The following is a 144,179-nucleotide window of genomic DNA, read 5'->3' on the forward strand; positions in this document are numbered from 1 at the left end:
ACCTCCTAAATCATTTCATTTAAATTACTAAAAATTATGAAAGTTTTATTAAAAAATCAAAATGGGCCAAAAAATGCAATTGCTTTTTACCTAACCCTTCATACTACTAATAATATTGATTCATGGAACATCACTTTAGAAATAAGGATATGGTGGGCTGGGCATACTACCTAATTGTTTGTTTTTACGATTTGTAATATTTGATCGTTTTGGGTTTTGGGTTTGGATTTATTATATTTCTTTTATTTGATTCCATGTCATCATATCTAAAAAAAAAGTTAAATAAATGCCATGTAGGACAATAACCTGCTATTCAGGTAAAATATCTAACATTAGAACACCAAAATAAAGTAGAATGATCTAATTGGAACAATAAATTTTATTAGTGACTTAATTAGAACAATCCTAAAACTTCATTACTATTCTATGGCATATTCCCTTTTTTTAAACCTATACTTTATATGTAGTATGATTTTATTTCAATATGTAATATTTTCTATACTATGATGATATTCATATCTCGTCTCATAACTTATAATTATTTTTAAAAACACTTACAGTTTTATGATCACTATTTTCTATTTTTTAGCGTTACTTCTTTTAAGTCATATAATAAGATGGATTGTAGTATTTTAAAAGAGAAGTGAAAACTTAGAAAATTATTTTGAATAGCTGAAAATATAACTATTCTTTTGTTTTACTGTTTTATCTAATAAGTTATTTCATTAATAAGGATTATATACAAATTTATAATTTACTTTTTTTCGTTATTCAACCCGTGTAATACACGAGTTTGTAAAATAGTAATATTTTAATAAAAAAACATGTTTAATTCAAAAGAAGATTTGACCAAACTTGAGAACAAAGATTTGACTATCACAAATAAACTTGTGGGCTCACAACCATTCACATGCTTTTCTACCTTTTGTAGTGGGGAATATGTGTGGCACATGATCATATAATTCCATCAAGGGGGCTAAACCCAATCCTAATCATTCCATTATGCTTAGGATTATCAACCTTTGATTAATATTTTATTGTCGGCTATTCGTTAATTTTGGCCATTGTTCTTATTTATATCATAAAAAATATAATTTTGAAAGAAAATACTGAAAATTATGCTATAATGGATTTTTAGCCGCATTTTATTTAATTGATGCTAAATAACTATTACATGATTTTGTTAGAAACATCTTCCTATACTAATAAATGCATTTTTTTGACACGTGTCAATATCTGGTGTCTCCTTATCTTATTTTTTTAATTTCTTTTTCCTATTAAATAAAGCAATAATATTAAACAACAGTTTAACTAAATATAATTTAGACTAAGATACAACTTTTTTTTATCAAACTTTGAATTAATAATAATATATAATTTGTATTTTCTCCTTCTCCGTAGGAGATAGAAGAAGTTTTTTTCTTTGTAGAAGCAAGCAAATATAGAAATTTTTATTCTCATTTAAACTAGATTTAATTAAATTATTTTTTTAATAATATTATTATTTAATATATAATAGGATACAGAAATAAGAAAATAATATTAAATCACAAACTCTATGGATCTCTCTTATTTATTTATTTATTTATTTATTTATTATTTCATTTATTTTTTTCGCTTATTAATAATCTTCCAATATTTCGTTGGTTCTACCACGTGTAATACATATGTTTCTAACCTAATAATAAATAAAAAAACAAATTCAAAATTTAATAAGTAAATAGTACATTGAATTCAGCATTTAAATACATATCTTGGCGACTGTATGTGTTAATCGATTATATTATATTTACTTAACTCGTGCAATACACGGGGTATTTTAAATATATAACTAAATGTTTAAATGAGAACACTAAATATTGTTAGAACCGTGAGAACGAATTAAAAAAACAACGAGAACTTGGTAAAAAACAATTCAATTTCAAAATTTCTTTTTACATTTATCATTATTATTCGAATAAAATGTTAGAAACTTAATTTACACGTTTAAATTTATGTGAATTCGTAAATAAAGAAAATTTACACATGTGTAAATTTGTTATTTTTACACATGTGTAAAAAATCTAATAAGATTGATTTTGAGAGAAAAAATGAATTATTTGATGCCGTAACTTCTCTTTTTGATGTTGTATCTTAATTACAATGAGGTTTGTATTAAAAAAATTGGTTTTGATTAGTTTTTTCGTTGGTTCTCACGGTTCTCGCAATAGGGGAGAGTTATCTTGAGAACCCTAAATATTGTGAGAACAGTGAGAACGAATGAAAAACCCAATCAAAACTAACTTTTTTTTACACAACCCTCATTATAATTAAAATACAACATTAAAAAAGGAATTTACAACATCAAATAATTCATTTCTCCTCTCAAAATTACTCTTATTATATTTTTTACACATGTGTAAATGGCAAACTTACACATATGTAAATTTTCATTATTTACGAATTCACGTAAATTTAAATGTGTAAATTAAATTTCTAACATTACCCCAACCGAGTCTTCGATCAACAAGGGAAAAAAATGAGTGATGATGTAAGTCATATACATGGCATAGTGAATGATGAAGACCAAATCCAATATGTTCTCTATGAAATTGAGTTGTTGTTACAGTATAGAACACCCTCAACTTCGTTGTCTGATTACAGGTTACCCATGCCTAAACTAGAAGTTCTTACATCTTTGACTAATCGACTACCGATGGAAGAGAAAAATTACGATAGACAAACACTTAGTCTCGTTAGAAGATTATACAACATTGCTCAAAATAAAGGATTACACATTTAGGGATCAAACGACAAATCATTCGCTACAAAAGCTTTATTCGACTTTCAAGGAAGATGGACACACGTCACTTAAAGGATACATGCTAAAATGAGGGGGAGACTTATGCAAGTTGTACTCTTTTTCACTTGACTAAGTTTTGTCCCATTGAATTTCATTCATGTTCTATTTAGTTTGGGTATTATTAATTTCGTTTTTTTTCCTTTTAAAGTGTAAACTAACGAGTCTTTATTTTCTAATCTAATTTTAACTTTTTTAATAAAACATTTAAGGATCAGAAAAAAAAAAAAAAAAAACTCTAGAAGTGTGTTAATTTCAAACTTTTATAAATTGTCACTTTAGCAAAACATCATATTTTCAAACTTCTTTAAAACCTTAACTTTCTCCACAATACATAAACCTTCACAAACTCCACCTCATACTCCTTACTCTCACCTACCTTTGTATTTATTTATATACTAGATTTTTGCTCGTGCCGCGCGTTGCGGCGGCACATCACGTCACACACGTGACGATGATGACATTGACGTGTGATGCCCACGCGTGACGTGACGTGTTTTTGACATTGTTAATCTTCCTAGTAACCCCACCTGTTGCAACTTGTTTTTGTTAGCTATAATCTGATAGTGAGAGTTGAGATATATACACAAAACAACCAAAAAGTATTCATCTTATATTAGTAAATATATATGTATATATACAAACACACAGAAGTAGAAAACATCAAAAATAAGTATTCAGACGTTCACTCTTAGATAACAAAAAAATCTAAATTGCAACCTAAATAACTTTGGTGTAATTGTACTTCCAGCAACAATTGTGCCTGCAACGCGACTGGTTGCAATGTGAGAGAATCAGTTGTACCTTGACATTACCATCCAGACCGGATGTAATGTGTGAGAATCAGTTGCCTTGACATTACCATCCGGATTGCCCCGCCAAGAGGGAGATAACCTCAGTTTTGTTCAAGTCTACATGGAGGTATAATTACCAAGTATATTCATTCATAACCTTGCTGAAAAAAATAATTAAGGTTCATTAATAAAATTGAATCTGTCATAAATATAATAAAATCACAAAGAAACTCAAGAGATTACCTGAGAAATAAAAGTTACTTAGAACGGTAAGAAGAAAGCATGAGTAAGCTGAAAATGACGAAAGTGTCAAAACTTTGAAGGCATAGAATTTACCTTTGTCCCTGAAATGTGTGAAACGATTGAATTGGCATATACATGTAGTAACTACAGTTAACAAATTCCTTTAATCTCAATAATCCATAAAGGTTATAGATTCCAATGCCTAGCTGCAAAGATTTGTGCATCAAGCAAGCTTTTCATCCTCTTTAAACATATGATTGAGATTTTCATCATATGTATTGCAAGGTTTATAAAAATTTGCATGCGAATTAAGTAGGCAATATTAACATATCTAATTTAATAAACAAATTACCCTAGATTAGGGCAGGGCCAGTCTCGAACTCTGCCCCCTCTACCACCACCACCACCGCCACCAGCTCTACCGCCTCCTTTGATATCCACATTCACCTGAAATTGAAGATAACAAAAGCACAAACTCAACCAACTGTTCAAAAATGAAAATTAGAGATGAAAATCTTGTGACGTACTAACCTTGATTTTGTGTATTACCACTATATCCTCCACCACCACCACCACCACCGCCGCCACCGCCACCATAACCTCCACCTCCGCCACAGTTTCCGCCGTAAGATCCGCCTCCACCGAAGCAGATCTAATACCTTAGATGCCTTCTGAACAACGTCCCGACAAATTGCTGTAGTTTTCTCTGTCCGATGTGAACAATACTCATCGGAAAATCGGTAATACGCTCCATCTCCATGATTCGATGCTGATTTTCACAAACCAAAGACTGAATTTTTCGCCGTTGATGATTTGTAGAGGCTGATGCAAGGAAAAGTCTATTTTGAAGGGTCTATTTAGGGTTAGTGTAGAAGAAGAGAAACACGTTTGGATCTAGCCCTCCATGATGGTGGTTGTTCTCTAACCCTAGACAGGACAGAGAAAGAAGACAGTGTTGTTGCTTATTTGTGAAGACTAATTTGCAAGCAGGGCATTTTTGGAATTTTGTCGGTGCACGCACCGACCTTTGTCTTTAATAGTTATATAATATATCAAATTAATTTTATAATATTTTTATTTTATATTTTGTTTTAAATTAAATATCAAAATATGATTAAATTAAATTAAAAAAACAATATATAAGTAAACATTAAATAAAATTTAATTCAATATTTAATAACATATTCCAATCCTTATTTTCCCTCCGATTTTTTTTTCTCTCAGATATAGTTAGAGAATATCAATATCAAGTTGAACCCCCATTTAATTTTCATGTCAAACTGCAAAACTCTCGTCATCAACCATCAACTTGAAAACCTCCATCGTCCAACGATTTACCATCGCCGTCCAGCTACATTTGAGCAAGAGTTTAGCTAACTAAAAATTAGGGATAACAAATGGACAAGTGAAGAATGGAACTAGGCATCTGACCATGTGTTTAGCCAACTAAGAATTTGGGAACAACACGTCTCCCAAGAGGTTGGGTACATAACTAACCATGGATAGGATACGTATCATAATCAGAGTAAAAGAACGTTAATGAATCTAACGAGAAGCGTTTAAAGAACCATGATCTATTAGAAGACGAGGGCTCAATGGATTCAATTTCTCGTTTGATTCTGTTGAACATCTTTAATGTTATGTGGTTTTTTATTTCACGTGTTTAATTATTTAGGTTATTTTAAGTTTAGGCAGTTTTTAAAATTAATATTATGTAGGTTCTTTATATCATGTTTTATGTAGTTTACTAGTTCTCTATCATAACATGTATGTTTGTATTTAAGTTAGTTGTACATACTACTCATAACACACGATCTAAAAAAAAACATCGAGTCAACCAACTAAAACAAAACACTACAATACTTTTGCTAAAAACGACTAAAACGATGGAAATACTATAATTTTAAACTGAGAGCAAAATTGTAATTTTTCAGTACAAATGAGCGTGCGCTAGGCAGCCATCTGGCACGGATAAAAATTACACCGAGTCAACCAATTAGAACAAAACACTACCATACTTATGTAAAAAAAACTAAAACCATGGCATGACTATAATTTTACAATGGGGGACAAAATTGCAATTTGACAGAGAAAAAAACGATAGCAAATATATAAATTTAAACTGGGGGCAAAATCATAATTTGGCTCGAAGAAAGAAAATAAATAAAACAGATGGCAAAAATGTAAATTTAAACGAGCCAAAATCGTAATTTGACTGAAACAATGGAAAGGTGTCAGACACTCTTCCCCCTAATTGTATATGTGCCTATATAAATTAACAATTAATATGTGTGAAGTTTTATTTTAGGGCCGGCCCTAAGAATTCGTGTACCATGTTCGAGCTCCAAAAAATGTGCCCTTAGGCCTCAACGAAATTAGGTATTGAGGTCAATAAAGGTCTAAATCTAATGTCCATTGGCTAATAACTAATCTAAAGTATAAGAATAATTTTGTAAGTTGGTGTATGTTGGTGTTTATATAGGTATACCCTATTAAAAAAGAAATTTTTACGTATACATATTGGGTTTTTTCGAGAAATAGCGTGTCCTCCGAAATATCGGGCCCTGGCCGGTGGTCCTCTCCGCCCACCCCCAGGGCCGGCCCTGTTTTATTTTAACCAAAATCCTTAAATGGGTGCCCACACACAACCCACGGACCAAGTCCGATGTCCCATACCTCCATTTCGGACTCACCTTTAGGACGAGCACCTCAGTGTGCATAGCTTATGTGGTGTCCATTTCGTGGCCACCTATTCCGGACGAGCCTCACAATCATATATTTGTGGGTGCTTTAAATTAAGCTAGATTACACACATACAATAATGGCTCGCTACTCATTACATGACAACCATTAATTAATTGTGCTGCACTTTTTTTAATTAACAATAAAACAATGATTTTCTCTACATAAGTACATGTTGACAACTAACGACAAAATATCCGACCAATATTTGTTTGTGCATATTTAAGTTTTAGAGTTAATTGCCAAAATCACCCCCGATGTTTGGGCACATTTGCCATTTTCGTCCAAAATAACACTTTTGTACCATTTTGCCCCCACACGTTTGTAACTTTTTGCCATTTTTCATCCAAACCACTAACTTAGTTTATTTTTTCTGTTAAGTTAAAGGATATTTGGATGAAAATGGCAAATATAAACCACAGGGATGAAAATGGCAAATATGCTCAAACTCTTTTTAATTTCTTTTATTTAGTTAATTTTATCACATATATAATAAAAAAGAATATACATGCAATTTTTATACGAAAAAAATAATAGTTTTGTCACATATTTTTTTTTTATAAATTTTCATCCATCCACTAAGTTAATTTTTTTCTATTAAGGCGAAAGATGTTTTAAATTTTATAAATTAATTTTTTGTATCAAGGTTATTATATGTTGTCTTTTGTTCAATAGAACTTTGTTTTCTATCTCTAAGTAACATGAATATTTCGATTCTGTTTTTGAGAGTTTAACAAGAAAATAGCTCGTCGTGAAAAGTGTTTATCACAAAATATTAGATGGCATTATACTTACTATTTGGTGGGTAATTTTAAGGTTTGGTAACGGTACGTTGTTTTATGGGGGCACTGGCTTTTGTTTTTCATTAGGAGCGAATTTAAAAGAGTAGAAGATGAATTAAAAACTTGGTACATATGATAATATTTGTTTATTTGACATTTTTCTATAAGGTCACAAGCATTTTAGTTTTATAAAAATTAAAGGTTTAAGTAGATTTATTTTTATAAAATTGATCTATATAAACAATTGGAAATTAATTTATGTATTAATTTATAAAATTTAAAACATCCTTCGCCTTAGTAGAAAAAAAATTAACTTAGTTAGTGGTTGGATGAAAATTTATAAAAAAATATGTGAGAAAACTATTATTTTTTTTCATATAAAAATTGCATGTATATTCTTTTTTATTATATATGTGACAAAATTAACTAAATAAAAGAAATTAAAAAGAGTTTGAGCACATTTGCCATTTTCGTCCATGTGGTTTATAGTTGCCATTTTCATCCAAATATCATTCAACTTAACAGAAAAAATAAACTAAGTTAGTTGTTTGGATGAAAATGGCAAAAAGTTACAAACGTGGAGGGCAAAATGGTATAAAAGTGTCATTTTGGACGAAAATGGCAAATGTGCTCAAACCTCAGGGGCGATTTTGGCAATTAACTCTAAGTTTTATTTTTCAAATTGTTAATACACCTTTTGTTTTACTTGGTGTTAGTTAAACAGATAGCGGTTCAAAATAATATATATATATATATACACATCATCAAATCGTAAAATATGCTAGTGTATTTTCATCATCAAATCTTTGCCATTAATTTACACTTGTGTATTGATAATAAGAGTTGGAATTAATTTACTAATGTTCACTATCAAGGAGTTGGCTACAAAGTCTAAATTTTCTAAAAAGTATAAAAAGTCACAAAACATCAAAATGTCAATCATAAAACACACAAAAAACCCATAAAGAACAAAATGAAGATTACTAAAACATTATATATATGAGTTGTGTTTTGTGTTTTAGACGATAAAACTCTGATTATCGAATGTCAAACATTATTGAGTTTTATGTTGATTAACATGTTGTGTTTTATATTAATAGTTCTACGTGTTTGAAGTTTTTATGGTCTATTATGGTTTGAACTAGAAGAGTAACCCGCCGCGATGCGGCAGGGGGCTAGAGAGGCAAAAGAGAAACACCAAAAACTTTAACCACCTTGAACCTAACTCCAGGAATATCACCAACAGCATGACCCTTTCGCTCAAATCATGGGTTCAAAACGTCGTCATGACACAAAAACAATCAAAGATTATAGATATAAAAAACACCCAACATTATATATATAAATACTCTTTCAAATACAAAAAAATATATTAAAACTTACAGTAATAGCTTTTAGGAGCGATCGGCCATTATCGGTGACAAAAGTAACAGCATAGCCTGCTCTACCAGCTCTAGCACTCCGACCCACTCGATGAACATAGCTATATAAATAAATATTCACCCACACCTAACATAAGATGAATATAAGATGAATATAATAAACATAAGTAATATAAAAACTTGCCTAGTAAGGTCACGTGGGCACTCAAAGTTGATAACCGTTTGAACTCCAATAATATCAAGCCCCTGTACAAACCATTTAAATGGTTAATATTCGCCGTTAGCATTTTCTAGTATATAAAAAACAAAGAAAGAAATATTGAAAAGTTGGCCACTTACACGAGCAGCAACGTTAGTAGATATCAAAAATCAACTTCCTGCCTACTGAAAAGTTCCAATGCCTATACAGCAAGGGTATAATGTCATACAGAACTCCGGTTACCACTTACACGATGCTAGTATCCCATCCCGAACCCAACGATGCAGGGGAAGGGGCAGTGGCAAGACCGGCCCCACCGTTCTCCGCCAATCGATGTTCATGCACAACTGCCATGGTGTAGGGTGACTCAACACATTCCTCTGTTTCCAAAACTTTCCTCCTGCCAAAACTACTATTACCGACATCTTGCATCTTACGGTTACCATCTTCCGACATGCCAAACACGGCGGGCAGCAAACGCCTTCCAAACCGCGCCTTGGAAGCCGGGCGTGCAGGAAACGCCAGAGGCAAGTCCGACGGCTTCTTGATCCCGTCTCTGCGCTGGAGAGACTCCAACATTTCCTCTAACGAACTCCGGACAACCGAAGGCGAAGAAACCGATATCATCTTCCCCAAATTTATCACCACCCGAATCAAAACCCTAATCCAAATCACATCAAAAATTCAAGATTTCCAAAATCCATGTTCCAAAACATTAAATTCAAAACCCAATTTCAAATTTCTCCCAACACAGATGCAATCATAACCCAACTTGAAATAAAAATTACGGATGAAGATTATATTTCATGTCCCTTAATAAGTATTACAATACCGATCTTTAAGATTTAATGACATGCAGACTGAGATCGGTAACCGGAGAAGTCACCGAAGCTTCACCGGAGTTCTATAACACCGAAAATAGCTTCAACGAACACAACTTAGACCCATCTAACTGAAAAGGGAATATGCAACTGAATCGAGGCTTACCAGATTTCTTGCCGGAGTTAATCGAAGTCTCGTCATAACCTTAGGTCGCGCCTTCTCACCGGATTCCTTGTGTACTGTTCTGTAAGTAGGGGTAAAGTAATCGACTGAGCTGAGAAAGCGCGTGGTTCCATGACGGCCACCGTGTGCAGCCATGCATTGCCGCGTACACCACCGGAATTCGCCGGAGTTTATTTAATGTCACCGGAGATCGGGCCTGATACGCCACCATACCAATCACCGGAACCACCATCGTCGTCAGCGATACCGGTGGCCGATAGAGTGTGGTCAGATTACTCTCTCCTGATTCTCTTTCTCCCGATCTCTATCTCTATCCAGACTTATGCGAGAAGATGGTTGGGGATTTTCATCTGACTGAGGATTAACGATGCGTGTGTGGGTGATGTGTCCACAGCTTAAACTACCCAATGAGAAGACAAACCAACAAAACATATTCTAAGCAGAATGTACAACTCTTATTGCATAGAAATGATGAAAATTAGAGTATATATAAATATGGTGTTTTAGTATTTTTCACACTGTTATTTATAGATTTTATGTGTGTTTTATAGCATAAATTATAGTGTTTTATAACTTTTTACACTTTTTAGGAAATTTGGATTTTGTAACCGAACTGTTTCATATATTTCAATAATATATCAGCCGTGATGAATTAGGAGGATTTAATAAGAAAATATATCATTTTCCTTACATATATATAGTTGTAGACTTGTAGTTAAAGTTACTCATCGAGTCAAGTCAAGTGTAACAAAAAAGCTCAAAATAACAAAACCAAAACATAGTTTTCTTGAATATGTTCCTTATTATTTTAAAACTAGTTTATTTTTTAAAGTTATAAAGTGTAAAATGAAAATAAATATTTGACGATTTATTTTAAGTCTTAAAATTCAAGAAGGATGTCAATTCGGTTTCTACATTGGTTCGAACCAAACTGACTAAGAACCATCTAGTGTTGGCAAAATTGATTTCTTTGGCCAAACAATTTGGGAACTTACTATAAACCTTTATATAATCTTGTATTTAATGTTTCTTACACCTCGTTTTAAATTCTCAAATTAGACTAGTGAAATGTCACCATTTAGCCTTATCGCTTTCATTGTAATTGATTCCGGTTTTCAAGCAACTAGTAGTTGAGAGACAAGGACGGTTGATTGACACTTGAGATGGAAAAGACATGAGTGATGTTGACGAATAAAGTGAAATTTACTCAAATCACATATTTATATAAACGAAGATTATATGATATGGTTCACGTGAAATGTGAAAAAAAATAAATAAAGTGAAATTTACTCAAATCACCCTTATATAAACTATATAAACTAGGCCTATGTGTTAGACCATGGGGTATGGTTTGGATAGTCCCCAAAGAGAGAGCATCCACCACGTAGGCGCTAACTCAGTAATGATGGACCATCCCCTTGGGGACTACCTAAGGGTGTGGAAGACTACCCAACCCCACAATAAAAATAAATATAATAAAGAGGAGAGAGAGAGAAGTCAGAGGGGAGAGAGGGAGGGGCCCCACCATTTTGCATCGTCGCCTCCGTCTTGCAGACGCCGGGAGTGACGCGACGCAGCTCAGGGGGCGGTGTGGGACGCCGAGGACGAGCCGGGACGGGGGAAACGACCCCCATACCGCACGGTCTTATGGTACATGTGAAATATGATTTTTTTTTTGGGATGTCACGTTTCACACCACCAAACCATCATTCACCTTCTTTCCCTTGCGCCCAACGATGTGGCAGCGGCTAAAGCTCCATAAGACTTAGCCTATTATAAGAGTTTCATCATGTTTTAAAACTAAATCTAGTTTGTCCTTCAGTCATGAGCCATATATTCTCAAGTATGCCAAAGTGCATTTTTTACCCAAACAACCGATCTTGTCACACCTAGCTTTCACTAATACCTTAATAATATATTGTTAGGTGTTTGCTAATATATCATGACATATAAACTGAAACACTTATAAATGCTTAAACATGTCAATTTCAATTATATCGTCGGCGAAAGTCCACTTACACATTGTCACGTGTTTCTATCCAATGTTTTTGCCTTCCGCTTAGACATGTTCAATTCAAACTATTTCGTCGGTGAAAGTCTTTGTTTTAGTAGTGCTTGGTCGGCGTAAACCAAAAAAAAAACCTTTTTTTTTTTTGACAAACATGAAGACGAGACATGTAAACTAGAAAACTTACAATTGCTTCATAATATATTGAAACGTATCCCGCTAAGTTACACTTCTAAGACGAGGCGTGTGAATTGAGAGACAAATTTGTAGGAGTTTTTAAATCCGGATTGATACAAGGAGTCGATGAAAGTAAATATTCGATAACTAAACAAAATCGATTTTTGTAACATCTTATAGTTTCAACTTTCAATAAGGGAGGATGGGGTACTGCTCGGGTAGAAGGCATCGGGTTCTAACCCGTGCCAGCACACCACCACCACACATGCGAGTTGGCTTGGAAAGAAACCCGCGTGAAATATGCGTGGATTGAGATTATTTTTGACCCTTGTGAAATTTTTTACCTTTTGTAATTTAAAAAAAAATCAAATTCAAATATTTAATTCTCTTTCTCTATTTTAACCAACTCATACTATGTATCCAATCCACAAAACTCTCTCTATTTTTATATTTTCATATACCCAAACCTCTTGTATCTTTCTCATTTACAAAACTCTCATGTTCAAATATGGCAATCCCGTAGACCGAAAAAGAAAACATCACGTTGGTGTTGTCTTATGTCGCAATCCATCACGAACCCACATCTCCTAGTCGAAAAACTACTTTTTGGAACCGGGTGTGACCCCAATTTTTGTATCCACGTTGGTGAGACGAACTGAATCGTGGATCAAATTTCGTGTTTGTCCGTTAGTATTTTTAAAATTATAACTCTTTTATATCATTTAGTATACAAAATTACATTTAATGATATCTAATGCTTTAGGTTTGTAGGTTTTTTTATGTAACGTTAAACTTTAAGTTTTAATGATATTTAATTTTGAGATTTATTTAAATAAATAAAAAGTTTGCGGATAGGTAGGCGTCACCACCATTTACCAGTTAATGGATACTTTGAACACTTTTTGATATGGTAAGTGATGATTGGTCGGGGTTAGGGTACTTAAGTGCTCCTTCCCCCTAACCAAATCATGCCACATCCTTACCGAAGAAAGCCATAATAACACAATATATAAGTCATAAACTTTGTGATTTTTCTTGAAATATTTTGATAGGTATATATCTTTTCATAACAAGAAAATAACAAACAAAACGGTTCCCACAAATTCCATTTGAAGGATGGGCAAATACAAAAGAATCTTTCTTTCTCATGATCTTGACATCAACTCAAACCGGCCCATTGAGCTGTAAGAAGACCCCAATGTCTCTTCACATGCACATCACTCCAATGTTCTTCCCTATTTTATTCACAACTTCATATGGAACCCCACTGACATAAAAAATATTCTTTCATCACAAAAGCAACATAATTAATTAAACCATGAAGCTGGAATACTAAAAGAAACCACAGCTTCAACAACAACAACAACAGTATACATCCAAACACCATTAATTACTTTACTTACCACTTACCAACACAAAAACCCTAGAACAAATTAATTCAAATCATCTAAACTTAATTGGTTAATTCTCACTTTAATCTTGCTTCATTTGTGGATCATAAAAGGGTTTGTTCAGATCAGCTTGAACAACTGAATCAGTGTCATTCCAGCTCCAATAATTTTGTTCCAAGAAATTGCTTGTGGTTGGAACTTGCATCCATGGTTGTGAAACATTAGAAGAATCCGGCGCCATCATTCGTGTGGTTGCGAGTGTTGAATCGTCTTTGAAACCGGATAACAAAGGAGAAAAAGAAGTTGGAATGATTGGAATAGGGTTTGTATCAATGAAACTCATGTTTGTATGCATAGGAAACCCTAAATTTTGATGAGGTGATTGTTGCATAGTGGTGGTATTGGCACCAGTGAAACCACCATTGAAATCCCAAGAAACTTGATCGAATTCGCTTTGATCAGATGGTTTAAAAAACAAACCTTTATCATGTGGGAATATGTATTTCTGATCACTCAACCCTAAGCCGTGATTCGTGGCCACAGCTGTGGTGGAGGTGGTGGCCGTGTTGGCGCGTTTGATTCGCTTGTTTTTACGGCCACCACCAACGGGGACATTGCGAAGAGTGCCACCTTTTGTCCAATGCCTCTTACACGCCTTACAAAAATGTCTTGGTTGTGTTTTGTTGTAGTTGTTGTAGTAACAAAACTTTGTGTTTGTTGAGTCACACCTAGGACACTTTAGAGGATCGGATTGTTGCGTTTGTAGCGATCTTTTCATCGGTGTTGAACGTTGGTTTGGCTGTTGTATGTTGTCTGATGTTAACATGTTTGGAGTCCAATTGAACTCGTGATGATCACTAGAAACTTGCTTGCTACTTAGCACCATTTATATGTTGCAAATTGAGGTAGGAATTTGATAAAAAAAAGAGAGAGTTGAAGAGAGGAGGTTAAAGGTGATTTAATTGTTTTGAGCAAAAAAACAAAGTATGATGTGAGGATATAAGGGGGGAGGGTGGAGTGGGTGGGGTAGGGGGAATGTATAGGAAGGTGGTGAGAATAGAGAATTGAGGTTGTGTGAAGAATCTCTCTTGCTATTTGTACATAGGTCAAAAGAGTGGTGTTTAGTATACTGTTTTGATATGATGGTTGGTTTTTACATTTTTGGGTGGTTTTGTTTTCAAGTCAATTTACCATCACTACTCCTATTACAATTATGTGTATGTATGGAGATGAAAGTTTGTGTACATGTATGTAAGGAATATGAAAAAAGAAAGTGTGTGATGGAGAAAAAACTATGTGTACATGGTCCTCTCTCTATATATATATATATATGATCAAATTATATGATCAACACTACATCTATATATATACGATTCTCGTAATTCATTATTTAAATTAGTATATGTATTGAACGTGTCTATATGTATGCGTGTGTTAACATGGACTCATGGTATATGGGTTGAGTTATCCTACACAAAATTCCTAAATCTAGAAAGGGTACAAAGATACAATGGATCACAAAATATAACGCAATGACGAGAAATATAACATAATGCCGAGGAAAAAAACACAATAAATCGTAAGAAAGACACAGTGATGGAAATAAAAAAAAAACACAATGTGGAAACAAAAGACACAGTGATCTAAACATAAATTCTAAAATCTACTCGTTAAAAATCTAAAATCTAAAATTTAAAATCTAATATCGTAGAGTTCGACGAACTGGTTCCAATGCCGCTAGAATAAATTCAATCGTGGTTTTTTTTAATACCTTTCCTAAGACTTCCTAGTTAAGAGACGGTATATTTAATTTGAACTTTTTCTCATTGTATTTTCAGAGACGGTATATTTAATTTGAACTTTTTCTCATTGTATATATCATTATATATTCTCAGTTTTATTGGCATATATGGAGTGTGTTCATTACAGTCTCATGATATAATGAATTAGTACTATGTATACAGCCTAGATGGCTAGATTAGATGGCTAGATTAATTGCATATTAGCAAATTAGAATTAAAACTTTGTTTTTTCAAAGATTGTAACATAAAGATTCTTATGACTTGATAATATATAATATAATATAGATCCGTGAGTATTTGTGTATGTATGCCCTTGCCAAGTCAAGAGGGGAATGAGCAATTTGGGCGTTTGGTCATCATTCTTCAACGTCAAGAAAAGAGTGACGTATTTGGGTCAAACTTCTTCAATTTTTTTATGTTAATAAAGTGATTATAAACTTTCATACAAAATTATAAATTAAACCTTTTTCTCCCGATAAATATATTAGTCAGTTTTCAAATTCCATGTCTCTTTCACACTAATTCTGAGTGTGACATTCTGTGTGGTATTTGTAATTAATTAAGCAAGTATATATACAAGATGTGTGAAATAGTCGTGTGTATACGTGTATTTGGAAAGGGTTTTGATTACATGTACACATCTGACGCAATGTTAACGGTACGTCTAACATTATAATGGTGTGTTCAAGTATCTGGGTATTTTTTTATGTACTCGGTTTTGATTACACCAGTGGCCTTCCCATATGTACGGTGTGTCTAACCCATACGCACATCAAGGTTGTTTGCCCGAAACTACATAATTTGCCACTTTTAATTTACCCCCCCCCCCTTTATGTACATGTGTCGTCGTTAGGGCCGTTCAAACCGCTCGCCGCTCGTTCGGAAATTGCTCGGAAAATGCTCGTTTGATTTGACGTTCGGTTGTAAACGAGTCGCTCTGCTCGGTTCGGTTGGTAAACGAGCCAAGCATGACCAAAGGTCCGCTCGGCTCGGTTTGGCTCGAATTATTATTTTAATTTAGTATACATATACATATATACCTATATATATACACACATACATATATAGAGAAAGTATAATGTACAAAAAGCCTTAACCTACATTAACGTACGCGACAAAAAACATAACGTGCGTGATTATTTTTTTTACCATCATAACGTGCGTGATTATACTTTCCATGCGTGATTATCACCCCCATGTGTGATTATCACCAAAAAATGGATCCCATGCGTTATTTTGTGTCTTATGCGTGATTAGTGCCCTGATCCGATGGTTACTGGTGTCGCGTACGTGAAGTACGATAAGGCTTAATATATGTTAACCGCACTCTACATATATAAACATTTATATACACAAATATAAATTATACATATATACACAAACCCCTATATATATACATACACACATACATATATATATACTTAAATATAAATTAAATTTATAATTTTGTATATACCACTCTATTAGATTTTGGTCCACTATATACAAACTTACACCTATATCTATACGTACTAGCCCAATCACGCCAATAAAAAATTAATATCAAATCTAAAAGTTAAACCCTAAACCGATAAACGATAGTCTGCTCATCACCTCAATGTTTCATGCAGTTACCTTAAGCCGATCGTCTCTTGCTCTCGACGTCATTATTCGTGCAATATGATCATCGCCTTGTCAGCCACAACATTCTTATTCATAAGAAAAATATTATGCCATGAAATGTGCCTGTTTTAAAGATATAAAAACTTGTAACCCAACATTGTCATTATCTCTCTCAGCAAATTTAAATCGGACGACACGGTTGTCCAAATTGCTCGAACTTCGCTCGGAATATTTATTGCTTGGAAAATGCTCGATTGATTTGAGGCTCGGTTTTAAATGAGCCACTCTGTTCGGTTCGGTTTGTAAACGAGCCAAACACGAGCAAAGGTCTACTCGGTTCGGCTCGGCTCGTGAATAGCCCTAGTCGTCGTCACCAGAATACTTCCTACACTATATAGGATTTTTAGCCTCTCTCTATTACATGTATCTACTATTTTTCTGCTTGGTAGCTCACTGAGAATATATTTAGTACACTATGTCTTCTACCGTTTTTGAATAGCTAGGTGCCTATCTTCGTTTTTGTTTAGATATTTGCTTTGGATATATGTCTTTGGAGCTAGATGTCTTATTGGAAGCATCTTCTCTATTTACTTGGATAGAGGAAAGGCTAGCCTACATATATCCCACCTTTCCCAAACCTCATTAATAGCTTTTAGCTATAACTGGAATTAAGCTAGGTTTAGTTGTTGTGTATGTGTGTAGGGTTAGGATCACATACACATAGATATTAGCGTGCGAAGTGAAGGAAAAGAAGACGCAGTGGTGGTTTCATAATTAATGAAATTACGATACAATTATTTTAACCTGGCGTAATAAATACGCTACAATTTGACAAGTAGTGTTATAATAGAAACGTTACTTGTAAACTATAGTATAATTATTATAACGCTAGTTTAAAATTGTTGTAGCGTAATTACGCTACTTATTCACATACTTCGAATTTTAATATCTTGTACCCGATTCCACCTATATATATATATATATATATAGGGTAGGGTTCCAGCGTGAACAACCTCCCATGAGTGAACTGCGTGAACAGATCTGGACCTTTGATTTCCTTTTTAGTTGTTAAGGGTAGGATTGTAATTATATAAAAAATTAGATTTAAATCATTATTTTAATAATTGAATTAAGTTACATCTTTCCTAATTTAAATTCATTATCCACATTATGTTTTATTTATTAATAAGATAATTATCAAAACAAACAACAAATCACCATATTTCAATTTTAATTTTTATTTCAGATTCATCACCAGAATTCGAATTTTGATTTTTAAGATCCACGTAGCCTTCATATTTCAACGGTATACACATGTGTACTTGGATATAAATAGAACAGTACACATGTGTACTCAGCATCGTACATATGTGTAATTAGCTACATAATACATACATAGAAACAATACATGTAAAACTATTTTATATTTAACAAATTACAAGTTCCGTAATGTTTTTCAAACCAAACAAAAAAACATATAATTACAAGTTCCAGTTTCGTAAAAACAATAAACCCAACATAATCGAAAAAACAAAAACCATAATCTTTTACAACTATTCGCCACGTTGTATGCTGAATCATCCTTATCGACCAAGCAAACAAACATATGTGAATCATCCTTATCGACCTCATACGTGAATCATCCTTATCGACCTTCCATCTCCACTTTTCTCGTTAACGACATCTCCTAAAATAGCACAAAAAAACTCAGCAACTAATACTTTGCATAATTCACAAGTGTACATCAACAACTTTACACATTCAATACACAAAAAATTATGAGATATCACAAAAGCAGACGCTATACACATGTGTACATTGGGATAAAATTCGAGCAAAGTCATAATACACATGTGTACATCGCATTAAAAACATAGCAAAATCAAAATACACATGTGTACATCGCGTTAAAAACAAGAGCAAAATCAAAGAATTGAACAAAAAAACTCAACAACTAATACTTTGCATAATTCACAAGTGTATATCAACAACTTTACAAATTCAATACACAAAAAAACTGAGATATAAAAAAACATACGGTATACACATGTGTACATCGCATTAAAAACAGAGCAAAGTCAGAATACACATGTGTACATCGCATTAAAAACAGAGCAAAAATCAAAAAATTGAAATCCAAAAAACTTAAATCGGAACACTAATAGTCCAGCAGATCAGTAAAACAAAAAAAGTTACCGGTTGCAAAATTAACGGTAACCCACAAGGGTATCAAAGCTAAAAGGGATTAAAACATGAAACGCTAAGTTGTACCTTAGGCACGCAAGTTTGTACACACGATGAAAGCATGGAGTCAAGCTTTCAAACAATAGTCATCCTCTTTCATTCACAAACAGTTATACGTTCAAACATTCCTTTCCTAGTTTTTGTTATTCAAACAGAGTAGTGACTAGCAACAATCTTCATCATCATTCACAACGACCAACAGGTTTCATTATTTCAACCCGGAAATCTTCACTTAAAATCACAAATCAGAAAACAGTATTCGTAACAAATAGCCACCGTCGTAATCATCATTATTTCAACAGAATCCCTGAGTCATTGTTTCATTCATAAACGACCATTCACAATATGCATGACCAGGTTGTACCTATTGCATAAACAGTTGTACATTCATAGGAAAACCTAGTTCATCATTAATGTGAACAGAGCAAACGTTAATCATTTTATGACAAGAAAGTTTCACACGAATTCATCATTCATCAGTGTTTGTATTTGACATTTATTCATGTATAATATGCATAACATCTATCACACAAAAACATAATGGTTCAATCATGGTGATGTACTAACCGTAGGGATGCACAAAATTTACACTTGAATCATTTGTACTTCTTTGACCCCCTAGAAAAAATCCGAGATGACGGGGTTTGCCCGAATCAAATCAAAACAGAATATGCATACTACGAACCGAACAAACATAACCACTTCCACTTTCGCCACTTGCCGTCGCCTGCCGTTCGCCGTCGAGACCGCCGCCGCTGCCGACATCGCTACTCCTTCTCCGTTAGGAATTGATATAAAATTGAAAGAAATTGTTGAATAAAATTGAATAATAGAGATTTAAAACTGAAACTACTATAATTTAGGAATTGATATATTCGAGAACTTATGGAAACTATTCAATTTCCCTGGTTTGAATTCTATGATGGTGTAATTACACATGTACCCTTATTCATTTAATTAAAGACTAACAATTAATCAATTAATTACCATCATGCCATTCAATTTAATAATCAAGATCATAAAAATCAAGGGCCCAGATCAGTTCACGCTGGAGAAATTGTTCACGTTTGAACCTAATCCTATATATATATATATATATATATATATACTAGGCTATCACCCGGGAAAATCCCGGGCTAGGAAAATTTAATTTACAATAAACAAAAATACATAAATAACACTTTGAACCTTTAAATTATCCTCTTTCCCTTCTCCATATGTATTGAAAGTTTCCAAGTAAAGCTAATTCCCTTTTAACCATAATGAAATATCTGTATAAGAATGTTTTCGAACTCATACGCCTAAGAAGACACGCCATGGTGGATGAGGGACCTTGGAAGTCACATACTCTTTCTGCACAAAAAAATAGACTTCTAAAGTCAACTTTAATTCTTTCCGATCTTATTTCATTGCAGGCCTTCATACATGACTCTCCTTCAGCAGGTGATATATCAACAACTATTCTAAAATTATCACAAAACGGCAATATATCAACAACTAATCAATCATTGATCATATTGGTTTTGCATATACAGATTCCAAATACATGAGTAGGGTTGTTCATTTTTATCCGAAACCCGACCCGAATCCGAAGCCATCAAAACCCGAATTAGACAGTACCCGAGAAACCCAAAAAACCCAAACCCAACCAACCCGAACCTTATATGGGTTGGTCATCGGGTCACTTTTTCCATGTGAAAACCCGACCCGAAAACCTCAATATACGAAACCTGAAAAAAAAACCCGAACATTTGTTGTCTTTTTATAGATATGTTTTAGTTTAGAGTCTATAGTATTTGGAACATTAAATTTGAGACTTTTAATTATCATATTGTCAAACTCATTAGTATTTCTTTCCCTCACCACAATAATTTATTTGTTCCGTTTCATCAGTATCCTAACTTTGTCTCCATGTGTATTCATAGTTTTCGTGTAAAGCTAATAACCTTTTTATTGTGTCCTTGAATAAAATAGTGGGAATGCCCGCGCGTTGAAGTGAGTGTTCCAACTCATATCAGATTCAATTATAATCCCGCGCTACGCGGCGAGCTTTTGACCGGTATGGTTTCGGTATACACGCATTCGATATAGCAATCAACACCGGTTTTACACGGATCAAACCATTAAAAAACTGCTTCCTACTATAAACTTTTGTCCCTTGAGCCCTGTGCGTTTCCCCTTTGAACCCACGTCAAGCACGTACCCTACACGGACCACACCTTTCATAAATAAATTAAACTAAAATCGCCAACACTTCTAAATTTCCATTTAATCTGACTGTATATAACCATATATAATACAAGAACCAATACAACAATCGCTAGCAAGATATCAATGTGGTTCCACAGAAAATGCACATGAATCCCATGCTTGCAAGAAAAAAAGCAGCAAGGAAGTTATGAATGGGTTCAACCTAAAATTAAATTAGCTGCATTTTTTTTTTGTTTTTTTTTTAATTGAAAGGTCAACAAAAACTTTCATTCCACCAAAAAAAGCATTACACAACTAACTAATAACCAGTTATCCCATTGCATAACCGCCAGCTATATCTAGACTATAATCATACACCCATACAATCTATATTAAAGCTGAACAATAATTCCCACGTAAGCCCATACGATTTTTAACGATTTTGAATACACAAGTAGCTAAGAACTTTAATCTCCTCCATCAGACTTGATAGCGTAACTTGTCTCCTATTAAATATCATGTCATTCTGCCTTCTCCCACTTATCGAGTCCAGTTCCAAACTAATATTAGCAAGAACTGCCATTAGTCCATCTAAGTCCATTACCTCTTCCGTAGAACGTGGCCTTCTTACCCAATGCAACTTAAGAATTGTAACCCCTTCTTATCCAATACAGATTTGGGAGGCAGTTTTGAATGGGGTTCTTCTACAGCGATACTGTTGACTCTATCCTTCCAGAACTGTATTGACCACCCCTCCCCCTCGACACCTTGAAACAAACCTGATACATAGCTCTATATTATTCCAAACTTTTTTTAGTTCAATGTTAATTTTTTGGGATATGAGTTCCCGATAAAGCATGCCCAAGTCAGAAATATATATATATATATATATATATATATATATATAGAGTAAGGTTAACATACAAAAAGCCTTATCATACATCACGTAGGAGACAATGGTAACCGTTGGATCAGGGGTATAATCACGCATGGGACCACATAATCACGCATGGGACCATATAATCACGCCTGGGACTATAATCACGCACGTTCTATGATAATAACGCACGTTATATTTTTTGTCATGTATGTTAATGTAGGTTAAGCCTTGAAGTACATTATACTTTCTATATATATATATATATATATATATATATATATATATATATATAGTCATTAGAGGAGTTATAGGTAACAAATGTATATGTTGGGTAATAGGTCAAGGCGATTGGTATGATCTTCTTTAACGGTGAAATTTAACGGTGAGAAGGTCTGAAGAAAGATCCGGCCATCTACACAAGCCCACAAAGGGCGATTGGTATGATCTGCTTTAAGCTACAGTTGAACAAAATCTCTCTTTTTTTCCTTCATCACCTTAAAATTCCAAACAAATTCATTTGAAGTAACTCAAAAATTGAAACAAATGGGCAACCCGAGGTGCATTTTTCTGACAGCAGCTGGTTTTGGCTGTACGATTAAAAGAAATCATTAAAAAGACAAATTTGTTTCAACTTTTAGGAAAATAAATCAAATCTAGTGTGAAAAAATCATTGTGGGAACAATACTTATGTTTTTCATAAATCTTAAAAGAACCATCAAGTCTTGAGATACTTTCCTAATTGAGCATTTGGATGTTTTATTCATTGAGATATTCCTTAAAAACGAATTCTTGAATGGTTCTGAGTTCTTGCGTAGCCCGACGTTTAGTCTAGCCTACCCAAACAAAAAAATCAAGACCAAATGTGTGTTTTTATTTTTTCTGCGATTTAACAGGCCCATCGGCCATCGAACCCATTATTGTTAGGAAAAGAAAGAAATATTTATTTTGAAATTTATCAAATTCAATTAAATAAACCTGCTAGTAAAGAACATCATTCATTATTCTTGCAGCTCAAATTTGTAAATTTTTACATTTTTTTGTCCTCTTCAATGATATGTATCAAAGGTTATAAAAAATCCAATAAAATTCATACTTATGTAGTTATATTAAAGCATAAAATATTAAAGTGAAATAGATAGTACTGTATTTGATATAATACCTGGTGCCAATGTTGCCATGGGAATAGAAAAAATGGGCTCACACTTACACGACTTGCACCTTTTTAAACACATGAACGAAATGCATCTTGTATGCCAACTCCTAGCAAATCATGAACATTCATTGGTATCAGGTAAGCACACTACAACTAATAACCAAAAAAAAGACATTTCCAAAAGAAAGAAAAAGGTACCATATGAGCAGGCTCAACAATCGGGTACCCAGTTTTCTCTACAAACATTGCGACAAACTTATCTGCAAGCCATCATATTAGTTTAAAGTAATATTTTATTCAACCCATGAATTAATCAAGCGTAATAGTAATAATAACTGATAAGTAAACTTAAAGAAAAATTACTAATTTTGCTTATGTAGGATAAGAAAAATTACTAATCAAACGTCAATTTTTTTTCAAAATTTACACTAATTTTACACTACTGCCGGAGCGTCAAAAGGCAACGGAGGTTGCCCCTTGTTCTATGCTAGGTCCGCCCCTGGCCATATTTAGAGATTTAAATAAGTAGGTGGCATGATATGGCCAAATTTATTAAAACATAAATCTCATCCCAACTTGTCCTTAACCTTTTCACCCTTTTCATTAAGCAAATAGTACGCACCATCAAAACCATTAAATTTTTTCTTTAAATCAAGGAATGAAGCTTTATTGTAGTATGAGGCTAAAAGATAACTATTTTTTATAAAAAAAAATCCTAAATTTGTTCACAAAGAAGAGATAGGCACTCAATATGTACATGCCCACAAATGCAGTAGAACTCAAAGTGCAAGTATCTGAAAAAGTTCATCAAGTGTTGCATATAGCTGGTCGGTTCATCAAGCTTTATTGTAGTATGAGGCTAAAAGATAAGGGTGTATATACCGTATTAACAAAATATATAGCAAGGTTAATATCTTTAAATAAAGAAAGAGGATTAAGAAGTATAAGCCATCAACATACCGTACAAGCCCGACCCATTGAGTTCCAACTGTATAACTTGAGCCATGACCCATGACTCGACACCACCACGCAACCAGGCACCAAAACACCAGAAAAAAAAACAATACTGAAAACAAAAGCTAAAACTAAAACAAATACAAATAACCATTCTTAACATTTCAACAAATTAACCTTTCACTTTAAAAATTCAAGTAAGTGATATGAATTTAAATTGCTTTTATGTAACATTGATGAAGATAAAATTTTTAACATTGATATTCAACAAACCACTAATAAACCCACAAAAAGTAAATACCTAGAGGAGACCCTCATCTAGCAGGAATATAAAATGGCTTCTGTTGTTCGACCTCCGTCTACAATGGCGTCAATGGTTCTTTCAAAAGTCCAATCTACAGACCACAAGTTTTGGAAACCTGCAAACTACAGGTTCTCCTTTCCTCGGTTAGCCACAAAACATCGCACTATTTGTTGCACAAACGTGACCCCATGGAACCCACCTCCAGTGACATACACATTAAAAGATGATACCACCAAAGGCGAGTTTTTGCCTAGTTCCACCACTTTATTTGAAGCCCTACATTCCAATCAAGCTCAATCAGCCGAGTCTGTAACAATAGATACGAAACCGGTCACAAAATTTGGGTATATTAACAGGCCCGTTGGTTCTATTAGCCACGGGAATGGTTCCAACTCTTTGGTTACCGATTTCTTTTGTCTTTTTAGGACTGAATATAGCTAGCTTGCTGTCATTGACCGGGCTTGACCGCATTTTCAAGCTGGGTGCGTCGTTGTTTCTGCTCCTTACAGAATCATATCATGTAAATAAACATAAACATTTAATTGAAGCTAATGTAATGTATGATAAGAGGAAAGTTAAAATACCTTGGATGAAGGGCGCGGGCACTGAGAATTAGATTCTTGGTCCTCAAGCGGATTGTCGAATCCCGATGAGAGTAATAATAATAATAATCTTCCTCTTCACCGCCGCTACTCATGCAATCCATCGCACTTGTTGGTCTTGCTTAGGGTTTCCAGCAACTTCAGAGGTGTGAATTTTGAAGTAAAGTAGGATTATTATCCAGATTTGTATTTTTCTTATTTTTATTTTTTAAAGACGAAATTCACAGGTTAAACAATTTCCACCCCCAAAATCTCCCCTCCACCATTGAATAGCAACTTGACTATTAGCAAACCATACTGAACACATACATAGTCACAAAACAATAATAAATAATATGTTCTATTTACAAATATAACCTGTCAAAACATCCTTGATCTGCTTCTTTAAGACAGCGCCTTCACCATCTTCCTCTTGGTTGACGAAACAAACAAATTTTAGAAAAAAAAATGAATTGATAAACGAATGTAAAGTATAGAATCAATATCTACAGAATCGACGTGCCTGGAAGTGAATCGGTTTGATTTTGGAATCCTTTGTCAGGCGATTGAAGAAGAACGTGGGAGCTTTTAGGGTTTTTGATGTGTGCGTCGATTTCAATGTAGATGGCAACGACTATGTAGTGAACTGGACAATTACGTTGATTTATGTTGATCACAGTTGTGGATAACCTCTAGGGTTTGCAGTTGTGCATCGAAGGTAGGGGAGAATCGGCAGAGAGATTGAACGGCGTATTAGGGTTTGGTGAATGAGTTATGAGGTATTTTAGAAGCAATATATAGTCGGGTCAAAATTTGCGGGTATGGATTTTACAACTCGGATCCCGTGTGAAAACATAAGGTTTCTCACATTTTTCCCGCCAAAAATCCATTGTGGTTGCACCACCACTTGACACGTGTCCCACATCTAATTTATTTATTATATATATAGATATATATACAGGGGCGGCTCTGAGGGTGGGTAGAGAGGACCACCGGCCAGGGCCAGTAATTCCGAAGGGCACATTTTTTCTATAACGCATATAAAAAATACGAAGTGCATCCATAAATAAAAATTAAAAGGAACTATAACTAATAGTGAGGAACTGGTCTAATGGTTAATTCTTTGGTTGTAAGTTAGTTTGAGTGCTAAAAATATAAGATTTCTCCGGTTCGATTCCCAGCAATTCTGTTGATTTTTTTTCTTTTTTTTTCCGGAAATGAGTGAAGCTTACCTACTAGTACTATTTTTTTATTTTAAAAGCTTGCATAAACAAGCATCCTCAGTTTGTTTATTTTCTTTTAACAACTGATAATGATAATAATACTTTATTAATTTATGACTTTATTTAATTTGATGTTCAATATGTATGCATTGTTTGATTTTAGGCTTTAATATGTATTGTCGACTATTTGGCCGTTAATTTGTCAGAAACTTTGTTAGAAATTGAGGGTTTTGCATTTTTGCTAATCGTCATGTTAATTTAAGAGTGAATAAATTTACTAATAGTCTTTGTTACTTAACACTTGTTAAGGCCGAAGGGGCATATATTTTCGAGCTCGGATAGGGCACCTGAATTCTCCGGGCCGGCCCTGTATATATATATATATATATAAGAAACATTATCAACCACACATTTTTCCTAACTTTTCGTAATATACACATATGTATAATTTAAAATTGACTATATACATGTGTATAATTCAAGATTTGACAATATACATATATGCATATAGCCAATTTTAAACTATACATATGTGTATATTACGAAAAGTTTAAAGAAGTGTGTGGTCCAGAATGCTTTTCAAGTTTCTCAAATAGGATGGACTTCTCTACATATGTGTATATTACAAAAAGATTAAAGAAATGTGTGGTCCAGAATATTTTTCAAATTTCTCAAATAAAGTGGGTTCTCTACCCTATATATTTGGATTACTTAAGGACTAAGGTGGAATGGAGACCATTGATAGTGTTTCGTGGATGTTGGCTGTAAAGGGTTACATGTCAAAGTCTGCATTCCATCTACACGGCCCATGTGTATGCATCAATAATACTAGTCAAATAAGCTATTTAAAAATAACTATATATATATATTTATATATAGAGAGGGAAAGAGTTTAATTTCGGAAGACTAACTTATTGCGAGAACAAATCAATCGTAATTTTTCAATTTATGAATCACATTTTCTTAAAAAAAAATTACTTGTCACATACATATGTGTATGTTATGTACATAAAAAATCACAAAACAAATTTGTTCGTATCTTAAATAAACAAATAAAGTTTTTCATTTAAAAAATTAAAAGAGATAAATAAATACTGCAATTTAACAATTTGCTTATATTCTAAATAATTTTAAGAACAAAAATGAATTATTTAATTTGTTATTTCTATTAAAAATAAAAAAATAATAAAACACCTTGTGTTCTGCATGGATACCTACGCGGCCACGCATGTTTTTTTTAACAACAATTTCTAAAATTTCTAGGATAAATACACTAATACATGACTTTAACGTTATAAACAAAAGCAAAATAAAAATATGTTGGTTTAATTAAGAATCCCTAATTCAACTAAAATGGGCCTTTTAAACTAAGATCGACTTTGCTCTTAAACAATTTTGAGGGTGTAATGCTTGAATTTCAATGAAAATTTACAGTGAAATATAATTTAAAATATCAATATCAATATAAGAATATTAATTTTCTTTTCCTGTTGAAATAAGACCTTTTTGATATGGTATGGTATGGTTTTAGAAACATTTAATTTTTTTTTTCTTGAAGTTAAAAGTCTTTGTAATAGAATCTCATAGAAAGAATATTATATGTTATAAATAGTTGAAAGAACCACGAAATGGGAGGTTCTATTCTCCAGGGAAGTAACGATGGACGTGACTTTAGAACATGCGGTAGTGGGCAATATTTATTGTAGTGTGTTTTGCGTCATGTGACAGCCCAATCAGCAATGGGGCATTATAGGGCGTTTTTTAAAATGGGTGTAGTGGGGATGTGGGAATTGTGGGACATTATGTTTGTAAAAAAATAAAATAAAAACATATAAAAAATCTTATTGGCCAAATAATGGAAGCTCAAATGTGATTGGACAAGATTTCCAGCGCCCGGCGTGATTTATAAAACGCCTAGACCAAAAAAAAACCAATCACGCCCATGAGTAGTGGCAAAAGGGCGATATTGGCGGTTATCTTGGACAAAAAACACCCCTTTGAGCAACTACTACGGGTGGTCTTCTGAAACTTCGTGTCAACATGGAAGTGATTTTAACTGAATTTTATTTTTTTGAACGACAAATTTGGATCACTGACGGACCACTGGAGTATTATCGTGCCACCAGTGGAACCACCCGATCATATCCATCTCCACTAGGCATAATGCGTATACACCAATTCAGGAGGAAACCCAATAAATATGGGAAAACCCCCCTTGTGGGAATCGAACCCAAGACCTATTGGTCCCAAAGTCTTATCCCACCACCAAGATACCACTAGACTATTAGAAGATTATTATTCAAAACGACAACGTTTTTAATCAAAATGATATAGTTTTGATTGATTTCAAATATACGTGTTATGAAACAATCTACACGCCCCCAATACTATCATCATGCTCATCAAAAGAGGATGTTCTCAAATCTCAAATGAACTCACCTGTATACACACGCATGCAAATTAAAAGAAACCTATCTAACTTCCCCTTTGAAAGAGCACGTAAGTTAATATACTTGCACATCCATCATTTGGGTATCCAACAATTGTTCATGAGAAAATATCAAATCTAAAGCAACCCATAAATAAAGTTATTGCGGCCGAGTCTAGTGCTTCATACAATATAAGCCAAGGAAGGAAATGAAGATTGGCTCCGGAACTTAGAACATGACATGGTTGCATCGAATTTAAACAAAACTGGGTATCAAATACCGTATGTCCGTACAGGATATATTGGTAAGGTACGATACCCGTTTTGGTACCACTTTGTTTTTATGTTAGTTTTTGAGCACTCGTATGGATACTAAATAACTAAAGTAGACACGAGTACTAATATAGTACGAGTACCAATACGATACGAGTACCAAATAGGTCAAATCAATACGAATATCATAAATACCATAATACGAAATAAACATAATATAAAAAAAACTTTAAAAGGTCTATAAAAAAATCAGTACCAGTGCCCATTTTTACCCGTATCTGAACCGCAAGTATGGAATACTGAAATCAATAAAATTGTGTACCGATACATGTACCAAATACATAAAATCAGTATGAGTACGGGTATGGGTACTGGCATTTGGGAAAAAAGCTCATCGCTAGAATACATATTTATTCAGTTTTTGTGTCGTATTCTATAATTTATGAGCGAAAAATCAACTCAGAAATAAATGGTCTCTTTTAAAAGATTTTCTACTTAGACCATGCGTACTGGGCGTGGTTGCCCAGTTTTTCCCCCAAAAACACTAAAACGCGCCGGGTCACCACCCCCTGGGTGTGTTTGGCTGATTTTTTTTTTTGTTTTGGCGTGATTTAAATCACGCTTGAAGGTTTTTTGAATGGCCAATCACATTTAATCTTTTTTTTTTGCCAATAGCTTTTTTTGTTGATTTTTTTATTTTTATTTAATTCTCTACACCATTTTAACATAATGTCCACATCCCCACTACACCCATTTTAGAAAAACGCCCAATAATGTCCCTTCCTGACTGTACTGTCACATGACGGAAAACGCCCAAGAGTAGGGGCATTATTCACCCTTACCATATGCATCGTATTATAAAATGTTTAGTATTATGAGTGTATTTGTAATTTTACACGCTTTAAAAATTGCGCAATACCAAACTTAAGATGTATGTTTGTGTGTATATATAACATTAAGAACCCAGGCCATGAAAAAGCAATAAATAACTTTATAAAAGAAACTTGGTATTGATGTACTTTGTAAAGAAAAACGACAGGAAATGTAGTTTTTGTTTGATTGTGAAATATTAGCCAAGCTCTCAAATTCTCCAAACCTTAGACAAATGAATAATCTTTATTGGGTTTTGCCACTTAGGTTATAGCTTAGTGGTCAATAAAAATTATCTTTTGTGGGAAGAATAATATTCAATCCTTAAGAGGTGTAAGTATTTAAATAAAAAAATTAGTCGTTTAAAAAAAACTCACAAATATAAATATTTTACATGAATTCGATAATGATACATTATTGAAAATCATGCCAGACGCAAGAAGCTAAAGATGACACTTATTCATGGATCAACATAAAGACAATTAATTACCTGTTTCTTTCTTTTTTATGCATATTACTGCTCTAATTTTTTTTTAAAGTTACTTTAAAACAATCACATTTCTTCTAGAAAACATGACGCGGGTTTCTTTTTTAACTGTTTTGTTTTCATATATATAGAGTGAACACTAGTGTATTTGTAAAATGAGTTAACAAATTCTAGCCATTGATTTACATCATCAAATCGTAAAATACATTAGTTTATTTTAATCATCAGATCTTGAATGAATATTGATTTACACTTGTGTATTGATAATCAAAGCTAGGATTAGCTCACTAGTGTTCACAATTAAGAGGGTTGTTCACAAATGAACCTAACCCTATATATATATATATATATATATTAAGTGTATTGTACATTTTGCCTTAACGTACGAGCGTACGCAATGTCAAATTCGCACGTTATAACAAAAGGTCGCATGTTGTAAAAACAGAAGATCGCATCTTAAAAAAAATCGCATGTTTATAAAAAAAAGTTCCCATGTTATAAAAAAATAAAAATCGCATGTTACTCAAAATACCAAACTCACATGTTATAGATCTTTTTTCGCATGTTGATACTGAATCTCATACGCTTCGTACGTTAAAACATTTTCTACGATAACCGGCCTTTATATATGTAGAGAGAGAGAGAGAAAATTACATAATCGGGCCAACTTGACAACTCGTGAACCAGTTGACCCGAAATGAAATTGTTTAGCTAAAGATGTCCGTGGGTTAGAGGAAAACTGACTCAAACTTAGATTACATCCAAACGAATGAGTTTCATGATAGTTTAACAGTGTGACGTAAACTCAGACCCCACACGAACAAGTTAGGCATCCCACAGAACAATCATGGTAGCAAAATCACCATCCTAGAACAAAATCAGAATATAGAATATATAACTTTTAATAGTCGTATGTTATAGAAACTCAATAAATTAATTTAATTTAATTAGTAATATAACGTTATATAATTCGTGAAACCTTTTCCAGTATCCCACTACACTATAAATTCAATCTTCCGGCTAATCTATTATAGTAACTAGGGAGAAAGCCCGTGCGATGCACGGCATGCATAATAGCTATTGTTTGTTCGTGGTAAGACGTCTGACACGGCCGGTGCATAACATGTAAGACAATACGCCTACAAAGGGGCGTGCTTAAACTTTATTAAACCATGGACCATAAGTTGTTTCCTTGGCAAAACTTGCCGGCCAAAAAGAAGTGCAAAAAAGATGTCTTCCAAGGAAAAGAAAACATGAAACAGAAAAAGGAAAAACACATAAACTCTCGCACGCCTTCCTATCTTATTGGATAACACATAGACCAAACTTTTGCTAACGCAAGCCATCGTCATCCCCAATCCCATCACCAGCCAACTGACTGCAGTGAAATAACGAAAAGAAAACTATTAAAAAGGGTATACTATGTTTACGTATATATACATCGAAAAGTAGTACGGATTTTCATTACTAACACTAAGTGCAGACGGTATACCTTTCATGTCGGTCACTGTCAACTGTTTCTTCTGAATCCGAATCTGCATAAGCAGGCCTGGGAAGGAAAAGCACGAAACATTTATGTAGACGGTTATCCAAAAACAAATATGCACAATTACATTGTTTATGGAAATCAATCAATTATAGTTGAAAGTTTTTTTGTTGCCTTTCCATTTATAACGACACCAAGTTTATTTTTTTCAAAAGCCAACTACTCCCCTTATATGTCTTTACACATTCGAAGTGATGCGTTACCAAGTTTTTTTATTCCTATTTTTATTTAATGTAGAACAATGCACTTTTATATTTACGAACTCAAGTTTCTGACTGTTGTAGCCTCCTAATTTTAAAATAGAGTAAACATATACCAGGTATGTAAATAACATTTCAGATCGAGTAGAAAGGTAAATAGCACATCTTTAATTAAAATGGTTTATTAAACAGGGCACGAATAAAGTGTAAGCCGATATATACCTTACGATCACAAAGGGGTTGTCTTTAAGAACCCGATACTGATTTGTAGGTTGCACGGCGAAACCGTTGACCAAATATACACCGCCCTCTTTGAGTTTGTCAAAGAAATAGTGGGCAATGTTATTCCTTGCGGTGCAATGCATCACACCTCTCTGCACAAATAAAGGCGTAGATTTTTGTTTCAGAATCAAGAGTAGAAAAGCGTAAGAATGTGGGATAGCAGAGGGTAAAAAACTACCTTTATGTCAGTGACAATATAGTCGGTGCTCATGTACCTGCCGTTAACACTTTTCACGTCCCATTTTCTACAAACCATTATCATGATAGGTCCGGTGCTCCCTTCACGGAGTTCACTAAGGAACATATGACTGCTTGTACCACCGTCGGACGTTTGCAAACTAAGGGGGCTGGCCATGGCAATAGAGGAGGAAAGGGAACTATGAACCTACAAACATAACAAAGCCGGCAATCTTATAACATAACCAAAGACCGTGACATGGTTGCACGTAAACAATGTAATTGTAACTTCCCCTTTGAAAGAGCACGTAAGTTAATATACTTGCACATCCATCATTTGGGTATCCAACAATTGTTCATGAGAAAATATCAAATCTAAAGCAACCCATAAATAAAGTTATTGCGGCCGAGTCTAGTGCTTCATACAATATAAGCCAAGGAAGGAAATGAAGATTGGCTCCGGAACTTAGAACATGACATGGTTGCATCGAATTTAAACAAAACTGGGTATCAAATACCGTATGTCCGTACAGGATATATTGGTAAGGTACGATACCCGTTTTGGTACCACTTTGTTTTTATGTTAGTTTTTGAGCACTCGTATGGATACTAAATAACTAAAGTAGACACGAGTACTAATATAGTACGAGTACCAATACGATACGAGTACCAAATAGGTCAAATCAATACGAATATCATAAATACCATAATACGAAATAAACATAATATAAAAAAAAACTTTAAAAGGTCTATAAAAAAATCAGTACCAGTGCCCATTTTTACCCGTATCTGAACCGCAAGTATGGAATACTGAAATCAATAAAATTGTGTACCGATACATGTACCAAATACATAAAATCAGTATGAGTACGGGTATGGGTACTGGCATTTGGGAAAAAAGCTCATCGCTAGAATACATATTTATTCAGTTTTTGTGTCGTATTCTATAATTTATGAGCGAAAAATCAACTCAGAAATAAATGGTCTCTTTTAAAAGATTTTCTACTTAGACCATGCGTACTGGGCGTGGTTGCCCAGTTTTTCCCCCAAAAACACTAAAACGCGCCGGGTCACCACCCCCTGGGTGTGTTTGGCTGATTTTTTTTTTTGTTTTGGCGTGATTTAAATCACGCTTGAAGGTTTTTTGAATGGCCAATCACATTTAATCTTTTTTTTTTGCCAATAGCTTTTTTTGTTGATTTTTTTATTTTTATTTAATTCTCTACACCATTTTAACATAATGTCCACATCCCCACTACACCCATTTTAGAAAAACGCCCAATAATGTCCCTTCCTGACTGTACTGTCACATGACGGAAAACGCCCAAGAGTAGGGGCATTATTCACCCTTACCATATGCATCGTATTATAAAATGTTTAGTATTATGAGTGTATTTGTAATTTTACACGCTTTAAAAATTGCGCAATACCAAACTTAAGATGTATGTTTGTGTGTATATATAACATTAAGAACCCAGGCCATGAAAAAGCAATAAATAACTTTATAAAAGAAACTTGGTATTGATGTACTTTGTAAAGAAAAACGACAGGAAATGTAGTTTTTGTTTGATTGTGAAATATTAGCCAAGCTCTCAAATTCTCCAAACCTTAGACAAATGAATAATCTTTATTGGGTTTTGCCACTTAGGTTATAGCTTAGTGGTCAATAAAAATTATCTTTTGTGGGAAGAATAATATTCAATCCTTAAGAGGTGTAAGTATTTAAATAAAAAAATTAGTCGTTTAAAAAAAACTCACAAATATAAATATTTTACATGAATTCGATAATGATACATTATTGAAAATCATGCCAGACGCAAGAAGCTAAAGATGACACTTATTCATGGATCAACATAAAGACAATTAATTACCTGTTTCTTTCTTTTTTATGCATATTACTGCTCTAATTTTTTTTTAAAGTTACTTTAAAACAATCACATTTCTTCTAGAAAACATGACGCGGGTTTCTTTTTTAACTGTTTTGTTTTCATATATATAGAGTGAACACTAGTGTATTTGTAAAATGAGTTAACAAATTCTAGCCATTGATTTACATCATCAAATCGTAAAATACATTAGTTTATTTTAATCATCAGATCTTGAATGAATATTGATTTACACTTGTGTATTGATAATCAAAGCTAGGATTAGCTCACTAGTGTTCACAATTAAGAGGGTTGTTCACAAATGAACCTAACCCTATATATATATATATATATATATTAAGTGTATTGTACATTTTGCCTTAACGTACGAGCGTACGCAATGTCAAATTCGCACGTTATAACAAAAGGTCGCATGTTGTAAAAACAGAAGATCGCATCTTAAAAAAAATCGCATGTTTATAAAAAAAAGTTCCCATGTTATAAAAAAATAAAAATCGCATGTTACTCAAAATACCAAACTCACATGTTATAGATCTTTTTTCGCATGTTGATACTGAATCTCATACGCTTCGTACGTTAAAACATTTTCTACGATAACCGGCCTTTATATATGTAGAGAGAGAGAGAGAAAATTACATAATCGGGCCAACTTGACAACTCGTGAACCAGTTGACCCGAAATGAAATTGTTTAGCTAAAGATGTCCGTGGGTTAGAGGAAAACTGACTCAAACTTAGATTACATCCAAACGAATGAGTTTCATGATAGTTTAACAGTGTGACGTAAACTCAGACCCCACACGAACAAGTTAGGCATCCCACAGAACAATCATGGTAGCAAAATCACCATCCTAGAACAAAATCAGAATATAGAATATATAACTTTTAATAGTCGTATGTTATAGAAACTCAATAAATTAATTTAATTTAATTAGTAATATAACGTTATATAATTCGTGAAACCTTTTCCAGTATCCCACTACACTATAAATTCAATCTTCCGGCTAATCTATTATAGTAACTAGGGAGAAAGCCCGTGCGATGCACGGCATGCATAATAGCTATTGTTTGTTCGTGGTAAGACGTCTGACACGGCCGGTGCATAACATGTAAGACAATACGCCTACAAAGGGGCGTGCTTAAACTTTATTAAACCATGGACCATAAGTTGTTTCCTTGGCAAAACTTGCCGGCCAAAAAGAAGTGCAAAAAAGATGTCTTCCAAGGAAAAGAAAACATGAAACAGAAAAAGGAAAAACACATAAACTCTCGCACGCCTTCCTATCTTATTGGATAACACATAGACCAAACTTTTGCTAACGCAAGCCATCGTCATCCCCAATCCCATCACCAGCCAACTGACTGCAGTGAAATAACGAAAAGAAAACTATTAAAAAGGGTATACTATGTTTACGTATATATACATCGAAAAGTAGTACGGATTTTCATTACTAACACTAAGTGCAGACGGTATACCTTTCATGTCGGTCACTGTCAACTGTTTCTTCTGAATCCGAATCTGCATAAGCAGGCCTGGGAAGGAAAAGCACGAAACATTTATGTAGACGGTTATCCAAAAACAAATATGCACAATTACATTGTTTATGGAAATCAATCAATTATAGTTGAAAGTTTTTTTTGTTGCCTTTCCATTTATAACGACACCAAGTTTATTTTTTTCAAAAGCCAACTACTCCCCTTATATGTCTTTACACATTCGAAGTGATGCGTTACCAAGTTTTTTTATTCCTATTTTTATTTAATGTAGAACAATGCACTTTTATATTTACGAACTCAAGTTTCTGACTGTTGTAGCCTCCTAATTTTAAAATAGAGTAAACATATACCAGGTATGTAAATAACATTTCAGATCGAGTAGAAAGGTAAATAGCACATCTTTAATTAAAATGGTTTATTAAACAGGGCACGAATAAAGTGTAAGCCGATATATACCTTACGATCACAAAGGGGTTGTCTTTAAGAACCCGATACTGATTTGTAGGTTGCACGGCGAAACCGTTGACCAAATATACACCGCCCTCTTTGAGTTTGTCAAAGAAATAGTGGGCAATGTTATTCCTTGCGGTGCAATGCATCACACCTCTCTGCGCAAATAAAGGCGTAGATTTTTGTTTCAGAATCAAGAGTAGAAAAGCGTAAGAATGTGGGATAGCAGAGGGTAAAAAACTACCTTTATGTCAGTGACAATATAGTCGGTGCTCATGTACCTGCCGTTAACACTTTTCACGTCCCATTTTCTACAAACCATTATCATGATAGGTCCGGTGCTCCCTTCACGGAGTTCACTAAGGAACATATGACTGCTTGTACCACCGTCGGACGTTTGCAAACTAAGGGGGCTGGCCATGGCAATAGAGGAGGAAAGGGAACTATGAACCTACAAACATAACAAAGCCGGCAATCTTATAACATAACCAAAGACCGTTCAACTGTCTACAAATTAATCATATCCTAATGAATGATATTAAATGATAGGGATATTCAAAGAGGTACAATAAAAATTGCAATTTAATTAATTTTAAAGCGACTTTTGGTATCCTAGCTTGTAGTTAGAGTTTCTTGAATTGGTTTTTATATAATGTTAGAGTTTATAAAAGAGAACAATTTATTAAGAAATACCTACCACTTGTACACTATTAATTATGAATGTGATTGTTTATTTATATGGCTTTGGACACCACATGATTTATAAAAAGTTTAATTCTTTTTATTTGATTTAAAAATTATAATCAATTGAATATCATCCGCATGTAATATGCACCATTAAGACAAAATGGAAAACCTTTTCAATTTTCCAATCTAATTCAAAGAACTTCACAGGTCGCACTCTCCATTTCGTAACCGACATGTATTAATCACACAATCAATGACTTGAGTTAATATTTGTTAATTGGTAACTGATAATCATTATAAAGGAGACAACTTAAAAGACACAAATGTATTTAAGAGGCTCATAATGAAGGTTGTCAATGGCATCAAAGGAAGATAACAGAATTTGAACTTTTACACATCAATTTTCATCATAAAATTCTAAATCTCTACTAAATATATTCACCAACTAACATTGAAAATCAACTGAAGTCTACTAAGATAAAGAATGGACAGAGCATTTATAGAACCCTTAATTTATGTTTACATTGTAGCTTTGTTTTAATAAAATGTTATATCCAATAGCCAAACACTTATGAATAAGTCAATTTGGGTTGTGTTAGGTCAATTAGAGATTTGAGTTAAAAAGAGAACCAGGTAAAAAGTTTGCAAAATTCTACTTTTAATACTCACATGTGGGTCTAAATCCGTTAGCATGTGCACATATTACTGTAAAAGAAGTGAGAACGCTCCCGTGTATGATACAATTTATCCTTCAAATCACCAATATTATGAGTTCATGAAATACAGTTTATAATCGTGTTATAAATATCATCGTCATCATCATCCCTATTTCTATCGTCTAATGTTGCGGTTGGCTGACTGAAAAAAAATAGAAATATATATTAAATTAACGAACACATATACAATTTATGGATTCCGATTAAACATTAGAATTATCAAAACCAAACTTCAACAGTTCTTATAAGATGATTAGAAGGTACTCACAAGCCCACTAATACACATTTTCAACAACGTTGCGCTCTTGTAGAACAGTAGTCTGCCACTCATTTCATTTGCTACTTTCCTAATAACAATACACTTTTATAAGTAAGGATTTGCATAAAAGTAAAAAATAAAAAAAATGAAGTTCAAGTAACCAATTATTTCATAAATGACTACTACACCTCAACATTTCCCACTGGGTGATTTTGTTGGTGATACATGCTAGATGACCAAAATGGCCAACCCGAGGTGCATTTCTCCCGGGAGAAGCTAGTGTTGGCTGTAATATCAAAAGAAATCATTAAAAAACAAACTTGTTTCAATTTTTAGAAAAAAAAAAATCAAATCTAACCTTCGGTGATTTTTCCGGTACTTCATCTCCTAACCACATACGTCAAAACCAAAACTTTTGATTGTAACACTTCTGGTCATCTTCCCAAACACCGCCTACTAATCCTTTCGTCATGCCATTAAAGTGGTCTCTTTTATCTCCCAATACTGCCATCTCTCTCCAACCATCAAAGTGCAAATTCAAACGTCGCCTCCAAATCGTGTTAACTGTCATTAATTTTCCACTACATTACAAACACTATAATTCATGGCCCATCTTTATAAAGATAAATTTTTTACCTCTTCTCATCTCACTTTCATCAGAATATCATCATGTATCAGTATGAATCATTTCCAAAATGTCTGCCAAGCGCCTTGTAAGTTCCCTGAGTCAATTAAAGAAACATGTCACTATTGTCACATACATTTGGGGATTAAAAATTAAGTATATATACTCAATCCAAACCTGAAGGCGCTAATGTGGCTCTTGACACTTTATGAAACGCAAATTGTTAACGCACCACCAAATTGGAAGCCCGAACTCGTAATTGAACCTAAAAGAATGCAAATTCGGACTGACGTGATAAACAAAAATCACACAACAGCAGCAGAAGAACTCTTATTCTAGCGCCGCCATCAATCGTGTAGAGAAGAGATAGTGGGCATCGAAGTGGTCATGGTGGGTGGGTGGAGTGATCGGAACTTCGCCGGAGATGGATGCTCTTCTCCAACTCTCGTGACTCTCTCACTCTCTTTAAAAAGTTAGTGTGGGAATGTTGAGTGATTTTACATAGGCTAAAAGGATTATCAGTTTCCATACCAATTAATAATCATTAAAGTTTCCCATCAAAATTAGTAGTTACAAAATTCGTCTGAGGAAATAGAAATTAATACATTAAATTTGTACATTTCAACTTACAGGAGGAGATGAAGGGGCTAAAACTTAATTCAATTATTTCAATTAAAGGTATTTATAATAGGCAATTACAACTTGAAAAAAACAAATGTATTTAAGAGCTCATAATGAAGGTTGTAAAAAAGTTGATATAACTAAATTTTTAAGTATATATAGATAATCTCATTAATGTTAAAAATAAGATTTACTTATGGTTATAGGAAAAGCCCATAATTTCGGCCAGTTTTCCGCTCCTTGCTACTGCTTCATTATAAACCGAAAAGTACCTCAAAAGATGGCACCAAAATACAATCTATGACATTTGTTGAATCTATTAAATTATGGCCTTTTTCTAAATGTGCCAATCTTTTGTAGGTTTTAGCTTGGTGATCAGAAAGGAATTAACTCTTATAAGAAAATCAATGTTCAATCGTTAAAAAAGGTGTAAAATATAATATTCAATTTAGGAGAGAAAGTTTAGCTGTTAAAAAAATGTGCCAATCTTTTCCTACTTGGATTTTGGTCAAAAATACTTTTTGGAAATTAATGTGTTTCAAACTAATACTTTTAATGCATTTTACAAATGCATTCTAAAACTTACCGTTTCTTGGTAATTATTATAACATCTTAGCTATATTTTAACTTTCTTTAACTCCATCTAAGTGTTGTATCATCTATTTTCTTTATTTTATTTTGTCTTATTCTAATGAAATAGTTTAACCCTGTTAACTTTATCTAATCCTATTTTTAGTGGTTTTTGGTTTATAAAAGAAAAGAGTAATTAATTAACTATCTTAATATCCGAATTAATATGTCAACAAATAACTCTTTTAACACCCCTTTAACACAAGGAGAGAATGGTGTGCAATGTCAGTTAACATGCTATGTTACCGTTAATACCTCAACTGTTAGGTTACACCATATGGCCTAAGCTATATTATTGATATACATCATATTTTTTAGAGTGAATTGCAAATTTTGTTCTTAATGTTTATACACAATTTCAGATGGTGTCTTTCTGGGTTAGGGCTAAAGGACAAAATGTGTAGCATTTTAAAATATTAAAAACAAAACTCATCAATTTTAAAGATAAAGGATACCAGCTAAAATTGAGTATAAATATAAATGACAAATTTTTCAATTCATTCTAATTTTTAACACAATAATAATGCAATGCCTTTCCTTTTTTTTTTTGTTGTCTAAAGGTAGTACGTGAAACATTAGATCATTGACAAGGCAATGAGTCATGACGCAATCATGTAGAGTTCAATACACTTCATCTTCACCTTCCCACATTTTAAAGGGTACGAACTAAAAATCGATTGAATCACTCGAATCGAAGCTCGTCTGTGGTTTAGCTCACAGTGTAGGTTTAATGGTTAGATAGTGTAGTAAAGGTTTAACCAACAATTTAAAACTTAGAACTAGCTCCTTTCTTACTATTATTATTTCAAGTAAATGGTCCTCGAGGTTTGGTCATATTTGTCACTTTAGTCCAAAACTCAAACCTTTTGAAGCTGGGTCCCTGTGGTTTCAATTTTGTTGTCATTTTTATCCAAAAGCAAAATCTGGTCAGATTTTTCAGTTAACATCCAGCTTTTTAATTTTTTTCCTTCCTTTTAATGAAAGGAAAAATGGTCAGATTTTTTTAATTTTTTATAATAAAACATTAAAATATCATTTTGCCCTTCATTAAAAGGGAGCAAAAAGACAAAAAATAGATATTAACTGAAAAATCTAACCAGATTTTGATTTTGGATGATAATGACAATAAAATTGAAACCATAAAGACCCAGATTCAAAAAGTTTGAGTTTTGAACTAAAGTAACAAAAGTGATCAAACCTCCTGTCATTTAACTCTATTATTTTTTAGAATGTTGAGTTTTATATATGTATTATTTTAATAAACAATCTTTGTTATTCTTTATATATGTATTACTTTAATAAAAATCTTTGTTACATATTAATAAAAGGAATTTTGAATTTTAATAATCCAACTATTCGTCGTTGGCCGTGAACAGTTCAAACTTAAAAAATAACCACTGACAGTCCCAACTATTGACATATTTGCCACCAATGGACCCTGACTAACAGAACCCTAACGTTGTTAGTATCCGGTCGTCGTAAAAACGTTTTGGGCTAGAAAAAGGTTACTAAAGATCCGATCGAAGGTTACAAAGATTTTTGAGACAAAAATGTTGAGTTTTCGGCCAAAAAGTTGAGTTTTCCGACAAAAAATGATTTTTCCGGTGACTTCAATAATTAAGGCTTTTACTTAGAAATTGGTTCATAAAGGTCTGTAATAAGGTTACAAAGAGTATTGAGACGAAAACGTTGAGTTTTCCGGCCCAAAATGATTTTTCCGGCCAAAAACGTTTTTTCCGGCGACCGGATATTAATGGCGTTAGGGTTCTGTTAGTCAATATCCATCGGATGCCAATATGTTAATAGTTAGGGTTACCAATGGACAGTGGTTATTTTTAAAATTGAGACTATTGGCGGCCAATAACGAATAGTTAGGATTATTAAAATCCAATACTCCATAATAAAATGATATAACTATGAATTATCTTATAAAGCCTAAAATGTAAAAGTAATAACAAAATTTAAAGTATTTTGCTAATTCAACTATATCTAAATTATTATATAGAGTATATACTCTGCAAAACACGTACACATCTACACATCTTTATTTTACTTGACACATGAGTATATAGAGTATATCTATACTATATAATAAAAGAAATCAACTTTGGGACACATGTCATTCATTGGGGTCATCTATTTTTTAGTTTTCTCATCTTTATCTCCTACTTAATTATAGATAATTAATATTAATTAAAAGATAATTATACAATTAAATTTAAACAATTCGTATAGAAGATAATATAATCTTTTGAAATATTTATTAGATTTCAAAATTATTTATCTTGACATTAACAAAAGACGTACACTAAATATAAATTAATTTAGTCCCTGTGGTTTGGGACTTTTTGTCAGTTTAGTCCAAAAGTTTTATACTACACAGGGTTTATAAAGATGTAATAAGATATAACTTTTTATTAATTGACATATAAAATTACATGTGCTTAACCCATACAATACAGGAGGTTCTTAAAAATGTAACTTTTTTCATTATTAATATATAAAATAAAATTTACTCAACCCGTACAATACACAAAGTTCTTAAAGATATAACTTTTTATTATTTAATATATAAAATTACATTTATTCAACCCATGTAATAAATGAGATTTTTAAAGATATATTTTTTTATTATTTGATATATAAAATTACATTTTTTCAACCCGTGTAATAAACGAGGCTTCATAAATATATTTTTTTATTGTTTGATATATAAAATTACATTTATTTAACCCGTGTATTACACGGGGTTCTAATCTAGTACATATATAAAACAAATTCAAAGAATATAGAAATAAAGAATTGCGGATGACTATTTCGATGACAAAACTTGATTTCCCCATGTGTTAACACAACAATTCTTCGAAAACGACAAGCGAGTATATGAATTCAATCTGGTCGGTTTGATAAACCCCCACTTAATTAAATAAAAAACTGTTATTACAATATTTAATTGAGCTCTTATTTAAATGACTCAACACCACACTTATAAATTGGCCTAATAAGACCAAGCGTACTCGTAGCAAAAGGGGTGTTTTTTTGCCCGGAAACGTCAAACAACGCCCGAGTCTCGGCCCCTCGGCGTTTTTCTTGGATTTTTTTGAATGGCGTTTAAAAAAAACGCTCTTGCCCCATTTTGAAGATGTTGGCCCAATCACATGTAACCCTCTTCTTCTTTGGCCAATCAATTTTTTTCATGGTTTTTTTATTTATTGAATTCTTTACACCCCTTTTAACATAATGTCCACACCCCCACTACACCCATTTTAGAAAAATGCCCCTTTGCTGACTAGGACGACACGTGGCAGACAACGCCCAAGGGTGAGGCATTATTCACCATAACCACTACGCATGGTCTAACGTCTAATTTATCTTAGTATTGAATAACTATTTAGCATTGAATGTAATGAGCAACCATAAACGATAAACACTTTCGCATACCTTCTATCTTTCGGTAAACATGTGTCACAGGATTTATTTTTAAAACGACGACAAATAACATATAAGAAAACTAAAAGACTAGCAAAGTCAATACAAGTATTATAATTTAAAAATGAAAACGAAGAACACCAATCAAACCAAACCGAGTTACCAATCTTAGCCCTACTTTTGATCAAATTAAACGAAAAGAGTTTCATATCATCCGCCGTCTTTAAAGATGAGTACATATCTTTTTTAAAGGCTAATGTATTCCCTACTTTCGGAATCAACCAAATCACTCCCTACTTTCGAAATCAACCAAATCACTAAGTAAATAAACGCGTGCCTAAAGTTGGTATGACGTTTAGGCTCCGACTTACAATCGGGCAAAGATATAAGATTGGAGATGTTTATCGGCAACCAATGCATAAGATCACTTCAAGGGCAAACCCAATTTTAAATAGCCACTTAGAAGCTACACCTAAAGAAAATACCAGTAATTCCTCTTCGGTCATATCAACAAAAAAGGATATGGGAAATTGGATTATAATAATCTCAAGTAGACGTCATTGGCCATTACCGATTTCATCTTTGAATATTCCCACTGATAGTCCCACCCTTTTAACTATTTTGCATTCAACAATCCTCAGTTAAAAAAAACTTAACGGAATTAAGTTTTTTCGAATTACAAACTAATGTTTTAAGGTTTTTGATCAGAACGTGGATACGAGTCGATTGATGTAAAACTTACCTCGAAACGGTGCTCCAAATGATGAAAACTGGTGCTTCAGTTCAGGTGGTTAAACTTCTAATTAACAAAAATCAAGTCGTTTGGAGCACCGTTTCGAGGTAATTTTACATCAATCGACTCGTATTCTTGTTCTGATCAAAAGTCCTCGAAACATCAGTTTGTAATTCGAAAAAAAAAAAACGTAACGGATTTTTAACTAAAGACTGTTGAAGGCAAAATAGTTAAAATGTGAGATTGCCGATGAAAATATTCAAAGATGGGACTGACAGTAACCAACCATCTCAAAGGTGGAAATATTCAAAATAGTTAAACACCTTTGCGAAAGGGATTTAGGCAGCAAAATACGATTTTGAAGGATATACCAAAGAAAACAATTAGCTTCACCCATTTAAAGTCAACAACCTGATCTCCAACTTTAGTCCCCATTGCAATACTCGTCTCCGATCCTTCTCCACGAATATCACATGTCTTTGGTGAATTATTTTATTAGGGGTGTTTGGTCTAGCTTTTTTATCTAAGCTTATAGTTTTTTAGCTTATTTTTATAAAATAAGCACTAGTAGGTGTTTGGTTTAGCTTTTTAAGCTTATGCTTATTAGCTTTTATAAGCTAATTTCAAGAAGCTTATGGGTTGATGGTTTTTTAGCTTATTTGAATAAGCTTATTTGAACAATATGATTTTTTACTCATTTGCCCTCAAATGGTAAATTAACTCATCTATAGTATATTATAATGCATGAGGGAGGGTATTTTAAGATAACCAAAAAATAAGAACTTTTTCCCTTCTTTATTTATAGAGAGACCCCTAAAATGAGGGTAGTTTAGTCTTTTAAACACTATTTATTTTTTAGCCCCTAAACTTATTACACTTAAATCTCTAAGGTTTTAACAAAATTATAGATAATTAGTTACAATTCATCCTTCCACAACAAACTTATAATTTTTTTACGTATTCTTGACATATCTTATAAACTATACTGTTTAAAAAAATTCAAAGATAGAATGACGACCTACACATTTTTGTCGACGTTTCGGTAGTTGTCTTGTTCAATATCGACGCACGAATTAAAAGGTACAAGTCAATAATCTATACTATATTATAATGCATGAGGGAGAGGTATTTTAAGATACCCAAAAAATAAGAACTTTTCCCCCACTTTATTTATAGAAAGACCCCTAAAATGAGGGTAGTTTAGTCTTTTAAACACTATTTATTTTTTAGCCCCTAAACTTATTACACTTAAATCCCTAAGGTTTTAACAAAATTATAGATAATTAGTTATAATTCACTCATCCACAACAAACTTATAATTTTTTTAAGTATTCTTGACATATCTTATAAACTATACTGTTTAAAAAAAATCCAAAGATAGCATGACGACCTACACATTGTTGTCAATGTTTTGGTAGTTATCTTGTTCAATATCGACGCACGGATTTAAAGGTACAAGTCGATAATGCTTTAATGTATAATTAATTAATACTTGTGATCTAATGTGCCTAATCTACAAAGATGGGCTCCATCTATACAAACAAAAACAAAAAGAGATAAAAGTACCGTAACATAAAATGAAGATATTATGTGTCACGTTTTATTTTATTAAAACTGCCTAATATCTGTACTTAGATATATCTTATAAAAACTTAAAACTGACTACAACTAACTTCCTAAATAAAGGATTGTCAAATCTAAAATTAAACCCTAATGCACTTTTATAGTTACTACTATAAATACATAGCAGGACACCCCTATATTTATTGCTAAACAAAGTTAAAAAAATGGATTCAGTTCTGAATTCAATTGTTGCGAAAAAACAAGCATCCGAGATTCAAAATTCTAAGGTCAGTTCTGTTATATCGTAGTAGTGACTAATTGTTTTCTTTTATTTACCTTTATGTGAATGTTAACTTATTTGATTTTTCAGATTCAATTCCATGATGAACATGCTAATTTAAAAAACCCATTTGTAGAACAAGCTTCTAAGGTATTGATTTTGCTGGTTTTTAAGTATTATTTTTGCGTATATCTTTCATATTAACATGTTCGTTATGTTAGTATATGTGTGTTTTATTGCAGGATGATGGTGATAAAAGTGTTGATATTATTTCTTATGGTGCAATGTTAATCCATACAGGGCTAATCTTTAACGTGAATTTAGTGAATAGGTAATTTTAAGGTTTATTTAATCTTTTTTTTTTAACTTTTGTATGCAATTTTTGTCATTTTTAAGGATCGAAAGTTTGAGACTCAAAGTAAGAGATCCAAGAGACTCTCTGAATGGAAATGGAGTGAGATTATTAATTTAGACGATTCTGGGGACAATGACAAAGAAGAGGAATTAGAAGTTACTACCGATTGAAGCACAAACAAGAAAAACCCTATTAAAAATACCTCGAGTGTCAATTCAGAAGTGGAACAGATTTCATGTAGTTTAATATGAAATCTATCAAGTGTTTTTATGTTTTTTTTTCATTTTCAGCTGTTATGTTTGATCTATACGTATGAATAAAGTTTATTTTATATTTGAACTTTATTTTTGGTGTTAATATAATGCAATTATTGACCATATTAATAAAATTCAAAATCAAATTAGTATCCTAAAATTATAAGTCAACTAAATTTATATAAGTTAATATCCTAAAGTTGCAATAAATAAATATTGTAGTTTGATATAGTCAAGCTGAAATTATAAAATATTGCAGTTATATTGGATATTAATCTAATAATTTGTATTTCTTAATTAAAAAATAATAAATTAAAAAACTTTAAAGCTAAACAGAAAAAAAAAACGAAACTTTACCTGTGTAAAACAATTTTTTACTTTATTTATTAACAAAACATTTTGTTTTTATAAAAAAAAAATTCTTTTATAAATATTTTTTGTAACAAGTAATATAAATAAAATACTTCAGAAATTTAAAATCTTTACTAGATAAATACTAAATTGTGTTGCAAATTTTTAGGAATTATAAGTTCAATTATATTGTTCTAGAAAATATTAGTTAGTTTCAAAAGAATTCTTTACTAACTTGACTAGATACATAGTAGATTGTGTTGCATATTTTTAGGGATTATAAGTTAAAAGTAGACTCATACAGATAAGATTAGTTAGGAACTAAAAATTTGAACTTAGTATGATATAAAGTAAATAAAGATATAAACTCTTAACATCCTATTTTTTTATAAAAATAGTTCTTGAAATTTTATAAAAATATAATTTTTTTATATCTGTTAAAAACCGAAATTTAACAATTTATGTTAAAGCTCTAAAACATACTTACGACTCAAATACTGTTTTTTATTTTTATAAAAACGAAAATTTTAAACTTAAAGTTTATTGGATGAATACTATGTGGATATTTAAAAAAAAGTTATGAACTTTACTAGATACATAGTAGATTGTGTTGCATATTTTTAGGGATTATAAGTTAAAAGTAGACTCATATAGATAAGATTAGTTAGGAACTAAAAATTTGAACTTAGTATGATATAAAGTAAATAAAGATATAAACTCTTAACATCCTATTTTTTTTATAAAAACAGTTCTTGAAATTTTATAAAAATATAAATTTTTTATATCGGTTAAAAACCGAAATTTAACAATTTAAGTTAAAGCTCTAAAATGTACTTACGAGTCAAATACTGTTTTTTATTTTTATAAAAACGAAAATTTTAAACTTAAAGTTTATTGGATGAATACTATGTGGATATTTAAAAAAAGTTATAAACTTTAAAGAATAAAATTATACTTTATAATTTAACCAATAAAATAAACATACTTTACAATTATAAAATCTTTTATATTTTGTCTTTTGATTATTAATTATTATACAAAACAATATATTTTTTTTTGTCTTTTGATTATTACTTTTTATAAAAAAGCAAAACTTTACATATGTGTAACACTAATGACATATATCTACCCCAATAATGTTACCATAAATATTATACGAATAAGAAAACTACCAGAAACGAGTGCCGCAATCCAAAGTGTCACCCCCGCCGCATCACGCGGGCACCCTACTAGTTTAAATATGATACACGCAATAGTATTATACCTCTTCCCATAATACACAATGAATTAACTCAACTTGTAGAATATAAGCTAATCCAAACACTTAAAAATAACTTATCAAATGAAAGAAAATAAGCATAAGCTACTTTAAAATATAAGCATAAGCCAAAAATATAAAAGCTAGGCCAAACACTTAGTGTAAGTACGTTATAACCCCGTGTATTATATGGGTTAAATAAATGAATTTTATAAAATAAATAATAAAACAATATATCTTTAAAAACATCATTTAGAGTGATGCAAGTCAGCCTATATATCTTAGCCCCCAGCCATGCTATTCAAGAATAGGGAGGCACAGGATCCCGGGGAGAGTATAATTTTATATATTAAATAATAGGGTTGTTGGATTTTATCACCCCTAACTATTAGATATTAGCCGCTGCCACTCTCAACTATCACTTTGACGCCCGTCACCCCCAACTAAACACTTAGTATTTTCTGTCACCACATCGTTAACTGATCACTAACTTTTGATCATGTTACTATACTTTTCGGGGTGTCATAGGGATCTTAAGAAGGTTTTAGGGATCGTAGGACACCCCCAAAAGTATAGCATCATGATCAAAAGTTAGTGATCAGTTAACGACATGGCGACAGAACACACTAAGTGTTTAGTTGGGGGTGGCGGACGTCAAAGTGATAGTTGGGGGTGGAAGCGACCAATAGCCAATAATTTGGGGTGATAAAATCCAATAACCCTAAATAATAAAAAATTTGTATTTTTAGGAACCATATTATACAAGTTGAATAAATGAAATTCTATATACCAAATAATAAGAAAGTTATATCTTTAAAACAACATGTGTTACACGGGTTGAATAAAGTAATATTGTTTACCAAATAATAAAAAAAGTTATATTTTTAAAAACCTTCATGTATTACACGTCTTGCATAAATATGATTTTATATAACAAATAATAAGAAAATTATATTTAAAAAAAATAATGGATATACTAGATATGCGATAGATATGTGATTGCGGAGATGATTATTGAAAAGAAAAATAGTGGTGAAACATGTTATTCAAGAAACAAATAAGTAACCATTTGAGTGATAAAATATAAATTATGTTTAAAAAACCCATAATAAATCTAATTTAAAAAAATAAGACTTTGCTATTATTAGTAACATCAATGATTTTATATTTGTAATTTTGTTTGGTATCATTTTATTAAAAAATACATATTATACATATAATTATATTATGTCTTAAGTTATTAATGACATCCAACATGTTTTTTGATTTTATGTCAAAATAAAAAGTAGGTGTTTGTCATATCATATAGAAAATCAAATAAATAATATTATAAATGAAAAGTATACATTAAATTTAAACTAAATTTCGATACCAGTACTGGCTCGATAACGGTTGACACCAAGCTTATCCTAACCCGTGATACTAATAAAATGATTAAAGTTAAAAAATAAAGAAAATAACAATTATTATAATATTAAAATAATAAAAGTATTAAAAAACTATATATTGTTATAATATTAAAATTACTATTCATTAGCTTCTATTTTTAATATATGTATAATAATAATTATCTATAGTTAAGTAGAACAGATTAAACAAAATAATATTTAGTAGAAGAGTTATCTATAATTAATTAGAAGAGATTAAACTAAATAATAATAAATAATATTTAGTAAGAGGATTATCTAGAATTATTTAGAAGAGATTAAACTAAATTAATAATTATACATAAGACATGACCTAATATGATGACAAGTGTTTCTCAAATGTTTTCTTTTCGCATAGGGTATAGATAGTTAAAATCACATGTCTTTGGTGAAATATTTTTATTTGTGTAATAGTTGAAAAAAAATGTGTAACGGTGGTGATAGGTCCGAAATTGAGGCTTGGGTCCCAAGGTAAATTATTAGAGAGGTATGGGCGTCAATCACTGACTCATCAATCATAACATCTAATCAATTTTTGCCATGTCATCGAGCTTTATTCCATCATTAGTGATGGTTTTTAGTGAAAATGTCCATCACTCACCACACACTATCAAAATCATAAAAAAAAACTAAATTGCGTGTTCTTCACGTGTGAAAATCTCAACGCGTTTTAAAATTGACGAGTGATAAAAAGGGGTGGCGGAGGTGTTCCCTTGCATTCCACGAGTGATGGAGATGCCACCACGGGGCGTCCAAAAATAACTCAATTTATAAAGCATTAAAAAATAGGCCATTAAAATATATAGAATAGACACTATATTAATAAATTAAAGGACTTTTTTAATAATTGATTGAGGGATCGATGTTTGTGGATTAACGGAGATGGTGGGTGGTTGATGGATTTTGTGGTGGGTGGATGTTTGATTTTGATGGTCCAACGAAGATGGTGACAGTGGACGGAAGTAAAAGGCAAAAATAAAAGTCATGAGATAAAAAATAACAGTGATAGGTAAAGAATATATTATAGAACTAGCTTAGACCGTGGGTTATGGTGGGGCGTGGGTTAGGGGCATGGTGCGATACGTGGAGTATGGGGCACCTAAGACCAAAAGCCAATTTTAAAGGGGTATGGTGAGGCATGGCTGGGGTGGCGTGGCTAGTGCTCTTGGCCAATGAGGTTTCACCATGTCATGTGGGTAGCCCCACCCCACGCCCAGGCTAAAAATTATATATTTGCCTGGTTATAAAAAAAACTTCTCTCTCATACGAAAAAGAGAAAATATAAATTATATATTATTATTAATTAAAAGTTTGATAAAGAAGTTATTATTCCTATCTAAATTATATTTAGTTAAACTATTGTTTAATAGGAAAAAAATGAAAAATAAGATAACGAGATTATTAATTCAAAATTTGATAAAAAGAAGTTATTATCCTTATCTAAATTATATTTGGTTAAACTTTGTTTAATAAGAAAAAAAAATAAAAAATAGGATAAGGAGGCACTAGAGATTGACACGTATCAAAAAGGATTTTCATTTATTAGTATAGAAACAAAAATATTTTATATAGATAATTAGAAATATAAAAATAAAATATTGCTATGTGAAAGAAAATATATGTTTTTGCAAGTTTGTTATATAACTTACAAGTTAATTACATACATTGATATTCTTGTGATGGTGGTTTAGTGGTCAAAAGATTTGCCCTCTCTAGTGGAGACGCATGTTCGATTTCCGTTTGAGCTATTTTCGAGGGACATCTGGGTGAAGAGACAAATCGGGGCTTTAATCCCAGGTGCGAACCTGACAGGAGACGAGGGTTTACGGATTCCATCCGATTCCCGCGCATCAGGAAGGAAATGTCTCATAACATCTGGTTCCCAAGCAGGATGAGTTTACACATGAGATTTTTTGTCTGCGAATCATTATATATTCAAATAATTTTCCGTTTTTATAGATATCAATAAAATAAAACTGCATACACCATTATTGAAAAGCGTAACAACACGAAGACTTTGGGAGACCTAAAAGAGAACAAGACAAATGATAAAATTAAGAGACATTAAGGCATGTGTCAATTTTTAAATAAATTAAGCTGATTTAGTTCTTCAAGTTGAATATCTTTTCTGAAAACAGAAATATATAATTGTAGATTATATTATACGATAGAGTTTGAATTAAAGAAACACATTTTAATCAAAGGAAAAGGTTGAATAGACACCATCCAAATATCCAAATAAGACTCAACAAGAGAATTCAAGTGTACCATGTGCCATAACTATTGGACAATACAACATGGACCCATTTCATTGGGGCGCCGTATGGTGGGCCAGGGGAATATAGGACCCATTTAGCCATTTTAGTAGACTAGCTATCTAACCAACCTTGGCCCTTGGTTCACTTGTCTATCCATTATCATCTACATGTATGCTTTTTCTTTTTCAATAAAAAGTTGATTAAAATAGTTATAACTTTATACACCACTAGTTTATAGACCCGTGTATTACACCGATTGAATTATAGACTCGTGTATTACACCGATTGAATAAAGACAATATATTACGTAAACTCGTGTAACGCATAGACTATAACCTAGTGACTTAGATAATAATAATAATTCATAATTATAATAATATAATAATTACGAATAGATAATAATAACAATAGCAATAACAATTTTTCTCATTTGTTCCTGAGTTTTGCATGTTTTTTGTCATTTTCATCCAGCCCATTAACTTCATCAAAAAGGTCAGTTAGTTGAGCGGCATTTTTGTCTTTTTACTTATGTAATTTATTGTTTCTTTAATCCAAATAAAACCCACCCCATTAATTTATATCATCGCTCAAATGTGAACTTAAAAAGCTATGTAAATCTCTTCTATTTAACTTAATCATTGTTGATATTAAATTAAAAAAGATTAAAATATAATCTAAATTATATAAAATATAACTTAAATTTTAAACTACATACCATATTCGTTTTTATAGGTTTATTGGCATGGGGGTATAAAATTCGTTGAATAAAGAGTTATATTCGCAACAAAGTTTTTTTTGGTATCGGACACCACATGTGTTAAATATTAATAATAATAATTGGATATTAATCTAATATATTATTAATAAAATAATAATATTGCTAAATTAAGAGACACCTGTGTGTAGTTATTCTCAAACAAATTATCTGGTTAGATTATACAATCTAGGTCTACAAATATATAACCTAATTTGGTTTGATCAGCAATGATTAAAAAATAAAATTTAATGTTACATATGAAAGTAAAAATAAATAAATAAAATACTACAATAGTATAAGATAAATAGTTTTATGTATTACGTATTTGTCTATACTTATGTCTAGATTAATAATTTGGATATATTAATATGATATAAATTATAATAACAATATGTATTTATTTGTTGTTGTGTATAAATTAATAAATTGTATATTAATATGATATAATAATAAGAAGAAGAATATATATTAATAATAATATTAAAGGAGAGAATGCCACATGAAATATGATTTTAAGGAGAGAATGTCATATGGCATTAACATGATCTTTTTATTAGTATTAGATTTTTATCACTAATATATAATATATGAATGAAAGATAGATGAAATTGATAACTATATGGGGGATAAAAATCATCTACTTCACATGTTATATTAGATATTGTATACAAATTATTGTTGTTGATTTCATTCCTGCATAATTAGTGGCAGATCTAAAAAAGTTATTATAGAGGCTATGTTAAAAAAAAAATAAAATAAGGGGTAACGAAATAGAAAAAATATCATTTTTTTTTAATTTACACTATCGTTGAAGCGTCATGGGACAACGAGGGTTACCCATTTTTACACTCTATATCTGCCCCTGTACATAACAACCATACATATTATTGGCTAGTCTCAAGTCACCAAGTTTGTAACTATAAAAGGTAGTTGAATCATAGAACTAATATGTACTCGAGTTTGAAGGTAGGTTTTCCACTTAACATCAATGACATATGACCCCATGTGGGGTGATGTACACCTTCAAATGTTGGATATCCAAATTATTAGAGCACATATGTTATCAAAAACAATGCCAACGTATAACTTTAACATAAAGCACAAATCAATATCATACGAATATGAAATGAGAAAAAGGGTCCAGTTTCTCACCAAAGGAGAAACATACCGCACATGACACAACATACAACTTCTTAATGTACAATCTGTTTAATCTACTAAAATAATAATAATAATAATAATAATAATAATAATAATAATAATAATAATAATAATAATAATAATAATAACAACAACAACAATAATAATAAATAAATAAATAAATAAATAAAGCTTAGGTGCCGTGTACAACTCTGCGATGCATAAAGTACGAGTTATTAACTTATATAATTTTAGATGTTCTTGATTCACGTATTTATAGGCTTGTAAACGAAACGAACATTTATGAACTGTTTGTTAACTAATTCGGCGGGAAGGTCGTATATTTTCGTTTATTTAATAAACGAACGAATATGAACAATTTTTTTGTTCATTTAATTAAATGAATGAACATGAACACATGTTTGTTCGTTCATTTATGTTCGTGAACATCCGGTTATATTCGTTTATTTACATTTGTTTATTAACTTATTTAACACCTAAAGGGTTTTTCTCTATCATTAGGCCAAAACCTCAATGGCTCATCATTTTAAATAGGCGGTTGAAAAAGATAATAAAAAATTTAGTATTCGGGAATACAAGTAGCTACGCAAACAAAGTATCGCATATGTCATCGTTGTATATGTAAAATTCATCTAGAATGATCATATATTTTTTTGAAAGACCAACGAACTTTTATTGCACCATCCGGACAACAACTGTTAACCGGAAGAATATTACATACACCAACCAACATAAACATTACATTACATTACCTTACATCTAAGTCTAAATGCTCGCCATATCAAAATCGCACCACTTAGCCCATGTTAACTCTCGGGATTTGGATCTATTTTTAATCCACAAATACCCAAGAGTCTTAATGTCTTCTTTTACCTTCGCCAAGTGTGGTTGTTTTCTGTTGAAAACCACTTCATTCCTATTCTTCCGTAAACACCAAATTGTAGTTTGCATAAATGTGTAAACGACCCTCCGCCCCTTTGGCAAACCACGAATTTGGTCATGCGAATTAACCAAATCCTTAAGTTCTAACACATAGAAAGCTCCAAATTTACACCTACTTGCAACATAATCCTAAATCTGCAAAAAATAAAAAGGTGTTCTGTTGTTTCGTCGTCTTCGCCACAAAGCTTGCACCTGAGAGACCCAATGTTAACATTCCTTCTGGCCAAACTAGCAGCTGAAGGAATTCTATTCAAGGCATTTTTGCTGGAAACAAATTCCATGAACGGGACCTATGATGTAGGCTCCACACTACCTTTCTCCAGAGACTTTTGTCATCTACTTTGAACCGCCACCACCACTTTAAAAGCATTGCCAAGTTCGCTTCGCGTAGAGACCCAAAACCCGCCCCGCCGTAATTCTTAGGAGTCATGGCATTATGCCACGCTACCCAATTCATCTTTGATTTTTCCGGATTCAAGCCCCATAGAAAGTCTTTTCTCAATTTCTCCAATCTTTTGATAACCTGTAAAGGCGCTTTATATAGCGAAAAATAGTAGGTTGATAAGGAATTCAATACCAACTTGATAAACGTCGCCCTCCCACCAAAAGATAATGTATCCTCTTTCCAAATAGACAAACGCTTTTCAAAAAAATGTACATGAGAATACAATCCCAAATGGACAATGAGAAGTTTCCCAATGCATAAAAACAAGTTAGAGAAACTTACACACAAAAATATAGAAACTCAACAATCGAAACAAACCCATGCTTAGAAAACTTCACTTCTGATTATATAATCACACCAACATAATCAAGCCAAATCACAATTCACAACTCCAAACACTTGAATCTTTGTTTGAAATATTTCTTTTTCTTTTCTTTCATGAAATATCTATTGTAATCTAAATGTGGAACGAATTAAGTTGATTCATAACCACATGTATAACAAAAGACTAAATCATTTTCGAGTTCTATTCTATTCTATACGTACAATGCTATCCAACGACGAATTGCAGAAAACACAATGGTTTGACAAGATCTTTCCCACAATGCTTCCTTCTTCAATACGAAGCCTTCGACTTTGCTTATTCCAAAGATGAACCGCATAACTCTGGCTACGAATCTGCCTAAGTTTACCCCTTAACCATTTGGCATCGGTCTCATTTTTCGCCCCACGAAAGAGATTCCTAACCCTATTCCAATTCACAGGATAAAATGCCATTGGGGGTAGAATAGTAAAGTTGTAACCCGGTCTATTTTCAAGCCTTGAAACTACCCTTGAAACCAAATAAGGACCATTGTGACCCCATTTGTTACCATTGAAAGTTAATGCAAATTCTTCAATAAACTTGTAAACTAACGGATGCATTTTATCAAACACCATGACTGCATTATTCAACCGGCTCCAATTCTTTGAACCCAAATCCAATGTTTGTGCACCTATTGAATTCTTCAACTTAGAGAAGCTTTTCAACACCATAACATCAGTATCCATATACACACCACCAAACTTATACAACAAACAAAGCCGAAGCAAATTCGATAAATTTTGGCCTAATGGGACATAACCAACATCAAGATCACCTTTGGTTAACTTCATGAACCAAGGTTCTGCCATTGTGTTCTTGAACAAGTACTTTAAATCAGGCGAAATCGCGGTTACTCTAAACCCTTTTTCCGAAAAGGGTTTTAGAATTTGTCTTCCTTTATTTGAATCCATTGAGTTTGACACAATTAGTAGACACCCTTTTGGGTGTGTGCTGAATAATGTCTCTATTGAGTGAAACTCTTTTTCACTAAAGGTGTTTAATGATGATATCCAAGTCATAAAGAAACGAACTTTACATGAAAAAGATTCATTCTTGCTGAAAAAGTTCTTCACTTTCGACCGGAATTCACCTCGCCGGAGTTGGTCAGAAGACTCCATAAAAGTCAACACCTCCAAGATTTTTTTATTTTTTACCGGAAAATCTTCAGATTCCAGAGGAAAGCTGTGTGATTTTCGCAAAAGGGGCAAATGGGTATTCAAAATCACCGGCGGAGCTTCTCCGGCGAAGAACCTTGTGGAATCTCCGGCACCGGCGGCCGTGTTTTCAAGTGATTTCAACTGGGTATTCGAATTTACAAATGGGTTTTCTTTTTTAAGATGCAAACTGTGTGATATACGCAAAAGGGGCAAATGGGTATTTGAAATCACCGGCGGAGCTTCTCCGGCGATGAATCTTGAAGAATCTCCGGCGCCGGCGACGGTCTTTTCATGTAATTTCATCTGGGTATTTAAAATTACAGATGGGTTTTCATCTTTTTCATGTAAGTTCATCTGGGTATTTGAAATTACAGATGGGTTTTCATCTTCAACTGCATACATCAAGTTTGCCAACGATGACGTCAGCAAGTTTCTTGAATCTCCGGCGACATTTTCCGGGAAGGGTATATTAATGGAGAAGATAGAAGCTCCATTGAAAGAAATTAACAAAATTAAAAGAATGGTTAAAACAGCAAAGAAAGATCTTTTGTTGTTTTCCATTGGTTTAATGTTTGAAGACATAATGGTTTTGTGTGATTCATGGTTTTGTGTTTATGGGTTTGGGATTGTTGGGAAGGTGAATAGTAGGAGAGTGTAGATGAACATGGTTTGATGGCGGCAAAAGGTGAGAAATTTGTGTGTGTGTTTTGGTGTTGGTGTGTGTGTTTTTTTGAACTATTTGGAACCAAAATTGTGATGGTTTGATCAAGAAAAGTAGGGGGGATAGATGTCTGGTTTGTACTTTAGTGGTAGAGATAGGAGATATATTGGTGCATTTATTATTTAATTCATGTTGATCCACGGAAAAAGGGGCCACATACTCGAGTAGTCTCAGTTAGGTGAGGTGCAATAAACCGGTTTCCCACTAAAGTTGTATGTAGGTTGTAATTTGTAAACCTTAACTAATTATTTTTTGGTGACCAGGCTCGAACTCGAATCTTTTTTTAATGAAAGTTGCCGTTCCAAAAAAAAAAAAAATTATTTTTTGGTTTAGTAATATCTTGTTGGGTTCATCGCATTATAATCTAGTGGCATTTAAGAGATGAGATAATGTTTAGAAACTACTAGGTTTTGGGTTTGATTCTCATAAATGGGTTTTTTATCAGATTTATTTGGTTTGTATAGACATTATTGTCTAGTGGAGATGAATATGATCGGGTGGTTCCGCTTGTGACACGATGATACTCCAATGGTGTCTGTTAGTGATCCAAATTGGGCTATGAGATAATGGGTTTGTTGTTAGTTAGTCAGTGTTGAATGAGAATCAACACGTGTTTGTTGTTAGTCAGTGTTGAATGAAAATCAACACGTGTTTATCTCATTTGCCTTTGGTACATTTGGTTCCTTAGCCCCGGATTCCTGAACAGGGTTTGGCGGGTCGTGAATAGTAATTTCTCGACCCTTAAGAGTCGCTTCGTTTTTAGTAGGAAATGTTTTGCAATTCAAAAAGGACGGCGAAACAGCTTGTTACTCGTTTACCTGCCATTTATTTCTAATTTCTTGTTTTGGATGATGAAGTGATTTGAAATGATTAAAAGAAAAACTATATCTAGACAAATGAATGATTTTAAAATCTACTATCTAGTAGATAATGGATTTTCACTTTTTTTAAGGGAAAATTTCTTAATCTCTATCGTTTGTAATATTCATTTTGTACCCATACAGCTGAAAATCCAACATGCAAAATTAATATTGTAATAAACATGATTAACTGAAAACGACACCAACTTTTTAATGGTTGTTACAATCGGACATGTTCATTTCAAAGAATAAGCTCATTGAGCAGTTGTTTCAACAAGTAGTGTTTAGCTTCTAGCTTGGAACGTTCAACTCAACAACAAGCTTTTAACTGTTGCGATGTTTATCTTAAAGCGCATTGCCGTATCTAACGACCACAGTGTACACTTACCCGTTATATAGTATACACTTCGAACAGACTTAGCTTGAAAATCTCATCTTTGTTTATCATTATACTAGAACTCTTAACCATTTCAAAGTTTGATTGAACTCCTTTGCCAACATAAAATAATTAATGGGTTCGCCATTGATGATTTTACCCATGCCTTTAACACCACCGACCTAAAAGGCCTCTGAAAACAATACACGTCCCGTTAAAACCTTGAGAATCGATTCTAGGATAAGTATAGGGATGACAAAAATACCCGAGCCCGACGGATATACCCGAAACCAGACACAAATGGGACGAGTGTACCCGATACCGACAAATACCGGACGGGTATTGGGCCAGCGCCGAATATGGGACACGATTTTATAACCGGATATGGGTATGAGATTACCAATACCTAACCCGAACCCGACATATTACCGTCCCTAGATAAGTATAGTACTTGATATCAGTTGTAGACTTCCTTCTTAAAACCAATAAAAAAAAACCTCGTCTCCTTTCTAAGTTCTAACAAACCTCACTCACTCTGCGAAAAACAATGGAGCAAATCAAGCATACATACGTCGAAGTCAACGGGTTAAAACTCCATGTGGCTGAGATCGGATCCGATTCATCGCCGGCGGTGGTTTTTCTTCACGGATTTCCGGAGATATGGTACACGTGGCGCCATCAAATGATTGCCGTTGCAAACGCCGGTTTCAGAGCGATTGCACCCGATTACAGAGGATACGGACTATCCGACATCCCCCAACAACCCGACAAGACCTCTTTCGTTGATTTGGTCAACGACACTGCATCCATCCTAGATTCTCTCGCCATTTCTAAGGTATATGTATGCATTTCTGTCGATTTAGGCTTCCGATTATATATATCTAAAAAAAATCGCAGAAACTGACGGACGGACCCTCTTACCAGTTTGACTTTTTTGCCCAATCTTGACCTCAGATAATGTGTTTCTAAAGTAACAATTATTGTGATAATATTTTTTGTGTAGTCATAATTATTAAGTAATTAACATATGTCTCTTCCTGGTTTTACTATACTTTAGAATAAAGACTCAAAAAGTTATGTTTTTTTTTTTTTTTTTTAATCTTGTCATTATTAGTTTATCATATGTGAATACTAAATAGTTGATTGCATATCATTTTTTGTTTTCAAGCTAAATGTTCATTTTTATTTGCTTGCATTCTTTTGTGTTCGAGACTAGTGTTCACGAACTGTTTGTGAATAACTTAATTTCCTTAACGAACGAACACGAACATAAACTTATGTTCCGTATGCATTCGTGAACAGTTCTCGAACATCTTAACTTCATTACCGAACGAACATCTTAACTATCGAGTCGGGGGTCTCACCGGAAGCAGCCTCTCTATTCCTACGGGATAGAGGTAAGGCTGTCTACATCTTACCCTCCTCAGACCCTGCCTTTGCTTTGCTATTGGTGGGATATACTGAGTATGATGATGATGATGACTTGTGATCTTCTCCAACCCGCCCCTTTGAGATCAACCATACCGCCCTTTGATGTTGCAACCTTATCATGGACTTTGTTAGGTGTTTGTGATCGGTAAAGATTTTGGAGCAATGGTTGGTTACACATTTGCACTTCTTCATCCTGAAAGAGTTGCAGGAATAGCAACACTTGGGGTGCCATTTAGACCCCCTGGTTCTCAAAAGAGTCATCAACTCCTCCCTGAAGGTTTCTACATTCGAAGATGGCAGGTGCTCCCTCATTCCGATCATAACAATTCTCGTAACGGTTATTATTGTTCCTCACAATTTAACTGAAATTATCACCAGGAACCAGGAAGAGCTGAGGCTGATTTCGGGCGGTTTGACGCGAAAACAGTGGTGAGAAACATCTACATTATGTTCTCTAGAAGTGAGATACCGATAGCCGGTGAAAACCAGGAGATAATGGATCTTGTTGACCCGTCGGATCCGCTACCCTCTTGGTTCACGGAGGAGGACCTTTCAGCATATGGGGACTTGTATCAGAAGTCTGGATTTCAAACCGCACTCCAGGTTCCTTACCGGTAATTTTACTCAACATATGATATATGTGGACTTTTATCTTTTCTTTAGAACTAATATGTCAATATTGTTAACCGTTGTAGGTCATTCAAAGAAAAAATTGAGTATCCAAAACAAGGTTCAAGTGATCCGAAAATTGTAGCTCCGGCACTATTCATCATGGGCGAGAAAGATTACGTGTTCAAGTTCCCAGGAACGGAGGAATACTTGAAGAGCGGGGGGATGAAGAAATACGTGCCAAATTTGGAAATCGTATACTTGCCTGAAGGTAGTCACTTTGTCCAAGAACAATTCCCGGATCAGGTTAATCAGCTCATACTCGATTTTCTCGATCACAACAAGTATTAGTGCTTCCTCTGTACCCATGTTAAATAAAGCTTCGGTTAATGTAATATAAAACCGATCGTTTGGTTATTTTCAGTTGATTATATAAAATGGTTTGGTTCTGTTAACTGAGCATAGGGTTTGACAAAAGATTTTGGCAAGTGTTTTATATGAACATGTTCTAATAATAATGTTTCTAAGCTAGAAAATTTTCACTTTTTAGGTCACTATTAACTATACAAGTAGAGATGTAAATAGATTGGTCTAGATCGGAGTTTCCTATACAAGTACAAATGTAAAATAAAACAGTGATACATATGAGTAATTTGGCATCCAAGTGGAGATAATGAGGGGGTAAAGTTTCCTAACTCTATTTAGTTAACATTTACAACAACCTTTGATTAGGTTATAAATGAGTTGTTATTAGTAAACAAGTTGAGATTAAATCGTTAAAAATCTGAAGCGAAAGGAGCTCAAAACTTAAATTGGAGCTCGTTTAACAAATGAAATCAAGCGCGGCCCTCATACAATTAGGCAATATTTGCATCCTAATGCATATAATCCGTGCTTCGGTGAATGTCTTTCTAGTAACCATTAGATGTCGCCAGGGTTTGGCTTTCGTATATATTGTTCTATAAAAATTCAAAAACACATCTACAAAACCTTGGTAAATAGTCGGTTGCGGTTCTTTCACCAATTCGTATGTATTCATCGCATTGGTCGCTTGATGCTCCATATGCCAACTAATGTATGACACGTGTGCCTTTTTGTAGAGGAGACGTACCTTGTTTACTGTTTACGTATCACGTCATATCTTTGTGTAAAGTAGACATAATGGTTGGATATATCTTTTACAATTTGATTGAAAAGTTGTTTGCTTATTCTAAACTATCCTCTAAAGTAAGGATCATGGGGAAATGGCTATGGACGAAAATCTCCATTTAAGGTTCCTCTTCACATAAGTTTATATAACTTTTATACTTTTGTGAAACTTATTAAAAATTTAAAGTTAAAAAATACATTAATGTTTATATTTTATGAAAGTTTAAAAGTATAAACTAAATTTTAAATATCCTCAAATAAGAAAATAGAAAAAATAAACCCCAACCCCATGACCACCTCATGTTTGCCGTCCCCATCGGAACTTGCATATTCTGATATGCAAACCCACGGACATGTCGCCTGTAGGGCTGCTGCCACTTGCCTAATATGCAAACCCACGAACATGACGACTGTAGGGCTGGTGCCACTTGCCTAATATGCAAATCCACGAACATGTTACCGCTATGAGCTGTTTGGTGGGTAATCCGCCATTCGTGTGTCACCAACGCATCTCAGTCTCATGGTTAAATCCTACTCATGGCAAGTACGAAAAAACTTAAATTGACTAGCAACATCACACAAGTTTTAAAGAAAAAAAGCTATATAATGAACCACGAATATCTTGTGAAAGTTAACTCTATGTTGAGTTTTGCTATTTTGTTTTGGAATGTTTTAATAAGTTAGTTTAATCTTTTTACAGATAAACTATCAGGATGTTTCGAATATCATCCACTCTATTATTTTGTAAAATTGTTCATGCATTTAAAACTCAACAATTTTACCTTCACTCATCGTAACAATTACAAAAGAAAGACATATAGTCACACTTGGTGCCCTCACAATATTGTTCAACTTTAATATTAATTAATATAATATAATATAATATAATAATAGTATGTTTTGTTACAACTATAAGACTATCACAAATAACATATTACCTAACTATAAGACTATCACAAAGCTTGTTCTTAGGCTACGTCGGATTTCAAAACTCCTCTTAAAAGCATTTATTTTTCCTACAATACTGTAAAATTTCAAACCCTATTAAAAAGCTAATAAAAACATATTAATATTTTAATATGCATGAGAGAGGGTCGACTTACCAAGGAGCTGAGTGACCTGGTAATGGAGATCATCTCCACGAGAACAGTAGCGGATCCAAAATTGTACACGCAACTCGCAAGCATGCATTTCAAGTGCTTTTAAAAGTCCATTATTATTTAAAATAAATGATTGTACTTTAAATATTAAAATATTAAGACCACTAATTACAGTTACGTAAAGATATTGTGTTTAGGTAGTTCGTTAAAAAGTGGTGTATGATCATTTATTAGTTATTAATCAACGGATTAGAGTTAGATATCTACACGAACATTCCCTCTCTTCGAAAATAATGGAGCAAATCAAGCATACTTACGTTGAAGTCAACGGATTAAAGCTCCATGTGGCTGAGATCGGATCCGATTCATCACCGGCTGTCGTTTTTCTACACGGATTTCCAGAGATATGGTACACGTGGCGCCATCAAATGATTGCCGTTGCAAACGCTGGTTTCAGAGCCATTGCACCCGATTACAGGGGATACGGACTATCCGACATCCCTCAACAACCCGACAAGACTTCATTTGCTGATCTGGTCAACGATACTGCCTCCATTCTGGATTATCTTGGCATTTCTAAGGTACATAGAGAAATAATGTACTAGTTATATTAACATTTAGTAGGTATTATTGATTGAATATTAGTAGTTGATAACTTCGGGTGTCTAGGAGATAGTAATGGTGACATCGAAAACTAATTAAAGATTTGCCGCATATGTTTATCCCGTAAAAGTGGTGCGGGTTCGATTCCCATAAAATGAGCATTTGGTGATTATTAGGAGTAGATTTCAGGGGTGTGTGTTTTCATTTAGAATAATAATAATAATAATAATAATAATAATAATAATAATAATAATAATAATAATAATAATAATAATAATAATAATAATAATAATAATTAAAGATAGGAGTTCGATTGTTATTATCTTAAACGACATAAATAAAGAAAAAATATATGGAAATTTAGAACGGATCAATCGAGGTTTTGAAAGTTATCTAAAGTCATTATCTATTATGAAAGATCTTATAAGTTTTGTTCAGAACTTTAGACTTTAGGTGCAGTTTATTTTTAAGAGGTAAAGTGCATGCAATCTACGGACCACATCTGCGGACATCTATAGAAGAAGATGTGGATCAAAACTCTGCAGTCTGCAAGAAAAAGGTTGTTTGTTTTTTTAACGTATGTAGACTTCTAAAATAAACTGGTGGTGGTGTATGGATGGTAGTGGTGGATGGTGATACTATACGGTGGTGGTGGGTGGTGGACGTGGACGGTGGTGGGTGGTGGACGGTGGTGGGTGGTGGACGGTGGTGGTGGAAAATGATGTTTAACCCTCTGCAGACCTTAGAAGATTTTAAAAGCGGTTGGGCCAAGTCTGCACTAAGAAGAGCTCGTGCAAACGTTTTTTTTAATGAAACTTCTTTGGAAAAACAAACATTCTACAGATGACAATGTCTGCGCGTGGTCTACGCGGCGCAGACAGAAGAGTCTGCGCATATCTTTTTTAGAAAAACAAATTAACATCACCTTACTGTGGTAGTATTATCTGTAGGGTGATAATTAACATTTATCTCCTGCTGTTTCTACTTTACATTGTGTCTTTCTATTAGTTATACTAAGGGCATGTGTAGTCATAAAGCCCTCAAAGGGGCGTTATGCGCCATGTGGCATGCCACGTCAGCAAGGGGCTTTATGGGGCTTTATGTAATTTGAGGCCGTAGTCATAAAGCCCCTGTGTAATCATTACTCATTTTTTAATTTTTATTTTTTAATTCATTTTGTAAATTTTTTAAAAATAAAATTCATTTCATTAAATAAAAAAAGTACAATAAAATAAAAAAAAACATGAAACTAGAAAAAAAAACATTAAACTAGCATAAAAAAAAATTACACAATCAAAGATTATATTTTTTTTCAATCCGCTCCTTTTGTGCCAACGCCATTTTCAACGCTTTTCCCGTTAAGTGGTCATGCGGTTTGGAGTAGAAGTCAAAGTCGTGAGCCCATTGTCGATCCCGCATAATCTCCGTAACCTTTTCGTTCTCCTCCAAACGTTTGTTACCGAGTTCGTGTATGTCTTGAAGCCGCTTGTTTATCTCCGAAAATGCGTGACTCATATCCGTTCCCATAGACATCGACGACGACTCGGGTTTTTTCGCCCGGCTTTTTCTTCCGGGCGATCTTGGTAGCTCCTCCACCGGCTCGTCATCCGGAATATCCTCGTTCAAGCCGATGTTTCGAGCGTCGGAGGTTGGCGTTTCGGGTTCACCCGACTCGTTTGTTTTGGACCTCTTTGATGGCCGTGTATTTCCCGAACGACCACTAGGAGTAGTTACGACGGCCCATTTGGGGCTATGGCGAAGGATTTGCCAACACTTCATGTACGGGAAATGGCCATTAGCGTTCGTATACTCGACCAATGCCTCTTGCGTAATGTCTTCATCGTTACTTCCACTTTTCCATCCGGAATACAAGCGTTGGTACACGGTTTGAAAGTTTGTGCACTTCTTGTTTATATCGGACCACTTCCCCGATATAGAGTCCGGTAGGCGGTATTCCTCTCCCCTACCCATGAGCTCGAAAAAGAGTTCTCGTATTCGGTTCCAAAATACGGTTTTACTTTGATTGTTTGCTACACACAAAACAATATAAAATGTTAGCTCAAAATTTAAAAAATAAAAACTGGAAATAATAAAAAACAGAAAAAAAAATAAAAAACAGAAAGTAATTAAAAAACAGAAAATAAAACTGGAAATAATAAAAAACAGAAAAAAAAATAAAAAACAGAAAGTAATTAAAAAACAGAAAATAAATATAAAAACAGAAAAAAAATATAAAAACAGAAAAAAAAATATAAAAACAGAAAAAAAAAATAAACATACCTATGACCGGGTCCTCCGAAACATCGATGAAAGCGCGGGTTAACGCATACTCCTCTTCGGGCTCCCACGTTTGCACATTTTTTTTCGTTCGGGTGTTGGTTTCAACTTTCTTTTTATGTGCCCGTTTGCTTTTCCTTTTCCTTTTTGCGTCTCCGGTTGCGTATCCGGTACCTCGGGTTGCGTCTCCGGAACAACATCGGGTTCGTGTAGTGGGGAGCCGAACGCTTGAGCCGACCCAAACGCTTGAGACGACCCCATCCCATCCATGTTTTGACTTGGGTTCCACCCGTAGAGATTAGGGTCCCATGATAGCGGTTGGTTCAAAAGATTGATGAACCCGGGACTTTGTTGATTGTAATCGAGAAAACCGGAGCCGTAAGGGTTGGGTCTAGTGGGAACCGGTGCCACGGGACGAGTAGGATTGCCACTTTGGTTTGGGTCCGCACTAGATCGGGGAGGAATGAAGCCCCGGTTGAATGGATTCATTGTATAAAATATTTAAGAATTGTATAAAATATTGAGAGAGATGAGAATGTTTGAATGTGTATGGTAAAAAAATAATGAGATGAGAATGATTTTAAAGGAAAGTTTAAAAAGAAATTGATTTTTTTTTATTAAATTCGACCGTTTGTAACGGTCAAAAAATTGAAAACAATCCTTCATCACGCCGCTATAATGTTCGCGCTGGCCAAAAAATTTCAAACATGGCGCCGGGGGGGGCGGTGTTCGCGGCGCCATAATGGCGCTATGGCCCCTTCTCGCGCCCCAGTACACATTGCCTAATATAGTAATATTAGATATGAAATCACCTTGATCATATATGTTTGGACTTTGTAAGGTATTTGTGATTGGTAAAGATTTTGGAGCAATGGTTGGCTACGCATTTTCGCTTTTTCACCAGGAGAAAGTTGCAGGAGTTATAACACTTGGAGTTCCGTTTATGCCCCCTGGTTTTTTCAAGAGTCATCAAGCCCTCCCTGAAGGTTTCTACATGAAACGATGGAAGGTACGCATATTTATATTGTAATATATACATATACACAAACTAAAGTTACATATGTCTTATAATTCTATACTTTAATGCATGTCAGAAGCAAATGTTGATAATAATATAACTAAAAGATGTATTACGTATTCGTTCTATCATTAACATTTACCTATGTACCGTCCCTTTAACCAAAAGAAAATATAAATGAAATAATCATCAGGAACCAGGAAGAGCTGAAGCTGATTTCGGTCGGTTTGATAAGAAAACAGTGGTGAGAAACGTCTACATTATGTTCTCTAAAAGTGAAATACCGATAGCAGGTGAAAACCAGGAGATAATGGATTTGGTGGACCCGTCGGCTCCTCTACCCTCTTGGTTCACAGAGGAGGACCTTTCAGCATATGGGGACTTGTACCAGAAGTCTGGATTTCAAACCCCACTCCAAGTTCCTTACAGGTAATAATATATTTATATTCAACATATGATAAAGTTGTAAGAGCATTCACATCCAGTCCATCAAATTATACATACATTCCACTAAAAAACAACTCCTATATCAATATATTTCCACTAAAAACAAATACTTTTTCTCTCTCCTTTCAATTAAATAATATTATCATTACCTTTTTCTCTCACTTCCACTCACAACCACTTTCAAAATATATTAAAAAATTATAACGAATGAACAGTGTCCCCCCAAATATACAGATGAACAGTAACATTTTCTCTCTCCTCTACTCACAACCACTTTTTATACCCTTTATAATATAAAAACCCTTCCTCACATAATTTGATGGTTAGAATGTGAATGCTCTAATGGGTCTTTGTGTTTTGCCATTTTTGCAGAGTTGTTCTCGAGACTTCAATAATTATAGAGTTGGTCCCAGTAGTTGCAATTTTTGCACTCGTGTGGTCATTAGCACTAACCTCTGTTAAGTTTTCCAGTTAAGTCTTGTTAAGTTTTCCACAAAAGGATGACAACCTTTTAATTTTTGTTTTCCTTAATAAGTAAGGGTATTTTAATTATTTAACAAGACTTAATTGAAAAAGTTAACAGAGGTCAGTGCTAAGGACCACACGTGTATGAACAATTCCCGGATAAGGTTAATCAACTCATACTTATTGAAGTCTCAGGACCATCTCTACAAAATTGGCAAACCACAGGGACCAACCAGGCATTTAACTCCATGATGAATGAATATGAGGACTTCATCTTTGTTTTTAGAACTAATTCGTCGATATTTTTAATTGTTGTAGGTCATTTGCAGAGAATGTTGGATCTCCACAACAAGGTGTAGATGATCCAAAAGTTGAAGTTCCAGCACTATTGATCATGGGTGAAGAAGATTACGTGTTCAAATTCCCAGGAATGGAGGAATACTTGAAGAGTGGGGAGGTCAAGAAGTATGTGCCCAGTCTCGAAATCGTATACCTGCCTCAAGGTTGTCATTTTGTTCATGAACAATTCCCGGATAAGGTTAATCAACTCATACTCAATTTTCTCACTCGCTACAAGTATTGATTAGTGCTTGTGCGTTTGTTCGTGTTATGGAAATATATATCTTGAGTGTGAAATAAATGGTACCATATACCTCATTGTCCATTAACCTTAAACATCAATATGAATACAGCCATGATTGGTTTCAAACTAACCATGTGTTCTTGTTCTATATAAGGAATCCGAGATAGTAATTTATATGAATACTCGTGTATTTCTTCACAAGGTTGCTTTTGTTGGGTATTGTTCAATATACTTTTTTTTTTTTGAACGGCAAATTTGAATCACTGACGGACTACTGGAATATCATCGTGCCACCAGCAGAACCACCCGATCATATCCATCTCCACTAGGCAATAATGCTTATACACCAATTCAGGAGGAAACCCAATAAATCTGGGAAAACCCCCTTTGTGGGAATCGAACCCATGACCTAATGGTCATAAGCCTTATCCCACCACCAAGATACCACTAGGCTATAATGCCATGGGTTATTGTTCAATATATTGCTTGTAATAATTAACACGACATGACCCGACACAAAATTAAATGGGTGTGTTTGAAGTAAATAGGTTAAGGTCATAAGCAGGTCAACATGTTAAATGACATGATTCAAGACATGTCTAAACGGATTCAACTCACACAACTCGTTTCTCCATGCATGACATGTTTCACTGTCGACACGACCCGTTCATCCATACAATGCTGTTTTCAGTTTAAATAGTTAATTTTTTACTGTAATATTTGATAACATTTATTTTATAGTGTTAAATGTGTCGTCTAAGTCACTTAATAAATTATCTATGTTAGTCTTTAACAAGATGACACATTTAGTTAAACGTCTCGTACTTATTTAACCAATAAAACACTTATTAGGTCCAAGTTAACGGGTATGGAATCCAAGCAAAGCTTCTTTGGAGAAGACCCAGATTCTAATCTTGGCCAAGGTGTAATTTTAGAATAGTGTGATGAGTGTGTGTTCTTAGCCTTTAAAAAAAGATTGGATCGATCAAGTCAACTGGTTAACGCTCCATGTAGCTAAGATCGGATCCGAGTCATGGCCGGCGATCGTTTTTCTACACGGATTTCCGGAGATATGGTACACATGGCGCCATCAAATGATTAATGTCGCGAACACCAGTTTCAGAGTCATTGCACCTGATTACAACGGATACGGACTATCTGACATCCCTCAAGAACTCGAGAAGACCTTCTTCGCTGATCTGGTCAACGACACTGCCTCCATCCAGGATTATCTAGCCATTTGTAAGATACATTTATGCAGATCTGTAGATTTTGGGTTTCTGACTATATATATTTACAATTGCAGAAAAATCAAAGTATTAATATATTTATTACTCATGTATTAACAATTAGACAGGCTATACAAAAGACACTGATCAATGATAGGTTATACGGACGTATAACCTTTCTTATATAGTTATATATGTTGGAAATCCGGGTTTGTATCAGCGGAAGCATTATACCCGTTTGGATTCACAGACATACTTGGCATGATAACGTGCAGATGAATAACAGGAATAGAAACAAAGATTTGGTGGACAATTTCGGTTGTGATTGAAACTGTCTTGATACCGGACCATAATGCCGGATATTACATATATATATGAGAGTTTTGGCGGTTGTTTATGGCGGGAATAACTGCCATAAACGGTTTAAACATATGAACCGCTTATCTCTCGGTTTATAAGTCACAATACATATCTAATTAATACGTTTCATAATAAACATAATCATAATTAAGTTTATACTTCTAACACGACCCCCTAAACTTGATTATGTTTGGCTGCATGTGCTTGAACACTCCGATTCGCTTCGTCCACTGCTTTCTTTGCTTCATTAAAATCAAACCGGCGACGCTTCTTGTGCAGAATCCATGAACCTTCCCAGCTATTTCCGGCATATAGAGCATAGTGCTCCGAAGCAGCATCCTCCGGTGTTGGATCTGCACTCTTACTTCTTCCTTTATCCTTGCCTGCCGTTGAAGTTTCACCCTTTTCCATCACTTCTTTAATCTGCACCCTCTCTTCAGTAACTTTAAACTTATAATAGTAGATCAAGACATCCAAATACATGGCATATATGACTCTTATAAAGTCACCATCTTGATACTCAAAGCCTAAATCTTTCGCTATCGCCGGCCACAAATTATCAATGGTCACACTTCGGTAGCCTCCATCCCTCTCAACCATCACGTACAATCCGAGTAAATTTATCTTTCTCCCATCAGTTAACAGAGGAGGAATTGATCTTGATGTTATTCCCATCTTTTCCTTTAAGAACCATCCTACCATCTCTTCAAACTTTACTTCGAGATCATATTTGTATTTGAATATGAAATCCCGGTCATCAATCATGTCGAGCAGTGCTTTACAATTATTAAATTCATGAAATTCAAGTGCTCTAATGATCATACGGGTCCAGTCATTCTCGTATTCATTTGAAACATTTAGTGTTTCAAAATATGAATTCAAGTATTTTTCTTTGAATTCATCATCTTCGGAACACAGAGATTGCAATTTTCGTTTTTCATACAATCCTAATTCCTCTTCCTTTGACAACCCACTAACTTCATTTACAACATTTACAACCGGGGATGAAAACATGGGGTAAATCTTGCACGTGTCACCGGATTTCTTAACCGTAAACCCTTGAAGGGTTAATTGATCAAGACTTAGAACATTACGTTCTAGATCCGGTGAGTAGAACACACTATGTATTCTCATTGTTTCACTCCCAGTTTTGATTTCTACATTTCCCACCCCTCTAATGAACATGAAGTTATTCATTCCAGTTTTTGTTTCTACCCCCATCACATGTTTCACTCTCTTGAACAAATTCAGATTACCACTAAAATGATGATCAAACGTCGGATTTACATACCATATATCGGACCATAATCCGCCTTCAGTGCCAGTCACGATCATCTCATCCTTGCAGTGTACTTCTCCCTCTTGCCTTTTCGTTCCAGAATTTATTGCCTGCTTTAACAATTGTGTCACTTCGTCATTTTCTTTAACTTTGCAATTATAAATTTGATGGCCTGGAGAATGACAGTAGTAACAGAGTTTCATGCGAGGGATTCGTCGGATTCTTTCATTTTGTTCATCGGTGCAGTGTTGGCACGGTAACGTGGTTGAATTGGGTTTGATTTCTGCACATTTATCAGACGTGGCTCTGATACCACTTTGTTGGAAATCCGGGTTTGTATCAGCGGAAGCATTATACCCGTTTGGATTCACAGACATACTTGGCATGATAACGTGCAGATGAATAACAGGAATAGAAACAAAGATTTGGTGGACAATTTCGGTTGTGATTGAAACTGTCTTGATACCGGACCATAATGCCGGATATTACATATATATATGAGAGTTTTGGCGGTTGTTTATGGCGGGAATAACTGCCATAAACGGTTTAAACATATGAACCGCTTATCTCTCGGTTTATAAGTCACAATACATATCTAATTAATACGTTTCATAATAAACATAATCATAATTAAGTTTATACTTCTAACAATATATGGTCGTATGGTATGTGGCAAAAGTTATATGGGCCCGTATAAATACAAAATAAGATTTTGCACGAGCCCTTTTATGAATCATTTAAGGTGCTTAGCGAAAGTTATACGGATCGTATAACATTACATGGCCCATTTAATCCTTCCGAGCTAGAAGTCAAGTCAGCTTGGAACAAGTCGTCAACAAATATAAGTTTTTGGGCATAAAACATAATGAGTTAGGGCTTTTGCGGGGCCTTATTGTATTTTTATTTTTGACGATAGGTGGATACGACATTACCAAAGATTTCAGTTTTTCGTTGTTTTAATCTTGAATGAGACAATTAAAAAGAAATTAAACCGAAAACAACAAGACCGGTTCAAACGGGTTAAAAGTTAGTTAAATGTCGTTTTATAAACAACCTTTTTAGCAAAAACATATTAATAGTTTTATATATGTGAAAGAGGGTCCTTGGGGACGGAAGAAGGTGCTCGGACCACCACTCTGATTGTACAGGAAGCATGTGTTTCATGCGCTACATAAATTATTTTATTGTACCTAAAATATAAAAATATCACGACCACTAATGACAGTTACAAAGATAATGTTTTTTATGCACTTTTTAAAAGGTGGTTTATGATCATTTGTCATCAACGGATAAAAAGTTGGATATCTCTGTGAAAATAATGGAGCAAATCAACTATCAAGCATACTTACGTTGAAGTCAACGGATTAAAGCTCCATGTGGCTGAGATCGGATCCGATTCATCACCGGCTGTCGTTTTTCTACACGGATTTCCGGAGATATGGTACACGTGGCGCCATCAAATGATTGCTGTTGCAAACGCCGGTTTCAGAGCCATTGCACCCGATTACAGAGGATACGGACTATCCGACATCCCTCAACAACCCGAGAAGACCTTATTCGCTGATCTGGTCAACGATACTGCCTCCATTCTAGATTCTCTCGCCATTTCTAAGGTACATTATTTTATGATCTATGCGGATATGTAGAGAAATAGATTAAATAAATTAGTCATGAGTATTTGGTATCAAATACCGATCCCGTCCCGTCCCGTCCCGATCCCGAAAATACTGAACCGAATTTTCTGGAATTGGTATCCAATTTTTGGCATTTTCGGGATCGGTACCGGTTCGGTACGGTACCGGTAAAATACCGAATTTTACCTTGAAATACCGCTACTGTACCGATACCGTACTGACATATTTCGGTATCGGTACCCAGTTTTGGCGAAATTCAGGATCGAGATTTTCGGGATTGGGACGGTATCGAGACGGGATCGGGATTTGCTCATCCCAAAAATAAATCATAGAAAATGACGGATCCTCTTTTTAATGTTACCTATCACAAGTATATATTAACAGTTAGTTGGTATTATTGGTGAGTAAATATTAGTAGTTGATAGAGAATTAGAGATAGCAATGTAGACAACAAATTAAAGATTTGGCAATCGCTTCCTGGCCTGGTGATGGGCTGATGGCATAAGGTGTTTATCTCCGTTAAGGTGGTGCGGGTTTCAGTCCCACAAAGTATTAGACTATGTTAATCTAGACTTATGTTTATTATGTTTATATTTGTAATTTTGTGACACTTGTATTCGTAGGATTATACTATCATGTATATATGTGAATGCCTGCGACTGCGACTATTCACCCAGAAATAAACCTTATTTCCTATTACATTTTCTTTGTTCTTCTATTAAGGGGTTTGTGTGTTTGACGTTAAAAAAATTAATTAAACACGTGATTTTTTATTTTTTTTTTTAATCTCAAACGAGACAAATAAAGAAAAAAGTTAGGGAAATTTAGAACGGATCAATCGGGTTGAAAGTTGTCTAAAGTCATACTAACATTGGATATGAAATCACCTTGATCATGTTTATGTGGACTTTGTAAGGTGTTTGTGATTGGTAAAGATTTTGGAGCAATGGTTGGCTACGCATTTGCACTTTTTTACCCTGAGAAAGTTGCAGGAACGGTAACACTTGGGGTGCCATTTCTGCCACCTGGTTTTCATGAGAGTCATCAAGCCCTCCCTGAAGGTTTCTACATAAGAAGATGGAAGGTACTCATGTTAATTAATATACATATACACACACTAAAGTTACATATTTCTTATAATTCTATACTTCATTGCATGTTAAAAATTCACACTTATTCATTCTATCAATAAAATTTACCTGTGTACCGTCTCTCGTTTATTAAAAAAACACATCTGAAATAATCATCAGGAACCAGGAAGAGCTGAAGCTGATTTCGGTCGGTTTGATGCGAAAACAGTGGTGAGAAACGTCTACATTATGTTCTCTAAAAGTGAAATACCGATAGCCAGTGAAAACCAGGAGATAATGGATTTAGTTGACCCGTCGGTCCCTCTACCCTCTTGGTTCACAGAGGAGGACCTTTCAGCATATGGGGACTTGTATCACAAGTCTGGATTTCAAACCCCACTCCAAGTTCCTTACAGGTAATTATATATTGAGTTAAATGTCATTTTAGTCCCTGTAGTTTGGGTTATTTTGCCAGTTTAGTCCAAAGGTTTCATTTTTAACCTGTGGGTCCAAAAAGGTTTCACAGTTGTCATTTTAGTCCACTTGGTTAACTTCATCCATTTTTTCTGTTAACGAGAAGGCCAATTTGGTCATTTTGTATGTAATTCTGTTAACTAAAAGGGCAATTCGGTCATATAAAATGACCGAATTGGCGTTCTCGTTAACAGAAAAAATGGATGAAGTTAACCCAGTGGACTAAAATGGCAACTGTGAAACTTTTTTGGACCCACAGGTTAAAAATGAAACTTTTGGACTAAATTGACAAAATGGTCCAAACCACAGGGACTAAAATGGCATTTAACTCTTATATATTTATATTCAACATATGATATAGTTAGATATGCTTGATGAGTCGATATTCTTAATTGTTGTAGGTCATTTGCAGAGAATGTTGGATCTCCACAACAAGGTGTAGATGATCCAAAAGTTGAAGGTCCAGCATTGTTAATCATGGGCGAAGAAGATTACGTGTTCAAGTTCCCAGGAATGGAGGAATACTTGAAGAGTGGGGAGGTCAAGAAGTATGTGCCGAATCTGGATATCGTATACCTGCCTCAAGGTTGTCATTTTGTTCATGAACAATTCCCGGATCAGGTTAATCAACTTGTACTCGATTTTCTCACTCGCAACAAGTATTGATTAGTGCTTGTGCGGTTGTTCGTGTTATGGAAATATATGTATCTAGAGTGTGAAATAAATGGCACGATAGACCTCTTCGTACGTCCATTGACCTTGAACAGCATTATGAATGCAACTATGATTGGTTTGAAACTAATGTGTGTGGTAATTTTTATGAATACTCGTGATTTCTTCACAAGGTTGCTTTTGTTGGGTGTTGTTCAATATAGTGCTAGTATTTATTTTACACTACCCGTTAATACAACATTACTCGACATGGAATTAAATGGGTCAGTGTTTGAAGTTAATTGGCTAAGCTCGTAAGCGGGCCAACATATTAATGACTTGATTCAAAACGTGTCTAAACGGGTTCAACTCACGTAAGTTGATTATGCATGCATGACATGTTTAACTGTCCGCATGACCCGTTCATCCAAACAATGTTGTTTTATAAATAACTAAACTCGGTTTGTAAATTTTTATAAAATTTATTTTATAGTGTTAATTATGTCTTATTACTTCCTACGCGTGTTTGGGTCTCAGCAATCATGTTAAACACGCCGTGTTATTGAACTGTTACATTTAATCGTAGCAATCGTGTTAAACACGTTGTGTGATCGAACTGTTACATTTAATCGTGATAAATGTGTCGTCTAAGTAACTCACTAATAAATTGTTTGTGTTAGTCTTTAACAAGATAACACATTTAGTTAAATGTGTCGTGTTTGTACTTGATACTTGTTGTGCCAAATGACCTCGGTTATGTGTTCTTGTTTAAGGCTGCAGTGCCATGTAGGACCCTGCAAGCTTGCAACAAGGTATAAAACCTTACTTTAAAGGTTAAAGAAGAAGGGTGTTTGAAAAATATTAATCAACCATGCCCAATATAGTATCACCCATAGCCAAGCTATTTGTAGGATCTGAGAAGGGTGAGATGTAAGCAAGCCTTACCTTTATCCCGGGGGATAGAAAGACCGTTTCGAGTGAAACTCAGCTCCAAATTTATATCTAGACCAAAGAGTCAAATAAAAACACGAAGAATGTAAATATTTATCTAAATTTTTTAAGTAAAAGTTATACAATTAATATGCTTGTTTAGCTTCATTTAAGCTCATAAGTTTAGTCAAACTCGATACGTGAAACAAGAGTTCAAGCTCTTTTTAATTGGTCCATTAGGCCACTGGGGGCGGTCATATAATAACGCGTGATACAATAAAATAACGCGTGGAACAATGCATTTTCCCATCGCCACCATTAGTTCAACGCGTTATATAATAACGAAAACCCGATTTCGTTATTTTTTTCACGGAGTGATGGTTTTTTTTGTGAGGGTAATTGTTGGTTGGGGGGAAATTGTTGGGTGTGGTGGTGAGTGATGACCACCGCCACTAAAAAAGGTTGTGAGTGATGGAAAAATGGTTGCTGACATGGCGGAACATGATTGGATATTGTGAGTGATGGAATTCTATCACTAATGACCACCCCCACCCCTCTTATATATTCTTGAAGTTTGAGCTTAAGCTTAAGTACATGTTAAGTTGTTAATCGGTTTGATTCCAACTTTTAATAAATCCATGACTATTGCTAAGAAGTCAATGGGTGGTTAAAGCGGGCGGCAACTCCTAGTGGGAGCAACATTTCTATCCCCTGGGACCCACCCCCTTAGGTCCTGTCCCACCAATAGCTTACGCCATGAGTGGGATTTTACTGTGTATGTTTGTTTGTTAAGCCTGAAATAAATGGCATGTATGCGAGTTGACCATGTCAGGTCAGCAAAATGTGTGCATACGATAGACCTCATCATCCTAAATGTTAATGTATTGCTTGATTTATAACTCTTTCAGTATTGTGTTACTTAAATGTTCAATTGGTGACCAAGGTGAGTAAACGGGTGGGTCAAATAACGGGTTTGGGTCAAACTGTTATAACCAGAATAGGCTCGTCTTAAAATCAATTATGAGGGTCAAACTGTTATAACCAAATAGGATCATGTTCATCGATAATGATTTAAGGGAAAATTACGAAAATGTCGTTTGACCAAAGCTCTTTTCAAATTTGTCACCCTCCTGCGTCCTTGGAAGGACTACTCAGCCTCGGAAGCGTCCCTATGTTTTGTTGAAGCGTCCATGTCCTAGAAGCTGACACGTGTCCGACATGTTTATGCGTCCTTGAAAGGACCATTCCGGGATGCGTCCTTCAAGTACGGGATGCGTCCTTCAAACACGGGATGCGTCTTTCAAACACGGGATGCGTCCTTCAAGCACGGGATGCGTCCTTGAAAGGACCATTCCAGGATGCGTCCTTCAAGCACGGGATGCGTCCTTCAAGCACGGGATGCGTCTTTCAAACACGGGATGCGTCCTTCAAGCACGGGATGCGTCCTTCAAACACGGGATGCGTCTTTCAAACACGGGATGCGTCCTTCTCTCTTTCTCTCTCTCTCCTCTCTCTCTCTCTTTTCTCGTTCTCTTCTAATTAAAATGGAACAACAGTGTTGAAATCAACACAGTCAAAGATCCCAAATGGAGTTCAAGGAAGATGACGAAATGTGCATTGGGAGAGAGGAGAGAGGAGAAGATAGAAAGAGAAGAGAGAGAGATGCGTCGGCGTCGGCCAAAAGAAGAGGAAGAGAGGAGAGAGAAAGAGAGAGAAGAGAGAGAGGAGAGAGAAAAAGACGCATTGGGATGCGTCTGGGTCCGCATGCAAAATGTCACGTGTCAGCTTCTAGGACATGGACGCTTCAACAAAACATAGGGACGCTTCCGAGGCTGAGTGTGACAAATTTGAAAACACACTTGGTCAACCAACATTTTGGTAATTTTCCCATGATTTAATGGCCATACACTCGCAAATGACGAACAAGGAAAAGACAGTCAAATTTTAAGTTAAATATAATCCTTCCTATAATAACGTATGTATTCACCATTTATTCATAAACTTTCTAATTGAACAAAAACTAGAATAAACCCCCGCCGCGTTGCGGGCGGGGCTCGTTAGAAACATCTCCTAAAGCACGTCTACTTAACCTTGAAGCCCGGACGGTTTCTTACGTATATGTTACGTATACGTTGAGGACTACTCGACAAATTCACCAAGTATTTTGTTCACACTATTATGGTTGCTAACTTTCGACGGTACGAAGCACCCAGCATGAATCGTATCACACCCAGATGTAACTTTATCCCAAGTTTGATCAAAATATTTGTCAAATTTAAAATAACAGTCTAAAAGTAGTTTCTAATCAACGGACCAATACCATCTGCTGAACGAATTGAAGATCTAAAGCAGCTTTGCATATTCATCTCTTCACAATGTTGCATCCTTTGTGGTGACCTTACATATTCTTCAATTTTCTGCTTCAGTTGTGTGTCTGGAATCAACATGTCTGATGTAAGATGTTAACAAAAATCGTTAAGAAATCAAATGTAATAATCAATGATTAAATGTTGGGCGAATTGGATGCCCAACTGAGCCCAGAACCTTCAAATGTCACATCTATGATGTCATCTAGTTCCAGCTTACACAAAAAATATATATAATAGAAAGAATGCCATAGTTTGTGCTAAGGTTTGGTTCCATGTTATTTCATATACTCTATATCTCAGGGGCGGATTTAGCATTGTGGCAGGGTTGCCCGTGCTACTCCTCAACTTTATCTTCGAAGTATAATTTCTTTTTCGGTTTCATGTGTTTTATGTATGGGATATCCCTAAACAAATATTAGGATACCCCCTTAATGTTCTTGTTGAACCGGATGAAAAAAGAACAATGGTGGAGCTGAAATAAAAGAGGATAGTGAGGTGTAGCGATCTCTGATTTTTTTATATTAGCAAGTCGATCGAGGTGGTGTGTACAGGAAAGTATGATGAAGATGAAGATGGTTTATAGTATTTAATATCTTTGAGAAGAGTACCCTTCTTTTAATACCTCATAATTTACTGGGAAAGCAACTTCTTTTAATAGATAATTAATATTTCTACAATTGTATCATATATTTTATACCTTTTACTTTTACATATAGTAATTTAGTTTTAAGTATTCCATTAATTAAGAGCCAAGTACTATTTTTCCTAAAATTTAAAATATTATATTTGGAGGTTTCATTTCATTTGATACGTATATGTGAATTTGATTTTGGATTTGTTTTATATAATTAAATTCTTTAAATATTATTTATTCAAGTACTATTTTTCCTAAAATTTAAAATATTATATTTAAAGGTTTCATTTTATTTGATACGTATATTAGATATTAAATTATTTCTTCGAAACATACCCACTTTCTTATCACTTGTACTTGAACTGGTGGTTCTTCGTTGTCTCCCTTTGTTATTTTTGAAACCTTTTTACATGCCATTTTTATGTATATACAACCTTTTTCACATGACAACAACCCATTAGCCAACCCACCCAATCTGTGATGATCTTACTTCTATTTGTAGCAATTAGTAGTTTTCTTAAAGGCTTTGTCCTAGAATATTTTTTTTCATTCAGATGCAAGATGCTGGAGTATAAAAGGAGACAAAATATCAACTATAATTTAATGGGTGTTCTATTTTTTTAACCAAGATGCAAGATACCAATAGTTATTTTATATGCTTGTCGTTTGTCAATTAAGGGATACATGAAGGCATACTGTATTGTTTCAATTGTTTAATTATTAGTTCATGAAGTTTAGTCCCTTAGATAGGTGTCAAATATTGAAAATAACAGAAGGCGCATATGCATTTAAGATACTTCCCAGGTATTTAACTTTGGGCATCATGAGATACTGTTGTACTCCATGGTTCCCCTAAGACAACAACTCAAATGCTAATTTTCAAATCAAATGCAACCCTTTCTACATTCTACTGACCCACAAAATTAGAGCAAACCCATGATCAATAATCAGCATAACACCATTCAATGTGCAAAACAGTCATACAAAAAAGTCAACACAACCAGCAAGGTAAAGAGATCTCACAGTTCAAATGAACAGAGCAGCAGGAATGAGCAGATCAACCATCTTTTGCAAACGCCTAATCTCATGTGGCACCTGAGTCCCAGGCTTAAACCGATGTGGCTTCCTGTTTTCTCCACCTGCTGAACCTACATCCCAAAAACACTCCAACTTAAGCAAGATTCCTTTTGGTGTACATTCCATTGTCATATTTTGTACCTGCTGGGAGTTTAAATCCTAGAGTGCATATGTGTACATTCATCTTTTAAATCAAATAGAGTGACATGATTTTCAATATATGAATACAATCAACTTAAATAAAACTTCCTAGTTCATCTCTTAAGTGGGTGCTAAAATCTTAACCACTTGCAGCTTCTGAAACCTCAAAACCAAGCATGAAGCTAGTAACCATCCATTCCATCACCTACAAAACCTCATTTGCAATAAACAATACAATCATCAACAACAACTTCACTAAACATAACATCACAACACAAATTTCAACAAAATATCCTCCATACAAACACAGAAACAGTATCACAACATCATAAACACACAAATATCAAAAGTTAACATCAAAAAACCTACAAACAAACACACTTTTCAAGCTAATTTAAGTAATAAGTAAACACATGAGCAGTAATTACCGTGTAATTAAGGAAGCATGGTCTCCAAAAACCCTCGTATCAGGGAAGAAGCATCTGAAACAAAATTTGGGGATTTAACACAATGAATGCAATGGCGATCGAACGGTAGTGAAGGGGAACATGGGTAATATTTATGAGTGTAGTCGTTGGAACCCCAGGCGCGGAAAAAAGGACCACTGAATCACACTACCGGCGTGGCAGCTCGGTCGTTCGCCAGAGCTGAATGATCGGCCGAAGGCAATGGCCAACCCACCTTCATCATCAAACTTCTAAACCCCTATCTCTCTAACTCTGTCTTTAACTCTCGCTAGGGTTTTGAGTTGTGTGGGTAAAATGAAAACAAAACCAAGAAAAAGGGCGGTGCCACAACGAAACGTGGCACCAATTGGCAAAAAGTTGCATAAATGATTTGTAAACTGCAACAGGCTTGGTACAAGATCACAAAGCACATAACACCAAATAAGCTAAACTTACAACTCTTTATGCCCACAAATATTACAAATTGATAATATATAATTAATATCTCCTGCTGTCAATTATGTGATGTCACTTGGTTACATAAACTCTACTTAACCTCTAATTGATGAAAAAACCAACTCGAAGTTATGTCGTAGCCAATCCTAGAAGTTGTTTTTGTACAATTGCGGACCAACTAAAATTAACGATGTTTTTTTTTTGAACGGCAAATTTGGATCACTGACGGACCACTGGAGTATTATCGTGCCACCAGAGGAACCACCCGATCATATCCATCTCCACTAGGCATAACGCCACACCAATTCAGGAGGAAACCCAATAAACATGGGAAAACCCCCTTGTGGGAATCGAACCCAGGACCTATTGGTCCCAAAGCTTTATCCCACCACCAAGATGCCACTAGGCTATAAGGCCATGGGCTAAAATTAACGATGTTAATCTTCGAATATTCAATCTTTGGATGATCATATATTGACCTTCTTGTCCGGAAAATACATGTAAATAATTGATATATGGACTATGCAATACATATATTGTTACTTAACCAAAGCTTGAATGTGCGTGGTATGTGTGTAATTTCACATCCATGTGGAAAAAATAGCAAGGAGATAAAGTTTCAACTGTATTTAGTAGACATTTTCAACAATGTATATAATGCGTAGATCAGTAGATGTAATACAGTTGCAATAGTTACGTTTCATCAAACATACGGAAGTCAATCTAATGCACTTTGAATGCCATCAAACTAAGTTGAAAACTCAAACAAACTAAGTTATTAAATATGTCAAAAATGTAATGTATGAATTTTTTAAAAAGTTTTAGTTTTTTTTAATGGGTGTAATGTATGAATTTTTTAAAAAGTTTTAGTTATGAATAATTACAAAAATCTAGAGAAAAACAACTAATCTATTAGAGAAATCAAAGTTAAAATAACTTTCTTCATATATATATATGTTGAGAAATTTACGAAAATAGCCAAGAATAAGTTTGACTTACCAAAATGGTCACCTCATGCGTTGGTGGAGCAGCGCATCACCGACTACGAGACACCTTATGCGTCCTTAAATACAGAAGTGACACGTGTCCGTGACTCATCCCATGCGTTCGTGACTCACCTTATCATCCCATGTGTCCGTGACTCATCCCATGAGTCCTTAAATATAGAAGTAACACGTGTCTCAATGGGATGCATGGGATGAGTCACGGCCGCATGGGATGATGGAATGAGTCACGGACGCATGGGATGCCTCAAATCTCGCTAAAAGTAAATTTTATGAGTCACAGGCGCATAGGATGAGTCACGGACGTATGGGACGCATGGATGTCATTGAGACACGTGTCACTTGTATATTGGCGGACGCTTGAATCAGCCATGCAGACGCAAAAGGTGTCTTGCGTGGCTATGAAGCTTGGCGTGAGGTGGGGGGAAATGATGTGGCTGGTTGGGATTGCCTGGGCATATTTGACCCAAAAAAAAAGTCATGCCACCCCACACCCGAAAAAAGCCACGCCTAACCATGCGGAGCCCACCTCCGCCATATATCAACCCAAACCCCCAACCCAAATTCCCACACCCCCGGCAGTCTTAGTTATGTTTCACCAAAGATATGGACTGAATTTAGTACACTTCGAATGATATCGAAGTATCGAACTATGTTTAAAAGGCACCCGGAATAAATGATGATGATTCTATAAATGGTAATTTAATATCATAATACTTAAATATAAACAAAAAATAACATGTGAGTTTTTAAATAAAAATGTAATTATAAGTAAATTTAAACATCTATAGAAACTAATAACACATTAAAGAGTTTTGGTTAAACGTAATGTTTATATATTATTAAATAATAAACCAATAAGTTTATAATCCACGGTACTGTTCGTTATTTCATAGAACCATAATTGCATGTAAAGGTTCTAAGTAATAAAATCTTAACTAACAAACAATTATTAAAAGTTGAAAATATTACTCGATCCCTATTTCCAACCAATTAGATATTTTCCGAATGAACCCTTTAAAACCACAAACAAAAACCTTAAAACACACACCCAAAGTCTGTTTGAAAAAAATGGATCAAATCAAGCATACTTACGTCCATGTCAATGGATTAAAGCTTCATGTAGCTGAGATTGGATCCGATTCGTTGCCGGTAGTCATTTTTCTACATGGATTTCCAGAGATATGGTACACGTGGCGCCATCAAATGATAGCCGTTGCAAACGCCGGTTTCAGAGCTATTGCACCTGATTACAGAGGATACGGACTATCTGACATCCCTGCAGAACCCGAAAAGGCCTCATTCACCGATCTGGTCAAAGATACTGCTTCAATCCTAGATTCTCTCGCCATTTCTAAGGTACCATGATTATCTACAATTTTTTTCCATGGGATCTTATGTATTCGAGTTTTGTCAGGTCATCAAATTTTTTTTTTTTTACCATATTGAATTAGGTTACCAAAAACCAATTTAGGGTGAGTGGGGCACTCCCCTCTTAGCGGAGTCCCCTCTCTTACGCACACCCAATTAGATTATGTCACGTCAATTCCCCTCTTAAACTCCCCTCACACCCTTAGTTTAATGGCGGCACTCCCCTCTTACACTGTGTTCCAGAGTTTACTAACGGAAGGAAAGGAAAGGAAACAGAAAGAAAGTAAAAATATTTTGTGTTCCTGAGTTTCATTTAAGGAATGAAAAGAAAGGAAAATAAAACATGTCGTGTTCCCGAGTTTCATTTAAGGAAGGAAAAGAAAGGAAATGACAGGAAAACTAGGCAAAATTCTTTAATTTTTCTTTCCTTCCGATTTGGGAGGAAGCGGTGGGAAAGTCATCTTTTTTTTTCCTTTCTCATCCTTTTCTTTCTCACTTTTGCTTTCTTTTCTTATCCCTCGTTAAGTTAACTCGGGAACAGAGCGTTAAGGACTTGTTTTTTTATTCAAAAAGAAAAAAAAATGTTTTGATTGGTTGAAAAAAGGGTGGCCCACCATCTCTCTCCCTCCTTCAAGCGGTGTCTTCTCCCCGATTCCCCTCCCCGATTTGGGTCCCCGCGGTGATGGCGGCGGTGTTCCCGATCGGGGAAGGGGTCACCGATCCCCCACCCCGCTAGTGCCCCGTACACCCTTAGGTTTATATTTTTTTACTGAATTAAAACGTGTTTATGTTAGTTTCTTTTATAAAAATGAGCCAGTAGCCTAAAAAAACGTTGAAGTTTCTTTTATAAAAATGAGCCAGTAGCATAAAAAAGGTTAAAGTAATTTAAGAGTCTTGCGGGAAAAAAAAACAAACAAACAAGAATGGTAAGATGGGATTTAGGGTTTACCCGTTTTTCTTTTCACATAAATTGTCTTTTACAAAACTCTTTAAAATCAATTTACGTCCTTTTTTAAATCATAAATCTATCTCATTTAAATTCAACAGGGGAAGATTTAAATAAAAACGCTAAATATCGCGAAAACCATAAGAACGAATGAAAAAAACCGTAAAAACTTGATCAAAAACTTTTCAAATTCAAAATTTTCTTTTACACTTATCATTATTATTCGAAAATAATATTAGAAATTAAATTTACACATTTAAATTTACATGTATTCAGAAATAATGAAAATTTACACATGAAAATTTTATTAATAGTGATTTTGAGAGGAAATATGAATTATTTAAAGAGTAAATTCTTTTTTTAATGTTGTATTTTAACTATAATGAAGTTTGTATTAAAAAAAATTGATTTTGATTGATTTTTTTCATTCATTCTCACGGTTCTCGTAATATTTAATGTTTTCAAGTATCTTTTTATTCGATAAACTAATTCTGGAATCATGGCTTTATACCCTAGTGGTATCTTGGAGGTAAGATAAGACTTTTAACCAATAGGTCCTAGGTTCGATTCTCACAAGGGGGTTTTTCCTATATTTATTGGGTTTCCTCCTGAATTGGTGTATAGGCATTATGCCTAGTGGAGATGGATATGATCAGGTGGTTCCGCTGGTGACACGATGATACTCCGGTGGTCCATCAGTGATCCAAATTTGCCGTTCAAAAAAAAAAACTTAAATTCTTATTCCTCTAAAATATTAAAATATTTTTGTATAGGTCCCTTTTTATTCTTTATTCCAGATTTTTTAGATATCTACAATAATTGTTCATCACCTTTTTACCTTTTTTGTATATTCCTAATGCAAGATTCTAACAATCAGTTTAAATATATGTAACGATTTTTAAGGTTTAACTTTCCTGGTTATGTGATCTTCCTTACTACCCTCTTTTCTCTTACAATATTATCTTTATGGACACCAAATAACCTAGTTCATGTTTGTGTGGACTTTCTTAGGTGTTCGTGATTGGTAAAGATTTTGGATCAATGGTTGGTTACACATTTGCTCTTTTTTTCCCTGAAAGAGTTGCAGGAATAGCAACACTTGGGATGCCATTTATGCCCCCTGGTTCTTTTGAAGATTCTCTAGCTCTCCCTGAAGGTTTCTACATGCGAAGATGGCAGGTACTCTTTCTTTTTTATAAATTGTAATCTATGTATACAAAATTACAAATCATGTGTTCAATGCAAATTCAATTTTAATAGAGAGAACCGCATAATACAACTGTACATAGTGAGGTGAATATAATAATATAACCGTCTACTTAAAATTGGTTATGTATCAAACGAGTTTGTACATATTATGTTGGAATGTTATCAGGAAGTTGGAAGAGCTGAAGCTGATTTTGCACGGTTTGATGCTAAAACTATTGTGAGGAACGTTTACATTTTGTTCTCTAAAAGTGAAATACCAATAGCAAATGAAAACCAAGAGATAATGGATTTAGTTGACCCCTCAACTCCCCTACCCTCTTGGTTCACTGAAGATGATCTTGCAGTATATGGAGATTTGTATCAGAAATCTGGATTTCAGACTCCACTCCAAGTTCCTTATAGGTCATTAGCCGATACAAGCGCATACCCGAAACAAGGTTTGAAAGTTGAAGCCCCAGCACTGCTGATCATGGGCGAAGAAGATTACTTGTTCAAGTTCCCAGGGATGGAGGGATACTTGAAGAGTGGGGAGGTAAAAAAGTATGTGCCTAATCTGGAAATCGTATACCTACCTAAAGGTTGTCATTTTGTTCATGAACAGTTCCCGGATCAAGTTAATCAACTCATACTCGGTTATCTCAACGGCAACAAAAATTAGGATTTACGTGTTTGTCCGTGTAATAAAAAATAAAACATGAGTGTGAAATAAATGCTATAGTATACTTCATGTATAACGTTAAAAATTGTGTTATCCAAGTGAAAAAAAAAATTACTTTTTTGTCTTAGTTGATAACTTCTTTAAATTATATATGAATTAAATATTAATGTTTTAGCAATTTATTTAAATTTGTCTTTCTTTCCGACCTCTTTCGAGATCTCTCTACTATCCATCATCTTCCTAAGATAGGATTGCCAACAAATGTAATAAGATGGCAAAAGGGAGGAAAACATCGATGGTAGGTTGGGAGAAGGGAAATAGGTTGCCTACCGAAAGAAGGAAAGGGCCTTTGGTTCAGCGTTATCAATGTATTGAATAAGACTTCGTGTTTATAAGTGGTGAGGGTTCAATCCTTGTAGTAGACAAAAAATATGTAGCTTAGTAGTAGAATTAGAGTTTGTGTGTGAGTTGTATAAAAAATGCATATGACTGAGATATGCTAATACAATACCAAATTATGTTAAAACCGCCGCATACACTTTAGGATGGATACCTTCAATATATATACAATATTAATAATATTAGCTTATTTTATTTTGGGTTAATGGATTTAAACACCCCCAACTATGGCTATTTGGCCGATGGCACTCTTAACTTTTACTTTAGCTCAGACCACTCCCAACTTAACACTTGGGTTGCTGTGTCACCCCGTCGTTAACCAAACACTAACTTGGTTAGTTTTGTTGTCCTACGTGGCTAATTTTAGATGATGTGGCGTTTTTTTAATGAGGTGGCATGATGATATAGGTTTTTGTTGTCTACTAGGACAGCTTCATATAAGGCCAAAACTGAAGTGGGTTCTTAATAATCAGTTTCACCCCCCTCTCTCTCACTTAACACCACCACCATCACCCACACCACCGTCCTGCCTTCCACCCCACCATAACCCTATGCTGCCATCCACCCTACCACCATAATCCCTGTTCAACCCACTGCGACCACCTACCCCACACCACCAAACACTAATTTTGTGTGGCAATAATCTATTTTTGTTAATCAGCATGCTTTTGGAAGTTTATGTGTTAAATTGACAATTCAGCTAACTTCCTACCCGTTTGGATCATAGAATTCAGCTAACTTCCAACCCGTTTGGATCATAGATCATATGACGCGTGTTTCTTTAAACTAACTGTTGGACTTCACTTATTTTGACTTGATACGAGATCAAACATAACCTGAATTGGTCCCGTTCAGAAGTAAATGTGTTAAAGTATGGAATTTTGGTATTATTTCATATTGATTGGCTGTGTTTTAACATTTACAAATGTTTTTCAGCGCGTTGACTGATTTAGTCATGATTTCGGAGGATGAGGCTATGTAACTTCTTGTTACGTTCTTCGAGAAGCTACAATCTTTAAACTTTTGTCTGTTGGAAGAGAAGTCGAAACAGGGGGTTTCAAGGGTTCATAATTTTCTCCAAGAAAATATTACTTGCTGGATCGGAAAGATTAACGATGCCGCACATAAAGATCCATCTAATGTTTAGTTTACGGCTACAGATTTAGCTCATATTTGGGGAACTATCACCTGCTATTCTTACATGACAGACTTCGAAGCCAGTTTCTCTTTGCTTAAATCATCTAGGGTTTCATATGGTTTTCTGTTTGGGGGGTATTAGGTGTTTTAAAGTTACACATCATACATGCCACGTCGGATTAATATGACATGTAGGCTAATTTTCTTAACCCAGTTAGTGTTTATTTAACGAGGGGGTGTCATGACAATCGATGTGTTAAGTTGGGAGTGGTCTGAGCCAAAGTGAAAGTTGAGAGTGCCATCGGCCAAATGGTCATAGTTGAGGGTGTTTAAATCCATTAACCCTTTTATTTTAAATAAAGAAATCTGCATCAATAGATCACTACAACAAACTCCAAACTTATACTATTAGAAGCTTCTAGCGTCGAATAGCTTATGATATTGGAATTCTTAGCTTCCTTTAAAGGTTAACACCATTGGTTCGAGAACTATTCAGCCTCGCTTGCCAACTACGGATGCTCTCATCAAAAGAAGATGTTAAATGGCCCGAACGTTTGCAGCCTTTGCATGTTTGCTACGAAATTGTGGATCTTGTTTTCACCAGGTGTTATGTCGCCACGGTTGTATGGCAAGAAATAAGTAAGTGGTGTGATTTAACTTGTATTCGTTTTTTCCATCTCTAATCTTTTACTGGTGTATAAATTTGTCTCGGACCATTCCCTCAAAAAGAGGTTGGTGCGATCCATTGTGTTGGTGGCTTGTTGGAGATTATGGTGTAATGGAAACAATCTCATTTCTTCAAACATCCTCGTATAGATTGATTACATTATTTGAGAGATCAAAGGCTTTGTCATTATTCCTTTGGATCAAGAACAAGTCTAAGAACTTGGGTTTAGATTGGGCTAAATGGAGTAAGCTTGATGTGTAATGTTGTTTTGTTTTTGTTGTTGACACTTGGTTTTTGTTGTAGTGTCTGCCCTTTCGAGCGGCTTGCTAGCGGGATTGTCGGCCTCTTTCATTTAATGAAATTTGTTGTCCCAAAAAAAAGGATGATTATGTCTCAAATACTTGCAAATGTACAAAACGTTTCACAGAGAAATAAAAATAGACGTTTGATATATCTTATAGGTAACTAGTTATTTTCCGCCCGCGCGTTGCGGCGGGACCCAATGACTACAAAAGGCGTGTCAGTAACGGCAAACAGATACCGAATATCAAAACATAAATAAAATGACGTGGTAAGGATAATCACTCCGTCATAGGGATGGCAAAAAAGCCCATGCCCGACGGGTATACCCGAAACCCGAAACATACGGGCCGGGTATACCCGAAGCCCAATGGGTATGGGTCGGGTACGGGCTTAAAAAAAGGAAAAAAATCAGGTACGGGTACGGGTATGGGATTTAGTGATACCCGTCCGATACCCGGCCCATTTACCCGAATAATACCCGAATGTATCATATTACATATTTCCATATATATAAACTTAGTACATGTATTTATTACCTTCCCTATAGTCATATGTGGATATGTATTTGGTAGGTGCTTAGCGAACAAATAACTTATTTTTGAGCATGTGTTTTGGATATGGAAGCTATCACTCTTTATTATGTGGTTGTTTATGCAATTTGGTGTCATGATACAATTACTTAATTAAGTAATCGTTTTCATGTAGTTTGGTATATGTGGTCTGAATATGATATGTAAGTTATTAATCATATTTTCATTTGTTATAGTCAATAAAATAGTAAATTATATAAACATTAAAGTAAAAAATGAACATTTTTCCCAACGGGTTTATTTTTATAAAATAAACGGGTATACCCGATACCCGCGGGTATGCCCGATACCCGACGGGTAATTACCCGACAAATACCCGACGGGTAACAGGCCGGTTATGGGGCAAAGAATTACAACCGGGTACGGGCCTGGGATTACCAATACCCGACCCAAGCCCGGCCCATTGCCATTCCTACTCCGTCATAAAAAAACGATTTTAAATAACCTAATATATAATAATAGGACCCACACGTCCTACACGTTGGAAATTCGGTTGTTTTCAGTTCAGTTATTACGGTGCTAACACGTTAAAATATGGATGAGCTCGGTACCGGTAACGGCAACGAAAGTACCGATCCGGAAAATCATCGAAATTAGGTACCGGCACCAAAAATGCTCGGTACAATACTGTATGGTATTTGAAGGTAAAAATCAATAAATACAGATATGGTGCTAGACCGGTGTCGAACCGAAAGTAACGATTCTGAAAACGCCAAAATGTGGGTACCAAATTGGTAACGAAAATGATTTGGTATAGTAAATTTGCTACCGATACGATACCGGTTCGTGTACAGGATTTGACACGATTTACTTATCAATATTCTAAATATCCAAGTTAATTTTACATGCTACAAGTCATTCATTACAGAAAAGACAAAAAAGAAAGCAAAATAAGTTGTTGTATATATATAGAACCTCATTCAAACAAAATACAGTTTACTTACTCTGTGTATGAAAAATAATCTAAACGGTGCAATTGCTTGCATTGCTGCGTTGCTACAGGATTTGATGAGCTCGGTACCACCAACCGGTACCGAAAATACCATTACCGAAATCCCCAAAAGTGGGTACGGGTACCGAATATACCTAGTATGGTACGGTTCGGTACCGGTCGGTACTGGTACGCCATCGGTATTTGAGGGTAAAAACCGGTGAATACCTGTGCAGAACCGGTACCGAAAATACACCGGTTTGGTAAATCTGAGACCAGATTACTTGCATTGCTGCGTTGCTACAGGATTTGATGAGCTCGGTACCAACCGGTACCGAAAATACCGTTACCGAAATCCCCAAAAGTGGGTATCGGTACCGAATATACCTAGTATGGTATGGTATGGTACGGTTCGGTACCGATCGGTACTGGTACGATACCGGTATTTGAGGGTAAAAACCGGTGAATACCTGTGCAGAACCGATAACGAAAATACACCGGTTTGGTAAATTTAAGACCGGCACCTATACCCGATACCATTTGCTCATCTCTTAATGATGTTACTATTCATTCTATTCTAATTTTAATTTAAAAAACAAATAATAAATCACATTACTGTTCATTCAATTTCAATTTTATCATATATAGATTGCACAAAATTCTAACCTATTTTTATTTTGACGTAGTTTTCCAAATAAGCAAGATTGAACCAATAACCGAACCAAAATATGAATTTGTAATTTGAATAAGGTTATATGGTTAGAAACCAAGGATTAGGATCAAATACAAAGGATCCTAATTGTAAGAAGTGTAAGAAAGATTTATAGAGTGACAAATGTTCAATAACCTAAAAAAACCCACTACACAAAAAAACCCACTACAAAAAAAAACCCCTTAAACATCCACCACCACCAAAAACCTAAACCCCCCCCCCAATCACCCACCCAATTCTTTTTTTTTTTTTTTTTTTTTTTTTTTTTTTTTTTGCTGCAGAGGGGGTGGGGGCGTGGGGGTTTAGGTTTTTGGGTGGTGGTGGGTGTTTAGTTTTTTTTTAGATTTTTTTTATAGGTTTTTTTTTGCGGGGGGGGGGGGGGGGGGGGGGGGGGGAGGGGTGAGGGGGGGTTAGGTTTTTAGGGGTGGGGGGGGGTGAGGGGGGTTTAGGTTTTTGGGTGGTGGTGGTGGTGGGGGGGGGGGTTTAGGTTTTTGGGTGGGGGGTTTAGGTTTTTGGTGATGATGTAGTGGGTTTAGTTTTAGGTTATTGGACACTTGTCACTCTATAAATCCTTCTTACACTTCTTACAATTAGAAGCCTTTGTAGAATAACTTGACCTTATAAACCAAAACCAAATTCACCGAATTCACAATTCGATTCATTTTTTCGCTTATGAATACGATTTGATTTTAAATTGTTTTAGTTTTAGGTTTTTAAAAAAAACCCCTGGTTAACAAATTAACAAAAGACTTGTAATAAATAAAATAAAGACTAGGGTTTATTCTTAGAGACCTAAAGTTTAATCTTCACTAGTGTCATATTTAGTGAATAAAGGCAATAAATGCTAGTTCTTCCAGACCCTAGGTCAAGAGTTTGAGCCCAAGCCGATGAGCCATCCCTGGTTGACGTCAGCTTAAACCCGGTTAAGGGCATGTTTGGCTAAGCTTTTTGAAACAACTTATTGACTTATTGGCTTTTTGAAAAGTCATAAGCTCTAAAATGGTGTTTGGCAATGAGGGTGTATGTGAGAGGGAAAAGTGACTTTTCCAAAAAGTCATTTCATACTGACTTTTCAAAAAGCCAATAAGTCAATAAGCTGTTTTCAAAAAGCTTAGCCAAACATGCCCTAAGACAATATAGTGTGACCAGATTGGTATTACTTTCTCAACGTTCAAAAAAATATAACCTAAAACCAAAGCTAGTCTCTCTGTCTCTGTCTCTGTGTCATACACATAAAATAAAATGGAAGAAATGAAGCACAGTCACATTGGAGTCAACGGGTTAAAGGTCCATGTAGCCGAGATAGGCTCCGATTCATCACCGGCGGTGATCTTTCTACACGGATTTCCGGAGATATGGTACACATGGCGCCATCAAATGATTGCCGTCGCAAACGCCGGTTTCAGAGCCATTGCACCCGATTACAGAGGATACGGATTATCCGACATCCCTCAACAACCCCATAACACCAAATTCGCTGATTTGGTCAACGACACTGCCTCCATCCTAGATTCTCTCGCCATTTCTAAGGTACATGCATGCCTGTTGTATATATCATTTTCCAATTAAAATATCCTTACGATTGTAGAAATTGATGGTACTTAATGTTTTAAAGAGATGAATTTATGTTTTATACTATCCTGTATGTATATTTTGAATGTTTATTGTATCCGTCTCAAAACAGGTATCGCTTTGAAATGTATGAATTCAATTTGAATAAATCTAAGCTTATATTATGAAAACGACCCACTTATCCCAATCCGGGTTAGGGAGCCGCGACCTATGCGTAATCCAGACAAACGCCTCCTCTTTGATGTTTTCTATCATTCGGTCAATTGAGACAAATCTGCCATCCAACACTTTCATGTTGCGGGCTTTCCATATCCACCAAACCGTAGCCAAAGCAACCACGTGAACTAACTTCTTCCATTTCTTTGCTCCCGGACTCGAGCTCGAAGTTTTAAAAATCTCTGAAAGCTTGGTTATGTTAGGAGGAAGCGGGACCCGAATCCACCTGAAGATATTCCACCAAAAAACACTTCTTGCCAAGAGGCAAGATACAAAAATATGGTCCGGGTCTTCTATACCATAACCACACCTATCACAGAGAAGATTCGGCACCTGGACACCACGAGCCGCCAAACCTACCTTCGACGCGATTCTACCCAGCATAGCACGCCACCCCAAGTAGTCTGCTTTCAGCGTAGCCCAAGCATTCCAGTCGAACCAAGCCTCTTTCTCTTTCCCCAGCCGCTTTTCAGCCAACTCGAGTCTGATACATTTAACTGAAATATTCAGCCCTTCCTTATTCTCCCACTTCCGCGCATCTTGATTATTTTTTAAGCAAATCCGATCCAGAGTAGCCAGCAGATTACTAAACTGAGTCTGCTCTGAGTTGGAACGAGGTTCTCTACTCCAGTCCCATCTCCACCCTAGCCGATCACCCCTAGAACAAAGTTTTCCAGCAACCGTTATATTTTTATCATTTGCAATGCAGAACAGACCTGGATATACTTCTTTAAGAGGCATCGGAACGGCTCATCTATCATACCAAAAACGAGTTTTAGAACCATCCCCAATTGATACTCGCAGCCTATCGTTGATCTCTATGCCTTCTTGAGATAATTTATTCTCCATCGACCTGATATCCTTCCATATGCCAGGAACCGCATGGTTAAATGGAATCAATTGTCGCTGGACTTTAGAGGAGTGTATGGCGGAGATAACATTAGCCCATAAAGGAGAGGAGTCATCCTTAAAACGCCACCACCACTTCAAAATCATCGCATCGTTAAAATCTTGAATGCCTCCGACACGCACCCCTCCTAGCGCCTTATGATTGATAATCTTATCCCATTTCACCCACCGAATCTTATGGCCTCGACCCGATTTTCCCCAAATAAAGTCCCTTCTGATGCTTGCCAACTTCTTTATGATTGCCTTGGGAGCCTTAAACAAGGATAGATAATACGAAGGCAGACTCCCTAGAACCGACTTTGCTAAAGTCACTCTCCCGGCAAAAGAAAGGGACTTAGCTTTCCACCCCGATAATTTTGTATTAAATTTATTAATAACCGGCTGCCAAAATTTTATTCTTTTCATATTTGCTCCTATGGGGATGCCGAGATACATAAAGGGAAAGGAGCCCATCCTGCAGTTTAACCTATTCGCCATTAATTCCGCCTCTTCCTCATCAACCCCGACTCCGTAAAGTTTACATTTTTTCGGGTTTATTTTCAGGCCCGTAAGGAGATGAATGCATCTAAGAAACCTGTTTAGACTAGTCACATTGTGACCCGACCACTCACCGACGAAAAGAACAACGTCCGCGTAGCACAAGTGTGAAATACATGGCCCATTGTTTGGAGTTTTTACCCCTTGAAAGAGCCCCATATCCACTGCCCTATTCATGAGCATACACACAACCTCCATAGCTATAATAAATAGATAAGGCGAAAGTGGATCTCTTTGTCTCAAACCTCTTTTGAAGGAGAATTCGCTCGTCGGCGACCCATTAATCAATACTGAACCCGTACCGGACCCAAGGCACCCTTTTATCCAATTCTGCCACATCTCCGGGAATCCCATATTCTCCAAGGTTTTGAGTAGAAAATTCCAATTCACACTATCGTAGGCTTTATGAAAATCAACTTTAAAAATCAGCATTTTGGAATTCGTTTTTTTCTTCCAGGATACCAACTCACTGACTATAAGAGAGTTATCCAAAATATTTCTACCCCCAACAAATGCAGCCTGTTGTGGAGATATGATGGAATTCATAATTGGCTTTAGACGGTTCGCTAGAGTTTTTGCCACAATTTTATAGATGGAACCAATTAAGGATATCGGCCTGTAATCAGCTAAGACCTGGGGGTCCGATATTTTAGCAATGAGGGTGACAAACGAAGCATTACATCCTTTGGATAGCGTACCGGTATTATAAAAATCCTGCATAAGCCACATAACCAAGGGCTGAAGTGCTGAACCGTCTCCCAATAGTGCTTGAAAAACTTCACATCGGGCCCCGGCGCCTTCCCCCCATCGCAGCTACTGATAGCAAAGCGCACCTCTTCAGCAGAAAACGGGTCGCACAAGGAGACGGATTGCTCCGAGGTTAGCATGGGCAGACCGAAATTAACATACCCTGGCCGTCGTCTCATAGGTTCAGAGAATAGACTTTTGAAAAATTTTCTGACTTCTTTTTTTAGCACAATAGGATCAGATACCCACACCCCCCCTAAAACAAAGACCATTGATCCGGTTTTTAGCCAGATTAATTTTTATCACTCGATGAAAAAAACTCGTGTTTTCATCACCAAGTTTGAGCCAATTTAGACACGCCTTCTGCTGGAGATCCGCTGCTTTATATTAATCCATTAATTTAAGATTACTTCTTAAATCCACTCGCCTTTTCTTTTCTTTGCCACTAAGAGAGGACCTTTCAGCTTTCTCCTCTAACATCTCGAGAGCCTTAGACGTGTTTAAGAAATTCTCTTCTTCTTTGGTCTTTACATCAGCTCGCCATTTCTTTATATCATTTTTGGAGGACTTAAGCGCCTTTAATAACGCCATATCCCCTTTTGCATTACCAACCCCTCCCCGAAAATTGGCTGACACGATAGCATTCAACTCACCCAGCCTAATCCACGAATTACCACACGCCAATTCGGGTACTTTTGCGTAAAAATGAGGTGACACATTGTGGTTGGTTGGTTGATGATTTGGGTACTTTGGGGAATGGGGAGTACCCCCTTCACCCTTACTTTCCTAATCATGTAATAACTAATAACACTGAAATCAATACAATCATTATTTCGGAAAATTCTCTCAAGTTCAATTTTTGGTTAGTATGTATGTGTTACCTTTTTGCTCACTTCCATGAATTTAAGGCTGCTGATGAGTTGGGCACCAAATAACCATAATCATGTTTAGGTGTTTGTTGTTGCTAAAGATTTTGGAGCAAAAGTTGGCTACGCATTTGCACTAATCCACCCAGGGAAAGTTGCTGGAATTGTGACACTTGGTGCACCATTTGTGCACCCTAATGCTCCTTTCAAGCTAGCTTTCCCCGAAGGTTTCTACATTCGAAGATGGCAGGTAGACAGTCCCCCTCAATCTCTTTGATAAATTTACATATGTATGACTTTTGCACACCCTTAGACTATACGGAGTGGGAGGGCGGGCATTAAGCGCCACATGGCAGCCACGTCAACAAAGGGGCGTGGTAAAAAAACACGGAATGGGAGGGGCTAATTGCCAATCCGATTTCCCGTAAAAATATGTCTGATATATATTATCTTTGATATGGATGAGGGGGAGATAAATGCTAGAAATGGATATATTTCTAACAATATAACTGAAATTATCATTAGGAACCAGGAAGAGCTGAAGCTGATTTTGGCCGGTTTGATGCGAAAACAGTGGTGAGAAACATCTATATCATGTTCTCTAGAAGTGAAATACCGATGGCCAGTGAAAACCAGGAGATAATGGATCTGGTTGACCCGTCGGCTCCTCTACCCTCTTGGTTCACAGAAGAGGACCTTTCTGTATATGGAGATTTGTATCACAAGTCTGGATTTCAAACCCCACTCCAAGTTCCTTACAGGTAATTACTGAACCTACCGTATTAGTATTATATACACGAGAGTTTATGATATTAACCAACATGCATTGTTTTGGCACCCTTGTTTCATTTTATCTTTAGTTTTCATTAATCGTTGTAGGTCACTCGGAGAGAAACTTGAATTTTCAAAACACGGTCTTGATGATGCGAAAATAGAAGCTCCAACGCTGGTGATCATGGGTGAAGAAGATTATTCGTTCAAGTTCCCTGGAATGGAGCAATATGTGAAGAGTGGGGCGGTGAAGAAATATGTGCCAAATCTAGAAATCATTTACTTGCCTCAAGGTTGCCATTTTGTTCATGAGCAATTCCCTGACCAGGTTAATCAGTTGTTGCTAAATTTTCTCAATTGCAACAAATAGTAGTGTTATTGAGTTGTAAAACAGTCTAAAGATCTTGAGTTTGAATTCATGTTTATGTGTTGGAGTCTTGCTATAAGATTTTCAAATAATTAAGCATACAGCTAAAGTTTTGGCCTTAGGTTACTTTCTTATGATCAGTGGCGAAGCTTGAGATTTCCGACGAGGGGGTCGAAAACGTATATACCCAAAAGTTTCTATAGAACCGGGGGGTCGAAAACGTATATACCCAAAAATTTCTATACGAAAGCTACATACATAACATTACTGAGCGAAAAGTTCGGGGGGTCACCCCCCCCCCGGCCCCTGTTTATGATGACGTTTCCTGCATATATGTATAGTTATGTGTCATGTTTATTCATCACTCAGGTTAGCACAGGTTAACACCGGTATCACACTGTGCTAACCTTGAATCGCTCAGTTAAACACCACACCTCTCGCAGGTGATTGCACTTTCACTAGATCTGACTCACTCGATGACTCGAATTGATTTCTCCCATGGCTGACTCGCACAACCAACCCACAAATCGTATGTCACCATTTTAAATTCGCCTTGCACAGAACTTCTTGATGATCTCTCACATATCGGAAAATTACCAACTAAATTTATCGAGACTTAACCGAAAAACATCACGTTAAATAAACAATTAAATAATAAGTTTACGGGGTTTCGGTTTTTTTAGTCAATGTACGTCTCGATAGTAAAAACCGAATAGCCACAACTTTGTATATTCTCCCTACATACGTTAACTTGCGGCAAAGCGCGAGCCTTATTTTGCTAGCTATAATACAAACAAGGGCTGCAATACTGTGAATGGATGTTAGGTAAGATTAAAAATTAAAAAAAAAATTAAAAAAAAAAAAAAAAAAAAACAAACGAAGTAGCTCTCTTTCACTGGCAACCACAAACCAAAGTAGCTTCTCTTTCAGTGTAAATCCATTTGTTAAATTTAAACAATTAGGGTATTCAATAACCCTCCTTAATCTCTTAAAATCTCCAGATATGTGTTTACAAGTATATTACATGTCTCTCCTTTAAATAACTATATTGTAAAACTTGTATGTAAATTGAGTAAATTAAACCATGTTTTTAAAAACTGCTTTCTTAAAAACTCACAATGAGTGAATCAAAATTCAAAGAAAGAACACTAGAAAGTAGAAACCAACTTTAATACATAGCCACATGCCCACATGGCCCAAAAGGCAGTAAAGTCTTGAAAAAAATAGAAGGGCCCTTTTAATTTTATTAAATGCAAGCCATCTTCAATTTAATTCAATTCAATTCAATCCATGGCCCATAAATAATAACTTACATTTATTATCATAAATATATTTTCAACATCTACATTTACCATCGCAAATATATTTCAACATCTATATTTACTATGGCAGGAAGGCATGGGATCAAATACAAACCTTCATATCAGTAAGAACTGTAAGAACCAACCAACATGTGACATGTGTCCCCCAATAAAAAAATAACATAAGGGTGTTTTAGTCTTTTTACTCTATTTTCTTTTATTTAATTAAATCAAGATTTAATTATCTCTATATTCATGTAGAATTTCAAATCAAAATTTGAATTCTCAGATATTCATGGTCACAGGAACCACCAAAAGAAAAAAAATACGTAACTACCAATTGCGACTTAACTGTAGTTTTTTTGATCTACTCGTTTTTTATTCTTCTCCTCATTTTCAATATGATTACTACATTTGATGGATTCAAACATAGAAACGTCGATGGCAGGATCATCACCCATGGAAGTTACACCAAGTTATTTGTAATTGTCTATTCGAAAATTCATTTGATTCAGCGTATTTTAGATTCACCGTAAAGTTTCAACTGTTAAATCAAATTAAAGTTTGAATTTCAAAGATTGCTACCTTATAAATCGATATTGTGCAATTATTCCATACTGTTTTTTTTATTTGTTTCATGGTATTTGGTTTTTCATAATTCATGTGCTGATACGAATCGTAATGTGCTATGTAGATGAGTTTGGGCTGTGTTGTGTTTGTTGGTTGGTTTAATCATTTTTTTTCGAAAACCATATGTGCTAATATGAATCCCAATGTGCTGGTCAGACCAAATGTGCTAATACAAATCCCAACTTGTTTTTTTCTTTCCAGCAATACAAAATGTGCTATCATCATCCAAAGTGCTGGTTTTAACGCTAAGTTTTTTTTTTTAAATATACAAAATGTGATATCATCATATCCATATACAATATCCCCCCAAAACCTACTTTCTTTATTACTTGCTGGTCAGACCAAATGTGCTAATACAAATCCCAATGTGCTAATATGAATCCCAATGTGCTGGTTAGACCAAATGTGTTAATACAAATCCCAACTTGTTTTTTTTCTTTCTAGCAATACAAAATGTGCTATCATGATATCCAAAGTGCTGGTTTTAACGTTGATTTTTTTTAAATATACAAAATGTGCTATCATCATATCCATATACAATATCCCCCAAAACCTATTTTCTCTATCACTTGCCGCTGTTCTACTGAAAGACACCTTAGTAGTTTCGCTGTATGAAGTGGGTTGTTTCGTATCCTAATTCTATCGGTCGATAGGGCTACGTATGGTGCATCGACATTATCGTATGCTGAATGCTCGACTTTATTTCGTGGAGGTGGGTCAACGAAGTCGTCGTCAGAGTCATGTGGCTGAGTGGCCCATGTTTTTTCTTTCTTTGTCTTACCACCTTGTAAAATATAACTTTTTATTAGAAATCAACAAATAACACTAACATTGACGAAATAAAGCCGCATGTGTTCAAAAAACATAAATGCCTACCTCTCTTTGACTTATGATCGACTCCACTTTTACCGTTTCCTACAATTTATTATATACGTAATATCACATATATTAGTATTTTCCAAAAGGAAACTTAATTTTATCATAATACAAGCCGTTATTTACCTTTTGTAAAGCTCAGCATTGTTTTGGCTTTCATATTTGTTTGAAAGGGCACCTTAATTGTATCAATCTTGTACTCCTTTCCTTTGTTGGATCGCGTGAGACTGAACATGCAATATGATTAACAAAAAAGTGTTTAACACTTTAAAAATCCATATAAATACAATGTTAGCACACCTCTTTTAGCTGTCATAAGCTTCCTTTCTTAAGTCCTCTTTTTTGTTTTGTACGATACAACATCATTAACAATATCCTCTTTATTCGAAACATCTTTGTGATCTTCTGTTTATAAGACATTCAACACATGTATTAGTATCGGAAATTAATGTACGCTTCATCCGTAAAACTAAAATGCACAAAAATACCTTTTCTGTTGATGAAAGGGTTCTCTTTTGTTTCATCCATCATTGATTCAACCAAAACCTAGTACCTGTTCAGCACAAAAGATAATTCATCATTACATACGTAAGACCACGGTTAGCAAACACCGCAACATAAAAAATTGAAGTCAGCACTATGCGATTTTTCAAAAAAAATACACAATACAATAAAATTGAAGACAACCCGTCAGCACACACCCGACATCAAACACCGCCGTGGGCATCACCGTCAGCAAACACCACCGGTTTGCACATACCGCTATCGGCACCACCGTCAGCAAATACCATCGGTGCACACACCAACGTCACCACCGTCACCAACAGTCAGCACAAACCACCGTCACCAACCGTCAGCACACCCCTCAATCGATTCAACAAATAACATAACAGATTTCTAACTTTTGTTTTCCATCATCATCAATCGGAACTTCCGATTACTAGCAACTAAACTCATCAATCGGAACCCCCCCCCCCCCAAAAAAAACCCTAGAAAAATAAAAAAGAAGATGAACAGTCGGGGATGAATACCTTACTTGATTTCAAGTTTCCCTCGATCAGCACAATTTTCACTAGCGGGAAAACGATCTCACTGTATTCAAGTTTCCCTGGTAAGATAGCCCTGTAAAAAGAATATGAACAAATGGAGAAAGATAGCACTGTGTTCGATGGAGAAAGTGTTTGGTTGGTTTTTTTATGTAATCAGCAAAACAAAGATGATGATGGAAGGAGGATTTGTAAATACGGTTATCACTAAAAAGTGGGACCATCTGAAAGTTCGGAGATTTGGTGGGTTCCATAAAACAGCACATTTACTATATTACCCTTGGTCTTATAATAATGTTTAGTAATTGAAAGGGTTTTAATTGTAATCAACATCAACCGTTGATCTAAAAATTGGATGGTTCAGATCTGTTCTTATGGTTCTCACACTATGTGCTGTTTGTACAGGATCTTAACCCATGGCAGGAAATAGTATCTCCCTACCATTAGTTTAAATGGGCGGACGGCCCTCTTCTATTGGACCAAACAATTTATTATTTTATACACACTTTAAAATTATGTCTTTGCCCCGGAATAGTGTTTCTCTGCCATTGGTTCAAATGGGCGGCGAGCAATACCCATTGGACCAACACGTTTATTATTTTATACCCACTTTAAAATTACGTTTTTGCTCCCAGTTAAAAAAAATACGGTTTTGCCCCAACTTCAAAATACATTTATCCTTTTGCCCCGAGCTAAAAAATACGATTTCGCCCTCGGTAAAAAAATTACGTTTTTACCCTCAGCCAAAATTACGTTTTCGCCCCAGTTAAAAACAAAATTTTGCCCCCCCCCCCTTCTCAAAATTACGATTTTACACCATTTTATTATTTATACCCACTTTAAAATTACGGTTTCGCCCCCAGTTTAAAATTACGTCTTTGCCCCCAGTTCAAAATAAAATTATGCTTTTGCTCCCAGCTAAAATTTATGATTTTCCTCTCGGTTAAAAATTACGATATCACCATCAATTCAAAATTACGTTTTTGCCCCAATGCAAAATAAAAAATATGGTTTTCCACTAGCTAAAAATTAGGATTTTATCATCGGGAAAAAATTTTGATTTTTCCCTCAAGTAAAAATGAAAATATGACTTTGCCCCCAGCTCAAAATCGTGTCAAGAAGCTGCCTAACACTCTTTTTACTTTTTCTTTCTAGCAAAACTATAGTACTGTTTTTTTAATGGGTTATTGGATTTTAATAATCTTAAGTTTCACCTGTTGGCCGATAATAATCCCAACTTTAAAAATTTCCTCCAATAATCCCAACTTGTAAAAGTTTGGCCGCCATTGATCCTTTTCTAACATAGGTGCACTTAAATCAATTAAGGAGTCTCTAGGTGTAATTGAATCTATTGAGGAGACCAAATTCTTATATGTTTGAAAAGGATCAATGGCAGCCAAACTTTTACAAGTTGTGATTATTGGAGGGAATTTTTAAAGTTGGGTTTATTATCGGCCAACAGATGAAACTTAAGATTATTAAAATCCAATAACCCTTTTTTAATTAGTTGAGAATTATTAGGCCATCGCCCCGCAACGCGGGCGAGGCATCACCTACTTACATACACATACACATGATATATTAAATAATAAAAGCTCATCGTTATAAATCTAATAGAAAAAAAATCATAAAATTCTGATTTTTTGTAGGTTTAGTTTAAAAATACCATTATAAATGATAAACATATATATATATATATATATATAGGATTAGGTTCAAACGTGAACAAAATCCCAAGAGTGAACTGCGTGAACTGATCTGGGCCCTTGATTTTTATGATCTTGAGATTAAAGTGAGTGGCATGATGGTAATTATTTGGTTAATTTTTTCCATTTAATTAAATACAAAAAGGGTATATGTGTAATTTCAATCTTAAATTGATTACATAAATCTCTCATAAATCAAATCAAGGATTAGGAAAGATGTAACTTAATTCAATTATTAAAATAATTATTTGTTTAAATGCGATGTACACATGTGTATTCTGATTTTGCCCTCTTTTTAATGCGATGTACACATGTGTATATCGTCTGTTTTTGTAATATCTCATAATTTTTTTTTGTATTGAATGTTGATGTACACCAGTGAATTACTGTACACATATGTACGATGCTGAGTACACATGTGTACTGTTCTATTTATATCCAAATACACATGTGTATACCGTTGAAATATGAATGTTACGTGGATCTTAAAAATCAAAATTTGAATTCTGGTGATGAAATCTGAAATAAAAATTAAAATTGAAATATTGTGATTTGTTGTTTGTTTTGATAATTATCTTATTAATAAATAAACATAATGTGGATAATGAATTTAAATTAGGAAAGATGTAACTTAATTCAATTATTAAAATAATGATTTAAATCTAATTTTTTATATAATTACAATCCTACCCTTAACAACTAAAAAGGAAATCAAGGGTCCATATCTGTTCACTCTTGGGAGGTTGTTCACGCTGGAACCCTACCCTATATATATATATATATATATATATATATATATATATATAGGGGAATGTTCATTGGGGAACACTAAAAAAAGTGAGGAACAACGGGGAACCGACTCAAACGAACTCCGATTGTACTCATTCCAACGGCGTTGGAACCGGCTCGTCGAACCCTAACTAGGATCTCTTAACCCTAAATCCTAACTCCTAAACTCTAAATCCTAAAGCTAAAAAATAACGCTAAAACCTAAGCTAAACCGTAAAATCTAAACTATAAACCCTAAAACCTAAACCCTAAAGGCTAAACCTAAAGCTAAACCCTAAACCCTAAAGCTAAATCCTAAAAGCCAAACCCTAATATATTTAGGGTTTAGGGGTTATGATTTACGGTTTAGGGTTAAGTGATCCTAGTTAGGGTTCGACGATCCGGTTCCAACGCCGCTGGAATGAGTCCAATCGGAGTTCGTTTGAGTCGGTTCCCCACTGTTCCCTACTTTTTTAGTGTTTCCCAATGAACCTCACACTATATATATATATATATATATATATATATATATATATATATATATATATATATATATATATATATATATATATATATATATATATATATATATATATATATATATATATATATATATATATATGGGAAGGCTATAGAGAAAACCCACTTGAGTTGTGTAAACTCAATAAACCTTTGTAAAAACCCTATGTAAACTCAAGAAACCTTTCTAAAAAAATAGGAAATGTAATATACATATATTTGAACATTTTTAAAAAAGAAACACAAAAAACACCGAGTAGTTTTTTTTTTAAAAAATGTTACAAATTTCAGGTTACATAATATATATGTCCAAAAAATGTAACATACAAATTTTCAACATTTAAAAAAAAAACTAGTAGGCGTTTTTTTCATTTTTTTGATAAAAATGTTTATATTACATTCCCTGTTTTTTTAGAAAAAAATAAAAATGTTACATAGGGTTTATTTGGTTTTCTCAACTCACATGGGTTTTCGATTTATCTTTCCCATATATATATATATATATATATATATAGAGAGAGAGAGAGAGAGTGGGGTTCTAGAGTCAACACTATTGTATTTGCGAACTGAGTGAACAAATGCTGACCATTGATCTACACACGTGTATGGCCAGGATCACATCATCAAATCGTAAAATACACTAGTGTATTTCAACATCAAATCCTTGTCATTGATCTACACGTGTATAGCCAGGATTAGTTCACTCAGTTCGCAAGCTACACTAGTGTTCACTCTTGAACCTAATCCTATATATATATATATATATATATATAGGACAAAGATCCGTTAGGAACCACCATTTATCGCGAGAACCGCGAGGACCAATGTGAACACAACCAAAAATGCCTAAAAATAGCTAAAAAACACACAAATTTTTTTTATATAAAAAAAAATCGCTACTTTTAGTAGCAAAAAAAAAAATAAACAAGTTTCAACAACTTTTTCACTAACATGTGTTAGACAAAAAGTTGCTGAAACTTGTTTATTTTTAAAAAAAAAAACTACCCGACGCTTTTTTGATTTTTTTGGCTCAAAACTCTTAAAAACATATATATTACATGTGTTATTTTTTTCAAAAAAAAAAAAAAAAAGTCGGGAAGTTGGGTTTTCTAGGGTTCTCGCATGAACTGCGATAACCAATGTGAACACAACAAAATAAACCCACTACACCACCAAAAACCTAAAAAACCTACCCCCCCCCCAACCCCCGCTAAATTCTAAAAACTAAACCCCCAAAAAAACTAATAAAAACCTAACCCCCACCCTCCCACCCCACCCAAGCTAAATGCTAAAAATTAAACCCCCAAAAAACCTAAAAAAATCTTAAAAAAACTAAAAAGCACAAAAAATAGTTTAATATTTTTAAGTTAAATCGGTACTTTTTGTAGCCAAAAATATTTTTTTTTAAAATTAATTTTTTTTAATAACGAAAGCTAGCGATTTTTACATAAAAATATTAAAAAAAATTTATGTGTTTTTTTGATTTTTTTACGTATTTTTTGTTGTTTCACATTGGTTCTCGCGATTTTTACAATAAAGGGTGGTTTCTAAATGCTCATTTTCATGTATGTGTGTGTGTGAAGTAACGATGAATTTTGTGGAAAGTTTTAGCAAATTTTAATTTAACAAAAAATATTGATTAACTTGAAGATATATTTAAAGGGCACACATTAAGGTAAAAAAAATTACCAGCAAATATTGTCATTTTATGATTTTAAAGGGCATACATTAAGGTAAATAAAAAATTATCAGCAAAAATTGTAATTTTATGATATTAACTTGATTTAAAAATAATAAAAAATACATTTTGATTAAAAACATTTTTAAAGAGTGTATGGTGCTAACACATAACGTTCTTTGAACTTTGAAATTATTTATTAAATGTATGATTAATCAAAGAGTAAATTACAAAACTCGTCATTTATGTTGACATCGGATTGCAAAGTGTGTCGTTTATCTTCAAAAAGTACAAAAAAACGTATTCGATGTTTACAGACCCTTACACGTTATGTCTTTTAGCACTACCTCAGTTATTTTCATGGTTAAATCTGACCAAATCGACCCATCTGAGTGTATTTTGGTCATTATACCATTTATTTATATAAAACAATTTACTCTCTCACTCTAAACACAAACACAATTACAGTCTCTCTATCCTCTCCGGCCACAAGATCTTCGGTCACCACTACCACCTACCTCCGGCTGTGACGCCTCGCTTTTTGAAATTTACTTTAGTTAGAAAGATTATTCATGTACCCAACTTACATCCGTATCGTATTTGTATTCCGCCTCCGTCTTCGTAATTCGTAACTTGGATCGTACTAAAACGTAATTATTTTGTCTAAATCATACTTCGATTTATCATACTTGTTTTAGTTTCGAATCTTATGCATACTTGATACAAATTCGTTATTCTCGTAACACATACAAAATTCTTATGCAAACTATCGAAAATACACGATCTTGATATTTATTATATGTTTAAACACTTGATTCAACGTTCACAATACACAACCTATACTATTATTTTATACAAACTTATTACTTAATTTCATGTAAATTAAACATTAATATATAGAAATGCTTAATAAGTTACCTATCATATATTAATATTAAATAATATATATTATAATATCCAACATAAAGTTGCCAAAATATAAAAGTTTTTGGCTGATTTTTGGTTCACAACACCCAACTAACATCATTTATTACACATCTAACACCCACCTACTTGTCTTTAATATTCACCTAACGCACACTTAACACTAACCTAACCCTCCACACTATAAATGCATGTCTTCCACACTATCTTAACACTTTACACCCCCTCAAATCACTCTCTAAACCTCTCAAATTTATCCAAATTCCCATTTTTTGGCAGATTCATACATTTGCTCAAAATGATGAGTTTTGAGCACTTTTCTTCTACTTTTCTCATATTTTCATGTACCAATCTACTTGGATGACCTTCAAGGATGTTATCCAAGATTCACCAATGTGTAATCACGTGATACATCATCTACATAAGGCTCCAAAGCCAGATCTATTTTCTGATTTACATAAACTTATTGTAACTTCATTTTCTTCAACTTTTCTTCATCGTTTGTTCTTCCACAAAGCTTGGAACACCTCTATGATGTTTCCACGGGTTTACCGTGGTAAACCAAGGTGGGACAACACCATTTTGAGGTCCAAACTTTCTATTTTGGAAGAAACTTGATTAACTCTTACAAAACTTAACTTTTTATGCTTGAATCTTGTACCTAGCAACCTCCTAAACCCATCAATGGTGATGGAACTTGTTAGAATCAATTCCTACAAGTTTAGAGGTATAAACAACCTCTAAACTTTCTAATTTGTTAGAGTTCAATACAACCCACAAGGGTTGAAATCACATAAGTTTGTCATAGTTTATATGGTGAGACTTATGTTAGATGCAAGTGTGAACATTGGATGCTTTAGCATTCCTAACTTGATTCCACGCCTCACTTGATGTTTTTTTATGAATAATCCAAGTAGCTTTCTAGTATCAAAGTGACATAACCCCGTCTAGCCTCTGACACTTAATTAACTCTTTCTATGTCGTGGTGGTTCACCCGAATTATAGATTACTTGGCTACTTGACATGTATTAGTTAGTTTCTTTTATTTCTTGTTATTCATGTCCCTCCGAATCATCCTCGTGATGATTTTGTATAGTGGTGAATCATACAATGAGGTTAAATCATCCATGCTTGACTTACATGAATATATATGATGGACTTAGTTTTAGGTTATTAATATAACTATATATATACATATCTATATAAACAAAGCCGAATTTGTGATAATAATCGGACCATGATTATTCTCCATGAACTTAGGCTAATTTATCGACGATTCTAAGCCACTTGTTATTGATTCTAATGGGCAATTTGGGACCCATGAAACCACACATAGCATAGTGTCATAAACGAGTACTTAGAGCTAGATAATACTTATGTCACACCACAACCGATGGCGGAATCATCGGGGCGTGGCACTGAGCGAAACAGATTGTCCAGAAGTTTCCATAATAAGTATCTATATAATCCAGTTAAAGATACGTCCCATACCGTATCCCGAATAAACAAATACATTATTACAGATAACATCCGAACAAGTAACTCTATTCCGACAACTCATATTTAATTTAATACAAAACATAAATATTGTTTAAATGCTCTTAAGACCCAGTCTGACAAGATCTACAGACAACTATACCCTAGTTGCTTGTTCCTGACAGACAACTATTTGTTGGGGGCCTCTAAGGCTTTATTCTAGCTTCGCTTCCCTAGCAAGCAAACATCTTAAACACCTGTCACATACGTTAAAATACAGTCAATACACAAATGTAAAGGTGAGCATACAAGTTTGATATAGCATATAGAGTTCGAATAGTTTACGCATAACCAGCACGTACACAGAGGAAAACGAAGCATGTTAATTATCGACATGGATCTATCGATACCAATGACTGCGGGTTGACCGTCCGAGACGGTTCGCAATACATGATTACCACCGTAATCCATGCAAGTAATGGTCCTTAACAACCCCCATGTGAACGGGTGTTGAGTCCAAACTATAGTACTACGTCGTTAAGGCAGGTAGACAGCATTCCACGTGTAAACGCAATCAACAAGCATTCATTTAGTCACGTAATACATGCGAATCGGTTAGCGTTCAAGTAATTGAGTAGTGTGTTTGATAGTGATTTTGATAAGTAACGTATGTAACACCCAAAAGTGCTAAAAGCAAAAAGGGATCGAGTATACTCACAGCGGTTGATTGATGGATTGAAGGGAGCGCTTGAGAGTAGGTTTAGCCCGAACAGTTCGATAGTATAACGGTGAATAACGCGAATAATGGAAACAGATGTAAGTGGGTCGAACAGCCTCGTCGATCGAACGACAGGTTCGATCGAGTGGGTTGTTCGTTCGGCTGGACAATCCGTTCGGACCGCCTGCTCGATCGGCCGGTAGGCTCGATCGGTTGGACTGTCCGAGTGGATTGTTTCTTCCTTTGAGTAGGATGTGTTTGTGTATGATGGTTTGAACTTTTGAAGTTTTTGTTGTAGCATTTGAGAACACTGAAGTGTTCTTACCTTTCAGGTCGATCGATCGAACGGTCTGTTCGATTGGTCGGCTTAACCGATCGGTTAGGAACTTCAGTAGTAGTCCTCAGCAGGTTATCACTCGATCGAGCAGCATATTCGATCGAACAGCCTATTCGTTCTGATAGCATGTTCGATCGGGTGGCACCCCAATGCGTCGAACGAGTTGAAAATCGATTAAGTGTTGAAGCATAGTATCTCATGATCCGATGAGTAATGTTACCAAACAGCTCGTTCGATCAAACATCACCTCGTTCAATACCATACTTCATGAATTTGTCAAGTGTGGGGCCACATGCTAGCCGATCGGCTGGCCTGGTCGATCGGCTGACATGTCCGATCGGTTGGGCTGTTCGTTCGAACAGCCTAACCGTTCGGTCAGCATCCTGACCTAGTCGGCCTGTTCATCTAACACTTGGCTGTTCTGATTATTTGACATTATATTGAGGTAGTTTGACAACGAGTTGAACTATGACACTTTCGTTCTTACTTGTTCCTCCTGCTCGGACAGGAATCACCCAAGTCCGGCCGGTGAACGGTTCGGAACGTCGGTTTAACGTTTAACCCGAAGTCGGTGAACCTCGTAGATAGAACCCGAATCTTGAATCACACAATCATTGGAATGATTTGCGAGTTGGCTCAAGCTCCGTTTCTACCGGTTTGAAGGCATTGAGTGTAAAAGAGTTGAAAGAAAGTTGGAAATCCTCCTTTCAATCCTTTACATCATGTAAATGTTTAGATCTCTGGTCGATCTTGACTTGTTTATGTGGAAATCGGTTAGATCCGAGCTATTCATGGTGGATTGAGGCCAAAACATGATGTTCTTGAAGAACACCATGATGACATCATTTTAGAATGCTTAGATCTTGATGATTTAACGGTTGGAAATCAAGATTTGAAAGATAGAAAGGTGTAGGAGCATGTTTTGATCAAGATAGTACAAGATTTAGGATTAAAACTTACCGAAATCGGAAGAAATCTGAGAAAAGATGAGGAGCACGAGCTGGTCGGTCAGAACTTTCCAAAAGTGGTAAAGAGTGACAATGACAGCCCTATTTATAGGCTCCAAAAGAGGAAAGGGCTGGCCGATCGGCCAGGCATCCCCGATCGGACAACCTGCTCGATCGAACAGGCTGTTCGATCGGCTGGGCTGTTCGATCGGTGGATAGCCTGATCGATTAACAGCCTGGTTCGAGGGTTCGAGCGGCGATTTTCGATATTTCGGTTTCGATTGAGTACGATAGAGTTTCCTATTCAAATTACTTTCAGTCCCAACCACTATATCTAACATACAATCACCTATAATTCACCTTATCCTAACGTTACCATTCATTGTAGTTCGATTTCGATTACATTCGGTTCGAGTTTCGAGTTTTGATTCGAGTTTCGATTGATTCGATTGAGTAACATACCAAACATTAGATAAACACGCACAGGTAACACATAAGGCACACACACACACGTATACAACAACCAAAGTTCGCATAATTCGAGATTCGAGTTCGATGATAGTTTGATCGGTTTGATTATAGATTAATTTAACTTTATCGCATTGTTACTTCCTACTATTCACAGTCGTAAATCGGTTCGCGTTGATAAAACATTTGATTACTTCGATTCTTCCTGATTACAACACTTACTCCACATAATACAACTAAAACTGAAAATAGACTATCTACAGTCAAAGTTGACTTAGACTTTGACTTTGACTTTGACATTCGAAAACACGGGGTGTTACAGCCTCCCCTTGTTTAGGGAATTTCGTCCCGAAATTAGGCTCGAAGCTGCACAACACCATGAATTACCAACTTGACGCTTCAGATCTTTATTTGAACAACTGCGGGTACTTGGCCTTCATGTCGCTTTCCAGTTCCCAAGTGAACTCCGCGCCTCGTTTGCCTTCCCATTGGACTTTCACGATAGGGATGCGAGAGTGTCTGAGTTGCTTGGTTTGGCGATCCATGATTTCGACAGGCTTTTCCACGAAGTGTAGCGTTTCGTTGACCTGAAGATCGTCGAGGGGTACAATCAAATCATGGTCAGCTAGGCACTTTCGGAGTTTTGACACATGGAAAGTCGGGTGGACGTTACTGAGTTCCTCCGGTAGTTCGAGTTTGTAGGCGAATTTTCCGATCCTTTCCAGAATCTTAAAAGGTCCAACATATCGAGGCGCTAGTTTCCCTTTCTTGCCGAATCTGACTACACCCTTCCAAGGGGATACCTTTAGGAGTACGTAGTCGCCAACGTCAAATTCAAGGGGCTTGCGTCTTCTATCGGCGTAACTTTTCTGTCTATCCCTGGCCTTCGCCAAGCTGTCGCGGATCTGGAGTATTTTGTCAGTCGTTTCTTGTAGTAACTCGGGACCAGTTAATTGCGAATAACCGATCTCGTGCCACACAATAGGTGAACGACATCTTCTTCCATACAGGGCCTCGAATGGTGCCATTTGTATGCTGGCATGATAGCTGTTGTTGTACGAGAATTCGACTAGTGGCAGATGTTTGTTCCAACTACCACCGAAATCTATAACACACGCGTGGAGCATGTCTTCAAGAGTACGGATCGTTCTTTCAGTCTGTCTGTCAGTTTGAGGATGGAACGCAGTACTCAGATTAAGCGACATACCAAGGGCCGCTTGAAACGTTTCCCACAGTCGCGAAGTAAACCGGGCGTCACGGTCTGAAATGATGTCACGAGGCGTACCATGATTACAAATGATCTCGTCGGTGTAGATTTGGGCTAGTTGTTCCACCTTGTAGTCTTCCCGTATTGGCAGAAAGTGGGCTGATTTGGTCAGACGATCTACTATAACCCAAATGCTGTCGTGACCTGAAGGCGTGGGTGGAAGTTTGGTTATGAAATCCATAGCTATACTCTCCCACTTCCATATAGGAATTGGAGGTTGTTCGAGTAAGCCGGAAGGTCGTTGATGTTCAGCCTTGACTCTTGCACAAGTTAGGCAACCTCCAACATAGAGAGCGATATCCCGTTTCATACCCGGCCACCAGTACTTGTAACGAAGGTCCTAGTATATTTTATCGGCACCGGGATGAATAGAGTATCGGGACTTGTGGGCTTTGTTCATTATAATCTTTCACAAATCGGTCCGCTTCGGGATCCAGATTTTGTCCAGATAATAGAAAATCCCATCTGCTTTGCTTACAAGCTGAGCTCCATCGTGGTAGATTCTCTCCTTCTTCAAAGTGCGTTCGTTAAAGCAAGCATGCTGGGCTTCGCGGATGAGAGCTTCGAGGTTGTGCTGGGCTTGGGTATTGCGAATACTAAGCAAATAACTCCGTCTGCTGAGTGCGTCGGCAACAACATTTACCTTGCCTGGGTGATAACGAATCTCACAGTCGTAATCGTTAAGAAGTTCTACCCATCGGCGTCGACGCATGTTAAGTTCTTTCTGATTAAAGATGTGTTGTAAACTCCTGTGATCGGTGAAGATCGTACACTTGGTACCATACAGGTAGTGTCGCCAAATCTTCAATGCAAAAACAACTGCGCCTAGCTCGAGATCGTGGGTTGTATAGTTCTTCTCGTGGATTTTGAGCTGACGAGATGCGTAAGCTATAACCTTGTCTCGTTGCATGAGGACACAGCCAAGACCAAGGTTAGAAGCATCACAGTAGACAATGAAATCGTCGTTTCCGTCCGGCAACGTGAGAACGGGAGCATTGCAGAGCTTGCGCTTAAGGGTTTGAAAAGCGGATTCTTGTTCAGTTCCCCAAACAAAAGACCTGTCTTTGTGGGTAAGAGCGGTAAGCGGCACGGCGATCTTAGAGAATCCTTCGATAAATCGTCGGTAATAACCCGCTAATCCAAGAAATGATCAGACTTCAGACGGGTTCCTTGGCGTAATCCAGCTTTTAACTGCTTCAATCTTCGCGGGATCGACATGAATACCCTGACTATTCACTATGTGACCCAGAAACTGAACCTCCTCCCACCAGAATTCGCACTTGGAGAATTTGGCATAGAGTTGGTTCCCCTGGAGTAACTCGAGGACCAAACGTAGATGTTGCGCGTGTTCGGCTTTCGATTTGGAATAAATCAGGACATCGTCGATGAACACAATGACGAAACGGTCAAGATAAGGCTTACACACGCGATTCATCAGATCCATAAAAACCGCAGGTGCGTTGGTTAGACCAAAAGGCATAACAACAAACTCATAGTGGCCGTATCGTGTGAGAAAGGCTGTTTTAGGTATATCTTCTTCTTGTATGCGCAACTGATGATAGCCTGAACGTAGATCGATCTTCGAGAAACACTTGGCACCTTGCAGCTGATCAAATAAGTCGTCGATTCGAGGCAAAGGGTAGCGGTTCTTGATGGTCAGCTTATTCAATTCCCGATAGTCGATGCACATCCTGAACGACCCATCCTTCTTTTTGACGAAAAGGACTGGCGCGCCCCAAGGAGAGGTGCTCGGGCGAATAAAGCCTTTTTCAAGTAACTCCTGGAGTTGGTTTGAGAGTTCCCTCATTTCGGATGGCGCGAGCCGATAAGGGGCTTTGGCAATAGGGTTAGCTCCAGGAATGAGGTCGATACGAAAGTCGATCACGACTTGGCGGTAGTCCAGGAAGATCATCAGGGAACACCTGAGGAAATTCACGAACCACTGGAACGTCTTTGACTTCAACCTTCTTTTTCTTTTCCTTCTCCGCTACTACAATGTTGGCCAAGAAAGCGTTGTATTCCTTGTGGAGATACTTGCTAGCTTGGACGCATGACATGAGTTTAAGACCTTTCGAAGCTGTCTCACCGTACACACACAATAAATCTCCATTCGCGAGCGAGAATCGAATCATCTTTTCGAAGCATACAACTTCAGCATGGTTTTCGCGAAGAAAGTCCATGCCTACTATGACGTCCAAACTTCCGAGTTGCATCGGAATAAGGTCGATTGGAAAGAAGTGATTGTTGAGCTCGAGGGTACAATCATGAAGAACAGAGTTAACAGCGACGGTTCTTCCAGTAGCAACTTCGACTTTGAATGACGAGGGGAGATAAGAACGCTTACAACTAAGGAGCTTCTCGAATTCAAACGACACAAAGCAGTTATCGGCTCTAGTATCAAACAAACAGGATGCATAAATACCATTTGTGACACCTCGTATTTTCAATCTTTCCATTTTTGGCAAGTCTACTTGTACTTTCTATTTTTGTAAGTTGTACCCTTGTGGTATTTGGTTCTATTCCCAAATTGTACTCGAGACTTGAAATCATAATGAAAGTGCATTATTTTATTCATATTTGTGTTTGAATGCTATGTATCGTCAAGACAATTAAAAACATGTCAAACTATATTAAACACGTAAAAACAGTGAAATTACATCTTAATCTCAGCTCTTAAATTCATCATTGCCAAGAGATTACCCTAAACCGTACAAAAATCGGGAATTTGTGCGTTAATTCGGTAAAAATATCAAAATTTGGGTTAAAATAATTTTTATATTATGTTATTAATATTTTAAATAAGTAAACTAATAATTAAAATTAAATAAATAACTATTTTAAACTGATTTTTTATGATTTTGATTATTTTGGTTAGTTAAACTAACCTGGTTAGCTAAATCCTGGTTAAATCAGCTAACCAGGTTAAGTTTATCAAAGGGCAGCACTAACTGAGTTAGAAAACTCAGTTAGTGACTAACCCAGTTAGTCAAGACTAACTGTTATTAAAAAAAAAAGGGGGTTTGAACCACGTGGAACCAGGATCGAACTCGGGACCTCTCGGTTAACAAGCAACAACTCAACCACTCGGCCGGGCATGCCACATCCGACATAAATGGAAACCGAATTATATTTAACATGAAATTAAATGCACCGAATTTGAATTTAACCGCCCAACTGTTCATCTTCTTCTTCGACCTTTGGCTTGTTTACCGGAAACCCGACCTTTCCACATTCGTAACTGTCACCTGCAACTCCTTTATAAAACTCGACCGACCCTCAACATCATTCTTTCCCTTCACACCCGATCACCGTAACAAACCGAAACCGATTCGCCTTCGTTCGCCAGAATCCTGCATCGCCGCCGAGAACCACCACCTTCGCCGCTGCGAACCACCGTCTGCCGCCATCGGTTGGGGTGTGACAGATTGGTATCAGAGCCATAACTATAGGGAATTAGGAAAAGTAGGAATACTTTTACCTAGTCTATAGTTTAGGAGCTTTCTCATTTATTTGTTGTTTAAGACAATATTCCCTTCTCTCTTCATTGCTTCCCTCTATTCTTTTGGACTTCTAATATACAAGCCTTTCCTAAGGCTAACACAATACACACATGGAAGCTGTGAAGACACTCATGCAATACAATCGAAATGATTCGTCAAAACAGGGGTGATTCCCATATTTGGTGATGATTTTCATTCAGCTTAAATTTGGTTTTTGCACGAAACCTACCCTCAAGTTAGGAGTGACATCCAAACCTTGATGGGAGTTTCCATTTCATATTCTAGTGGACCCTCATCTTTGGATGAGTACCAACCACATCAGGGTACGATGTTATCAAGTTAGAGGTGAAACTTGCATCTTGTTAACTAGTCCCATTCCTTGATTTTCGATCTCGCCAAAGTTTCGATTTTCCCAATCGATTAAGGACGTGTAGTAACTGGAAGGACAAATATCGTTAGTCGCTCCTCGATGAGAGTATTTGTCTATTAGGCCAAAGCACGTCTCCTTAATTCGAAAAGGATTTCGATTCACTTTGGAATAGTCTTATGTTACGTTCCGTGACAATCCATGTTTTTATGATAAATCTCTTTTTATGTTATCTCAATTATTATGTGATTTACATTTGAGCGTTATCTTCATTTCAAGTTTGGGAACACGAATCACGTTATTATCGCAATCTAAAACAATTAATAATTACTCCATCGTGAACAAACTAAATTTATCTTGCTTTCATCATACATGATATTCTATGTGTAACATCATGTTATCCTATGTGCAATGCTATGTTATTCTATGTGAAACTATTTGACAAATTATGTGAAAAACAATGTGCTATGTGATGCATACATGAAATCAATTTTCCTAAACAAAAACATTATGATTAAAGTCTCATCCATGTTGTGACCATTACTTTACTCTTCGTTCAGTCCTTTCTCTTTAAGATTTCGAGGACGAAATCTTCTAAAGTAGGGGAGACTGTGACACCTCGTATTTTCAATCTTTCCATTTTTGGCAAGTCTACTTGTACTTTCTATTTTTGTAAGTTGTACCTTTGTGGTATTTGGTTTTATTCCCAAATTGTACTCGAGACTTGAAATCATAATGAAAGTGCATTATTTTATTCATATTTGTGTTTGAATGCTATGTATCGTCAAGACAATTAAAAACATGTCAAACTATGTTAAACACGTAAAAACAGTGAAATTACATCTTAATCTCAGCTCTTAAATTCATCATTGCCAAGAGATTACCCTAAACCGTACAAAAATCGGGAATTTGTGCGTTAATTCGGTAAAAATATCAAAATTTGGGTTAAAATAATTTTTATATTATGTTATTAATATTTTAAATAAGTAAACTAATAATTAAAATTAAATAAATAACTATTTTAAACTGATTTTTTATGATTTTGATTATTTTGGTTAGTTAAACTAACCTGGTTAGCTAAATCCTGGTTAAATCAGCTAACCAGGTTAAGTTTATCAAAGGGCAGCACTAACTGAGTTAGAAAACTCAGTTAGTGACTAACCCAGTTAGTCAAGACTAACTGTTATTAAAAAAAAGGGGGTTTGAACCGCGTGGAACCAGGATCGAACTCGGGACCTCTCGGTTAACAAGCAACAACTCAACCACTCGGCCGGGCATGCCACATCCGACATAAATGGAAACCGAATTATATTTAACATGAAATTAAATGCACCGAATTTGAATTTAACCGCCCAACTGTTCATCTTCTTCTTCGACCTTTGGCTTGTTTACCGGAAACCCGACCTTTCCACGTTCGTAACTGTCACCTGCAACTCCTTTATAAAACTCGACCGACCCTCAACATCATTCTTTCCCTTCACACCCGATCACCGTAACAAACCGAAACCGATTCGCCTTCGTTCGCCGGAATCCTGCATCGCCGCCGAGAACCACCACCTTCGCCGCTGCGAACCACCGTCTGCCGCCAACGGTTGGGGTGTGACACCATTCACAAGGAACGTACCATTAACCACGTTGTTGTCAGCCTGGGCTTAACGGGCATTGATGTTAAAGGTTCTGGCACGGGCTGCTTGTTGTTGCTGCTGAGGCTGCTGTTGCTGGGGTTCTTGCTTCACAACCCTGTTTGGGCACATGTTTGCAAAGTGGTTAGGGTCACCACATGCAAAGCAGAATCGAGCATTGACCGCGGGTGCTTGAGCTGCAGGTTGGCCTTGAGGGGCTGGGAGTAGAGCTTGATGAGCGGCGGCTTGAACTGGGGCTTGACGGGGACCATAGCGGCAGTTCGCAGTAAAATGGCCGTAGAGGTTGCAGTGGGCACAAAAACGACAGGCGATTCCCATCGGATGATGGTATGAGCATGTCGGGCAGAGCGGGTGGGGACCTGTGTAAGCGCGCTTAGCTGGCGGCGCATTGATCACTGGAGCTTGTCGGTGGTGAGACTGCTGCTGAGCCGGTACGGCTTGCAGAGGGGCAGCAGTTGTTGTCACAGCACAGTTCTTGTTGCTGGAGCTGTTGTTGTTGTTGTTGTTGTGCTTCTTCTTTCTTCTTGATGACTTGGAGGGTTGAGCAGTGGTGGTGTCGACGGTTGACGTGGCGGTGGCTTGGTGCAGAGACTTGGATGGCTTATCCCAGAAACCAGATTTTACTTGCTTGTCATTGATCTCGGCGGCAAGCAAGTAGGTCTCCTCAATTGACGATGTCTTGGCGGCGTGAACAAAGTCGGCTACACAATCGGGTAGAGCTCGAATATACTTCTTGATGGCCATGTCTGGAGTCTTGACCTGATCGGGACAGATGAGGCTGAGCTGCTTAAAGCGTGCAGTTAAAGCAGCGTTGTCTCCATCTTTTGGCGTTCATGGGGAGGGCAAAATTCGTCCATCATAATTGCCTTTAACTCCTCCCAAGTCAGCTCGTAAGCTGCATCATTTCCGCGCTTGTTTCGTTCGGCCATCCACCAGTCTAGAGCTCGGGACTGGAAGACGCCTGTAGCATTGAGGGTGCGGAGATTCTCAGGACAACCGCTTTGGCGCAGAGTGACTTCAACTGAATCGAACCATTGAAACATGGCGGTAGGGCCATCTTCTCCGGTGAATTCCTTGGGTCCGCATGCTTTAAACTGTTTGAAGCTGAAACCAGTCTTGCTAGCATCTTTGGGAGCGTTTGTTCGCGACTCTTCAGACGACTTGCTAGCGTTTTCATATGCATCGCTTACAGCTTTTGCCACACTCTTGGCGATGAGAGTAGCGAGATGCTTGTCTCTCTTCTCTTGGCGAGTCAGATGGTGTCGGGATCCAGACGACGACATGGTCTGCAACAGGCATCGTCACATGACTCAACACAACGTAATCGAATCTCACCTCACACGTCTACTATTTACTAAAGCTTAGAAACACGTCGAAACATGCATCACACAAACATGTAGGCACATAACCACAGATTCACGTAATCACAGAAGCACATAGGCACATAGAGCACAGAGACACACAAACACATAAGCACATAAGCGCATAGGCACTTAATCGTGGATGCAGTCAGACTACAGAAACCTATTATTCAAAGCTCGCTTGTCGTTCATATATAGCACATCGAGTAGTTTCGTATAATTGTATAGCATGTCGGGTATCGTATAGCGTATATCGCATTATAGTATCGTATAGAATTGCAACAACTTGTTAACGTTTTGAGGTAGAATAGCAATACGAGTCGTGTGTGTTGATCGAAGTGATAGCAAAAATCGAGCGATCATCAAAATTAAACACATATACAGGCAAATACACATAAAACACATAAAAATCAACGAAGCATCAGAGTGACAACTGCCGCCTCAAAAAAAAATCGGGAATTGGATTGTCTGCGGCTACTAGACATTGACTACCCAAGGCGATTCGACTATTCACGATAGACTTGTCGTCACTTTCCGACCCTCGGGATCGCGTTTCTGCCTCGATTCTTGGGCATTCAACACGTATTCCCTAGTTCCTACTTGTGAGTTCATGTCGTTGGAGTCCGTCGAGGCTTTGGTGAGATGAGTAAAGGTTGGAATAAGTTGCCAAGGTTCGAGTTCCACCCCTGGCTTAGCAATTTCTTCCTTGCTTTAGTAAAAATTGAGGAGATTATGCATCAAAATATGGATTTCACTCCTGATTTGGTATAATTCTCCTCGTTTGTTGTTCGAAAATCGTGAGAAAATCATAGGTAAATTGATGAAATCGGCATTAGTCAAGTAATCTAGCCGGGAGTTTGCGGCTTTCACACCTAATCCTGACTAAATCGCTCGACCTTAGTCATAAATTCGAGTGCAGTGCTAGCGAGGGTATCTGGTTATAACACCTAACTGAGTCTTGCTGGTTCCTAACTATAGTCTAGGTCTCTAAGACAGCGACCCGGACTAGGTCGTGTCTTGCCTAATTCCCTATAGTTATGGCTCTGATACCAATCTGTCACATCCCAACCGATGGCGGAATCATCGGGGCGTGGCACTGAGCGAAACAGGTTGTCCAGAAGTTTCCATAACAACTATCTATATAATCCAGTTAAAGATACGTCCCATACCGTATCCCGAATAAACAAATACATTATTACAGATAACATCTGAACAAGTAATTCTGTTCCGACAACTCAGATTTAATTTAATACAAAACATAAATATTGTTTAAATGCTCTTAAGACCCAGTCTGACAAGATCTACAGACAACTATACCCTAGTTGCTTGTTCCTGACAGACAACTATTTGTTGGGGGCCTCTAAGGCTTTATTCTAGCTTCGCTTCCCTAGCAAGCAAACATCTTAAACACCTGTCACATACGTTAAAATACAGTCAATACATAAATGTAAAGGTGAGCATACAAGTTTGATACAGCATATAGAGTTCGAATAGTTTACGCATAACCAGCACGTACACAGAGGAAAACGAAGCATGTTAATTATCGACATGGATCTATCGATACCAATGACTGCGGGTTGACCGTCCGAGACGGTTCGCAATACATGATTACCACCGTAATCCATGCAAGTAATGGTCCTTAACAACCCCCGTGTGAATGGGTGCTGAGTCCAAACTATAGTACTACGTCGTTAAGGCAGGTAGACAGCATTTCACGTGTAAACACAATCAACAAGCATTCATTTAGTCACGTAATACATGCGAATCGGTTAGCGTTCAAGTAATTGAGTAGTGTTTTCGATAGTGATTTTGATAAGTAACGTATGTAACACCCAAAAGTGCTAAAAGCAAAAAGGGATCGAGTATACTCACAGCGGTTGATTGATGGATTGAAGGGAGCGCTTGAGAGTAGGTTTAGCCTGAACAGTTCGATAGTATAACGGTGAATAATGCGAATAATGGAAACAGGTGTAAGTGGGTCGAACAGCCTGGTCGATCGAACGACAGGTTCGATCGAGTGGGTTGTTCGTTCGGCTGGACAATCCGTTCGGACCGCCTGCTCGATCAGCCGGTAGGCTCGATCGGTTAGACTGTCCGAGTGGATTGTTTCTTCCTTTGAGTAGGATGTGTTTGTGTATGATGGTTTGAACTTTTGAAGTTTTTGTTGTAGCATTTGAGGTCGATCGATCGAACGATCTGTTCGATCGGTCGGCTTAACCGATCGGTTAGGAAATTCAGTAGTAGTCCTCAGCAGGTTGTCACTCGATCTAGCAGCATATTCGATCGAACAGCCTGTTCGTTCTGATAGCATGTTCGATCGGGTGGCACCCCAATGCGTCGAACGAGTTGAAAATCGATTAAGTGTTGAAGCATAGTATCTCATGATCCGATGAGTAATGTTACCAAATAGCTCGTTCGATCAAACATCACCTCGTTCAATACCATACTTCATGAATTTGTCAAGTGTGGGGCCACATGCTAGCCGATCGGCTGGCCTGGTCGATCGGCTGACATGTCCGATCGGTTGGGCTGTTCGTTTGAACAGCCTAACCGTTCGGTCAGCATCCTGACCTGGTCGGCCTGTTCGTCTAACACTTGGCTGTTCTGATTATTTGACATTATATTGAGGTAGTTTGACAACGAGTTGAACTATGACACTTTCGTTCTTACTTGTTCCTCCTGCTCGGACAGGAATCACCTAAGTCCAGCCGGTGAACGGTTCGGAACGTCAGTTTAACGTTTAACCCGAAGTCGGTGAACCTCGTAGATAGAACCCGAATCTTGAATCACACAATCATTGGAATGATTTGCGAGTTGGCCCAAGCTCCATTTCTACCGGTTTGAAGGCATTGAGTGTAAAAGAGTTGAAAGAAAGTTGGAAATCCTCCTTTCAATCCTTTACATCATGTAAATGTTTAGATCTCTGGTCGATCTTGACTTGTTTATGTGGAAATCGGTTAGATCCGAGCTATTCATGGTGGATTGAGGCCAAAACATGATGTTCTTGAAGAACACCATGATGACATCATTCTAGAATGCTTAGATCTTGATGATTTCACGGTTGGAAATCAAGATTTGAAAGATAGAAAGGTGTAGGAGCATGTTTTGATCAAGAAAGTACAAGATTTAGGATGAAAACTTACCGAAATCGGAAGAAATCTAAGAAAAGATGAGGAGCACGAGCTGGTCGGTCAGAACTTTCCAAAAGTGGTAAAGAGTGACAATGACAACCTTATTTATAGGCTCCAAAAGAGGAAAGGGCTGGCCGATCGGCCAGGCATCCCCGATCGGACAGCCTGCTGCGATTTTCGATATTTCGGTTTCGATTAAGCACGATAGAGTTTCCTATTCAAATTACTTTCAGTCCCAAGTACTATATCTAACATACAATCACCTATAATTCACCTTATCCTAACGTTACCATTCGTTGTAGTTCGATTTCGATTACATTCGGTTCGAGTTTCGAGTTTTGATTCGAGTTTCGATTGATTCGATTGAGTAACATACCAAACATTAGATAAACACGCACAGGTAACACATAAGGCGCACACACATACGTATACAACAACCAAAGTTCGCATAATTCGAGATTCGAGTTCGATGGTAGTTTGATCGGTTTGATTATAGATTAATTTAACTTTATCGCATTGTTACTTCCTACTATTCACAGTCGTAAATCGGTTCGCGTTGATAAAACATTTGATTACTTCGATTCTTCCTGATTATAACACTTACTCCACATAATACAACTAAAACTGAAAATAGAGTATCTACAGTCAAAGAAAGTCAAAGTTGACTTGGACTTTGACTTTGACATTCGAAAACACGGGGTGTTACAACTTATGCGAATACATACCTTTTGTACTTTAAATACTAAATCCCGAATCTTACCACTCCCTAAACATCATGTAACCTTACCATTGATTCCTTATTCATAAACCATTCATCACTCATGGATAATCGGAAAGCTTTGCAATATTGTAAGTATACTCGACGCCCTTTTACCGTTTTTACACTTTTTGGGTGCAACATGTTTACATATACAAAAACACATACATACTTTTATGCAATCATACTTACAACAATCCAATACATGCTTGCTATTATGTTATGTTTGATTCGTGTTTTATGGGTGATTCTTATGTGATGAACTTGTCATTAACTTCGTACGAGCCTCCACTTAACATGTATAGCGCTATAGGAGTAACGCACCGCCCGTGATTCATTCATTATACTTGCGGTAATCAGAGGGTTGACTTATCGCATGCTAGTTTATACGTTAATCTTGATAACTAGGTTTGCCATGTGGATTGTTCATTGTTCATTGTTCATTTTATACTTATATGCTAGTACATCAAACTTGTATACTCGCCAATACTTTTGTATTGAACTATACTTTTAAACATGTTGCAGGATTATGATGATGACGATGCATGGAACTTAGTAGAATGCCTAGAAATGCATTTTTAAACTTTAAATATTTGTTGTAGTGTAATTCGATTTATTTCAACTTGTTGTATTCTATTTCAAACCTTGTAATTGAGTCTTTTAGCAATGAAACGAAGTTTATTATTAAATACTTGTCACATTAGTGTTATGAAGTCTCTTGCAATCTCATTTTCGTCTCACTCCGATGTTTCCGCCATCGGTTGGGGTGTGATACCAACGATCAAGAATCCCAAGCCACCACCTACCTGCCACCACCTCCACACTCCACACTCCACACACCACCTGTCACCACCAATCAAACCAACCACCATCTGCCACCACCACCACTCGACCACCACCAACCTACCCCAAACCCCATCTTTCACAAACACCCACAACCACCACCGTACCAAGCACAACGGGTTCTGGATCTGGATTAATGGAACGGTGACGGCGGATCTAAATCTAGGGTTTCGAAGACGACAGCGTTGTTATGGTGCAATGGCGTCAGATCATCGACGGTAGGTAACCCTTGCTCCCACACTGAAACCCAACAAATCCGATAACCACCATCACGAGCACCATCTGCCACCACCCCCTTATGTAAAAAATGAATCCTCTAAACCCACCATCCTTCATATATAAACTCACCATATAAGATTTGAGCCAGATGTGGTCGGCGAAGAAAGTGTAACCGGAGAAGAAGGTTGGTGGTGGTGTTACCGGAGTAGAAAACGGTGCTGGTGGTGTTTTGGAGAATTTAGGGCATACCTTCTACACAGGTGGTCCGATCTACATTGCACAATTTTGAGTACAAGTGATTAATTTTGATTCCAATCTAACCCAAAACCATGAAGCCAACTAAAAGGGATCTGCATTTTTTATGAACAACACGATCTGTCCAAGTGATCCACTGTAGTTGTAAAACTAAATTTATAAAATTAAACTTAACATAACTGAGAATTATTAGTATATGGGTAATGGTTGAAGGTGGTGGTAGTGGTGGTTGGGAGAGGGTATGGTGAGGTAGCGATGGCTAAGGGTGCAGTGGAGAAAATGTAGTGAGTGAGAGAGATAGAGAGGTTTAGAGAGGGATGAGCAGAGGTATATATATTAATTTAAAAGTTTAATTATTTTTATTTATTAAAATATTTTTAAATAAATTGGTAAAAAGACTAAAATACTCCCGTATTATTTTATTTAACCATGAAAACTAACTAAGTTAGAGCTAAAGAACATAACGTGTAAGAGTTTGCAAACATCAAGTACGTTTTTTGTACTTTTTAAAGACAAAAGATACAGTTTGCAATCTATTGTTAATATAAAAGATGATTTTTTTGTAATTTACTCTTAATCAAATAATGATAAGGGTGAAGGGAATGGTTACCTATTTGGAATAGGTAAACTCATCATTCATCCAATCAGACAGTGTCATGTCAATTCACCTAAATTGTTTACCTAATGCTCAAAAACGTTGACGGTGGTTTACCTAATGGGGTTTAGGTAAACTATTTTCAAAAAAAGGAAAAATGTGTGATTGGTTGAGAAGGAATGGACCACACCACACACCCATCTCTCTCCCTTCCCTCCCCCTCTCACCGAATCGGTGACCACTCACCGAAAATGCCCCCTTCCCTCCCTCTCACCGAATCGGTAAAAAGGTTGACAGTGAAGTTGGGTTCGTAACCGAGTGGGATACCGTCCTCACTCCGTTCACCCTAACGACTCCAGTTGAAATAAGAATTCACAGGGTACGGGTACCATACGGTCCGTACCACCTTTATTGTATGGGTACGCGCATTTATTTTCATATTTTCAATGATACCTAGTAGCAACTGAAAATTCCTCTGTTTATAAGTTTTTTTTTTTTGGGTATCTGTATTTTTCGATACGGTATTTTTGGTTTTGGACGTGTGCATGTCTATTAATGGTAGGCCGGTCGATACAAACATTTTAGAATCCATTGTTGACGTAAACCTTTCACTGGTGATCAAATTAAAACTGTTCAAATAACGACAAAACGTCAATATCAACATTTTTTGAACCCATTGTTGACGTAAACCTTTCGCTCATTTATATTATTCTGGTTAAAACCACCATTGAAGACATAACCAAAGTAACTAAACCAGCAATGGATCAAATTGTGCACAAATTCGTACAAGTCAACGGAGTGAAGCTTCACTTAGCTGAAATCGGCAACGAGTCATCACCGGCGGTGGTGTTCGTGCACGGTTTCCCGGAAATATGGTACAGTTGGCGCCACCAGATGATCTCCGTCGCCGCTGCGGGTTTCAGAGCTATCGCTCTCGATTGCCGAGGCTACGGCCTCTCAGATCCACCTCCAGATATCAACAAATTTGGATTCTCGGATATCGTCGAGGATATTCTCGCAATCATTGATTCGCTCGCCATTAATAAGGTACATTGTTGTTATAATGGTTGCAAAAGTCGCTAGGCGTTCCCTAGTCGGTCGAGCAGGAGTTGAGACTACCCGGCCTAGGCGGAGAGACTCGGACATGCTAAATTATAACGAAATTAGTTTTCGGAAATTAAATACATGTCAAATAACATAAATTTACTAGTAGTTATAACAAAATGATATTCATTATTTAATAGAGTAAATTATCTTAGTGATTTTGACTGCTTGAGTCCAAAATCAAAAAGTGTAACGCCCTGAGTCCCTAACTACTCATTTTATAATGTTTTGAGTCCGATTTATAACACTTGTACTTTTTATTTTAGACTCTAGTGGTTAAAAACACTAAAACACATGGACTCAAAACGTTATAAAATGACGGTTAGGGACTCAGGACGTTAAGCTTTTTGATTTTGGACTCAACTGGTTAAAACCACTAAAACATAAGTATTCAAAAAGTAATTTACTCTATTTAATATGATAGGCATAGAAATTGTATTTTATTTCTTTTTTAAAGTCACAGAAATTGTATTTTATTTCTTTTGTAACCCAACTAGATCCGATTATGGCCCCGCATTTGATCGAGTCTGAGTAATTAGGGCAACCTATCTTGGAGCGATTATTTGGACTTGGAAACCTTGTTTTAGGTTGTTATTTATAAACTAATCCTTGTAAGTTTGATTAACTACTTGGAGTGTAATTATAATTTGAATTGTAGATTTTCATAGTTGCGAAAGACGCTGGGGTAAGACCAGCTTATGTGTTTACGCTCCGGTATCCAACGAGGGTGACCGGAGTTATAGCGCTCGGAATACCGCATACGCCGTTCGGGAGCCCGAGGTATCTCACTGAGCTGCCGGAAGGTTTCTACATCAATAGATGGAGGGTAGGTTTGTTTTTGCTCACATTTTCATTCCAGATTTTATTACATCAGTTAAAATGTATAAGTTAGGTTTAAGTATTTCCCATGGGAGATATGATTTGATGCCAATGCTTATTGATGACATCATGTGTTTATCCCAGCAAATTGGTTTAGATTCAAGTCTTAGGTTACAGGGTGTGGTATAAAGCCCCTAGGTACTTTATCACGCCACCTCAGCGTCATGTCAACGCCACGTCACATAAGGGCTTTAAAGCCCCTTCCTTTAACTTGCATGCAATGGTTTAAAGCCCCTTTAAAGCCCCCTATTAAACAAAATACAAAAAAAAATAAAGAGAAGAGATTTGATTGGTTAAAAATAATGGGCACCACCTTCTTTCCCTTTAACAGGCGTTAGCATGCTGGCGAACATGGGGTAGTGCCCCCTTGTTAACAAGCAGGGGGTGGGGGAGGGCGCTAGGGGCGCCAAAAATGGTGATGTGTCGGGGTGGCGCTAGGCCACAAACCCAGGCCTTAGAAAGTGGACTTTAGAAATAGATTTTTAGAGGGTGTGTGTTCAAAAAAAACATATATGATTTTATTAGGCTTCCTTTGTTATTAGAGTTAGAGGTGTACAAATCAGGTTTTTATTTCAAAACTGGTTCGGGTTTGGTCAACTTTGGTCAAAATCGGTTGGAGGAGAAACCAGTTCGGGTTGTAAACAAGATCGGTTTGGTTAACTTTGGTCAAAAGCGGTTTGAGGAGAAATCGGTTTGGGTCACAAAACCGGTTTAGGTGAAAACTATAAGAACCCTGTTCAAATCGGTTTGGGTCTAGTTGAAATGGTGCCCAAAACCGGTATAATTAAAAAATATTTTTTGGGTTAGGTAGAAACCTGGTTGACTCAAACCGTGTCTGGTTGATAATGGTGCCCAAAACCGGTATAATTATAAGAGTTAATTGCCCGGATGGTCCCTGTGGTTTCACGTTTTTTCACGTTTAGTCCCCACCTTTTGAAAATAGCAGATATGCTCCCTATGGTATGTTATTTTGTTACTCGGATAGTCCCCGGAGTAGATGTCAGTTAGTTTGGAAATAGCAGGTATGCTCGCTATGGTTTGTCATTGGATAGTCCCCGGAGTAAATGTCAGGGGACTATCCGAGTAACAAAATGACAAACCATAGGGAGCATACCTGCTATTTCCAAAAGGTGGGGACTAAACGTGAAAAAACATGAAACCCCAGGGACCATCCGGGAAATTAACTCTAATTATAATAAAAAAATGGGTTTGGTAGAAACCTGGTTGGCTCAAATCGGGTCGGGTTGGAAACGGTTTAGATGACGAGAGGGGGAACCTGTATATAAACAGGTGGTTTGAGTCGGGTTGGAACCGGTTTGTTAGTGCAAATCCAAAAAGAGTTACGAACCCAAACCAGTTCTTTTTTTATCCATTTCTATTTGTATTTATCCTTATTGTATGAGTTATTATGTACTAACACGATTTGTTGGTAGGAACCTGGAAGAGCTGAAGCTGATTTTGGGCGACTTGACGTGAAAACCGTTGTACGAAACATCTACATCTTGTTTTCCAGAAGTGAACTTCCGATCGCCAGTGAAAACCAAGAGATTATGGATATTGTTGATGCATCAACCCCCTTACCTTCGTGGTTCACGGAGGAGGATCTTTCGGCCTACGCAGCTCTATACGAGAAATCTGGTTTTCATAATTCGCTCAAAGTTCCTTACAGGTAACTAGAAACACAACTAGAGGCGATCAAATCTTTGCTATGAATCAGTTTCTTGTAAGTTGTAATTTGTGTTGTTGTAGGGTGATTGAAGAAGAATACGGCATTGAAGATCCTGTAATCAAGAATCCGATGTTACTGATCGTAGGGGAGAAGGATTATTTCTTGAAGTTTACAGGAGTCGAAGATTTCATAAGGAGCGGAATGGTTAAACAGTTTGCATCCGATTTGGAGGTGGAGTATCTGCCTGAAGGGGGCCATTTCGTTCAAGAACAGTTTCCGGAGAAGGTAAACCCGCTAATAATCGTGTTCCTCCGTAAGCATTGTTGATCATAATCCGATGGGAGATCCGATAGGTGGAAGTTTGGGTTCGTTTCGTTTGAATAATGTAGGATTGATATCAAAGCTACCTATGTATTGTGAGTTGTTTCATTTATGATGTTATTTAGTACTATGTGTTCTTTGGTATGTTCTTTGATTGAATTGTGAATCAAATTGTCCCCTTGACATAAAAAATATTCATTTGTTTGATGAATGTTATACCTTTTCTAATGGTTTAAAAAAAAAGTTTGATAGTTGTTTCACTAAATTTGGCATTTATCATCAAATAGTTGTTTCCATGCCTCCTTTCCTTCGTCTCTGACCAGTCCGAGGGATCGCCTGCCTCAACCTGACGGGACAGGGGTTGTAGGCCGGACTAATGCGTCCGGATATACACGTTTTTTGCAGATTTATCATCAAATATGTCTCACGGTCATCAATGTATCTCATTACGAATGTAGTGACCAATACAAATGGGGTGTTTGTAGATGCTTTAAATCATTATATCACTTATTCAGTAACTCTTCCTAATCTCTTAAAATCTCCATATATGTGTTTACAAGTATATTACATGTCTCTCCTTTAAATAACTATATTGTAAAACTTGTATGTAAATTGAGGAAATTAAAACATGTTTTTAAAAACTGCTTTCTTAAAAACTCACAATGAGTGAATCAAAAATCAAAGAAAGAACACTAGAAAGTAGAAACCAACTTTAATACATAGCCACATGCCCACATGGCCCAAAAGGCAGTAAAGTCTTGAAAAAAATAGAAGGGCCCTTTTTATTTTATTAAATGCAAGCCATCTTCAATTTAATTCAACTAGTTAAATTTCCGCCCGTGCGTTGCGGCAGGGACCCAATGACTGCAAAATGCGTGTCAGTAACGGCAAGCAGATACCGAATATCAAAACATAAATAAAAATGTCATGCAAAGGATAGTCAATCCATCCAAAAAAAGCGATTTTAAATAACCTAATATATAATAATAATAATATGACCCACACGTGCTACATGTTGTAAATTCAGTTGTTTTCAGTTCAGTTATTACGGTGCTAACACGTTAAAATATGGATGAGCTCGGTACCGGTAACGGCGCCGAAAGTACCGATCCGGAAAATCATCGAAATTACGTATCGACACCGAAAATGCTCGGTACAATACGGTATGGTATTTGAAGGTAAAAATCAATAAATATAGGTATGGTGCTAGATCGGTGTCGAACCGAAAGTAACGATTCTGAAAACGCCAAAAGGTGGGTACCAAATTGGTACCGAAAATGATTTGGTATAGTAAATTTGGTACCGATACGATACCGGTTTGATTACAGGATTTGATACGATTTGCTCATCAATAATCTAAATATCCAAGTTTATTTTGCATGCTACAATTCATTCATTACGTAAAAAGACAAAAAAATAAAGCAAAATAAGTTGTTGTGTATATAAAACCTCATTCAAACGAAAACACACTTTACTTACTGTGTGTATGAAAAGTAATCTAAACTATGCAATTACTTGCATTGCTACGTTGCTACAGGATTTGATGAGTTCGGTACCAACCAGTACCAAAAATACCGTTACCGAAATCCCCAAAAGTGGGTACCGGTACCTAATATACCTGGTACAGTACGGCTTGATACGGTCGGTACTGGTACGGCACCGGTATTTGAGGGTAAAACCCGATGAATACCGGTGCCGAACGGATACCGAAAATACACTCAGTTTGGTAAATTTGATACCAGTACTGATACCCAATACTATTCATTCATTTATATTTTTATTATTGTTCATTCATTTTTTTAATATTTATTATTTGTTACTGTTCATTTCGTTGGTTTTTTAATCTATACTATATAATAAAAGAAACCACTTTTGGGACACTTGTCATCATATTAGACCATCTCTTATAGATAATTATAATTTTAATTTAATCTCTTCTAATTAATTTTTTTTTTTGAACGGCAAATTTGGATCACTGACGGACCACTGGAGTATCATCGTGCCACCAGCGGAACCACCCGATCATATCCATCTCCACTAGGCATAATGCCTATACACCAATTCAGGAGGAAACCCAATAAATATGGAAAAAAAACCCCCCTTTGTGGGAATCGAACCCAGGACCTATTGGTCCTAAAGTCTTATCCCACCCCCAAGATGCCACTAGGCTATAAAGCCATGGGCATTAATCCTGCTACTAAATATTATTTATTTAATATCTTATATTATAGATAATCCTGCTACTAAATATTATTAGTTTAATATCTTATGGATAATTATTAGAGTTAATTGCCAAAATCGTCCCTGAGATTTGGGCGTGTTTGTCATTTTCGTCCAAAATGACTTTTTTGTACCAAATAGCCCCCCGCATTTGTAACTTTTTGTCATTTTCATCCAAATGCTTAACTGGGTTAGAAACAATCGTTTGATAAGTTTTTTTTTTATTTTTTATTTTTTTTAATTTCATAAGTACAGGACCTAAAATGTAATTTCTTTTTAAACCTAAAACCATCACCCTCTCCTTTCTCTGTCTACAACCTTCAAAACAAACCATCAACTACCACCCACACCGTTACTCACCTCGACCGTGTAATGCTCATAAATAGATATAAAACTAAGATGTATCGAACGGTACCCATCATTATATGCCCTTCAACAAAACCTTTTATGTATCGACCTATACGTAATGAAATAAATTAAACTGAACATATTAGCTGAACTCATATTACAGTTGGGTAGATCATAAACAAAAAAAAAAAGCTAAATGGGTTTAAACTGTCATCACACTGCAGCTAAATGAAGTGGTTACCGGTTTCAGCCTTTCACGTTTTTAGGATACACGCATACCTCAGACAGAAAATAAACAAGGAAATTCGAAGTAACTAACAGAAACCATGAATCAAATGGAAATTCTAATAATACTAAGACTACCCAGGACATGATTATATTCGGTTTCATAAATTTGTAAAATCAGCACATGATGATATTCTGTTTACAAAATATAATGGAGAGGGATAAGAAGAAATAGAGGAACTAAACATGAAACTAAGAACACTTGGAAGGTGATGTACACATGTTTCTTATCAATAAGGAAAAATGATAAATATGTTAAAAATAGTCATATGAGTGTAATACTCCAGAGCATATTACGAAACTTTTTTTTTTATTTAGTACACATATAAAATTAGATTTATTATAGATATAACTTTTTATTATTAGATATATAAAATTAGATTTATTCAATTCGTACAATACACGGGGTTTTTTAAGGATATATATTTTTTATTATTTAGTACAGAAAATTACATTTATTCAAACCGTGTAATGCGCATATTTTTAAAGATGTGATTTTTTTATTATTTGGTATATAAAATTACATTTATTCAACTCGTGTTATAAATGAGGTTTTTTAAAGATGTATTATTTTATTATTTGGTAAACAATTATACATTTATTCAACCCATGTAATACATGTGGTTTTAAAGATATAACTTTTTTATTTGGTATATACAATTACGTTTATTCAACCCGTACAATATGTTTCTTATAAATATAACTTTTTATTATTTAATATATAAAATTATATTTATTCAACCCGTATAATAAATGAGGTTTTTAAAGATATATTGTTTTATTATTTAGTATATAAAATTTATTTATTCAATCTCGTGTAATACACGGGGTTATAACCTAGTATAAGGATAATTCAATTCATGGCCCATAAATAATAACTCTTACAATTATTTTCGCAAATATATTACAAACACATGATATAGCCCTCTCTATTACATGTATTTAGCAATAAAAGCTTATCGTTATAAATCCAATATAAAAAATCAGAAAATTCTGATATTTTGTAGGTTTAGTTTAAAGATATCATTATAAATCATAAATATATATATATATATATATATATATATATATATATATATATATATATATATATATATAGGATTAGGTTCAAACGTGAACAAAATCTCAAGAGTGAACTGCGTGAACTGATCTGGGCCCTTAATTTTTATGATCTTGAGATTAAAGTAAGTGGCATGATGGTAATTTTTGGTTAATTTTTTCCATTTAATTAAATACAAAAGAGGTATATGTGTAATTTCAATCTTAAATTGATTGCATAAATCTCTCACAAATCAAGTAATCAATTATCCTCTTAAATTGATTGCATAAATCTCTTACAAATCAAATCAAGGATTAGAGCACACGGGGCGGTACGTGATGGAGGATGTATAACGCGTGAAACCATCACGCTACACCGCCGCCGCACGTTTTATAACGCGTGGTAATCAAAACGCGTTGTACAGATAACGCGTTAAACTTTTCAAAAAATTCGACCGTTTGTGATTTATGACCGTTTTAAAACGGTAAAATTCAATAAAAAAAAATTAAACCATTTATCTATATATATCTACATTTTAACCATTTTTCACACACCAAACTATATCTTTAAAACCAATTTAAACCCATTTCACACAACAAAAAATTCGACCGTTTGTGATTTATGACCGTTTTAAAACGGTAAAATTCAATAAAAAAAAAATTAAACCATTTATCTATATATATCTATATTTTAACCATTTTTCACACACCAAACTATATCTTTTAAACCAATTTAAACCCATTTCACACAATTTTTATATCTTTCTCAAATGGAATTCCCTACGGATTCGACGTTTCCGATGTCTAGCGATACCGATACCGAGTCGTCTTCCGACAACGAGACGCTAAAATATTTTGTGTCAGTGTATACCGAGCTTGATGCCGAGTCGTCCCGCCCAAAGAAGAAGATGGTCGACCGTGATCGTATACGTGCCAACGAAGTTTTGATGAACGATTATTTTGTGGAAAACCCGTTATACAATGTCGAAACGTTTAGAGATCGGTTTCGTTTACCAAAAGAATTATTTTTAAAGATTGTTGGAGACATCGAAGCAAGCGAGGAATGGTTTCAAGAACGTTACGATGCGAGGGGCAAACCAAGTTTCACGCCGATACAAAAATGCACATCCGCCATTCGCCAACTAGCGACAGGTAACCCACTCGATCAATATGATGAATACCTAGCTATGTCTGAAAGAACTTCACGTGAATGTTTGCAATTTTTTGCAATGCGGTCATTAAGTTGTATGCTAACGAGTTTTTACGTAAACCGACGAGCCACGACATCTCACGTATTTACACCGCACACGAGGCTAGATGGCATTTTCCCGGGATGCTCGGTAGCATCGATTGTACACATATCGAGTGTAAAAATTGTCCAAGAGAGTTGCGAGGGGCGTATGTTAGGGGAGACATCAAAAGACCAACCATCATACTAGAAGCGGTGGCGTCGAATGATTTATGGATTTGGCATTCGTGTATTTCGGTGTTCCAGGTTCAAACAACGACATCAATGTGTTGCACACGTCGTCGTTGTTCCAAAGCGTAACGGATGGTACCGCACCTTCCTCTCCTTTCTATGTTAATGGTCGACATTACAGACGAGGCTTTTATCTTGTGGATGGTATCTACCCGTCTTGGTCTGTTTTTTGTGAAAGCTCCCTCATTTCCTGTCGAGGCTAAAGAAAAGGCGTTCAAAAAATTGCAAGAATCGGCAAGAAAAGATGTTGAGAGGGCATTTGGTGTTTTAAAGGGTAGATGGGGTATACTACACCGACCGGTTCGTTCGATGACCAAGAAATCAATACATAGCATAGTGTATGCATGTATCATATTGCACAATATGCTGATCAAACACGACGGACGTGCAATATCCCCGGATTGGGTGCCGGATCCTCCTACACAAGTTCAAGTTCCACAAGATATCCATTTACAATTGCGTAACGAAGAAACTCACTTTCGGTTGAGATTTGATTTAATCGAACTAGTAGGTTCTCTAGGTTTGGAGTTTCCGGATTCGAACGAGGAGTAGGTTTTTTTTTTTTAAATTGTATGTTTCTAGTATGTTAAATTGAAGTAGTATGTTTTAAATTTAATGAAATTTTTAATTTTAGTGTTTTATTGTTAATTTCTAATTTAAAATAAAAAAATTAAAAAAATTAGTGAAATTTATAATTTTAAAATGAAAATTAAAAAAAAAATGGGAGTGATAGAATTCCATCACTAGTGATTCCACCTCTCCTACATTTCTATCACTGGTGATAGAAATTTGGTTGATGACATGGCATGTTTTTATTGGATAGTTGGAGTGATAGAAACTATCACTAGTGAACCACCCCTCCTCCCCTTAGGAAAGATGTAACTTAATTCAATTATTAAAATAATTATTTGTTTAAATGCGATGTACACATGTGTATTCTGATTTTGCCCTCTTTTTAATGCGATGTACACATGTGTATATCGTCTGTTTTTGTGATATCTCAGAATTTTTTTTGTATTGAATCTTAATGTACACCTGTGAATTACTGTACACATATGTACGATGCTGAGTACACATGTGTACTGTTCTATTTTATCAAAGTACACATGTGTATACCGTTGAAATATGAAGGTTACGTGGATCTTAAAAATCAAAATTTGAATTCTGGTGATGAAATCTGAAATAAAAATTAAAACTGAAATTTGGTGATTTGTTTGTTTTGATAATTATCTTATTAATAAATAAACATAATGTGGATAATGAATTTAAATTAGGAAAGATGTAACTTAATTCAATTATTAAAATAATTATTTAAATCTAATTTTTTATATAATTACAATCCTACCCTTAACAACTAAAAAGGAAATCAAGGGTCCATATTTGTTCACGCAGTTCACTCTTGGGAGTTTGTTTACACTGGAACCCTACCCTATATATATATATATATATATATATATATATATATATATATATATATGTGTGTGTGTGTGTGTGAAGTAACAATGAATTTTGTGGGAAGCTTTAGCAAATTTAATCTAACAAAAAATATTGGTAACCTTGAAGATATATTTAAGGCACGCACATTAAGGTAAAAAGTTACCAGCAAATGATGTCATTTTATGATATTAACCCGATTTAAAAATTATAAAAAATACATTTTGATTAAAAACAATTTTTTTTGGAAAGAATATATAGTGCCTGATACATGAAATTATTTATCAGATGTATGTTTAATCAAATAATGTTAAACTCAAATTGAAATAAGAATTCATAGGGTCATGGCGAAGCTTGAAAATTTTCAACGGGGGGTCGGAAGTTACCGGATCTAAAAATTCTATGTAAGTAAAAAAATTTATAAAACCGGGGGGTCGAAAACGTATATACCTAAAAAAATTTATACGAAACGTACATACATAACACTACTGAACGAAAAGTTCGAGGGGTTGGGCCCCCTGGCCCCTTGAAAGTTGCGCCTCTGCATAGGGTACTGGGAACCGCACAGTCCATACCACCTGTATTGTATTGTATTGTATTCGGTGGCGGACCCAGGAATTTTTTTCATGGGGTTGCGGAATGCTTTTAAAAACTTTAGGCCGCCTAAATATATGAAGCTAGCAGTCGATTGGGTTCTTTTGTAAATTGGACTTATTTTGTTTAATTAAACATGTATTTGGGTTGGACTTGAATTTTATTAACTTATTGGGTTTGATGGAATGAATTCAAGTTTTATTAAAGGGGTTAGTGGGCTAACTTGTTTACATAATTGGGTCGGGTTTCAATCCGTGTTCACAATTTTTTTATGTAAATTCCTAACATTTTTTTCTAAGGGGTGCGGTCGGAATTTTTCGTGGAAAATACCACTAAAAATTTTGTTTTCAAGGGGTGCGGCCGCACACCCACACTATAGGGTAGGTCCGCCCCTGATTGTATTGTATGGGTACGCGCATTTATTTTCACGTTTTCGGTTTTGGTATTTTCATTGATACTGGTAGCAACTGAAAATTCCTCGGTTTATAAGACTATAGGGTGTGGAGGAGGCAAGTCCTTGAAGGATGCCCCTCCACGTCATCGTCACGTCAACATCTTAGGAGAATGCCCCTCTAAGGATGGACTAACGGGATGGAGAATGGGCCTCCCCCCATTTTTATTTATTTATTTATTTTTTAAAATTCAACGTGTTTTTTAACATTTAATAAGTTATAAAATAAAATCATTAATATTAAAAAAAAATATATTACATAACTTGAGCCAAGGCTTTGGGGGATTTGTTGTATGGATTGCATTTGGTTCATTTGAGCGAAGGCGTTGGGGATTTGTTGAAAACCAGAGAAAGAAAATTGTGATGCCGATCAACTCGGATCCATTGTTAGATAGTAGCCGGGTACCGAGAAAACGTTCGGGTTTGGGTTTGGGTTTGGGTTTGTGTTCGCGTTGGATTATATTGATCCACGGCAAAATTTATAGAAAAAATTGAAGAATTTTATAAAGTTGAGAGAGAGTTTAGGTCGGAATGGTTAAAAAATGGGATGAAAGATGTGTATTTAAAGATAAAATAATTAATTAATTTTTAAAAAAAAATAGCGATTAAAGAGGCATTTAATTCAATTTTTTTATAAAAAAACAGTGGTTAAACGGCAGATTTTTGAATTGTGGAGGCCCGGCGAGAACGTCTTCGAAAGGACGGGGACAGACTTAGAGGGGCGGTGTGCTGAGGCGTCGTTGGCCCCTCGCCGGTCCTAGGCTGCTCCCCACACCAAGTGGCCTAAGTTTTTTTTGGACGTGTGGTGGTGTGCATGGCTATCCGGTCGAAACAAACAAAAATGTGATCAAATTAAAAATGAATTAAAACTTTTCAAATATGGATGAGCTCGGTACCGGTAACGGTGCCACACGTGCTACACGTTGTAAATTCGGTTGTTTTTAGTTCAGTTATTACGGTGCTAACACGTTAAAATATGGATGAGCTCGGTACCGGTAACGGCGCCAAAAGTACCGATCCGGAAAATCATTGAAATTAGGTACCGACACCGAAAATGCTCGGTACAATACGGTATGGTATTTGAAGATAAAAATCAATAAATATAGGTATGGTGCTAGACCGGTGTCAAACCAAAATTACGATTCTGAAAACGCCAAAAGGTGGGTACCAAATTGGTACCGAAAATGATTTGGTATAGTAAATTTGGTACTGATACGATACCGTTTTGATTACAGGATTTGATACGATTTGCTCATCAATAATCTAAATATCCAAGTTTATTTTGCATGCTACAATTCATTCATTACGTAAAAAGACAAAAAATAAAGCAAAAAAATTTGTTGTGTATATAAAACCTCATTCAAACAAAAACACAGTTTACTTACTGTGTGTATGAAAAGTAATCTAAACTGTGCAATTACTTGCATTGCTACGTTGCCACAGGATTTGATGAGTTCGGTACCAAAAATACCGTTACCGAAATCCCCAAAAGTGGGTACCGGTACCTAATATATCTGGTACAGTACGGCTTGATACGGTCAGTACTGGTACGACACCGGTATTTGATGGTAAAACCCGATGAATACTGGTGCCGAACGGATACCGAAAATACACTCAGTTTGGTAAATTTGATACCAGTACTGATACCCGATACTATTCATTCATTTATATTTTTATTATTGTTTATTCATTTCTCTTTTTAATATTTATTATTTGTTACTGTTCATTTCGTTTTGGTTTTTTAATTTTAAAATATAAGTGTCGAATACCCAACCCTCGGATGACGTTGGCTGGATCTTTGGTAACGTCCAGAGCTCTTATCCTTGCGTGCTACAAAAGAATAAACCGTTAGCCTCGCCACGGAGGACCCCGGGAGGGGGATCCGTGACCAAGCTCCGGCGTGAGAGTAAGTAAACTTGCCGGGTGAGATAAGGAGTATTTTCCGATGAAGATATTCACCGGAAAGTTCCTCTCTTGGTTTGAATCTAATAAATGTGCTGTGTGTAGTAAATACAAGGAATATTGGTCGGACTTTAATGAGGATGAGAGTTAATGAGAGTAGTAAATGAGAAGTTGGCCGGAGATTATACCTGCCTTTGCTCTATCCTTTCTCTTCCTTATATAATGACTTGCCCTTATCTCTTAGAGGAGTGTCCTCCATGTTATCCGACGGTAATCATGGTATCTTGGGAAGGTCAGACACGTGTCTGACCCCCAACGGTGCGATATCTTTCCTCATTAATGTATAGCCGGATAAGTACAGTGATGGTGACCGGATGCTCCTTTTATCAAACATTTAATGAACCTGCTATCCCTTAGCTGTTCTCCCGCTCAAACAAAGGAGGAACCTTAGCAAGCAAGGGTACATTATTTAGTGGACTTTTAAATAATTGGGCTTCCAAAGGGAAAGGCCCAATGCGGGTAAAGTGGGCTTCCCCACTGGCCCGTCGTCAAGTCATCTTTAGTCCCTGGTTCTGAGACCCGAGGCTCATGATCCAGGGCTGAGTCACAACCGCTTAAGAGAGATGGTTTTTCCTTTGGTGGGCCCACTCCTGATTGGCTGCTGCTTACTGTATTTGTTAATCATGACATCGCCGATTTTACTGGGGCGGGAATTAACTCCCTAGTAGCACGTGCCTTCTTTTCAAATTTTGAAGAGACCGCTGATGTGACGGTTACCTGCATGTCAGCGGTTATCTTCTTTAAATACCCCCCCTCTTTCAACTTCTTCCGACTTCATACTCAAATTCTCCATCTTCCTTTCTTTCCCTGTAATCACCTTCCCCATTCACTGTCTCTTCACATTATGAGTCGTGGTGGCCGATCGTCGATAAGGTCTGTCTTAACGGCGAAGGACCTGAAATCTTTCATCGAGGCATATAATATACCGGATCGGTTTTTTCCTTCCTTACCCGGCCCCAATGAATCGGCAGAATGCACGCCGGATAGGATACCCATTTATACTCTTGCCTTCTCTTCTTGTGGGGTCCGATACCCCCTTTCTGCCTTCAAGCTTTCTCTGCTTCGTCATTTCGGTGTACATTTCTCACAGATTCACCCTTTAGGGTTCATGAGGGTAGTTCATTTTGAACTGTCCTGTGCCGCTATCTCAGGGGAACCCTCCGTCCCCTTGTTCTGTATGTTTTACCGGCTTATTTCCGATGGTGACTGGTTTACCTTTGCTAAACGTCAGAACAGTGTCTCGAGGCCTTGCTACAACTTTATGCCGACTTCTACTTATCCAAAGGACTGGAAGTGCCGGTTCATCTTTGTCTCTGCGGCTATGTTACCGGAGTCCCCTGTGCCAAAGGATCTTGACGCCGCTATTGAGGATGTTGTCCCCACTCTTTCTGCAAGCGAGACCGTCCAGTGGAAGAGGATGTGTGACAATCCAACGAGGGCTTTTACTTTCTCTGAGGGGATGCTTGCTATGGGTGGTTTGAGTCCTTCCTACCCAGTTCGTCCAAGAGCCTTTTTTGGAAAGAAAGGTATTTCCTTGTTCCTAGTTTGTTTCTTACAATCATTTCCCTTTATTATGCCTTTGGGGACCCATAGTCATCTTTGGTGTCTTGTGCAGAGATAACTTTGTGGCGGCTTCTCCAGGGTGATTCTAAGGATGTGAAATACGTGGTTGATGATGAGGTTGATCCCCGGTTGAACGCGGAGGTACAGGTCACGGGGGGATCCGTCCAGGCGGGAGGCTCTGCTGCCCTAGGTGGATCTGAGGAGGATCCTTCTGGTGGGGAGGAGAGTTCTCCCGACCTTCCTCCTGTTCATCCCTCCGGTCAGAGCGACGATGAAGAAGTGGAGATACAACTAGTTCGTAAAAGGAGGTCTGCCAGTCCTCAGCCAGCTCCTGCTCCTCGCAACATTCGTCAGAGGCTTCGGAGTGCTAGTGGTCAGAAACCTCCTCCTTCTTCCAAGGCAGTTTCTGACCTTCCTCTCGCCGGGGTCAAAGGTTCCTTTTCCAAGCATTTAAAGTCCTCAAGCTTAGTGAGTGCTCCCTTACTGGTAAGTCATCTCTTTTCTTCTTCTTTCTTTTTGTGTCTTTTCTGATCGTCCCTTCTTCTTGCTTCTTAGGGGAGTTCCCGGGAGCCTATCGAAATTCCAACTGGTCCTTCTCCTTCCCGCATCCGGGACAAGGCCTCTGAGGTGGGGGTAGCTCGCTTTTCCTCGGCTTATGAGCTTTCTTCGTTACATGCTACTGGGACTAGCAAACCTACTTTTCAGGAAGGCCTTGCTTGTCGATCCCCCCTTGCCCCTCTGTTTGCTGATGCCATCCCCACCACTTATGTTCCCAAATGGAAGGTGACTAGTTCTTCCGTGATAGGGACTCCTGAAGCTGCCAGGGATTTTCTGAGTCATGTTGTCCCCCCCTCACATAAATTTGTAAACTCTGCCCTGAGGGATGATCTCTTTGAAGATCAATACAGCATGTCTTTATGTGAAAGCTTCTTTAGGGGTGCTGGGATGCTGCAAAGGATTGACGATTTGAGGAAAGCGAACGAGGGACTCAAGGCTGAGCTTAAGGCTTCCCAGTCGATTGTTGCTGGGCTTAGAGGCCAGGTGGTTGATGCTGAGAGGAGATTACAGGAGGAGAAGGTGCATAGTCTTCTCCCCCCCTTTTTTATATATATATATACATACGTATTTACTGATCCTTTGTCTAGGGAGCTGGGGCTATGCTTGAGAGGAAGGAGCGGGCTTGGGAGCAGGAGATGGCGTCGTTGATCGCGGAGAAGGAAGAGCTTGCTGCTGAGCTGAAGCATGTGAGGGAAGTCGGTTCCGTTTCCCAGGAGCAGCTTAATACTATGTATGCAGATTATGGGATAACTTCAGATGATAATCAACGATTGGCGGGGGAGAAGCACTGGTTGATTACTGAAGGTTTTGGGGCTTTCCTTACTGCTGTTGCTCAATCAGAAGACTTTAAAAGCGGTTTGGAGGAGGTTTATAGGGCCTATAGGGATGTTGGCTATCAGGTGGGATTGAAGGATGGCTATGTTTATTCTGCCCAAGGCCTGGGCAGGAAAGAGACTCCTCTTTATAATTCCAAAGCGAAGAAGAGGTTGTCCAAACTGAACGAGGAGTTTGGGCGTAAAACCCCGGCCATCCTTGCCAAGATCCTTGAGCATCCCTTGATTTCAATTGATGAACTGAAGGCCCTGTTCTCCTCCGCTGGTCCTTCGTCTCCGCCGTCCTTTTCCGGGGGTGATCCCCAGTGAATTCTGAACACTTGATAAACTTCGATATGGTTGTAATAACTCTAACTTACTTTGGGATATTTGTATGTCTTGCTTGACTTTTTTGGATGGTCCTTTGTGTTGGGGACCATCTTGACCGCTAATCGTTTGGCCTATGCTTATGTATAGCTCCCCCTCCGCTTTATTGCCTGTTTCTTGTCTTGTTTGTCTTGTTTTGCAGGGGTTTTCATCGAAGGCTAGCTTGGTGATTCCCTGGGGACTTTCAAGCTGCTTTAGCGAGGAGCTACGTTTTCATTTTGCCTTGCTGTGTTTGTAATCTTGTATATTGTTAATTTTTGCCCAAGTTCTTGGGGCTTCTCTTTGTATGTATATTTTTTTATTAAATAAAGCAGATTCCCCTTCGTAGTTTTGTATACACGGGTGTGTTTGCATTATTTGTTTTCGCTGTTTGTTTCGTTAAACTGTGATTGTCTGTTCAAGGCCAATCGGTGGACAAGTTTATAATACGGTGTTATGTTTTTAACTTGCTTTTGTCCGTTTTAGGTTAGCTAGACCTTTATTAGCCCCACGGCCGGGCTTTTGGCATGCTTTGAATGCCTCATACACGTGTGTTTGTTTGCTCTATTTTAGATTTAAATGGTGTTCATAGGCACGTCTGCCCAGGTATGGTTACCCATAGTTTCTAAAATGGGATGTTTTCGTCCGGCTTTCATTTAATCTTCGGGGGATTTATACTTCCCAACATAGACTGTTTACAAAAGGTTTACTTTCTGAGGGGAAAGTCCCCGTACACATAGTTTACCTACTACAAAAGTGGCTCTTGGCCGTTTTCTCCTGGGGGTATGCCACTTACACGTAATACTTCCTGAGCTGCATGAGGTTCCAGGTCCTGGGGACCTCTTTTCCCTCTAATGTCTCCAACTTGCATGTTCCCTTACCGTTTGCCCATGTGACTCTGTATGGTCCCTCCCAGTTGGGGCCCAACTTCCCGGTGTTTTCCTGCAGACTGGCCTCGTTGGCTCTAAGAACCAGGTCCCCTGGGACGATGTTGAGTTTCTTCATCCGGGTGTTGTAGTAACTCGCCAGGAGTTTTTTGTAGTGAGCTTCTTTCACTGCTGCTATCTCTCTTCTCTCTTCCAACAAGTTCAGGTTCATCCTTAGATCCTGCTCGTTCTCCTCATCCCTCAGCTTCATCCGGGCGGTTTGGGATCCGATCTCAGCAGGGATCATAGCCTCCGTTCCGTAGGTAAGGCTGAACGGGGTCTCCCCATTGCAGCTTTTGGGGGTAGTTCCGTATGCCCATAACACAAATGGAAGTTCCTCCAGCCAGCCTTTCTGTTTCCTTCCAAGCCTGCCCTTTATTCCTTTGATAACGCTTTGGTTGGCTCTCTCTACCAACCCGTTGCTCTGGGCATGGGTAACAGAGGTGAACACTTGTTGAATCCTCATCTGCTCGCACCATGGCTTGAAGGGTCTTCCGGCGAATTGAACCCCGTTGTCACTCACCAGTTCTTTCGGAACCCCGTATCTGCACACGATGTTATCCAGCACAAACCGTCTCATTTGATCTCCAGTGATCTTTGTCAGGGGTTTCGCTTCGATCCACTTAGTGAAGTAATCAATGGCCACCACCACGTATTTGACCCCTCCTGTGCCCTCCGGGAAAGGCCCAATTATGTCGATGGCCCATTTCTGGAATGGTCAAGATGTCGAGACCGGGACCATAGGGTGTTTGTGCTGGTGGGTCATTGGTGCATGTACTTGGCAGTTATCACATTTCTTGATTTCTTCAGATGCTGTTTCGTACATTCATGGCCAGTAGAACCCTGCGTTCATTGCCCTTCTTACTACCATTCTTGGTCCTGGGTGCATTCCACAGATCCCCTCGTGCATCTCCCTGACCACATATTCGGCCTCCTCCATGTCGATGCACTTCAGGGATGGACCTAGATACGACCTTCGGTATAGCTCCCCCCCAATCAGTTCATATTGTAGGGCTTTGACCCTTATTTTTCTGGCCGCCCATTCCCCCTCGGGTAGAGTCCCGTCCCGGAGGAATTTAATGATTGGGGTCATCCATGTTTCTTGGGAACCTTCGATCGTGGCCACTTCCGCTGTGTCAAGGGAGTGGGATGTCAGGACCTCTACTTTGACCTCCTTCGTGAGATGGTCGAATGCTACTGAAGCTAACTTGCTGAGTGCATCAGACTTCCTGTTCCTCCCTCGAGGGATGTATTCTAGCTTGAAGATTCTGAATGCCTTAGCTGTCTCCTTAACTTTCGCCACATATCGAGCCATGATGCTATCCTTGGCTTCATATTCCCCCTGGTACTGCTTTACTACCAACTGTGAATCGGTACTGGCCTCCACGTGTTTTGCTTTCATCTTTTGTGCCAACCTCATCCCTGCTAAGAGGGCTTCATACTCGGCAGTATTGTTGGTGTTCTCGAAATCCAACCTTATGGCGTACGTCAACTCGACCCCCTCGGGGCTTACCAGTGTGATGCCTGCACCATTCCCTTCTTCATTGGATGCTCCATCAGTGAACAATTTCCACACAGCCTCGTCTTCCCTTTTCTTTTCTTCTTCCTCCAAAGCTTCCCACCTTAGTAGCTCCCTCTCTTCGTCCTCGGGACTTCTGCTAGGAAGTCAGCCAGT

At 36.1% G+C, this 144,179-nt stretch overlaps 10 protein-coding genes and 4 long non-coding RNA genes across 21 annotated transcripts; 6 read left to right on the forward strand and 8 right to left on the reverse strand.

The window, feature by feature from the left end:
* Window positions 1–3,491: 3,491 nt before the first annotated feature.
* LOC118491206 lies at window positions 3,492–4,399 on the reverse strand. Its single transcript, XR_004890823.1, has 3 exons — window positions 4,229–4,399; window positions 3,877–3,977; window positions 3,492–3,794 (listed from the first exon to the last, which is right to left on the reverse strand). It is a non-coding gene; the product is annotated as an uncharacterized LOC118491206 (long non-coding RNA).
* An 8,850-nt stretch (window positions 4,400–13,249) lies between these two features.
* Window positions 13,250–14,581, reverse strand: LOC110937861 (dof zinc finger protein PBF). The gene has a single exon (XM_022180310.2). It carries the CDS (start codon window positions 14,446–14,448, stop codon window positions 13,645–13,647), a length of 804 nt encoding a protein of 267 aa, XP_022036002.1. The 5' UTR covers window positions 14,449–14,581; the 3' UTR covers window positions 13,250–13,644.
* Window positions 14,582–20,365: 5,784 nt separating this feature from the next.
* On the reverse strand, window positions 20,366–26,057 carry LOC110937859. Of its 5 annotated transcripts, XR_002591090.2 has the most exons (8): window positions 25,651–26,052; window positions 25,276–25,431; window positions 25,096–25,187; window positions 24,689–24,998; window positions 24,394–24,499; window positions 23,632–23,693; window positions 23,440–23,540; window positions 21,717–22,179 (listed from the first exon to the last, which is right to left on the reverse strand). It is a non-coding gene; the product is annotated as an uncharacterized LOC110937859 (long non-coding RNA). The 5 variants fall into 5 exon arrangements; XR_002591091.2 differs by lacking the exon at window positions 21,717–22,179 and adding an exon at window positions 20,366–20,460 and having other exon boundaries at window positions 23,632–24,499; window positions 25,651–26,055; XR_002591092.2 differs by having other exon boundaries at window positions 23,632–24,499; window positions 25,096–25,193; window positions 25,651–26,057.
* A 5,828-nt stretch (window positions 26,058–31,885) lies between these two features.
* On the reverse strand, window positions 31,886–37,511 carry LOC110934161. Its single transcript, XM_022177348.1, has 10 exons — window positions 37,446–37,511; window positions 36,834–37,040; window positions 36,596–36,747; window positions 36,119–36,175; window positions 35,964–36,004; window positions 33,081–33,133; window positions 32,760–32,966; window positions 32,522–32,673; window positions 32,046–32,102; window positions 31,886–31,931 (listed from the first exon to the last, which is right to left on the reverse strand). Exons 1-10 carry the CDS (start codon window positions 37,509–37,511, stop codon window positions 31,886–31,888), a joined length of 1,038 nt encoding a protein of 345 aa, XP_022033040.1.
* An 18,150-nt stretch (window positions 37,512–55,661) lies between these two features.
* Window positions 55,662–57,734, reverse strand: LOC110937858 (uncharacterized protein At4g19900). Its single transcript, XM_022180308.2, has one exon. The coding sequence runs from the start codon at window positions 57,441–57,443 to the stop codon at window positions 55,872–55,874; it is 1,572 nt and encodes a 523-aa protein (XP_022036000.1). The 5' UTR covers window positions 57,444–57,734; the 3' UTR covers window positions 55,662–55,871.
* Window positions 57,735–59,305: 1,571 nt separating this feature from the next.
* LOC110937857 (epoxide hydrolase A) lies at window positions 59,306–61,337 on the forward strand. The gene is made up of 4 exons (XM_022180307.2): window positions 59,306–59,653; window positions 60,382–60,549; window positions 60,628–60,863; window positions 60,945–61,337. The coding sequence occupies exons 1-4, from the start codon at window positions 59,366–59,368 to the stop codon at window positions 61,207–61,209; spliced, it is 957 nt and encodes a 318-aa protein (XP_022035999.1). The 5' UTR covers window positions 59,306–59,365; the 3' UTR covers window positions 61,210–61,337.
* A 2,018-nt stretch (window positions 61,338–63,355) lies between these two features.
* LOC110937853 (AB hydrolase superfamily protein YfhM-like) lies at window positions 63,356–75,387 on the forward strand. 2 transcript variants are annotated; one of them, XM_035988772.1, is made up of 4 exons: window positions 63,356–63,688; window positions 66,829–66,996; window positions 67,199–67,434; window positions 74,948–75,387. In XM_035988772.1, exons 1-4 carry the CDS (start codon window positions 63,401–63,403, stop codon window positions 75,210–75,212), a joined length of 957 nt encoding a protein of 318 aa, XP_035844665.1. In that variant the 5' UTR covers window positions 63,356–63,400; the 3' UTR covers window positions 75,213–75,387. The 2 variants fall into 2 exon arrangements, with proteins under 2 accessions (XP_035844665.1, XP_022035996.1); XM_022180304.2 differs by lacking the exon at window positions 74,948–75,387 and adding an exon at window positions 68,236–68,698.
* On the reverse strand, window positions 64,958–66,328 carry LOC110937856. The gene is made up of 2 exons (XM_022180306.2): window positions 65,991–66,328; window positions 64,958–65,740 (listed from the first exon to the last, which is right to left on the reverse strand). The coding sequence occupies exon 2, from the start codon at window positions 65,679–65,681 to the stop codon at window positions 65,004–65,006; it is 678 nt and encodes a 225-aa protein (XP_022035998.1). The 5' UTR covers window positions 65,682–65,740; window positions 65,991–66,328; the 3' UTR covers window positions 64,958–65,003.
* Window positions 72,591–74,494, forward strand: LOC110937854 (bifunctional epoxide hydrolase 2-like). Its single transcript, XM_022180305.2, has 3 exons — window positions 72,591–72,981; window positions 73,919–74,086; window positions 74,253–74,494. The coding sequence occupies exons 1-3, from the start codon at window positions 72,829–72,831 to the stop codon at window positions 74,490–74,492; spliced, it is 561 nt and encodes a 186-aa protein (XP_022035997.2). The 5' UTR covers window positions 72,591–72,828; the 3' UTR covers window positions 74,493–74,494.
* A 2,939-nt stretch (window positions 75,388–78,326) lies between the features above and the next one.
* LOC110937852 lies at window positions 78,327–81,269 on the reverse strand. 2 transcript variants are annotated; one of them, XR_004890824.1, is made up of 3 exons: window positions 80,777–81,269; window positions 80,154–80,553; window positions 78,327–78,561 (listed from the first exon to the last, which is right to left on the reverse strand). It is a non-coding gene; the product is annotated as an uncharacterized LOC110937852 (long non-coding RNA). The 2 variants fall into 2 exon arrangements; XR_002591087.2 differs by having other exon boundaries at window positions 78,327–78,576.
* A 2,019-nt stretch (window positions 81,270–83,288) lies between these two features.
* Window positions 83,289–86,616, forward strand: LOC110937851 (bifunctional epoxide hydrolase 2-like). The gene is made up of 3 exons (XM_022180303.2): window positions 83,289–83,613; window positions 85,583–85,750; window positions 85,947–86,616. The coding sequence occupies exons 1-3, from the start codon at window positions 83,326–83,328 to the stop codon at window positions 86,436–86,438; spliced, it is 948 nt and encodes a 315-aa protein (XP_022035995.1). The 5' UTR covers window positions 83,289–83,325; the 3' UTR covers window positions 86,439–86,616.
* Window positions 86,617–92,363: 5,747 nt separating this feature from the next.
* Window positions 92,364–97,271, forward strand: LOC110937850 (AB hydrolase superfamily protein YfhM-like). Its single transcript, XM_022180302.2, has 4 exons — window positions 92,364–92,707; window positions 96,110–96,274; window positions 96,550–96,785; window positions 96,904–97,271. The coding sequence occupies exons 1-4, from the start codon at window positions 92,420–92,422 to the stop codon at window positions 97,163–97,165; spliced, it is 951 nt and encodes a 316-aa protein (XP_022035994.1). The 5' UTR covers window positions 92,364–92,419; the 3' UTR covers window positions 97,166–97,271.
* A 2,976-nt stretch (window positions 97,272–100,247) lies between these two features.
* LOC118491207 lies at window positions 100,248–101,431 on the reverse strand. 2 transcript variants are annotated; one of them, XR_004890826.1, is made up of 3 exons: window positions 101,401–101,431; window positions 100,458–100,522; window positions 100,248–100,374 (listed from the first exon to the last, which is right to left on the reverse strand). It is a non-coding gene; the product is annotated as an uncharacterized LOC118491207 (long non-coding RNA). The 2 variants fall into 2 exon arrangements; XR_004890825.1 differs by having other exon boundaries at window positions 101,294–101,424.
* Window positions 101,432–125,209: 23,778 nt separating this feature from the next.
* LOC110937849 (AB hydrolase superfamily protein YfhM) lies at window positions 125,210–128,683 on the forward strand. Its single transcript, XM_022180301.2, has 4 exons — window positions 125,210–125,541; window positions 126,257–126,424; window positions 127,911–128,146; window positions 128,227–128,683. Exons 1-4 carry the CDS (start codon window positions 125,254–125,256, stop codon window positions 128,471–128,473), a joined length of 939 nt encoding a protein of 312 aa, XP_022035993.1. The 5' UTR covers window positions 125,210–125,253; the 3' UTR covers window positions 128,474–128,683.
* The last annotated feature ends 15,496 nt before the right edge of the window (window positions 128,684–144,179 follow it).

This window comes from Helianthus annuus, chromosome 4 (genome assembly GCF_002127325.2).
Source record: "Helianthus annuus cultivar XRQ/B chromosome 4, HanXRQr2.0-SUNRISE, whole genome shotgun sequence".
Lineage (NCBI taxonomy): Eukaryota > Viridiplantae > Streptophyta > Magnoliopsida > Asterales > Asteraceae > Helianthus > Helianthus annuus.

Bases quoted from the DNA above. Each gene is read 5' to 3' on its own strand.
- LOC110937861 (XM_022180310.2), bottom strand. From the start codon at position 14,448: ATGGTGCTAAGTAGCAAGCAAGTTTCTAGTGATCATCACGAGTTCAAT.
- LOC110934161 (XM_022177348.1), bottom strand. From the start codon at position 37,511: ATGTCGGTTACGAAATGGAGAGTGCGACCTGTGAAGTTCTTTGAATTA. The intron at 36,748-36,833 runs GTAGTTTTTTAC...TTATTTGCGCAG, and splicing joins ATATTGTCACTGACATAAAG to AGAGGTGTGATGCATTGCAC. The intron at 36,005-36,118 runs GTATACCGTCTG...ATTTCACTGCAG, and splicing joins GACAGTGACCGACATGAAAG to TCAGTTGGCTGGTGATGGGA.
- LOC110937858 (XM_022180308.2), bottom strand. From the start codon at position 57,443: ATGTCTTCAAACATTAAACCAATGGAAAACAACAAAAGATCTTTCTTT.
- LOC110937857 (XM_022180307.2), top strand. From the start codon at position 59,366: ATGGAGCAAATCAAGCATACATACGTCGAAGTCAACGGGTTAAAACTC. The intron at 59,654-60,381 runs GTATATGTATGC...GGACTTTGTTAG, and splicing joins ATTCTCTCGCCATTTCTAAG to GTGTTTGTGATCGGTAAAGA. The intron at 60,550-60,627 runs GTGCTCCCTCAT...AATTATCACCAG, and splicing joins TCTACATTCGAAGATGGCAG to GAACCAGGAAGAGCTGAGGC.
- LOC110937853 (XM_035988772.1), top strand. From the start codon at position 63,401: ATGGAGCAAATCAAGCATACTTACGTTGAAGTCAACGGATTAAAGCTC. The intron at 66,997-67,198 runs GTACGCATATTT...AATAATCATCAG, and splicing joins TCTACATGAAACGATGGAAG to GAACCAGGAAGAGCTGAAGC. The intron at 67,435-74,947 runs GTAATAATATAT...TAATTGTTGTAG, and splicing joins CCACTCCAAGTTCCTTACAG to GTCATTTGCAGAGAATGTTG.
- LOC110937856 (XM_022180306.2), bottom strand. From the start codon at position 65,681: ATGGGTAGGGGAGAGGAATACCGCCTACCGGACTCTATATCGGGGAAG.
- LOC110937854 (XM_022180305.2), top strand. From the start codon at position 72,829: ATGATTGCTGTTGCAAACGCCGGTTTCAGAGCCATTGCACCCGATTAC. The intron at 72,982-73,918 runs GTACATTATTTT...GGACTTTGTAAG, and splicing joins ATTCTCTCGCCATTTCTAAG to GTGTTTGTGATTGGTAAAGA. The intron at 74,087-74,252 runs GTACTCATGTTA...AATAATCATCAG, and splicing joins TCTACATAAGAAGATGGAAG to GAACCAGGAAGAGCTGAAGC.
- LOC110937851 (XM_022180303.2), top strand. From the start codon at position 83,326: ATGGATCAAATCAAGCATACTTACGTCCATGTCAATGGATTAAAGCTT. The intron at 83,614-85,582 runs GTACCATGATTA...GGACTTTCTTAG, and splicing joins ATTCTCTCGCCATTTCTAAG to GTGTTCGTGATTGGTAAAGA. The intron at 85,751-85,946 runs GTACTCTTTCTT...GAATGTTATCAG, and splicing joins TCTACATGCGAAGATGGCAG to GAAGTTGGAAGAGCTGAAGC.
- LOC110937850 (XM_022180302.2), top strand. From the start codon at position 92,420: ATGGAAGAAATGAAGCACAGTCACATTGGAGTCAACGGGTTAAAGGTC. The intron at 92,708-96,109 runs GTACATGCATGC...AATCATGTTTAG, and splicing joins ATTCTCTCGCCATTTCTAAG to GTGTTTGTTGTTGCTAAAGA. The intron at 96,786-96,903 runs GTAATTACTGAA...TAATCGTTGTAG, and splicing joins CCACTCCAAGTTCCTTACAG to GTCACTCGGAGAGAAACTTG.
- LOC110937849 (XM_022180301.2), top strand. From the start codon at position 125,254: ATGGATCAAATTGTGCACAAATTCGTACAAGTCAACGGAGTGAAGCTT. The intron at 125,542-126,256 runs GTACATTGTTGT...TTTGAATTGTAG, and splicing joins ATTCGCTCGCCATTAATAAG to ATTTTCATAGTTGCGAAAGA. The intron at 126,425-127,910 runs GTAGGTTTGTTT...ATTTGTTGGTAG, and splicing joins TCTACATCAATAGATGGAGG to GAACCTGGAAGAGCTGAAGC.